Source organism: Convolutriloba macropyga, chromosome 1, assembly GCF_964194025.1.
Source record: "Convolutriloba macropyga chromosome 1, txConMacr16.3, whole genome shotgun sequence".
Classification (NCBI taxonomy): domain Eukaryota; kingdom Metazoa; phylum Xenacoelomorpha; order Acoela; family Convolutidae; genus Convolutriloba; species Convolutriloba macropyga.
Window position 1 is genome coordinate 40,846,707 of NC_134468.1, and position 133,201 is coordinate 40,979,907.

The 133,201-nt window shown below is 34.8% G+C and overlaps 2 protein-coding genes across 3 annotated transcripts; both read right to left on the reverse strand.

Annotated features, from left to right (window-relative positions):
* Positions 1-750: 750 nt before the first annotated feature.
* Positions 751-4,087, reverse strand: LOC142348976 (uncharacterized). Its single transcript, XM_075400401.1, has 2 exons — positions 3,714-4,087; positions 751-2,281 (listed from the first exon to the last, which is right to left on the reverse strand). The coding sequence occupies exon 2, from the start codon at positions 2,236-2,238 to the stop codon at positions 877-879; it is 1,362 nt and encodes a 453-aa protein (XP_075256516.1). The 5' UTR covers positions 2,239-2,281; positions 3,714-4,087; the 3' UTR covers positions 751-876.
* A 67,592-nt stretch (positions 4,088-71,679) lies between these two features.
* On the reverse strand, positions 71,680-113,497 carry LOC142348992 (uncharacterized). 2 transcript variants are annotated; one of them, XM_075400405.1, is made up of 3 exons: positions 113,370-113,497; positions 78,901-79,301; positions 71,680-72,932 (listed from the first exon to the last, which is right to left on the reverse strand). In XM_075400405.1, exons 2-3 carry the CDS (start codon positions 79,199-79,201, stop codon positions 71,794-71,796), a joined length of 1,440 nt encoding a protein of 479 aa, XP_075256520.1. In that variant the 5' UTR covers positions 79,202-79,301; positions 113,370-113,497; the 3' UTR covers positions 71,680-71,793. The 2 variants fall into 2 exon arrangements, with proteins under 2 accessions (XP_075256520.1, XP_075256517.1); XM_075400402.1 differs by lacking the exon at positions 113,370-113,497 and adding an exon at positions 87,520-88,194.
* Between the last annotated feature and the right edge of the window lie 19,704 nt (positions 113,498-133,201).

Sequence of the window (133,201 nt, forward strand, 5' to 3'; positions counted from 1 at the left end):
AAAATAGATGACCAGAAAATGAGACAGAGCTCTAGAAGATAAAAATGAGAAAAAGGCAAAAAAAACTTAGTTCTCTTCAAATTTTTGTCAAATTAATTCTTCTCTGCTGTAAACTTTTCATTTCTCTTGTGTCAATATTGTATAGCTCAAATTAGTTTCGAATAAAACAAAATGAAATTTCAGAAGAGTCTACTTTCAATGTACACCAATTACAGATTTCTCGTGCTAGCCTTTTTTTCCAATTTAACTTCCATTTTTAACTGTTCCCCCTTCATCCGGGATAAAACTGGTAATTTAAAAATCAAAATATAATTAAAGCGCAGCCTCTAAAAGCCCCAAAACTGTGTTTGTTTTTTTAATTCCCTCGGATGCGTAAACAAAAATGAAAGTTTGACTGAAGAAGAAAAGCCAGCCTCGCATATATATTCTCCCATTTTAGAAAAACGTGTTGGAACAATTATTTGCGGAATGCTGCCCTTCCTTTTATAAGAACACCAAAGGTCGCGGCAAAGAGACTATCTCTCTTTAAGCAATTAAGAAATGTGTATGCGATTGACTTCAATGCAAAACTACGAGAAACTCAAAATTCTATAAGTAAAAATTGAAGTTTCAGTAAGATTAACGCAAAATTTCAAAATAACCCTAACTCATGCAGTTCTTCAAGATAAGGAGTATCAATAAAAATGATAGTAACGACTTTACTCTACAGCTAATAGCAAAACTCGTCAGTTACACAAAAGAAATGACGCGAACAATAAAAGGTTTTTTTTGTGATACGGATTAAACATTTTGAATTAATTCATAAAATATTATATTAAAGGAGCACAAAATTTACATATAAGGATTAATAAACATTTATAACCCTAGCATAAAGAACTATTCCCGAAAAAACTTCAAGTAGTTATCATATTGCGATCTAAATATTAGTTTAGCTTCTTTGTAAAATTTGGAGTCATAAACAATTCTAGGTTCAATCAACTTTCGTTGCTCATCCGTGATTCCCTTTTTGTCGTAATTTTGATTGACATTGATAGCTAATGTTCTAGAACTTTCCATACCCAGCATTTTCTCCAGCATCCTTTGACTCTCGTCGAAACGTTCCGTAATTCCAACAAAGGCACAATTGCGCAAATTTCTCAAAGCTTCCTCATAATGTGATTGGTTAATTTTCACAATCTCTGTAACACCTGGAATGTACGTATCAGGACCTCCTGAAAATGTGGAAAATACCTCCGGATATCTGTCAAATTGGAACATTCTGATGGAATGATTGTCAAAAAAAGGCAGTTGTTTGTTTTTTGTATTCTCCAAAAAGTCATTCAAATCTTTGCTTTTAAACACGTCGTCAAAAAGCTGATCATCTAGTAAAATTGGATATCTGTGTTGTTTGATATAATAATACATTGACACAAAACGGTCAACAGGATTGCGTAATATTGTTATGTAATAGCCAGGGTTGGGTATCATTTTATGCAATCCATACGATCGTTTGTCTAAGGATATGTATCTATTGTCAGGGTGATTTTTGGCTTCTTTGTAGAAATAAAGCATGTGAGAGCAATAATAGTTTAAAACTTGCTGAAGCTTCCCTCGTGAAATACGCGCCCTTTTCCTCAAGACTCCTTCTATTGACGTTCCACTCGACTTCATAACGTGCACAAAGTAAATATGAGCAGATTGATATTTGAGAGCATTCTGGTCAAAACTTGCACGATCGTTAGAGGTCACAAAGGGATTTGGCAGCAAGTGTGAAGAGTTATCTGCGTTGTGGACGAATCCAAAGCATCGCTGAAACGATTCCATCATCATAAGGCAATAACTAGTGTGTTTGTTCATACCTGCTTTCCTTCCCCGACCAAACGAATATGATGTGGTTAGGTCTCTAATCTCGTTTTCCAAATCATCGCAACTCCAGATATTAACCAAAGATCGGGTTAGATTTACGGGTCCGTGGTTCGAACTCCAAGTGGGTTCCATTGGGTATATTTGGTTCGATTCCTCCGCTTTGTCAAACTCATTCGCATCTTTATCGTTCAAAAGAGATCGAAAAAGGAGCAAGTACGCAAATGACGAAACAATCCAGAGGAAAAGTAAAAATTTGATAGCTGATTTGTGGAAAAACTTCGCCATAATTCCTCCACTTTCTTGTTTTAGTACTTTACTCTCGTAATCGATCGAGTTTTTGTGAGATGAGGGTTTTTGACGGAATTTGCGCGCGTTATCCAACTGCAATCTCATTCCACACAAAGTTAAATACGGGATGCTTTAATCCTTTCGAGCTCTAAAACCATCATTGTAAACTTATTAACAAGTTCTAAAAAGTTTTCAAGAAATTAATGTTTTGTCATTCCAAATTAATTTAGCACGAGCGCTAAGAATGTACAAATCAAACAGTTTTGATCGCAAATCGAACTTAGTGACTTAACTCAACTATAATAGCAGAGAAATAGAATTAGTTAAATATTTACTAAAGACTTAAACTAGTTTAATAACCATCGTGTTAACTCAAGTTGTGACTTGACAGCTGCGAGTTATATACGCTAACTAAGCAACCGAGCGTCAAATAGTGGAATGCAAAAAATATTGACGAGAACACGAAAGTTTTATTTGACATTTTTTGAAAGTTCTAAACTATAGGTGCTTTAAAAAGCTTGTAAAAAACTGAATACATTAATTAGAAAACTGTTACAGTTATTTTTTTTACTTATCTACGATAAATTGAGACATTATTTTATTAATTTCTCAGTTTCTCCTTTTCTGTATCTAAAATCTGCTCAGGTAACTAAAACCTCAAAATGTGCTGATGAATTTGGGTTCATCATAAGTGGGACCACATATCTGCTCCTGAATCAGACAGGGGCAATGATAAAAAATTTCAAAAGAGTTATTTCATTAGAGCAAATTTTAAAACAACACTAAGCTTTAAATTGGAAAATGCATTTTGGCCCTAAGAAAAGCCAAAAATTGTAACTTCAGAAAATAGTATTCATTCTTGTTTATTGTTTCTCATTTCTTTAATCGACTAAATCCTTTTGCTCTCTAGAGTTAGCAGGTTTAGATTCAGCAAGAAATTGTATGACTGGAAGGTTTTTTAAGCTGATAACTTACGAATAACAAACTTGAAGTTGAAACCATTACGTCGCTCTGTTAAATTTAAAAGCTGATATAATTGAAAAAAATCACAATTAGTTACGCACTTGGTCTATAAGGAGGAAATAGCTTCATCTTTGAATTTTACTTTGTCCTTTGGATATAGTCTTTTGGACTATAAGTAAGACAACAATGTTGGAAACAGGACAGTAATGTTCGAATCAATAAATTAGAAAAAAGTATTGAACACTTACAATGATAAAGTTTTAAAGTCATTCATCTCTTTTCTGAACTAACTTTAAAGCACTCTCATGTTTTCAAGAATGTGACCCGATAGAAAATTATTAATATTTGACCGTCTAAAAGACTTAGCTTTTCCTCAGGACAAAAAAGTTGTTCGGGAATCCAAAATTTGTTTCTAACAAAATGCAGAACTCATTTGTAAGATTGGTGATACTAGATTGGAATTAACTACCAAGTGAAATTAAAATAAAAAGACAAAAAAATTCCCCAAGCTGCTTAGAAATTTCTTCTGCTCAGTTTTTAACTTAAACCCTTGTTTGTAGAAGATGACTTGTTTAATTTGATGTGACTTTAATAATGGAAATATGATTTAGACTTACTCTCGTTTGGTTGACGTATAAAAGAGTAAAAAATTGTTTAATAGGCGACGAAAATTGAATTCATTAAAGTTTTTCGTTGTAATGTTAAAGTAATGAGTATTTTGAAAATATTTACACTGTCGGACTAACATCAGTTGTATACTCCGTGATATGGTTCGGAAATCATTGTTTTTTTGTCTTCAACGAGTTATATAAAAAAAGTGTTGCAGAAGAAAATAAAGAGCGGGTTGAAGTAAAAATTCTTGTTCTTAAAAAAGACTGAACACTTCCAAAAGAATAGCTACCATTCTAAAATAGTTAAATGATGCAAAATTTTTGGCTATCAATGTAATTGGCACTTGGATAGCTTTCTTATTACAAGGGAATGGAACGAAATAACAACCTATTTCAAACAAAACTGCTTCTAACTGACGCAAAAGCTTTTATGACGTTGAAACAGTTTATTTTTTATTATAAAAAATATCATTGAAAATGGTGAAAACTAGGAGCCATACAGAGGAGCCACACATTCTTGTGGAACAATCAAATCAAACTCGTGGTACAGCATGTTACACAACTGCAAACAGTTATCACCAGCAGCCAATTATGAAAATTTAATAAAACAACTGTCAATTTTTTTAAGCAACACCCAAGTGCCACGAATCTGTTGTACAAATTTACATAGATTTATTAAAAAAATGAACTTTAAGGAAAACACCTATATTCAATAAATTGTTGAGGAACATATTTTTCACCGAACGACAAAATTTGTTATGGACCTAATTCATATAGCGGTCATTCTTTGTAGGGAATAAAAATTGATAGAGACGCGTGGATTTTTGTACTCTTCTGCGTTCTGGGATAACTCTGACAAAATTCAGCACACGTTTTTTCTGTTCAACTTTGATCTTAAAATAATTAAGGGAACGTACGCCTTTATTGTACATTAATAATATTATCAAAACAGAAAGTTTTTAAAATTTCGCTTCGAAATGCGTTTTCGTTAGGCTTATCAGCACGGGGTAACAAATTAGCACCATTTTTCATTTTTTCCTGTATCTTTTCCTTTTGTGTCATGTATTGAAGGAAAACCAAGTCATTAGAACGCTTGAAAAATAATGTTTGAAGAAAATACAAAAAACTCCATTTCATTGCCAGTTTGAAAATAGCACTTTGAAACTATGAAGAAACTTGAGAAAGTGAATGAGTGAGTTGGAGGTGTCAGCTGAAAGCGTTTTTCTAATTTCATAGCTTTTCATGAAACGATTAAAACTTGTTCGTGATATGAGCAAAACTTGAACAATTCTGTACGTTGAAGAGATTATTGTTCCGACCCCTCTTGAGGGGGGGACTATATACTCAACTGGTTTTTTTTGTTCAGACAATTTTGACCGATCAATATATTTATCGTAGAGAGTTGTGAGCGGTATCATTAAAGAGCCCGTCCAGCGTAGAAAATGGAATTAAAAGGATTTTTTTAATTCCATTTTCTAGAGCGAGTTATCGTGGTTTAAATTTTCGCGTTATTTATATTCAAGTTTTCTTGAATATATATAACGGAATTTTTGCCGAAAATTTCGTCAATTTTGCTAAATTTGTAAAAATTAGTAACAATGACAATGTTGATTTTTTAGAGACAAAAAGTCTCGTTGACTATTTTGATTTAGATTTGGCTAAAATTTTGGCTAAATTCAGCTTTTTTGTCTCAAATTATCCCAAAATAGGCTTCTCAAGTCCAATTTGATTAAATTTGCCGGATGTACAAACCCAAAAAACAACTAACACAATCATTGCAAACTACAAAGGGAATATGACACATTTTCACTTTCCTTGAGAGTATTCGGGAATTAAAAATTTACCGTTTTTCTGCTAACTTTACTCTATGATTATCAAAAACACAGCATTTATTTTTCATCTTTAACTTACAAATTATCTGGATCTAAAACATTGGAAACAACTGAGTGTTTTAAATGGACGAACAGCATTAGCAAGGCTGGTATTGGTCCGATCTGGAAATGTTACAATCCAAAAAAAATTCAGATTGTAATCAGTGGGGCCTTTTTTTAAAAAACTGATCTTTTATTGTTGATTAAAGAGAAGAATAATTCAAATCAAAACTCACTGTTGATAGGTCCAATTGGCTTCCTAAGCAGTCCAATATTGATGTATCTAGTTTCTTTACTCGAAGGATTAGGGTCGATTTGACTTCTAAAAATGTTTTGACTTATAAACAATGGCTTATTGATTTTTGTAGCAATTTTTCTTTCAGTTTGGTCAACTTGTAGCTTAGTGTCAGCAAAGAAAGAATGCTTCTTCATCCTCCTCTTTCTATTCAAATAATTTTTGACGGTCATTTCTCGATTTATCACACTATCTTTTTATTGACAGTTCACATATTGCATTATTCACGTTCAAAATAAGACACAATTGAACATATAAAAGTTTTGAAAGGCAAAAATTATGTTTTAAGCAGCTTCGGCACCCCTTTCTCGAAGAAGATAATTGAAATTTTTTCATTTGTCTTTAACTGTAGTTATTATTTCGTCTCTTTAGTCATTTGATGTTTCCTGGATAATAACACATCTCATTGGCTTTTTATGGAGGAATAAATGAGCCAATATTCTGATTTGAGTAGATAGCTGATGGCTTTAAAGAATTTAAAATTAATTGTTTTCAAAAATAAAGATTTTTTAACTTCGCAATTTTGTTTTTTTGTCAATTTGTTATCCAGTCTTGTTAACTACAGGTCACATATGAAATAAGTGTCCTCATTGGAAAGCACAAACGTAAGAAAATTAATGTTTTTGAAGAGTTTTGTTTTGAATTTACACAAGTTTTACGCAAAAAAGCAAATAAATTTTTGATTTTTGTCTATATTTGATGTTATTATTGCAGACTTAAGACATATTCTGAATAATTACGGATCTCAAACGCTTGTTTTGGACGAATAAACAATTGGAGATATTTTTTCATTTTTTAGCTAATGTCTTTCGTGACTTTGAAAGTAAAAATTTTTCGAAAAATACAAAACTGTTTTTTGATTCTGCCGTTTTTCTCTCTTTTTTTTACTTGATGACAGTTCTCATTAATTAGAGGTCACAAACCTCATTATTGGCATTCGAGGAAGACTTTATTGAACAAATTTTGTTAGCTTTGTCTTGCAAATTTTAATCGAATTTTTGTTTGTTGTACCTAATTGTTGTTCTTTTTGGTAACCGCATAAATTGAACAAAGAAACAGGTATTAATGCCCTCCTATAGAAACCTGGGTGATCATAAACATGTTGGAAGTTTTCAATTGCCATCCATTACTTTGAAATTAATTGTTTATGAAAATATAAGCCATTTTTCTGTTCTTTTTTTGGTTTTTTGCCTAATTGTTACTTAGCCCTATTATAGAGTGGTTCTATAACTTTTCTAGCGAAGTAGAAGTTATTTGCCCCGTTTTAGTTATATCTGACGCAATCTTGACTTTTTTATTGTTTTTTAAATTGGACTTAAATTTTCGCATGTAATTAAATTTTGTTGTTGTGTGACTTTATTGTTCTTCTTGCATCGCTTTCTCAATATAAGCAAATCTCATCTAATGCGACAATTTTTACACCACTGACGTGTTTGCGTTGGATATTTTTGGTCATACACGATTTATTTGAAAAAAACTTGAATTTTTGTGGTTTTCTATCCGATCTTTTATGGATGGATGACAGGGGTCGCAGATTCAATTTCTCGAAGAACTAAATTGAATTTTTCACATTTGTCTTCAACTGTAGTGTTGACTGTCGAAGCCTAAAAGATGAACAATTCTTCACTAAAAATATTGAATTTGATCAATTGCGCTGTTCTTCAACACTTTTAATGTGATACGCGTCTTGTCAATAATGTACCATTAACTTGATGATCAGACAAGACTTCAGTTGTAGAAAAGATTACTCTGAAAATATGAAGAAATAATATTGAAAGTGCCAAGTCCCAAAATAAGACTTTTTTGGGAACAAGATTTTTTTAAGCTTAAGACATAACAACCAAAAATTTTCGAAAAAAAGGTGAATAGTTTACTGGCTACCACTAAGGAAGCCAACTGTAGATGGCTTTAATGAGAGGAAGCCGAAAGGTTGCACATTAACATTGAAAACAGTCCAAATTTTGCATTTGGCAGCAAGTGTGAAGAGTTATCTGCGTTGTGGACGAATCCAAAGCATCGCTGAAACGATTCCATCATCATAAGGCAATAACTAGTGTGTTTGTTCATACCTGCTTTCCTTCCCCGACCAAACGAATATGATGTGGTTAGGTCTCTAATCTCGTTTTCCAAATCATCGCAACTCCAGATATTAACCAAAGATCGGGTTAGATTTACGGGTCCGTGGTTCGAACTCCAAGTGGGTTCCATTGGGTATATTTGGTTCGATTCCTCCGCTTTGTCAAACTCATTCGCATCTTTATCGTTCAAAAGAGATCGAAAAAGGAGCAAGTACGCAAATGACGAAACAATCCAGAGGAAAAGTAAAAATTTGATAGCTGATTTGTGGAAGAACTTCGCCATAATTCCTCCACTTTCTTGTTTTAGTACTTTACTCTCGTAATCGATCGAGTTTTTGTGAGATGAGGGTTTTTGACGGAATTTGCGCGCGTTATCCAACTGCAATCTCATTCCACACAAAGTTAAATACGGGATGCTTTAATCCTTTCGAGCTCTAAAACCATCATTGTAAACTTATTAACAAGTTCTAAAAAGTTTTCAAGAAATTAATGTTTTGTCATTCCAAATTAATTTAGCACGAGCGCTAAGAATGTACAAATCAAACAGTTTTGATCGCAAATCGAACTTAGTGACTTAACTCAACTATAATAGCAGAGAAATAGAATTAGTTAAATATTTACTAAAGACTTAAACTAGTTTAATAACCATCGTGTTAACTCAAGTTGTGACTTGACAGCTGCGAGTTATATACGCTAACTAAGCAACCGAGCGTCAAATAGTGGAATGCAAAAAATATTGACGAGAACACGAAAGTTTTATTTGACATTTTTTGAAAGTTCTAAACTATAGGTGCTTTAAAAAGCTTGTAAAAAACTGAATACATTAATTAGAAAACTGTTACAGTTATTTTTTTTTACTTATCTACGATAAATTGAGACATTATTTTATTAATTTCTCAGTTTCTCCTTTTCTGTATCTAAAATCTGCTCAGGTAACTAAAACCTCAAAATGTGCTGATGAATTTGGGTTCATCATAAGTGGGACCACATATCTGCTCCTGAATCAGACAGGGGCAATGATAAAAAATTTCAAAAGAGTTATTTCATTAGAGCAAATTTTAAAACAACACTAAGCTTTAAATTGGAAAATGCATTTTGGCCCTAAGAAAAGCCAAAAATTGTAACTTCAGAAAATAGTATTCATTCTTGTTTATTGTTTCTCATTTCTTTAATCGACTAAATCCTTTTGCTCTCTAGAGTTAGCAGGTTTAGATTCAGCAAGAAATTGTATGACTGGAAGGTTTTTTAAGCTGATAACTTACGAATAACAAACTTGAAGTTGAAACCATTACGTCGCTCTGTTAAATTTAAAAGCTGATATAATTGAAAAAAATCACAATTAGTTACGCACTTGGTCTATAAGGAGGAAATAGCTTCATCTTTGAATTTTACTTTGTCCTTTGGATATAGTCTTTTGGACTATAAGTAAGACAACAATGTTGGAAACAGGACAGTAATGTTCGAATCAATAAATTAGAAAAAAGTATTGAACACTTACAATGATAAAGTTTTAAAGTCATTCATCTCTTTTCTGAACTAACTTTAAAGCACTCTCATGTTTTCAAGAATGTGACCCGATAGAAAATTATTAATATTTGACCGTCTAAAAGACTTAGCTTTTCCTCAGGACAAAAAAGTTGTTCGGGAATCCAAAATTTGTTTCTAACAAAATGCAGAACTCATTTGTAAGATTGGTGATACTAGATTGGAATTAACTACCAAGTGAAATTAAAATAAAAAGACAAAAAAATTCCCCAAGCTGCTTAGAAATTTCTTCTGCTCAGTTTTTAACTTAAACCCTTGTTTGTAGAAGATGACTTGTTTAATTTGATGTGACTTTAATAATGGAAATATGATTTAGACTTACTCTCGTTTGGTTGACGTATAAAAGAGTAAAAAATTGTTTAATAGGCGACGAAAATTGAATTCATTAAAGTTTTTCGTTGTAATGTTAAAGTAATGAGTATTTTGAAAATATTTACACTGTCGGACTAACATCAGTTGTATACTCCGTGATATGGTTCGGAAATCATTGTTTTTTTGTCTTCAACGAGTTATATAAAAAAAGTGTTGCAGAAGAAAATAAAGAGCGGGTTGAAGTAAAAATTCTTGTTCTTAAAAAAGACTGAACACTTCCAAAAGAATAGCTACCATTCTAAAATAGTTAAATGATGCAAAATTTTTGGCTATCAATGTAATTGGCACTTGGATAGCTTTCTTATTACAAGGGAATGGAACGAAATAACAACCTATTTCAAACAAAACTGCTTCTAACTGACGCAAAAGCTTTTATGACGTTGAAACAGTTTATTTTTTATTATAAAAAATATCATTGAAAATGGTGAAAACTAGGAGCCATACAGAGGAGCCACACATTCTTGTGGAACAATCAAATCAAACTCGTGGTACAGCATGTTACACAACTGCAAACAGTTATCACCAGCAGCCAATTATGAAAATTTAATAAAACAACTGTCAATTTTTTTAAGCAACACCCAAGTGCCACGAATCTGTTGTACAAATTTACATAGATTTATTAAAAAAATGAACTTTAAGGAAAACACCTATATTCAATAAATTGTTGAGGAACATATTTTTCACCGAACGACAAAATTTGTTATGGACCTAATTCATATAGCGGTCATTCTTTGTAGGGAATAAAAATTGATAGAGACGCGTGGATTTTTGTACTCTTCTGCGTTCTGGGATAACTCTGACAAAATTCAGCACACGTTTTTTCTGTTCAACTTTGATCTTAAAATAATTAAGGGAACGTACGCCTTTATTGTACATTAATAATATTATCAAAACAGAAAGTTTTTAAAATTTCGCTTCGAAATGCGTTTTCGTTAGGCTTATCAGCACGGGGTAACAAATTAGCACCATTTTTCATTTTTTCCTGTATCTTTTCCTTTTGTGTCATGTATTGAAGGAAAACCAAGTCATTAGAACGCTTGAAAAATAATGTTTGAAGAAAATACAAAAAACTCCATTTCATTGCCAGTTTGAAAATAGCACTTTGAAACTATGAAGAAACTTGAGAAAGTGAATGAGTGAGTTGGAGGTGTCAGCTGAAAGCGTTTTTCTAATTTCATAGCTTTTCATGAAACGATTAAAACTTGTTCGTGATATGAGCAAAACTTGAACAATTCTGTACGTTGAAGAGATTATTGTTCCGACCCCTCTTGAGGGGGGGACTATATACTCAACTGGTTTTTTTTGTTCAGACAATTTTGACCGACCAATATATTTATCGTAGAGAGTTGTGAGCGGTATCATTAAAGAGCCCGTCCAGCGTAGAAAATGGAATTAAAAGGATTTTTTTAATTCCATTTTCTAGAGCGAGTTATCGTGGTTTAAATTTTCGCGTTATTTATATTCAAGTTTTCTTGAATATATATAACGGAATTTTTGCCGAAAATTTCGTCAATTTTGCTAAATTTGTAAAAATTAGTAACAATGACAATGTTGATTTTTTAGAGACAAAAAGTCTCGTTGACTATTTTGATTTAGATTTGGCTAAAATTTTGGCTAAATTCAGCTTTTTTGTCTCAAATTATCCCAAAATAGGCTTCTCAAGTCCAATTTGATTAAATTTGCCGGATGTACAAACCCAAAAAACAACTAACACAATCATTGCAAACTACAAAGGGAATATGACACATTTTCACTTTCCTTGAGAGTATTCGGGAATTAAAAATTTACCGTTTTTCTGCTAACTTTACTCTATGATTATCAAAAACACAGCATTTATTTTTCATCTTTAACTTACAAATTATCTGGATCTAAAACATTGGAAACAACTGAGTGTTTTAAATGGACGAACAGCATTAGCAAGGCTGGTATTGGTCCGATCTGGAAATGTTACAATCCAAAAAAAATTCAGATTGTAATCAGTGGGGCCTTTTTTTAAAAAACTGATCTTTTATTGTTGATTAAAGAGAAGAATAATTCAAATCAAAACTCACTGTTGATAGGTCCAATTGGCTTCCTAAGCAGTCCAATATTGATGTATCTAGTTTCTTTACTCGAAGGATTAGGGTCGATTTGACTTCTAAAAATGTTTTGACTTATAAACAATGGCTTATTGATTTTTGTAGCAATTTTTCTTTCAGTTTGGTCAACTTGTAGCTTAGTGTCAGCAAAGAAAGAATGCTTCTTCATCCTCCTCTTTCTATTCAAATAATTTTTGACGGTCATTTCTCGATTTATCACACTATCTTTTTATTGACAGTTCACATATTGCATTATTCACGTTCAAAATAAGACACAATTGAACATATAAAAGTTTTGAAAGGCAAAAATTATGTTTTAAGCAGCTTCGGCACCCCTTTCTCGAAGAAGATAATTGAAATTTTTTCATTTGTCTTTAACTGTAGTTATTATTTCGTCTCTTTAGTCATTTGATGTTTCCTGGATAATAACACATCTCATTGGCTTTTTATGGAGGAATAAATGAGCCAATATTCTGATTTGAGTAGATAGCTGATGGCTTTAAAGAATTTAAAATTAATTGTTTTCAAAAATAAAGATTTTTTAACTTCGCAATTTTGTTTTTTTGTCAATTTGTTATCCAGTCTTGTTAACTACAGGTCACATATGAAATAAGTGTCCTCATTGGAAAGCACAAACGTAAGAAAATTAATGTTTTTGAAGAGTTTTGTTTTGAATTTACACAAGTTTTACGCAAAAAAGCAAATAAATTTTTGATTTTTGTCTATATTTGATGTTATTATTGCAGACTTAAGACATATTCTGAATAATTACGGATCTCAAACGCTTGTTTTGGACGAATAAACAATTGGAGATATTTTTTCATTTTTTAGCTAATGTCTTTCGTGACTTTGAAAGTAAAAATTTTTCGAAAAATACAAAACTGTTTTTTGATTCTGCCGTTTTTCTCTCTTTTTTTTACTTGATGACAGTTCTCATTAATTAGAGGTCACAAACCTCATTATTGGCATTCGAGGAAGACTTTATTGAACAAATTTTGTTAGCTTTGTCTTGCAAATTTTAATCGAATTTTTGTTTGTTGTACCTAATTGTTGTTCTTTTTGGTAACCGCATAAATTGAACAAAGAAACAGGTATTAATGCCCTCCTATAGAAATCTGGGTGATCATAAACATGTTGGAAGTTTTCAATTGCCATCCATTACTTTGAAATTAATTGTTTATGAAAATATAAGCCATTTTTCTGTTCTTTTTTTGGTTTTTTGCCTAATTGTTACTTAGCCCTATTATAGAGTGGTTCTATAACTTTTCTAGCGAAGTAGAAGTTATTTGCCCCGTTTTAGTTATATCTGACGCAATCTTGACTTTTTTATTGTTTTTTAAATTGGACTTAAATTTTCGCATGTAATTAAATTTTGTTGTTGTGTGACTTTATTGTTCTTCTTGCATCGCTTTCTCAATATAAGCAAATCTCATCTAATGCGACAATTTTTACACCACTGACGTGTTTGCGTTGGATATTTTTGGTCATACACGATTTATTTGAAAAAAACTTGAATTTTTGTGGTTTTCTATCCGATCTTTTATGGATGGATGACAGGGGTCGCAGATTCAATTTCTCGAAGAACTAAATTGAATTTTTCACATTTGTCTTCAACTGTAGTGTTGACTGTCGAAGCCTAAAAGATGAACAATTCTTCACTAAAAATATTGAATTTGATCAATTGCGCTGTTCTTCAACACTTTTAATGTGATACGCGTCTTGTCAATAATGTACCATTAACTTGATGATCAGACAAGACTTCAGTTGTAGAAAAGATTACTCTGAAAATATGAAGAAATAATATTGAAAGTGCCAAGTCCCAAAATAAGACTTTTTTGGGAACAAGATTTTTTTAAGCTTAAGACATAACAACCAAAAATTTTCGAAAAAAAGGTGAATAGTTTACTGGCTACCACTAAGGAAGCCAACTGTAGATGGCTTTAATGAGAGGAAGCCGAAAGGTTGCACATTAACATTGAAAACAGTCCAAATTCAAAATTTCACAAACCATTTTCTTAAAATTGTGATGAAACGAAAGAACCATATGATGCTAGCTGAAGTTGCTGTGAAAGCTAATAGGCATCCATTGCAAGTGAATTTGACAATTCAATGATTGACCTTTTGATTTGAAATTGTTCTGGATTGCGATAAGCATTCTGGTCTGCAAAAAAAAAACAAAAAAGGCCAAAGCTTTCAACAAAATCTTTACAGCGCCCCTTAAAATCCGAAAAATTTTTGGAACAAATAATTCAACTACTAGACCAAAACTGGTTTCGAACTTGTTTTTGCCCAAAAATTCAAAACGTTTTCCAGTTGTTACCGAAATAGCTAATTTGATCAAAAGTTCTGCATATCGAAAATAGATGATACGTATAGAGTGATATTGCCAAAAAACAATATGTATAAACTGAAGGCATTAGTTTCTGTAACAAACTTCTAGATACTTATTTAGAGTTTTGATCAATTAGACTCAGTCATAAGACTACAAAATACCTCAAACGCTGGTACATCTGAAGGAATCATGTAAACCTTACGAATACAATCGATGGGATCCATAAATGAGCTTTACTGAGGAAAAACGATATTGCTTCACTGGATATTATGGGAACACAAACGGGCCTCTCATTATTTGAAAACTTAACTGAAAAAAGATTTTCTTGTATTTGGGACGAAAAAAAATGCAACAAAATTTTCAAAAAAGACAGACCCAAAATACAATACGAATCCTTTTTCGATGCAAAAATCAACGATGACGCTACCATTGGTCTTGCTATAGCTGCGCGGCTGTTAAGAAACTCAATTGTTCAAAAAAAAAAATTCGGTAATGTTTTTAGGCAATTGAAAATCTTAGTATATCACAAATAAACAAAGCATTTTTCATAAATATAGGTTTAGGTTAACGAAAGCCATAAAAATGTTGCTTCTTGAAATTTTTTTTTGGAAACAGTGGATTTTTTTACTTGTGCCCCTTCGGTCAAACTGGAGAAAGGGCCCCAAATAGGCATTTTTTAGGGCATTTTTTTGTGATGAAAAAAAGAAAACAGGCTGAGTTTTAAAAAATTTAGCTTTATATTCTACTAAAACATTCACCGACTCTGTTCTATCCTTAAACGCAAAACCTTGTAAAACCAATGAGACTATCGTTAACAGTTTCTTTTGATTTTAGCAAAAAAACTTTTTCAATTTTTTTGCAAGAAATTACGAAAATGTGAACAGAACATCGAAAGTTAGGCCAAAGTTCACAAATCTTGAATCCTCCGTTACTCCTCGGAAAAAGAAAAATTCAAAACATAGCTGGCAGATTGCCAGAAAATAGCCGCAATAGATTCGTAGATCGGCAGTCTAAAAAAAACAGTAGAAAAGACAGACCAAAAAAATGCGTCTTTTCATTGAAGGCTGATCTGTTATATTTTGATTAAAAATCTGTATAAGTTATTGCTGCCTCTATTAGCTGATCTCAAATAACCTTCATTTAGAGTGGCACACACCCATTTGACCTTATCTCTTTGAATTAAAGTAAATAAAAGTCAATTTCAAATGAGGAAGTCATTTTCGAGAGTGAGGTAAGTCAAGTGTGACCAAAAATTTAATCACGCGAATGAACAAAAAAACTCGCTCCACTAAGAGCGAAAAATGACGTCACACATGCGATTCAGTTGAAATTGCATGAACGAATGAACAAAAACTGGCTGTGACGTCATATGGTCGTAACAAAAATCATGACGACGAAATAAAAAAAAACCAAGAGAAGGCCAATAATAGCCTCAGCTGTCGCTGTGCGGCTATTAAAAAATCTTTTCAAGCTGAATTTATACGCTGGAAAAGCTTTCTAATGATACCGCTCGCTATCCTCTACGATGAATATATCGAGCGACGATATATACCCAATTGAGTATATAGTTCCTCCCCCACTAAAGTGGGTCGGAAAAAAATTTTCTATGTTTTATTGAAAATGAACAGTTGGCAGTATGCACTGAAGAGGTGAAGGGTATGACAAATATAAGTTTTTTTAATACATTAACAATCTTAGTTAGTAAAAAAAGTTGAAACCTTTTAAATTCATCGCTTGGAAAAACTGATGATGTACCTTCTATTCTTTTCGTTTAGCGTTGCAAAAAATAAAAAAAATTCCTCGTAGGAGGTCCTAAAAAGTAGTTTTGCAAGGAATGAAAGAAAGGCATAGAATGTGAATGTTTCTCATTTAATAGCAGAGATCTTTTATGTTTAGTTTCTGTAAATTCCACCTCTTAAGTTTTTTACAATATTTTTTGTTTATTTGTTTCGATTGAATAAAAATTTATTTCGTAATTTAAGAAAATCTTACTTAGTTCACTGTGGGCTGAGATAAAGTATAAATGTGGCAGCGCAATTATGTTCAATGCACAGAAAGATCAGCCTTTTTATTTGGCTAATATAATGCATCTAATACAGAAAAGACACGCTTAATCACACTGCAATTGTTGTGATCATTGAAAGGTGTGAACTTACCAGAAGGCGTTTTATAAATAAACTGCCCCGTTCCTCTTGGGTTGTTGCTATTGTTGTTATTGTTGATATTCATAAACATCAAGCAACAAGAGCGTCCTTACTGTGAATCTGTGCGCCGTTTGATGAAAATTCTTTCTTTTTCTGTCATTCGTGAGGTATGAACGCGGCTGCTTATACAATATTCAGGCGCAGCTAGTCTAAGCGTAGCGTAAAAACGAATTACAATAAAGCTATGGTCTTTTTTAAAAAGTATGCGCTTAATGCGTGTTTGTCAATGCACGTATAACAAACAGATAAGCGGTTGAGTGAATCGAATTGAAGATCGGTGAAACGTAAAAATACTGAATAAGTTTTTAAACGGCTCTAATTTTCCCAAATGACAAAAGAAAGGAAATCTTTAATCCCGGTTTACTTCTTTTGTGTTTATTGTGTTGTATTTTGTTGCATCATTGTAAACCAAAACCAAAACTAATAAGCTAACTATAACTACATCTGGGAATTAAATAATAAATAAACGGGACAAATTGTCGTTGGGGAAGGGGAAGGGAGGTGGGGGTTTGAGACAAAAAGGCTATACAATAAATGCTATACAGAGCTAATAATATTTTCATAAAATTTTATTTATGTACATAAGAGTGCAGATATATGGAACTATGTTGCAAAGGCATATATGTGATTAAAAATATGAGTAGCAATAAAAACAACACTCAATATACGCGCAATGTGTTAAATGCAACTTAATAGGCATTTGTGTTTGAAATGCGAGGAGCGTACAATTATTTTAATATATTTAGTCGTCGAGCATAGAGGGAAAACAAAATTTTGTATACACGATTTTTTCGCTGAAAATCGGGATAAACACACAACACAACAGGCGCACATTTAGAAAGATACATATTACGTAAGAGCGGCAGCAGCTATTGCAAGTTATGCGCTCATCTTTTTAAATAAAGCTAGCTAGCTTAGTTACAATTAGGGAAAAATACTGAAGGAGGTCTAAACAAGCGGCTGAAAGTATTCTAAGTAGCAGAAAACAGAAGCAAAATAGCAGCACCTTTTTTCATAGTAAAATTTTAGAGTATTGTTCAGGAGAAAAGAAAGTATTACTTCAAGGAAAAAGAGCAAAAACTCAATAGTACAATTTTTCAGTCTCTTGTTTCTTTCTTCTTCTTTTTGTGCTCGGCTTTTAGCTGAAGAGTAAAAGAAGTTATGGATATATGGATAAATTCGCAGGTAGTAAATGAAAATGGGCTAGGCTGACTGGCTGTTGCGCCTTTGCGTTTGTCAAATTGAACGGAAAAACACGCGTTTATACAGATTCAGAATAAGAGAGAGAGAGAGAAACTCACACATAAATTATGGAGTGTGGGGCATCGAATTGGAGGGAGCAGGATACACGAGATATTCAATAAAGAGATCTATACAACCCATGTCAGCCCCCCCCCCCCCTAACAACCTCTCCCCCATCATCTTCCGTTATACCACTGCCACCACCATCGCTACAGTGATACACACCCTTCTCAGGTATATCGATTAGCAGCATACTCTTGAGACGAACAATCCCAAATAAATGTTGTCAAAGGCATACCTTGACTAAACACCACCCCACCCCACCTAACCCCACCCTCACTCCTCCCTCTTATCACTTTCGTTAAAGGAATACATCAGAATAAAGAAAGTTTAAATTATACTACATAATCTTCATATACTCAACGTCGCTTACAATTATGCAATCTATCATTGAACCATGAAAACCATCTGGTGAGAGTTTGTTTTGCAAAAAGATCATTATAAAAATTAGCTCGAATTTGACAAATGGTTTCAAGCTTAAAATATTGACCAAATTTCAGCTATACATACAAATTTAGGGCAAACCGAAGCAAGGGATATTTCACTACCTTTCTTTTAAAACGCATAGGTCCAAATGCAACCCCTATGAACATATAAATCAGCGAGATATCAACGAGAGACAAATTCGTTTTTCTTAGAAAAAAGTGGTCCGGGAACATACCGCAATGCTTCGGTGAAACGGACTCTTCGGCTAATTGTGACGTGGGTTTGGGCAATTTGAAATGAGTTTTAGGCGCGATAGGCACTGCAGGGAACAACTCCTAAGCTAGAAGAGAGAGCGAGAGAGATGGGATAAGGGTAGGAATGGAGTATGGAAAGAGGTGAAATAGGTGCAAATAAATAAATGGATGGAGGCAACAGTCGAGAAAGGCAATTTCATCCACTTCCTTTCCATTATTTTGCAAACAAAAGACACGCTAATTATATTACGTCTCAGGATGTCCAGCCATTGCGCTAGTCCGTGAGCTTACTGTGGTCAGCACAAAGGGCGCGGGCACAAGCAGAGCATTGGGGGGCAATCGGGGGAATTAAAGGCATTTAGTGGGAAAAGAAACGCCACTGGAACAAAAGCAGAGCACGCTGATCAAATTTAGGACACTGGGAAATGCTATCCCTTAAACAAACAAAATTGCAAAACGTGTTAAAATCAAAAAACACTTATTAATGAAAAAATGTAACCAAAAACAGTAAATGCATGAATTAATAGGGGCGGAATGATAAGAGATATAGTTGGAGTGTCAAAAACAGAGAGATGAAAAATTGCATTAGAGAGTAACAAAAACTACATTAGTGTCAAGTTTCGTTAAAAGCAGCCTCAGCCTCTGACAATTGAATGTGACACTTGAAGATTTTATGAGATACGCAGTGCGCAATCCCGAGAGAATATTGTTTTCATTCTCACAGACGCCTCCGGGTCTATTAAGAGCACTCCTTCCCCATTTAGCCTCAAGGGAAAATAAGAAAAACAGAGAAGAGAAAACAGGATAGAATAAAAAGCTGCTTATATAAATATAGACAAACCATATTGCTTGTAATCGAATCTGAGTTTTGTCTTTTGTACGACGAGCGACCTTTTTATGTGCGATGTCAGCAACAAAAGTAATAGGCAAAATATAATTATCACAGGGAAGCAGCAAAATTTCTAAACAGGACACAAGAAACGTAAAAAGTGTGTGAAATTTGGGTTTGCCAGATAATATGCAGGAGCTATTTCAAGGAGACAAACATTGCAAAAAGCAACGGCAAAAATTCAGAGCCAAGCGAAAAAAATCCAACGAGAACCAGTACCAATGTAAGATCAAAGCGACCAAGGAGGCTCGGTAATGTGCGTCCGCACAAAATATCCCGACCCCGCTCAACCCTTTTTGAGTTGATTGTCCAACAACTGAGTATGAGAAAAAACTTTCAAAAATCAATTCTTGTCCAAAAAAATTGGTTTATAACTTTTAAAAATTGCTTTCAGCTCTAAACAATGTATAAATGAAACAATAACTCATTAGAGCGCCGATGATAACTGCCACTAGGAAGAGTAAGAGACAAGGATAACAACAAAGCAAAATAAGCCAAGCCTATAAGATCAAAATCTATTCACTAAAAAAAATTAAAAAATATAATCAATTGCACATATTTTAAACGCCGCTGTGATAAGTGACCTTCCCTCAATGCGCCATTAAATCGATGATAGGACAAGACAGCATAAGAGAACATAAAAAATTGGGAAATCTCAAAAAATTAAATCGAAGAATTATGAGAATTCGTTGTAACAAAAACAATTATTAAAATGTTAAAACAACAACTAGGACTACCTTATAAATCAATGAAAAAACATGCTCTCTCCCTCCCTCTCTCTCTATCTCTATCTCTCTCTTTCTCTCTTTCTCTCTCTCCCTTTATCTCTCTCTGTCTCTCTCTCTCTTTAATCAGGCTACAGTTAGAGATTGAGAAAACAAGAGGCAAATCTCAAAGAAATAGTTATTTTTTAAACAAAATGTCAAAATCGTAAAAAAATCAACCATAACTTTCAACTGAAAAAAAGTTTAAATAGTTCCACTTGTTACTGCTTAGGAAGCCAACATTACATCATATCAACTTTATGCCATCACCGAGACTAAATCAAAAGACTACAAAAGCTTTTATTTTAGGCAGAGCTCAAAATTTCGCGAACTTTTTTTATCCAAGCGGCGTTGAAGCCATAAACCAAATGCAGTTTTTTGAAATTATTATTCAAGTTTATTGCTCTTTGTTTGCCTATATGTAAGACCTGTAAAGAATTGAGCTTTGATTTGAAATCAAACTGGCCTGTAAGAAGCATAAAAACAAAATAAAACAATTCAATATTAAAAAACATATACATTGCCCCTTTAAAATCCGATTATTTTTCCACAACTAGAACTGAAAATTAAAAATTCCACAAGTAGACCAGACCAGAATTTATCTTGAGTCTGCTGCTCGTCCATTAAAACAAAAGATGTACCAAATGTTACCGGAATAAAAAAATTTGACCAAAGTACCAAAGTCGTATCAAAAAAGAATGATGAAAATTGGATACTTATCGGTTATATTACCAAAAAAGCATTATGTATCAACAAAAAGAGTTCGATAATGCTTTAAATATCCTATTAAACATAATTAGATAATTAATTTTAGTCATAGGACTACAAATAGAACATCAAATGATTCAAAATCTCAAGAATTCATTAAAAATTTACATAAAGAGTTTATCGGAGCAAAAAAACCCATGAGTTTTACTCATAAAACATAAAATTGTTCCATTAGACCTCATTGGTTTATGAAGGCAGCTCCTAATTGTACCTTAAAAATTGAACGAGAAATGATTTTTTCGTAATTGGGATTAGTAAATTGCAAAATTTTCAAAAAAGATAGACACAATACAATCCGAATTCTTTTTCATAGCAAAACTTAACGATGACATCAAATTTTGCTGTGCAACCACTGCTCAGTTGTTTAAAAATTCAATTGTTGAAACTCGTAATAGTTTTTTGGCAAAAGAAAATCTTAATATTTCATAAATAAACTATGCAATTTTTCGTAAATATCGGTTTAATTTACCGAAAAACCGCGGAAAATGTGAATAAAAAACGGAGTTCCGTCTATTATTGAAAAACAATTTAAAGCTCGATAATTCCCTGTATTCAAGGAAAAGCAAAACAATCTTTTCAATTCCATATTCTACGAAAAGAAACGCAATTGATTATATAGTTCCGCCCCAACTAAAGTGGGTCGCAACAAAAATCGGAATCGAAACAAACGTAAACACAAAAGTAAAAAAAATAGAATTACAGGACAACGTAAGGTATATTAAGATTGAGCTCAAGAGAAACAGTCGTAAAAGATATGCAAATTTAGACACAGGTAATTCATTCAACAAAAATTACTGGGAGGGAAAGTCAACAGAGAAAAATTCTGTTGATTATAGTCTTAAAGAATAACATTTGAAAATGAGAATTTTAATGTATCTAAAAAGGTGAGAGAAAGCCAAATCATTAGCCACGTATTATTCGACCAAAACAATGAGGGACCGCTATAATTTTCCCACATTGAGAGACCACTCTAAATGTACTAATGATAACATCAGTAAAGAAATTTAAAGGTCCAAAATGGATGATAATATTGCTCAAATTTCGGTTAATACGTCTGAAAACAAATAATTTCCATTTCCCTGTCCTCAATATGTCCTAGGTACAAATTTTAAGAAATTTCAATTGGATACCGTCAATCGGAAGAGCTTTGTATCTCTACCATGAGAGGGAGGAGGATTACTGACCCATATAGTTTTTTAAAAAATTTCATGGATTAACAGACAGGCCCATAATTTTTTCAGAGAAGACAGATAATTACCCTAAACAAAACGGCAAAAAAGAGTTAATATAAAAAACCGACTTGCAATATCACAAGGAAGCCGACATCATAAAAAACAGGTTAGGAAAAGCCGGATAAAGAGTGTTCTCGTAGATAACTGAATCATTCCATTCTTGTTTTGATTGATACACAACAGAGAAAGCAGCAGCCAGTCGCCGATTAGCACCACCAAAAATGAAGGGTGTCATATTTTTTTGGTTCAATACAAAATATCATCCCCATTTCATTGGGTCAAGCAACAAAACGTTTTTAAAAAAAGCGTTTTCAGAAACTAAAGCTGTTAGAACACTCAGTATTAGATTATGGAAAAGAAGACCAAGACGTTTACAGAGAAAATTTACTCCAACAATTTTTTTCAGAAGAAAATTAGAGGCAGTGGCTGTAGGGGACCGGATAGAACAATTTTTAACTTAATAAGAACAAAGCGACCAAGACCTGCCAAAAACTAAAACAAAAAATATCCTACAAAAAATTTGTTTCTTGATTATCAATAATATCCTTATTCTCAAAGACAGACATCAAATTTTATGGTTTTTCAATTATTAGATTCTTCGAATATTTTAGTTATGGTGGATTCATCAGTCTACAGTCCCAATTAAATTTTGTTATGTCATCACCCGAACTATTTCCTTGCGTGAGAAACATCCCGTACGATACGATTAAATATTTTGCACATGATTTGTCACCATAGCAAACATACCAGCAGAATAATAATAGCGCCAACCCTTGAGTAGATATCACTGATAAATGTGCTGAGACACTATCACTACCAAAAGTTGATAAGTTGATGCTAACAATGATTTAAAAACTAAAGCTATCTGATGAAAGATGCAAAATGAACTTTAAAGTAAACAAAGACCAAACAAGACAGTTCGGAATAGAAAAACATTAAACCAAAAAAAAATTAACATATCTTGCTGATTGCCAGAAAACAGCCACGATAGCTCCGTAGATCTGCAATCTCAAAGTACCAATGAAAAAACATAGCTGACAGATTGCCAGAAAATAGCCGCAATAGCTTTGTAGATCTGCAGTCTCAAAAAACAGTAAAAAAGACAGACCAAAAAATTCGACTTTTCATTGAAGGCTGATATGTTTTATTTTGATTAAAAAACTGTATAAGTTTTGGCTGCCTCTATTAGCTGCTCTCTCTTAACCTTCATTTAGAGTGACACACACCCATTTGACTTTATCTCTTTGAATTAAAGTAAATAAAAGTCAATTTCAAAGTGAGGAAGTCAGTTTTGTGAGTGAGGTACGTCAAGTGTGACCAAAAATTTAATCACGCAAATGAACAAAAAACTCGCTCAACTAAGAGCGAAAAATGACGCCTCATAGGCATATCGGTTGAAATTGCATGAACGAATGAAAAAAGCAGATTCGAAGTGGTTGTGACGTCATATGGTCGTAACAAAAATCGCGACGACGAATTAAAAAACGTAGCAGGACAAGTCCTGACACACAATTCAAAGAATTTTCGTTGAATAAGCAAACATCTAGACCTAGAACGGAGAATAAGTGAATTCGGAAGACAACTGCTGAAAAAATCAGATCAAGAAACCAAAAAAAAACAGAAAATCAATGTCAAAATGCCGCTAGCGAGAACAAAAAACCACTAGCGAGAAATGCAAATTTGACTCTGACAAAAATCTAGGCCTACAATGAACTACGAATGGATTGGAAAACCAATTCCAATGAACTACGAATGGATTGGAAAAGAATCCAATTCAAAAATTTGAAAAAAATAGTAAAAACCAAAGTGAAATTTCCGCATGTTAAAAAAAACCACTAGCAAGAAAGCGAATTTTTGTTCAAACACCGTCTTCTCACTCTACTTTGAAATTAGAGCAAAGAAATTTCACGGCGCAAAACCCCTCACTTTTTTGCTCCATTTCCTGTTTCGGCGTGGCCAAAATCACTACTCCAATTTGACTTCAAAACTCACTTTTTAAGGTCTTTTCACACATGAAAATGTGTGAACAGATCTTACAAAAAAGAGCGCCCAAATACAATTCAAATTCTTTGAATGGTTAAAAAAAGCCACGAGAAGGCCAATAATAGCCCCAGCTATTGATTTGCGGCTATTAATAAGACCAAAAATGACCAAAAACGAAATGTGATGTCTCAACTTGATATAGATTTGAGTGTGATTTTTAGAAATGCCCTCAAATAACCTTCAATCGAATTAAAGTAATTAAGCTCAAATTGAGATTGGAAAAAACCATATTGAAAGTGATGAAATAATATGTGATAAAAAAATTAGTCAATCTCGTGATTTACAACTCGCTCCATTAAGAGTGAAAAAATGACTTTACGCACAAAGCGCAATAAAAAATTGCATGAGCAAAAGCTGATGTGATGTGGTCGTAAAGAAAAATACATAATCATATGGTCGTAAAGAAAAATTTGACGAAGAAATCAAGAAACATAGCAGATCCAGTCCAGACTTACAATCCAAAGCATTGAAATAACTAATGATGTGAAAATCGACAATTTTCCAGCAACAACAAACAATGACAGTCAACAAAGCGCATAATCCTATATGAGCAAAAGTATACAAAAAAAACAAAATATGAGAAACCATTCAAAAAGTGTCACTTTACGAAAACTAGTTATGCGAGTGAAATCCATAGAAATCAATAACAAAACACTCTATAAAATGTGGATACTACGCGTATTTAGATTGAGTACATACCAAAAAAACTTGAGTCAATGAATCAATAAGAAAACATGCAAAATGGGCAAAAAGTGAAAAATTTATCAAAAATCGGACATTTTAAAAAAAAAAATTGTGATTTAAAGATCGAAAGCCCAAAACCTCATGCCAAAATCCCTAAACAAAGCATAGCAGTAAACAATTGCGGTGAAAAATTGGCCCTTAGTTGTCCCGCAAGGTGAAATTTGGACAAAAAGGACGCCAAATGAATGCACGAAGAAATTCACAAAAACCTACCAAAAATGAAAGTCATTTAAGTCAATGAAAGCGATAGAAAAAATTGCAGCCAACTCACGCAGTTAGAATGCTCATTAGACTGAGCTTCTTTTTAAAATAGGTAAAATTACCATAAGAAGAACAACAAAAACATCCAAGACTCAAAAGAGCGCTAAAATTTTTAAAAAGCATTAATTTAAAGCCACAAAAACCTTTCGCCGAAAACATCAATTAGATTCATGTATCGTGTTTTATCAATCCATAGCAGCTATAAATAATGGGATCCAAATAGAGCATTGAAATGGAAAACCATTGAAAGTGGGTATGAAGGCAAAGTTCTCTATTGCTGCTTATACCGTTTTGATTCAACGCCATGGAGATCATTACCTCCGAACTGAAACATTTAATTTGATATTTTCAACATCATTAACAATAGATTGCAGACTCTATAATCAATTTGATTGAGTGATTAATTTACAAAAAGAACAATAATTACAATTAACGATAATTAACAAAACACCAATGGTTTTTTGAAAACAAAAGAGTTTGAAAGTCATAAAAAAACCTTATTTATTGCTTCACCAGCAAAAAAAAAGGACTATTACTAATGAAACTAAGTACTTATCCGATAGGAAAAACTTCAAAATTGGGTAACACTCAAAAATCCCCGAGATTTTTTAAAAACAGTTTTCGAAAAACTTTATCAATTGAAACAATTAATTAGTTTTTAAGCCCCAATAAAGCGCAAAAGAGACTAGTTTTTAACAACACTAAAAAATCAGACGAACTGCAAAAGATAACCGATAATTTACTAAAAAAAACATTCTCTAGGTCATATATTGCTCGGAGTGCTCTTCGATTAATTCAAAAATTACAGTTATACACCATTAGAAAACTAGATGTACCACTTTTGGAAATCTTTTTGAAAATATGTGTTTAAAATATAGCAAAGAGAGAAGTAAAATCTCATCAATTGGAAAACTTGCACTAAGTGAACCGAAACCATCACAGTTCAAACCAACTCAATTTTAGCATTTTTGCATTCTTTACAATTCCTGCGTTATTGAATTCACCCCTCTTGATATATCATCAACATGAAAGAAAATGAACAGTTCAAAAATAAATTCAGCACACCAACACAGTCCAAGCACATTGGATTGATGAAAAACCACAGAAAAGGCAGTTGATAGCTGCTATCGCACCTAATGAAAAATTATCATTCAGCGGAACTCAAAAATATAATCTTTTTTGATTTCGGTTATAAATATAACACAGTTAGCAATTAAAATAATTCGAACAAGATTTAGAACAAAACAAATTTTTTCAAATTTTATGTAAGCATTGACCTTTACTTATACGTTGTTGTCCGAGGTTTAAAACACTGTGGCTTTTGGGAAATATATTTAATTGATTCAGTTAAAATAATTTTATTTAACAAGCTAACCATGCGAAATTTAAAAAGTTTAAATGGTTAAAAATTCTTCATATAAATCCGCCACTTTTTTGAAGTAAAAACTTAAAGATTAAAAATTTAATGAATTAAAAAAAACAGGTATCTGAAAATTTGAAACTATTATAAGAACTTGAACTATATGAGAAGGAAAATTGTTTCAGTCGCAAAATATTTGAAAGACAAAACAAAAGTTTCTGACTCTTTTTTTAACTCTAACATGAAAACTTTTACGCTTCAAAGTTTCTCGATTTTTTGCTCCATTAACTATTCTAGCGTGATTGAAATCACTACTTCACCACATTTTTTTAAATTTTTCCTCGATAAATTTCATATGTAACAAAAGCCGGCCACTGATATCTCGGCTTAGCTATCCCTAGCCCAGATATTAAGGATATTGTCAGCTGAAGGTTTACGGTTGCTGCGTTTGTCGTAGTTAGTGGGTGGGGATGTGTAAGGGGATGAGTTCGGTGTTAGTGAGAAAGGGTAAACAGAAATTGTTGTTACCGGTAAATTGTGAAGTTTTGGTTAGAAAAGAAAGAAAATCTCTCTTTAGAAAAGAAAGAAAATTACTCACGGAGTATAACCAGGTAGATTGTTGACAGCGGTTTTTAATTGGTTGTGTTTTGAATTAAACGTTTCAAATTTTTTTTAAATTGGAGTAGGAATTTATTGAAATCACAAAAGAAATAACCGCATGAATTGTCAGAGACACAATGAATTTGAACAGCTTACATATGCAACTGAACTCAGTAGGGCTCATAGAAAACTAGAAACCTTTGTAACTGGTTTATATTTTTTTTATTTTTTTCAAGAAAAATTTTTTCAAGAAATGGTCACCCAGAACTTTTTTTCTGGAAGAGTAAATGAATAACAAAAAAATTATACAATTTTGAGCTAGTTGATACACTCATTGGCAATTAAAAAACTCAAATTGCAATTCTACAACGCAAACTGTCTGTTTTAGAAAAGCGTTACGATTACCATTTTTGTTATCCTTCAAATGCTTAGTTGACTGCAAATCTGCAGTTTTAACTAATCTATAGTATAGAAAGCGGACAAAGTACTTACAACGAAAATCATTATTTTGTTTAATTTTCTGAAAACCACCTTAAATTGAGGCGCACGTAAAATATGTTTTTTTTCATGCCTACATCAGTTGAAGCAAATTTTTACGTTTAGAGTTTTTTAAATTTATGGCCAAGCTCATTTGAATTCACGTGTGACTCTACTTAGTCTAACTTGAAGACAACTGGTAAAAATTGTAATTTATTTTCATCGTAAGTTTGGATATCTTATTTTTCATTTTTGTTCTCCAGAGTAAAAAATGTCAAACCTAGAGAAAAAATGCGAAAATTTCTAAACATCAGACAGTTTATCAATGCTAAGTTGTACTTTGACCATAGCTTTTTCAAATAACGGTTGACAATCACTAGTTTGAGAGTAAAAACAATATTACACATGCGATCTTCTAAAAATGTATCGTTATTTTGCTTTTAATATGTAAAAAAAAGAAATCTGTGAAATTTTACCTCGCCCGCATTGTATGCCATTGCTAACTGTAGTTAATTTATGTACATATTTGTATATTTAATATCAAACATAAATAAGCACCATCACAGTTGGCAATCCAAACAACTCTAGTTGTCACATAGCTCTACTATATTTTTTAATCAAATAACGAAAACAAGCTTTAAAGCCTTATACTAATGGCCATTGTTACTAACGAAGTTCAAATAATACGTAACGGTAATTCAAATTAGACACACAAATGTAAAGTTAACAAACCTATTCCAAGATGTACTGCAAAAAAACGTTATCTCGAGATTTGACATGTTTCCACATTTGTTCAAATATGATAGTTTTGAGTTTGTGGGAAACAAAAGAGATAAGAATGCAAATAAAATATGATTTCGTGACAAATATTTATATAAGTAAAACATCGACGAAGTTCCTCAACTTAAAATTGGGTAGCTGGTGTGTTACAGTTGTGTATTTTTTGCACATCATAAGAATTCAGGACCACTAGTCTAGACGATCAGTTTTTTTACAACTAGGATTCCTTATTTGTAGTTAGCACCCCTTCGTAAAACTAGGAGTTGCTAACTTACTTTTGATATACAGTACATCTCTTGACTTTTTTGTAATGAATGGTTTTTTGTTGCTGTTACTACACAAAGCAAGAACTGTTCGAATACCGCATCAACTATTACACAGGCTTATGAAAAGTCAAAATTTGTTTTTTGGTAAACAAAGACTAAAACTATTTCAGTAAATTGCAATATGAATACTTATATTTTTTTTAATCAATGGGCTCTAACACATGAACATGCAGTTAGTTGAATGCAAATGCAAAATTATTCTTTGAAATAAGTGTCTCAATATAATGAAAAATTGCATTTATTTAGAATTGTGTATTGTTTTAAGATGACGCGCCAGAAGTCATGTAACTTTATTAAGATACAATTTATGTAAAAAGCAAATATCGCCAGCACTTTCAGCATAGTGCAGCAGTAGTCTAAAGACTTCAGTCGAATTTGTGCTAAAGATGTTGCAACATTTAATCCAACATTGAATTTTTCCTCTCAAAAATGTGATTTTGGATTTGTTTGAGATGTGTATTGAAACACTGGCGCCCAAACAATTAAAAGTGGGTATACATGTAAAGTTCTCTATTGTTGCTTATAGCTCGTTGAATCAACGCCAAGGAGAGAATTAACTCCGAACTGAAACTCTTTAGTTGTTATTTTCCACTTACTAACAATGGATTGCAGATCCTAAACATTTTGATTGAATGATTAATTTACAAAAAGCACAACAAATACAATTAACCATATACATCAAAACACCAATGATTTTTAGATAACAAAAGAGTTTCAAAGTCAGAAAATCCTTTAATTATTGCTTCACTAGCACAAAAGGAGAATTATTACTAATGAGACTAAGAAATGATCCGATTGGAAAAATTCCAAACTTGGGCAACACTCAAAAATCCCTGAGATCTTTTCAAAAGAGTTTTTCAAAAATTAAAATACTTTCCAATTAAAGGAGTTAATTGGTTTTATTTAAGCCTCAATAAAGCGCCAAAGAGACTAGTCTTTAACAAAACTAAAAAAATCAGAAGTACGGTAAAAATATACCTGATAATTTGTTGAAAGAAACATCGTGTAGGTCATATAATGCTCGGAGGGCTCTTCGATGAAAAATGTGCACTAAATGAACCGGAAACGTCACAGTTCAAACCAACTCAATTTTTTGATCCCTTTACAATTCCTGCGTTATTAAATTCGCCCCTCTTGATATATCATCGACATGAAAGAAAACGAACAGTCAAAAATAAACTCAGCACACCAACACAGTCCAAGCACATTGAATTGAAAAAAAACCACAGAGAAGGCTGTTGATAGCCGCTATCGCAACTAATGAAAAAGTATCATTCAGCGGATCACAAAAATATAATATTTTTTGGTTTCGGTTATAAATATTACACAGTTAGCAATTAAAACAATTGGAACAAAATTTGGACCAAAAAAACTCTTGTCAAATTCTATGTAAGCAATGATCTTTAGTTTTACGTTCTTGTCCGAGGTTTAAAACGCTGTGGCTTTTGGGAAAAATATCTAAATGATTCAGTTAAAATGATTTTGTTTAACAAGCTAACAATGCAAAAATTACGGAGTGTAAGTGGTTAAGTATTCTTCATATGAATCAGCCATATTTTTGAAGTAAAGCTTGAATATTAAAAAGCAAGGAGTTAAAAAAATAAACAAGTATCTGAAAATTTGAAACTATAACAAAACTTGAATAATATGAGAAAGAAAAATTGTTTAAAAATAATTAAAATAATTAAGAGATCAAACATCCAATTTTCACTCTCTTTTACTCTAAAGTCGAAATTTTTTACGCTTCAAAATTTCTCGATTTTGTGCTCCTTTAACTATTCCAGCGTGATTGAAATCACTACTTTAACTTGACATAATTCTGACATCATAAACTTACAAAAAAGAGCGAACCGGTCCTTTACAAAGACAGGACTGTGAAAAACATTCGAGTAAAAGAACTCAACGGTGCAAAAATAACTTGCTTTTTACTCAAATTTTTGGAATGACCAAAGTAATGCTCCATATAGACTTCAGAAAAAAATCAAAATAACCCACTAACGTCGGACGAATTGCTCTCAAGCGACCGTCGAGCGGTTGACATCGTCAGTAGCAAGCCACGATATAGTGAGACTAGCCTTAGCTTGATTCGAATCTGCAACTTTTAGTTTTCTAGCCTTGTTAGTAAATAAATCAAATAAAAACCTGATATTTTGAAAATTTGCAAAATATTGCAAAATTTAAAAGAAAAGCGTCCAGATTTCGCAGTGAAAAATCTCAAAACTAAATTTGTCTGTGGAGTTAATTCAAGTAACCCATAAATTTTTGAAAACAATCGCAAATTTTAACAAAATCTTGCTGAAATTCAAGATATTTAAATCTCCAAAACCATTTCATCCTCTCAAACAACTATCCAATATCCCTATTTGAAGCTTTAAATAGAATCACTGGCTCATAAAGATCCTTAAATTTGGAACAAGATAACAATTTTCCGAAAATTTGAAAAAAAAAATTATCAAAAAATTGCAAAAGCTGGAGACACTAGAATATTGATAACCATTCCATTAACTCCGGAAACTATGCTACTGTTTTCATCAAACTTGGAGGAAGCCCTAGGACCCTGGTGCCGGATAAAAAATAATTAAAAAAAGTCAAAAAGATTCAAAAAATTGAAGAAAAGGCAAATATTTTTTAAAATTGCTGATATCAAAATCTTGAAAAACATTCCATTACATTTAGAAGCTATGCAGTAACCTACAATCAAACCCTAGAGGAGGTTATGTGGCTCCTGATACTGTTGAAACCTAAAAATAACAAAAAAATTAAAAACTTTAAAAATGTGCTAAAATGACGAAAAATGAATAAAAAACAGCTAAAATTGGTGATAATAAAAGTTGAAAACTAATCCAAGGCCATGAAACATTTTCCAATAACTTATCATCAAAACCTAACGGAGATTTTCTGTTAGGCTGAAGAACCTGAATACTGAAAATAAATGTAAAAAATTGAAAAAATTTGCAAAATTTGTAAAAAAAAATGCCAAAAATTCGCGAAAACCACTGTTGTTAAAATGCTGAAACCACTCCACTACCACTAGAAACTATGCAGTTACCTATTATGAAACCCTAGAGGAGGTTCCTTGACACCTAGGGCTGACAATACTCAAAAAACGACAATAATTTTCAAAAAGCTTGAAAAATTTGTTTGAAAATTAGTATAAAATTGCGTGTTTTTAGCGATCGGTTGTTCGAGCGTAGCACCGGGGGGGGGGGGAAGGGGGAGGGTTTGCACCGGGGTCTGATGGGGAAGGGAGTGATGGGGGCAACAGTGGGGTGGGGGGCAACATCGCAGTGGGGGGGGGGGTAGGGGCAATAGTGGGGGGGGGGGGGGGGGGGGGAGGTCAACAGTTAGGGTGCTTCGACCTCTAAGAACCGCCTTCACACCATAAGCATAAGTCTCCGAAACAGTTTGAGCTGAAACAGAGCTGAAAAGCTCTAAGAGCACTTAATGCCCGCTTGGCGCTACCTGTTTATCCCGTTTTTGAGGACGAAAAGTCAAAAGCGTCAGACGAAAAATCGGTCAAGCGAAAAATCGCATAAAAAAAGACCGAGAGGACTAATATAATTGCTACAAACTTCGTTTGAGAGCAAATAAAAATGTGTAAACATTTCTTTACAGGAAGACAGCGACTCGATACAATTCATATGTAACAAAAGACGGCCAATAATATCTCGGCTTAGCTATCCCTAGCGCAGCTATGAGGGATATTGTCAGCTGAAGGTTACCGGTTGCTGCGTTTGCCGTAGTTAGTGGGCGGGGATGTGTGAGGGGATGAGTTCGGGGTTAGTGAGAAAGAGTAAACAAAAATTGTTGTTACTGGTAAACTGTGAAGTTTTGGTCTAGGTGGATATTTGTGGGAGAGGAAAAAAGAGAGCAGAGATGGTTAAAAGTTGGTGGATCTCTTTGGGGAAAAAAAAGGAAAATTACTCACGCAGTATAACCAGGTAGATTGTTGACAGCGATTTATAATTGGTTGTTTTTTGAATTAAGCCTTTCAAATTTTCTTCAATTTGAGTGCAAATTTTTTGAATTCACAAAGGAAATGACTGCTTGAATCGTCGGAGACATGTTCAATTTGAACAGCTTCTATATGCAACTGAACTCAGTAGGGCTCATAGAACACTCAAAACCGTTTTATATGGTTTACATTATTTTTTAATCTTTCCAAGAAAATAGCCGAACAGAACTGTTTTTCTGGAAGAGTAATTGAATAACATAAAATTTGAACAATTTTGAGGTAGTTGATAAACTCATTGGCAATTCAAAAGCTCGAATTGCAATTCTACAATGCAAACTGTCTCTTTAAAAAAGCATTACGATTACCCTTTTTGTTATCCTTGAAATGCATAGTTGACTGCAAATCTGTAGTTATATCTGCTCAATATTATAGAAAACTGACAAGGTACTTACACCGAAAATCAGGATTTTATCCAATTTTCTGAAAACCACTCTAAGTTGAGCCGCACTTAATATATGTTTTTTTATTATGCCTACATCAGTTGAAGCAAATTTTTCCTTTTTGAGTTTTTTAATTTTATGGCCAAGCTAATTTGATACCACGTGTGACTCTACTTAGTGTAGCTTGCAAACAACTGGCAAAAATTTTCATTTTCTTTCCATCGTAAGTTTGGGCATCTTAATTTTTACTTTTGATCTCCAGAGTAAAAACTGGCAGACCTAGAGAAAAAAATGCAAAAATTTTTAAACATCAGACAGTTTATCAGTGCTAAATTGTACTTTGACCATAGATTTTTCAGATAACGGTTGACAATCATTGGTTTGAGAGTAAAAACATTATTGCACGAGTGATCTACCAAAATTGTATCGTTACTTTGCTTTTTTAATTTGTAAAACAAGAGAAATCTTCTGTGAATTTTTACCTCTCCCGGATTCTAAGCCATTGCTAGCTGCAATTATTTTATGTACATATTTGTATATTTAATATCAAAAGTAAATTATCACCACCACAGTTGTCGATCTAAACAACTCAAGTTATCACTTAATTGTACTCCAATTTTTAATCAAATAACGAAAACAAGTTTTAAAGCCTTATAGTAATGGCCATGGTTACTAACGAAGTTCAAATAATACGTAACGGTAATTCAAATTAGACACACAAATGTAAAGTTAACAAACCTATTCCAAGATGTACTGCAAAAAAACGTTTTCTCAAGATTTGACATGTTTCCACATTTGTTCAAATATGATAGCTTTGCGTTTGTCGCAAATAAAATCGATAAGAATGCAAATAAAATATGGTTTTGTGACTATTATTTATATCAAGTAAAACCTCAATGAAGTTTCTCAACTTTAAATTGGGTAGTTGATGAGTTACGGTTGTGTATTATCAGCACATCATAAGAAGTCAAGGCCACTAGTGCAGGCGGTCAATTTTTTTCACAACTAGGATTCCTTAGTTGTAGTTAGCACCCCTTCGTAAAAATATGGGGTGCTAACTTACTTTTGATAATCATTATATCCTTTACTTTTATACTTTTCTGTAATGAATTGTCTCTTGTTACGATTACTACACATGGCAAGAACTGTTCGAAAACTGCATTGACTATTATAAAGGCTTATGAAAAGACAAAATTTGTTTTTTGGGAAAAAAACTAAAACTTTAAAACTTTTTCAGTAAATTGCAATATGAATAATTAAATTTGTTTTTAATCAATGAGCTCTAACACATGCACATGCAGTTGAATGCACATGCAAAATTTTTGAAAAAAATTACTGTCTCAATATAATGAAAAATTGCGTTTATTGAGAATTGTGTATTGTTTTAAGATAACGCGCAAGAAGTCACGTAGCCCTATTAAGAAACAAATTGTGTAGAAATCAAATATTGCTAGCATCTTTAGCGTAGTGCAGTAGTAGTCTAAAGAATTCATTCGAAATCTCCCTAAAGATGTTGCAACTTTTAACCTGAATTTAAATTTTTCTTCTAAAAAATATGAGTTTTTTTTAGATGCGTATTGGAACATTGGCGCCCAAATTATTTTTACAATTGATTAAGATTTGGTATAATTTTAAGCTCAAATTTTAATATTTACTTAAAATTTTTTTTGGTTGTTAACTTACATTTAACTTTGAGTAAACTTCTAGACAAAATTTAACACACAAAATTCAATTTTACATGCTAGACTACCTGTTTTAGAGGCCATTTGTAGTCAACATAACTTGGACTGTTTCTTTTGATTTTTATATCAATCGATGCATAATCATCTGAAGTTTAACAGATCTATTTTTGGATAAACTGACACGCTTATTTACAGAGGAAATCCAGATAGAAAATGGCCAGTTTTCCATAAGCAGCCGTATTTTTAGTTGCACGTGAAATCTGTTCAACTTGCTGATAAAGTTTGTGAATTCATAATGCAAAATGTTGTATAAAAATATGGAGGTTTGAGCAAGTTGAAAAGATTTAACGTGTGGTTCAAAATACAGCTGTTTAAGTTTATTCAGAACTATAACACTTATTTTTCTGATAATTATGCGTCGATTGATATAAAAATTAAAGCAAACTGCCAAAGTTATGTTGACTAAAATGGCTTCTAAAACAGGCAGTTTAGCATGTCAATTGTATTTTGAGCGTTTCCTTTGGCATGAGTGTATTCAGTTTTTTTTGTACAAAAAGAAACAGTAAGTTTTAGATACATTTCCTCCATTAGATGAGCACTTATAGCTAACGTGCACTTGAATCGATTAAATCGCCCGAAAGTCATTCAAAAATTGTCTTCAACTGTGAATCACTTTGAAATTCCATTTGTAAACTCTTCTTGTTTCCTAATTTTTGCTGTTCTCGTTTCCGAAGTGACCAAATTTGAAAGAAGAGCTTACCTGAACAATTTTAATGTTCTCGCTCGAAGTTGCAATCTTGTTCACAGCACAGTCAGTTTGTGAGTGTCTTTCAAGTTGTGAAGAGAAAAAGTGTTCATACCGGCTTGACTAGTACCAAACTAACAAAGCAAAGCAAGCAGGCAAAATGCGACATTGATGAATTTCATTATCTCCCGGGCGAGAGAGGAATAAATAATGCGTGCGTGCTTTGGTGATGCGGGTCATAAATGGAGATTCAATTACATTTTGCCCAAAATTAAATTCAGGCCGGGGAAGATAGCGAAAGATGGAAGGGGGATTAAATCAATGGCACTGATTAAGGGGTGTCCCCAAAAGGGGGCAATCTTCAAGGGCCACCATCAGGCTGAGTAGCGGGCAGCGGGACTATCCTCATTGGGGAAGTGTTTGGGGGTAAACGAGATAGCTCCCGGCTTTTAATTCAGTTGAACGCTTCTTTGAAATTGTCATTTCCGCTTCAAACAACCAAATCTTTGCTTACATCAGCCCTGAGCTCCCGGAATTTAATACGATCGCAATTCCCAATCCTCTGTCTGTCCCTGAGCACCGGCCCAAGTCCCCTTTTCAACTTAATTCCAGCGCACAGCCAGAGAGACGCGACAGAGGCAAAAAAGCCTTTTTGCTGTCTTATCTAAAAGATATCTATGTGTTCTGTTTTTGTTGGATAAATATACCTGGGATTTAGAAGACAAGAATGATATCGAATTGCAAGAAGAGATGAATTTAATTAAGATAAAACATCTCAGTATATTATCTTCGCTTAACTGCACTTGGGAAAATATCTTGCAACTAAACAATTGGCCTCAAAAAGCAACTGTTATAGAAAAAGTGTAGCTGATTTAAAAAACCTTATTGGTTTCGGACGAAAAACTTTTCACACTAGTTCTCACTTTCTGAATTTCATGCTAATTTGAAGACATGAACAGGTATTGAGGAATCCATTTCAACCGATACCATTTTATAACTTTCAAAAAAATTAAATATTATGTAAATGATCTCAGTAGTAAAATTTTTGGAAGCTAAAAGCGAGTATTAGTATTATGACGAAAATAATATGAATACAAATAAATTTAACAGAAGTGTCGAAATCGCCACTAAATATAAATACTTCTAGTTAAGAAAATAATGATAGACAAGAAAGCTACCCCATTTTAATGAAATTCAAACTTTTCTATGTGTAAATCGTAACAAAAAATCACCTACAGAAAAGAAGACAATACATATTTAAAAACCTAAACAGACTCGAATAGCAAATACAAAAAAAGAAATTTTACCTGAGAAAAAGATGATTATGATTAAGTGGCATAGGATAGTCAATTAAAACCTTACCTAAAATCAAAACCTTTTCATGGAACCCATTTTTTTACTGATTTTTTTCCTGCGCAGGGTAAAAAGTGACATGATCATAATATGGTAAGTGTAAAAGTGTAAAAATACAGAATCGAAATATCATGATTAAGTACTGATTTACTCTGGGACTCTACTCCGGGTAATCAAAACAGTTAAAAACGGTACTTCGAAATCTATCTGAGAGCACGACAAAAACGCTTTTGCTTTATTCTAAATAGTTGAGAGATAGAGAATTTCGAGAACTTCGAGAAAAATGTTTGCACAAATGGGGGCTTGATCTGAAATGTAATGTTGCAAATAATCAATATTTTTCAAAACTTAGATTGGGTTTCGTTAGGCATTATATTTTTAAATTCGTTAGGCAAATTATATTTTAATATAAAGAGTATGGTTAGGAACAGTTGAGTAAATTTTATCAATAGTGAATTTTCAGGTACCGTGTTTGTGTGGCTTAATTCGCTTTTCTAAAAAAAATTAATAGTCGGAAATTTTCGCCTAAACCAACAAAAATAGGCATCACGTAGTCACGCTTTCACTTAATATCACACCCTTGATTCTTATGATATAGTAAGTGTACTCCCTTTTTTAGGGCAATTAAAAAAGTTTTTGTATAATTAATTTTGGACTCAGTGGGCTTCTTCGTTACAAAACTTTCTATTTTGATACTTTTAAAATTTATTTGACCTCCAAAATTCAATCGAATTTTCAAGCACAACCAAATTAGCCTTATTTTCACTGCATAATAATGAATCTTTTAAGCGTTCTTGTCCTTACTTAGATCTTCAGACGTCCCAATTAGTTTTCCTGGCAAGTTTATTAACTCAAAGGTTATTCTGTAGCAAATGTAAGGAAATATTTTCCGATGCACTTTGGTGCTGCTTGCTCCTTATTGCCTTTGTGGCTTATTGTTTTTACTTGAATCTCACAACGTTGCACAGTTTAAGAGTTTTTTATGCTGGTGTTTTTTTTTGCAATTGCATTGAAAATACCCTTTGTCTAAATTGAAATTACTTCTAGTTATAGTTTCGATTTAACTTTGGGTGAAAATATTTTTAAATTAATTAAAATTTCACGAGGAATTTCATTTGAAAGAAACTAATTAGAGCTGTTTTTGAGCACATTTCCAAATTAAGTACTAAGTTTTTTATCATTGAATACTTAATTGTGTCCAACCCCAATAAAGTGTTTTACGAACTTTAAACGGCCAGCTTTACTTTTATTTTGTTGAGCCAATTTTGGCTAACGGATTTATTTTGCGGAGAGATATAAATCAAACACTACTCAAATTTCCCTGAAAAACTGAATCGATTGTTTATAAGACATTTTCAAATTTGTGGGTTCGAGATATAAAAGTTGAACAAATTTTCAAATTTTTTCAATTTTCTTGACTTTTCATGCAACTAGATTTAATCCGTTAGAAATTCAGAATCTAAAGTTCAGAATCTAAAGTTTTAAGCATATTATAAATTTGAAAAAAGGACTTTGCAGAAGAAAAATTTGTGGAAAATATATTTAAAGTCTCTCATTATGCTGAAGATGAGTTTCACTGCCCAAAAAAAACTTAAAACGGCTACTTTTAAGCGGGCAACTAAAAAATATCATTATGTATTTAACCTGTTTGTAATTTTTATTTGTTCTTTGATACTTATTCTATTCACTTTTATTACTTTGCAGATCAATTGTTTCTCATACACAGAAAGAGCAAAAGCTGAAATAAAACAGAGAATTCAATAAGAGTTCAGCCAGAAAGTTGAAAAACAAAAATTTGCAAAATTAGGTAAAACGAAACAAATTGTTGGTTGTCGAAGAAAAAAAACAGAATCTTTTCTGTTTCGGACCACGTATTTTGAGGGCATGTAACTTTTACGCCTAAAGGCACGCGTTTTTTTTATCATGCGAGGATGGGTGGTCTGTAACAACACATATATCATAAGGGGGTCTTAAAAGCACAGAATAGATCCAAAAAACATAACTGTGCGAGTCCTGAAACGAAAATCAAGCAATTGAATTCTGACATCACCTTGGTTCAAGTTGTCATTGCCAAAAGCTACACCTGAAAAAGAGACCTAAACCAAAAATCTGGCTTGATCAGAATTTTTTTTGAAAAATAAATAACGGTAATTCAAGAATCTTTTGCCTGAAACTCAGAAAACAGGGACGAACACGAAAAAAAAACAAATTTATGAGCTTAAATTCTTCAAATTTACCTTTCAACTTAAATTGGACGCTTCTCAGCAGCTTCTACTTGCTACGAAGTTCAGATGCAAAAACAGGTATATTAGTGATCTGAAAAAGACTTGATTCAAACTGAATTTTAACTCTGTTTCAAGTTTGAAAATTCAATATCTTCGATAAAAATAGATCTTAGAAAAACACCACAGAGCACCAATGCAATCTAAAGTTGTTTTTTTCTAAATACTAGGAATGACCTAAAACCCTGCTGGGAAGATAGTGAAGATAAATAAAAGGCTTCAATTTGAACTCTCTCTCTCACTCTACAAAAAACCAGCTACGTTCTGGAACGTACTTATACTAATTTTTCAGCGTAGTTTTTCATTTGGTTTTATTTTCGTTTCCATTACAGCACGTGTAACTGGAATCTCTTTGAAGACCTTCTTCGCTGTTTTCGATTTGAAGTAACATCTTCTGTTCCCGTATCTAAAGTTCAAATGGCAAATAGAATCAAAATTTAATTAATAGGTCCAGAGAGGTTGAAATACACATTACATCGCAGAGGTATACCCATATCGTCACGGGCAAATATGACCGATGTGTGTATCTCGTGTTCGTTTTTCCTATGTTAATACATTGAAAATGCAATAATATTGCGGAAAATAATTACTTTTGCAGAAACAGGCAAAATTGAAGGAAAATGCAACCCGTGTTCGCAAAAGCGGCCAAATTTTAGCCGCGAAACAAAAGTTCAAGCTATGTATCCTGGTTTTCGCGGATTTGGTATCACGAATCTGATTCTTTTATTTGTCTCTTCTTCGCACGCAACTTAACTCGATTTCTCACTATAATCCGCAATTAAGCCTAACTTAATTACTACTTATTTAATTAAGCCTAACTTATACTACTACTAGTAGTACTTTATTACTGGTTATAGTGCTTTATTACTACTTATTACTACTTATTAGTAATATTTATTACTACTTATTAAAATCGGCCAGTCCCACATTGATATACAAAGCCTTTGATGTGCGAGGGATTTTTCGTAAAATAATTAGTATTTGTGGTTGCTTGTATTTAAAGCACTTTAAAACTTTGAAAGCTTTAATTAAATCTTTATTAATGTGCTTATTTCAAAGTATGAAATCATTTTTCATGCAAAATGCGCGCATTTAATTAGGCTCAATTCCGGATTAGAGATACTTTTAATGCGAATAATAGATACCTAAAATGAGCGGAAACGTGCTACAAGACTTTCAACCTATTTTTACGATTTGAAAGTTATTTTATTTCGCAAAATTGGCGAAGCCCCTTTTCCAAAAAGTAAGATTCAAAGATTGCTCCTTAATTTTGTTCATTTATGCATCTAATTTTCGAGCGAATTTTACTAAAATTTTGGGGTATACCTCTGCGGTGTAATGCAAACTATTTGAATTTCTAAGGGCTTGTCTATAAGTCAAAGAAACTCTTTGAAACAATATATGTCATCACTTGAAACATTAAAATTTGAGAGTTAGGCCATGTTTGGTTGACAATTGAGTTGGCTATCAGCATCTTTGGGACAATAGTTGAAAATTAAACGTTTGGTGTGGCACTTTTAGAATTACTAATTGCTTGTCTATCCTCTAAGTTTCTGGGAATCCGTCTACCTTTGTACTGTTTAGTTTGAAGTGTGAAATGGATTTTGGAATTTACAATTTGAATTTATGAACATACTGTTTCGGATATAAATGCTGATAAAACTTTTATAAGAGAATTTTGAATGAAAATTGTTATATTAACAAGTTGCCAATTTTCATTCTAATTGGAAGCGATGTCTGTGTAACTAAAATACCCGGAGCATATAATAGGTCTTGACCGATAAAAGTCCGTGTCCATGTCGTATAAAAATGATTTCGGTGTCCTCGATACGCCAACTATTGCCTGCAATGTGTGCTTGTACCATTCAGCGCATTCCCATAGTTTTGTTCGCAAATGTCTTAAAAGATGTTTTTGGTATTTTTCTGATCGTTAATGATATATTTTTGCAGACGATAACAATCGTGTTAATGGGGATAACCATTTACAATCGGCTTTGCCAGTATTTGCAGTATTTGAGTGAGCATTCTACACGCTTTTCCAATGAGCCGACTGACATAATTGTTTTGTAGTTTTACGGGGTGCAAGGTTCAAAACTGTTGTAGTTGATGTGGTGTCTAACTCTGGGGCGTTATGGCCTATAAGAATAGAATTGAACATGTCATCGGTTGACTGACTAAATTAACCTGAGTTTACTGAGGGGCGATTGCTGCGTTGACAATAAACAATTTTTGGATTACCGGAAACACGTGGGAAAAGCTTTTGTAATCCGAGTCTGATGCAATTTTTAACTATGACAATGCATTTATCACTATGATTGGACGGACATAGAAGACTAAAATTTCGAAGTAATTGTTTTTATGAGGCGTCTAAATATTGGAATTTCTGAGTGGATTCGTATTACGAAAAGTGCATTGATTAGATATTGCGTCATTTTGTTGATTGGGATGGTTTCTTTTCATCTACCATTTGAATTCCTGCTCAGAGTTCATTATCTGTGTCATACAGAAATCGTCTTCTGTAGTCGAGTGTATTTTGCTGGGCAATTTTACAATTTAAGTTGATGCGAAATATTAAGTGTTTTCGCGTGCGCTTCCACTACTAAATTTGAATGCAATGAACTATACTTTTTGAGCCTTACTTTTTAGCGGTATTCGCTTCGAGATTGCAGCGCCATTTTTTAGACTATTATTTGGATTAGCGAAATTGTATTTATATCAGAGATTTTGAATTGAGCGATCCGCGGAGCAAAATTCGAAATAAAGAGGTTCAACTGAAAAGTACATTTGGATTCAAGAGAATGACAAAAGAAGAATTACAGAAAGTTGATCATGAATTTGATCATATCATATCACAACTTTAAAAGGAAATTGCGGCAAATTAAAACTAACAGACAGCATGATCAGTCATTCAATCACAACATTTAAGTAAACAAATTAAGAGCATGAACAAGGAAGATTTGATATTCAAAATCAATAATGAACAAATTAATAATGAAGATGACTAAAGTTGAACTAAATTTAAGGTTAAATGAAATTAGGGGTTTTAGCACTACAAATAACATCGTCAATTGTACACCTATATCACATTTTCCCCTCAGCAAAAATAAACAATGAAGTAAGTTTATGATAAAATTAGTAAAATATTTACTGGTTATTATAAATAATAGAATAATGTTTATGAGAAATTTTTCCTTTAATCAGAATCAATTTCATAAATGCATTCCATCTCGCGGACTTTCATAGAATTTTCAGGTCCTTCATAATTTGGCGAGACGTAATACTGTGTTGGAGACGTCTGAACTGGTGAACAGGGACCTACTGAAAAGTCTGGTTCTTCATTTTGATTGTGGGTAGCCGTATTCTGGATTGTTGTAACAATACATTTATTTTGAATCTGTTGTTGTTTTATCATCTGCCGCCTCTTTTGTTTTGAGGGTGCTGTCGTTGATGATAAAATTAGTGGACAAGTTTGCATTGATCCCTTTGATTCGTCCGATTCTGTTATAGATGGTGACGAACGTTTACGTTTTTGCGTAGGTTGTAGAGCTTCTATAGCTTTTGTAGCTGCTTTTCGTTGTGATCACGTCGGTGGCCCTGCGATCACAATCGATGTTTGTGGCAAGAACAAGGGCGGCGCGAAATCAGTGACCGTTTCTATGGGTGGCTGTGGCGGTGCGGGAATGATTGTCTTCTTTGGTTTTGTTGGCATGCGCACACGTAGTGCTCTGGATACATTAGAATGAATTGACCAGACTGCACTCATGTCATCGGCAATTCTTTTTTTGATCTTCCTGTTTCCTTCTAATTTTCTTTTTGCTTCTTTTGCATGGTGGTTGTTGAGATCTTCCCTTATTTTACCCGTAGGCACTTTGGGTCTCCGGTTGGCGTAGCATTTAAAGTCTGACTGCCTTTCTGCTTTCGTCCCGAATATAGCTAGATCAGAATTTCATATCGTCACTTCACTTTTGCCTGGCTCTTTTATGATCGATGTATGTTTGTTGCTTTTTATCACAGATGAGCCTGGTGCTCAAACCCCGTATAGTCCGTCCAGACTCTTTTTGGATCTTTTGGTCTTCGGCTTCTTTTTCGCAAGGTTCAATATCAAGGAAGCCTCTGTTCTAGGTACGGTTCGATCAATATCTGGATGTGAAATCGCTCTTGATTCTTTGTTTGGGTCCTCATTTCATCGTCTTAGTGCATCCCTACTGAGTTGATCTCTACTTTTTTCAAGATCAATATCGTTTCTTGCTTCGTTGCCCCACTGTTCGTCTGAGATGAGCTCGTCCCAGCGTACTGTCTACATGTCTAAATATCTATTCTAAATTGGTTTATATGTGAGAGTACTTGGATCAGGGTTAGTTGAGATGTTATTTAATGGTGTGTTGGCTTTTCTGCCAAAATTCGCTTCAAACGGTGAAATATTAGTAGCGTTTTGACGACATATAAGGAGATGATACATAATTGAGTTTATTGACGCTTTTAAAATAAAGCGATTTCCTGCAGCCGTTTTAATTCCAGCTAAACTATTCTTGATTGTTTGTATTAGACTCTCAACTAGACCAATTGCTATGTGATCGTGTATTGGAGCTTCAATTAACTGTATATTATTTTGATTACAACAGGCTTTAAGTTGCTGACCAATTTGGCACTGTGCTTGACCTAACCTAATCGTTCAAGGAGTTCCATGTAGTATAACGTACTCTTGAAGAAAATACAAAATATTGTCAGCATTTGCCATGTCAAATATTTTTGCTGTTGGGAATTTAGAGAAACGATCTATACCTTGCGAGAAAATAGACCTCTTGATTTTTGTCGTTTTAAATTGGTCCACCAAAGTCAATTTGAATTTATTCATTTGGTACTTTACACAATTTTAGTGGTGCCCATTGGCTAGAAGGAATAATAGACTTTAAGTTTTTACCGGTTTTGACGCAGAGGTTATATTTGGCTGTTTTGGTAATGTTGTCCCGATGCATTTAAGGCCACCATACGTGCACCGCAATGTCTGTCATCCCCCAACTCCCCGGATATGTGGCATGGATTGCTTCCAAATACGCGTCCTTTATGGAGTTGGGGATGGCGATCCGATCCTCGATGCATACACACCCGTTATTCACGTGGAGATCTATCCAAAAGCTATGGGCTGATCTGACGGCATCTGTCCTTGTTGTTCGTTAACAAACTTCCTTGAGATTTGCGTCTTTTGAATTTACACTTGCCATGAGCGTGCTAGAGAATATTTTCGAAAGGGCAAAATTGATGGCGTCGGTATAAAGATCGTCCGTTGACGGTGATGTCACTGTGGTTGTCTCAGTATCTGATGTAGAAGGTGGGGCAGGTACTGATGGGGCTGTAAATGTGCCTGCTCCATCGGCAAAGCAAACTTTGGATGGGGTAGATTACTTTATTTGCAGAAGAGTTTCCTCATCGTACTGAGACATCATCAGAAAGTTTTGAAACCTATTACCTATTTGTTGAAAATTTTTGGATTTTTTATCCGACTGATTGGTACGGCAATTTAAGGCAACAAGCGAGTGAGGAATGTTGACATTCTAATTTTTGCCACTGGAATGAGAGTTATTTGTTGTTAATTCGCTAATTGTATTGCCATTATTCGTATCGTAATCTCAGAATATTCTCAATTTCGCGGTGAGAATTCGCAGCATATTTTGTCACTGGAATGCGAATTATTCGAGGCTGGTTTTATAAGTGGATTTCACGCTGCAAAATTAGTATAGTTCTCCCCACTCATTGAAAAGCGTTTGGCACTGCGTTCAAAAGCGTCAAATTTAGCAACTATGAAATGCTCGTCATAAGTAGAAATGTTAACAGCTTTTTGCTGGGGTTCGGGTGAGGTATAATCTAACAACCCCATTTTCGAACAAGAAAGATGATCTAGCGAAAAATTGAAAAATAAAAGTCAATCAACCCATCGTGTAAGGCGACTATTGTAAGATTTATTAGCTCTGTTTTCTCTCATTATAGACAATAATGCTCTGCGATCTGTTATGACATTGAAAGGTTTATCATAAAGGTAATATTTGAAATGTTCAATGGACCAAACAACACCCAATAATTCAAGCTCATTAATACTATAGCAATCGTCCACTGAATTTAAAAACAGGATGCAAAAGCTACAGTATGCCAACCGTTCGGAGTTCTAAAGCACAACCCAAACCTTTTCGAGATGCGTCGCATTTTTTCCGTGTTTCAAGATCAGGATTAAAATGTTTATTTTCCATCGCTTCTACAGTTTTCGTTTTTATCAAATTAAAAAGTTGTTCATGCTCATCTGTCTTGATAAATTTAGTGTTTTTCTTAAGTAGAGGTCTGAGTGGTGACACATTTGAGATAAATTTGGTATGAATTTGCCTAGGTGATGTAAAGATCGCACAAAAGATCGTAATTTTTTGAGATTTGAGGTTGATGATAATTTCTGAATGGCATAAGTATTATTCGATAATGGTGTTATGCCAGATTGGGCGAGCCATTCAATTTGATCTTTAGCAATATGGCATTTTGCTAGATTATTGCGAAGATTTTCCTGGTCAAGTTTTATTAATAATTTTTGTACAAGATCGAGATCATGTTCAATTCTACCTCTACTCGCTATTAGGATATCGTATAGAAAACAGAATGTATAAGTCAGGCCGGCGAGCGTACAGTTAATTGCCTTCTGAAATTCTGCTGGCAAATCCGTTAATCCGTAAAGACCTGTTTTAAAGCGGTAAGTGCCAGTCAAATCTCCGCTGACAATATTAAAGTTACAATGGCGGGCCGTATCGTTATGTAAATTTAACTGGCTATCAGCGTACTGCAAATCTAATGTTGTAAAATAGGCCGTTTCTTGCGGCGCATTTGACAGTGTTTGTGAAATAGTTTGTATCAAAGAATCGATGTTTGGCGTCTGATATTTATTCTTATGGATTGCTTTATTCAAGGTTTTAGGATCTAAAGCTATTTTTGTTGATTGGTCCTTTTGACTGTGATAACAATTGGGGAAATGAAAAAGTGGTCGGAGCAATTTGATAATTTTTCAATACGTCCTTCGTTGAGTAATTTTTCAGGTTCGATTTTTACTTTTGGTTGAAGATGAATTGATACTTTTCTCCCTTTTTGATGGGTAACACGATAATTTCTATGAAATTTTGAATTGACAGTATGATGTTTTGATTTACCAATTATCTAAATTAGTTCTGGAAATTTTTTGCTAAAGACTGTTTTATTGCGCAAGGAGTTTCAACTGTTTTTACTGTAGTTGTTGTGTAATGCTTTTGTGAAACAGTTATTCCCAATTGATCAAATAGATAACGTCCAAGAATAGGTCGGAAACCGTCTGCTACTACCCTTATTTTTGCTTTTGGAATTTTCCATTCATTAGAGCCAATTGGTGTTTTCAAAGTTTCAAGTGTTTCGACTATATCGTTGGAGAAAGATTTAAGTTCTAGAGGTTTTTTTCTCTGACCATTGTGCATGCATTCAATAAAACACTATCTCCTTGGCAAGTGACATGCTTATAGTAGTGCACCCAGTACCACAATTGAGCAGCAAATGACAATCCATATTGGCAATTTTTAATGTTATAATTTGCAAAGTGATTGGAGGTGTATTAAGATTTTCCAACATTGCAACATAATTATGGTGAGATTCATAATTATTCTGAATTATACTGTTCGTTGTTGTTTATGAAATTTACAATTTGACTTTTCTGTTGTTCTGTGATTTCAAAATTTTCGACATTTTTGATGCGAGTATCTTGTCGAGAATTTTTTAAGTTATTTTTTTTCCAACATATCTTTGCAAAATGATTCAGCAGGCCACAATGATTACATTTCTTACCCAGAGCAGGGTAAACTTGGCGATGTGTGGGAGTCCAATGTTGACCACAAACTCTCCACTGGCCATTTGCTACGCGATTGAATAAGTTTCTGCTGGTCTGATTTGTACGAGCATTCGCGCCGCAAAATCTACTGAATGGTTGAATAGCATTGATTGCATTGCTATTAGCGTTGTTGTCGTTGGAAGATATTCGTTGCTGGTTTTGATTTCCCATCTCCAAATTGACTACTATACTGAGAGCTCTTTCTGGGTCTACTGTATCACGAAGTAGTTCTCGTTGAATATCATCATCAAGCATATTGGTGATGAAAATGTCTCTGATTATTACTTCCTCACGATTTTCGAAATCACAGTTTTCCGCTAATTCTTTCAAAATGCTGTAGAATTGTTCTAACGTTTCACCCTTCTTCTGTTTCCCCAAGAAAAAGACATAGCGATCAAAAGTGATGTTCCTGGAACGGATAAAAGCTATTTCCATCATTTCCCAAAGTTTTAGGGTGGAGAGGTCGTAAATTATATCGTTGGGAAAATTTTGTGTTAATAAACGTCGTCCTTCCGTTCCAATACTGAGGTAGAGAAGTGAAAAGCACTTCTGATCACATAATAACCATGGCCTGCTTCCGTGATTTTCTGACTTTTCAATTCCCATTGAAGTTTCAACTGACTGTTGCGGATTTGACGATCTCGTTCTGTTTGCTCTGTTGCATCCTCGATGGACATTTCATATTTTGGCTCTGCTGGTAGTCGTACGTGGGTCGGCTTCGCTTGTAGTAGTGTGTTCAGCGTTATATTTTCTCTTGCAAGAATTGCTAGTTTCACCTGGATTCGCCACTTTTCTCGTCGTATTGGTGGGTCTGACGTGCCCGTTCCCAAAGTGGTTCAATTGAAAGTGGGGTCCTGTGCGATTTGCGTGCTGACTGCGCCATGTCATACAGAAATCGAGTGTACTTCTGCGCCATGTCATACAGAAATCGAGTCTACTTCTGTAGTCGAGTGTATTTTGCTGAGCGACTTTACAATTTAAGTTGGTGCGAAATTTTACGTGTTTTTGCGGTACGTTTCCACTACTAAATTTGAATGCTGTGAGCTAGACTTTTTGGAGCCTCACTTTTTAGCGGTATTCGCGTCGCGATTGCAGCGTGAGTTTTTAGACTATTATTTTGCTTAGCAAAATTGTATTTATATCAGAGATTTTGAATTGAATGATCCGTAGAGAGAAATTGGAAATAAAGAATTTCAACAGAAAATTGAATTTGGATTCAAGAGAATGACAAAAGAAGAATTACAGAAAGTTGATCAGCAATTTGATCATATCATATCACAAGTTCAAAAGGAAATTGCGGCAATTTAAAATTAACAGCAGCATGATCAGGCATTCAATCACAACATTCAAATAAACAAATTAAGAGCATGAACAAGGTATATTTGATCTTCAAAATTAAGAATGAACAAATTAATTAGGAAGATGATTAAAGTTGAACTAAATTTAAGGTTAAATGAAATTAAGGGTTTTAGCACTACAAATGACATCGTCTTTTATACACCTATATCACAATCTGTATCTAAGTTCAAAATGTGTCGTTGACCTATTGATTCTATAATAAGAGTCTTTTATTTTCCAGTGTCATGCTTTTTAGCAGTGGAAATATCCCGCATTAGCGTATCTTCGTGATTACCGACGTAACACCTTCTAACAACTACTTCAGTTTTCCATAGAACTATTCAGTTGATTCGTCTTTTGATTGTAGGGTTGTCAGAAACCGATCAAAATGATATAGCGAGGCCGAACTAGTTATCCCTGCATGAGGCGCCAAAGTTCGCTAGTTATCTATATGTCCATCACCAGATGCGGTTTACTTCTTATAACAATATAACTTCCTTCGGTCCCAATGATGAGAAATTTTAATCAAACAGTCTGTCGATTAACTGTAATCATTGCTTTATCAGCGCATAGACCAACTTTCATTTGATTCCTATGTATATTTTGCCAGTTTGTTGAGTTGATCATTCAGAGCATTTCATTTACGTTTAGGTTGAGGAACAGCAGTGAAAATTAGGTTTTCGTAAACGGATTGCAACAGCAATTGTACATTTTTGGGTTGTGGGATAGAAGAGTGTCAAATTCATTGTTCTCTTTGGGAAGAAGTGCCAGTTTTTAGATCAATAATCAAATTTTTCATATACATCTGGAGGGTCAGATGTTGACCTGTCCCAAAGAAGCCCAATGCCTCAAAGAATTATATTATGAGTAACTGCTGATTGCGCCATGTAGCAGTCCTATGATAGTTGTTGCGTCGCAACACTTATTTATGTTAATTAGACTTTCTTTAAACGCATTAACGACTTAAATGCTTTGTGCTTAAGAAGAGCTCAAGCTAAAAAAAGTGTTTTTTTTTTATAAAATCAGATGAAATTACGATTTCTTAGTTCAAATCACGTCATAATTTGTTTTTGCTTTTGTTGAAAAAGTTATCTAGAATTGAAGTTTTGAAATTCTCGAGATATGAAGATCAAAAGGTTGTTTAACGCAAAATATCCCCGGCCTCCTTGAACGAGTTCAAATGAAACGTAATATTGAAGTCACTTGAGAGCATTTGATCCAAGACACTTCAGAGAAAAATTTTGACGAGGAAATTGTTTTCTGAAAATTGATTGTTGTTTGCCTTGTTGTCATCTTCGTTGTCCTAGTCGTCATTGTCGTCTTTGTCAATGTCGTCATTATCATCCTCATGGTCATTATTATCATCGTCATCATTGTGGTCATCATTGTTGTTGCTGTCAACAAGATGAATGATTACCAATTAGCGTGACAAACTTCAAATTAGTGATTGCTGATGTTATTGACTTGAAAATTGATTGCTGATTGTCTAGGGAACGCTTATCTTCCGGTCTTGTTGTATTGAAATGCGTTGTGCTGCTCACTTGACAATCCTCGTCCATTGAGTCATCTGCTGTCTTCCATTTGGGTAACTGAGATTCTGATTTTTCCTTCGCCCATGGATTAAGTCGGCTTAGTGGTCGTATGTAGAGTCCTGTTTGAGTTCTAACTTGGACGACTCGTACTATCTTGTCAGTTCCGTCGAAATTCTAGTTAGTCCCTGCCAGTGGCCATAGCATTGAAGGCTTGTTGTCTTCCTGAATGATAACAATATCATTGACGGCGTACTGTTGCTTGTTATCGTGCCATTTTGGTCGATGATGAAATGTCAAGTAGTCCACGGACCTTCAGTTTAAGTGATCAAGGTTGTGAAATTCTCAAAAGAAATCTTTGTCGTTCCCACAGTCCTTTAAAAACGTTTCTACATAGATATTAATGACGCTTCCCATAGACCTCCGAAGTGAGGCGTCCGTGGACGAATTGTCAACCAATTTATCTGCTGCCCTGTAGTGAAGGCATCAACCACTTCTTTGAATTCTCTGTCCATAAATAACCTCCGAAACTCAATTTCTCCCCGAGTTCCAATGAAAGTCCTTGAGTTGTCCCTATACTTATTTCCGGGCAGTCCACATCATTTTGTGTTGTAAAACGATTTATGGCGCTAGTTAGTCCCCTTTTGTCAACGAACTAAACTTCGTGCTGAAACATACAAAAAGAGCAACATAGGACTTCTGCAATTTCCTGCTGCTGTTTTGTTTTGCTGAAAGCTCCACAATAGTCGAAACCAGTGTGGGTGAAATTAAATGACAAAACAACACGTTCTGTTGGCAGATCTCCCATTTGCAGCTGAAAACATTTGGCGTTGTGGGGATTGCAGTTGTAAATAATTTTTCATAACAGCTGACAGTCCTCGGGTATCCAATTTGTTTGTCGGAGATAAAAAAAAACTGTTGACTCTGGGCCTCCACGTAAGTGAATCAGAAGCACTGTGATTGGCGAATCTTTGGGAATCAGGATAGGAAACTTCTTGTCAATGTTGTATGACGAATTTGATAGTCGTCCGCCCACGGGAACAACTTTATTGTCTGGGTGGTAGAAGGCAGAAAGTTTGAAAAGTCGTCCTCTTTTTGGCTTGAGCCTTATTCTTTGTTTTGCGGTACTGTTGATCAATTCTTCTTCACTTGTACTTGCATGTTGCTCCAATTCGTTGAAAATTGTTTGTTTATCTAAATTACCTAATTGAGTTTTACCAAGCTCGAACTTTGACCTGAACCTTACCAATCTTGCCTACTTGAACCTTACCAGCCTTACCTACCTCAACTTTAACAACCTTACTTACCTTAACCTTACCAACCACAACCTTACGTACCTCAACCTCACCAACATTACCTACCTCATTTTACCAAGGGGTGTATGACAATACGCATTGTCCAAATTGTTATTATCTTTCCCTTCCGTAATTGATGAAGTTGATTGACTAACAATGACATCAAACTCCTGCAAGTAAGGTTTTGAATCAGACTGTATATGGCAATCCGTCCATGATGAAGATCTGAAGAGCTGAGTTGACCGAGCGGTTGAAAATCAAATGCTCTTGCAGCTTCTGACAGTTTCTTTTGACATCGTTTTGATGATAGGTTCCTCTTCTACGAGTAGCATTTGGTATCGGATTGTGTTGGATCTGTTCTGCTGGCAAAGTTCTTCTGGCTTTATTCTTTAGCCTTCTGAAAGAAGTTCCTGACATAACAAAAATACCAACCAGTTTTCCAAACGAGGATATTCGATGAATTAGCTGAAAAATTGAGTTGTTCTCCCGAGTAAAAACCATTTTCGTCCGCTTCAGTGTTTCTCTTTGCACTTCATTGTTCAATGCGGCCTGATGTTCCTCAATTGATTCCGCCATCGGCCAACAATCTTTGCTTTTTTACCCAGTGGGGCCATTGCAACAAAACTGTGTTTGGCTGTGTTTGCGGCTGAGATCCCTCGTGATGCGCAATCAGCAGGATTCTTCTTCAACAGGTTTCTCCTCCGTCGGCAGTAAATTCCAATTGCTGGATGGTGAGATGAACTGAATTTTTTGCAACACGGCTGGCAACGAATGTCTTCCACTTTCTTGGAAAGTCTTGGAGCCAAGCAAGTGTTACCGGTGAATCTGTCTAAGCGTACACCTTTGGTGTCTGGAAACGTTAGTCACTCAAAGATGATTATACCGCTTCCACCAAATTTGCGCCTAGAAGTTCTGCACAAAATTCCAACCGGGGAACGCACAAGAAACCTATTGGTGCAACTCTGGTTTTTGCTGTCAGCATTCTTGTGTGTACCGATTCGTCTAAAGATTGTCAAACATACACAACTGCTGCTTAGGTTGTAGTTGATGCATCACAGAAGACGAGAAATTCAATGTCCGATGTTGCTGGTGAGATTGAAACTACTCTGGTGAGATTGAAATTACTTTGGATTGAAACTACTTTGAAACAACGGAGGAGACTCAGGACCGACTCGGATGGGACAGTGTAATATTTGTAATATTTTCAATTGTGTAATATTTTCCAGTTCCCTCAGTTGAACTCCGAGTCGGCTGTACTGTTGCTGAAGACCTTTCGACAAAGTTTCGTCGCATTCATGTCGGTCCATCCAGAATAGTCGCAGAAAAGACTTGAACTGGTGGGTGAAAGCCATCCCAAAGGATCAAAGAACCGGGTGACTTCCGATAGTATTTGGCGTTTTGTTGATGGTGCCTTTTCGTCCAGTTTTGCTATGAAACAAAAGTGGTCTGGATTTGGGTTCCACTTGACGTCTAAAGTTTTTATACTGTAGTCGCCGCTTTTAATTGTCATCTCGTCGGAAGTTTTTCGAAAATTTGCAGATAAAATTTCAACCAGTTCTGTGATTCTTGGTGTCCAATTGTGAATCTCAACCAGTGCCTCAAGATCTGCTTTGATTGCGTTCTGCACTTTCATTGCGCTTTCCGGATCGGGTGTTCCTGTCAAAAAGTCTTAGACGTACATGTCTGTCATAATTTCTAGCTCTACATTTTTGTCCGTAACATTTTCCGCTAAAGCCTGTAGTGGACGAACAAAATGGAACGGTGATGATGCTTTTCCGTATATAACACGTGTCATCCTAAATGTCATTATACATGTTGAGTTCGGTTCCTTCCAAAGTAGTCGATGATAGTCTTTATCTTCGGCGTCTAGTTGCACTTGTCTGTAAATTTTTGCAATGTCTGCTGAAAGGGCTACAGGATACATAAAGAAAACGGATCAGAATGCTGATTAGATCTTTCTGGATCTTGTGTCCCACCATCACTCTATCAATCAAAGAAATTCCACTGGTAGTCTTTGCTGAACCATCAAAGACTGCACGCAGCTTCGAAGTTGTACTTGAGTCTTGGAACACACAGTGTTGGCTGAGATAATAGTTTTTCTCTATTGACAGTAGCATCTCCTTTGCGGGAACTTCTTCCATGTGTCCTAGTGTAATGTACTCATTGTATCATCTGTACAGATCAGGCTGTCTTTGAATTCTATGAAGGAGACATCTAAATCTTTGTCCTGCTTGCTGATGTGAACCCCCCCGTTCTCCAAATTCTTTCTTAAACGGCAGTGCACGATGAACCTTCCTTCAGGGTTTCTTCGCGTGGTTGACTTGAATTGTTCTTCACACTTTCTTTCTTCGTCGGTCAGATGTTTAGTTGCAGGAACTTCCTCTATTTCCCAAAAACGCTGTAAACTGTCTTCAAATGATGACACAAAGTAGGTTTGCAAACTGGAAGATTTGGAAGTTTGCACGTTTTCGCGTCCAATCACCTACCAACCGAATACTGACTGTCGATAAGTAAGAGGATGATTTCAGTCGGTTGTTCCCAACCATCAAGTCTTCGTAGTGTCAAGCTCCAATGATGAGATCAACTTGGGCGGGCTTGCTAAAGTCGGGATCAGCCACCTGCAGTTCTTTTACTGTCTCCCAACTGTCTGTGTTGATGTACCGAGAAGGCAAATTAAAGAGACTGGCAAGTTGTTGGGCTCTTAGAGAACTTAATGTCTTTCGTTCTTTACCTGTTAATTGTTTATCCCGTTTTTGACGACAAAAATTCAAATGCTCAGACAAAAAAAATTACGAGACGAAAAGTTGGTAGAACATAAAATCTCATAAAAAGGACCAGCAGGTCTAATATGGTTGAGAACATTTTGTTTGAGATCAATTGAAAGTTCAATTGCATTTTCACGAGCTAACATGCTAGTGAGTTTCCAAATATATAATTAAGGAAAAAAAATCAAATTTAGTAAAATAGGAAACTAATTCTTTAGAAAAAAATATTGTTTGCGAACTTGTAATGTTGTCAATTTATTCAGAGTTTTGCAATCACAGATTTTGATGTTCTCCGGTCAAAATTATTTGAGCTGTTATGACATCAAAAACTACATTAAATATGATTATGAATATTTTCTTCAGCTCTAAGTTTTTACACTATATATCTCAACAGAACTACAGTGATGAATTCAAGACTAAAATTGTTGCGAGGTTTTTAACTCCAAAATATAGGCTTTTCAGATTTTTGCGATCGGTTTCCGTAAGTCGTTTCGTATAGTACAATTCCTACTTAACCCAGGTTGAGGTCCCAGACGGAAAGTCGATATGTCCAGACCCAGATGAACGCACGACGGGGGTGTCGTGCGTTCAAATTTACATTGTCTGGAAACAAGGAAAAACGCACGAAAGTCTGGACATGAACGCACGAATAGTCTGGTGAACGCACAAAAGTCTGATCATGAAAGTATATGAAAGACAAATGAATGATTTGATAACCCGGAAGAACTAACACTAAAGAAAATTCTGATATTCAAAACAAACGAAGGATTCATAACCTTAAAAAAAAGTAGGGCAATCGACCTTATGTGACATTATTTTTATTTAGAAAAATTTTCTGTCGGGAACTTTTTAAGAGTATGAGCGAAATATTTAAAGTTTACGGATTAAAACCTATTAACAACAAAGAAAGTAAAAATGACAAAATTTTCGAGAATCTAATGTAGGCTACCGAAAATCCCTCAACTGAAAACCTACGATTATCTGATAAAACGGTCTCTCATAAAAACAGCAATGATGAATTCGAATATCTGAATTTATCTTACAAGTTTGAACTAGAACTGGAAAGATTAAGAAACCAGCTCGCCGTGGATATCAAATGAGCTTTTTCAAAAAGGAATATACGCAATATATTCCAAATGATTTTTTATTTCTTGTTGTTTTTCCTATCTCGATAGAAACATTTTTTTCACCTGTTCCAATTTAAAAAAACAAATAAATATAACTCGCTGCATGGCACTTGAAAAAGCCGAACTCAACTCTTGGTTAATCCTTAACTACGACTCAGACTATTTTCCTTGTTTATTTATGGGGAATTCTATTATTTTCTCTGGAAAAAAAAGAAAAAATATAAAAGTAATACATTTTTTTCGATATTTTTTGTATGTCAATAAGTATGAGCTGGAAACATTTTTTTTGTTAATCATCAATCTTTGTGCTTGGCTCGCACTTGCAAGTGAGGGAAATGGAAGCATCAATGCTTCTCAAATGAAGGTGCCTTGGCCCAAAATATTTGATCAGCAAACAAACATTGTAATTAAAAAGTTTTTGGGAAAGTAAGAAAGGCTTTAACAAAACTATTTAAAAAAGACCTCTACCAATTTTTCATTGTCTTGTCATATCTTCTATGTAGTTGATATCAGTTGTCCCTCAGTTTTCATGAAGTTATTTTATTCGTAATATTTTAAAAAAGAAAAGAGATTATTTGATTAGTTGACAGTTTAAGAAATTAAATTGACAACATATTGATTGAAGTTCTCAAATCACGTGAAAATCAGATAAGTTTCACGGCTCTAAATTTAGTTCAATTTATTTTCCAGTTGACATGAGGGCTAGAAATTTTACGATTTTTGTTTTCGCAGGAAATTGAGTCGTTTAAAAGACGGTTGAAATCAATGATCAATTTTCGAATTTATGGTTACAGTTTTATTTCAAATTACATACAACTATAAAAACAAGACCCATTGTCTATGCGACTCCCGATCATCTGCATTTAATTTAGTACAGCAATCTTTAAGACCATGCAATACTTTAGTTCACATTTATTGACCCTTCATTCCAATATTTTTATTTCAAGTTTCCCGGTTGTTAGTTGTCGTCTGTTCCTTTCTACTTGATTTCCCGCTGCATGGCCCGACATGTCGTTCTGTAGGCAGGTTAATAATAGCCGTTCTGTAGGCAAGCACTTCAATTTTCATTGTCTTGTCTTTCCAATTGAACGTAGATAATCAGAGTCTCTTTTGACTTCGCTCTGCAAAACTGAGCTCATAATTAGAGAAAGCGTTTCGTCTGGCGAAATCCAAAACTGATTATGAAAGTGTGTCTTGGCGCCGCAAAGCCGTTAGTAAAAATTAAAATACAGGTAACAAACGTACTCCCCTGGAATTGGTGCTTTTTGGGACAAACCCACAGTAGACGCACCTCTCCGTTGGGAAAGTTGCAGTGGGTAATACAAATTAGACTTGCTAGCTAAGGAGATTATGATATTGGATACAGTTTTTGGCTTTAAACCAGAAATGTTAAAATTGACCCTAGAAACCATATACGACGAAACGATTATCGGTTCCTCAGCACAATCAAACTGGAACGTAATGCCTGAAACGCTCAGCAGAAAATGAACTGGCAAGACAAACGCCAAAGACTGCTAGGAATCGGCCTAATATGTAGTGATAAATCGTGGCCACTTGGCGATCGAAAAACAGTTTCATTGCTCTATCTCAGCCTCGGTGTGGAAGGTCACAAAATTTTCAAAAGCAAGAATCCACACATCGTGGTAGATACTTTTTCCAGCGCAGAATTTTGAAAGATTGTAGAGGAGGCAATTATCAGACCGGGAAATATAACGTTTGACAGTGATTGCTGTTTCAGGGTCTAGGTCTAGTTGGCTCGATGTATATGTATTCTTTCAAAAGCAATTTCAACAGACAAGGTTCTCGGAACACCACAATTCCACCGCCCAAATTGCGTTGTGGTATGGTTCTCTGGTCACAGTAGAAGTAGAACTTCAACCCTAGGATTCAGTGAACTACTTACACTCATCAACAGCACTATATGACGCAGAATACAATAGCGGAGAAGACAACGTTGTTGCCCCAATCAACGATGTTCTCGAGAGAACTAAACCTTTCAAAATGCCCCCTAAAATCGGAAACATCTCATGTGCTCTACTCTCTAACTCAGGCAGTGCATGCAGCAATTTGAAAGATCATTAGCAGTGCGAGTAGTCAAGTAATTCACATGTGTTATGGGTAAGCGGAAACAGCAATCGCAACTGCGGACATTTTTCAAGGAACCAATTCCTATCGAGGGTTAAATTCGAAAACCGGTAACAAGCAATAGCTGGTATAGAAGCTTCCACTCCTACGGTTGTTGCTGATAGTCTCAGCCACTCATTGGTTGCAATCTTTTCGACCAACTCGGACTTGCAGTCACACGATCCTCATCCCAAAAACATAATCAAGTAAATAATATTTCACCACATTGCGCGACTAAAGAAAATCTAGCTCTTCGACTCCCAAATCTGGAATCGTCAGTTGAAGGATCAAAAATTAATGTAACTAAAAAAAAATTCACAAACATTTCCAACCACGACACCAAAATGGAGATGCAATTCTATGAATCAACAATAAAATAAGTTCCCAACTTAGAAAATTACTTGATGAAAAAAACATCAAAAAACTTGCCTAGACAAGTACTTTATTTCAACTATTGTCGTCACGGTTAAAAAAATCAATATCTAAAACAAGCTGTTGACTCAAAAGTGTTTAAAATAGGGATACACAAAAACAGATGTCAAATGCCAAACAATGAAACGTTAATCGAATCCATATCTCAACAAATTTTTGGTCACGCGGCGCAAAGCACTACATATTTTTCAATAATGGACCTCAAATATATATCTAGCCAACTAAACTTAGACCCTGAAACAGCCAAACGCTGTAATTCTAACAAAATAACTGTCTATATGACGGGTACATACCAATTTCAGGCTGCAATCTTTGGCCCCACAGATATGCCTGCAGATTTTCAAAAAGCAATGGGTTACACATTAGAAGGATTGAAAAATACCTATTTTTTCCTTTTTGACATACTGATCGATAGCATAGGATCAGAAGAAGAACATAAAAAAGATTGTGTTTGACTGTCTTCACAGACTAGATAAGGAAATAATCAGGATTAAGCCTCCCAAACAACAGTTGCAAAACTAGATATAGATTGACTTGTATCGAAAACAGTTTAAAGTAATTACGAACCATGTGGCATTATGATCAATATTAAACAAAAACCGTTCAAACAAATCCTACAACAACCATTTCAACCGTTAGATGGATAGACTGTTGCCATGTTACCATACCAATTTGCAATTGAACACAGGCCAGGCAAAAAATGGGCCTCGTTAAATATAGTTCTCGACACACAAACCAAAAGGCAAAAAAAAATGTCTGCCTATGATGCGGAATTCATTGTCACAAAATTAGAATTAACTCCGCCCTTGCAAAATTGTTTAAATTGAATTCAATACAATTCATACCTCTTTTGCACAATTTGCTTAAAACACTGGATCGCGCACAGCAATTCACAACACAAGAAGTGAATCAGGCTGGAATTCATTAAACACATTTAGCACACTTAAAAACAACTTGGAAATGCATGTATTTCATTTGAAATTTGCTAAGCAAAATTCGTTAGTAAAAACAAACTATAACTCAAACCATTGTAAATATGCATACCCCGCCTCGCAAAAACTAATTATTTCACCATTCCCTCAACTAAATCCAATTAATTTCATTAATGCTTTCCAAAATAAGTATGTGAACATTCTCGCAAGCGGGAGAAACGCAACTATTTAAAACTAATTTCCCGCAATTTATTAAAAATTACTACCGTATTTGCAAAAGTCCAGCGAAAGATATAATTTCATTGCTTTTTGCTCAAATTGTTTCTCGAAATCAGTTGCATCATCTCAACTCAAAATCAAATTCTAATGGTGACAATAATTCCAGTTCAAATAATCAACCAATTTCAAAAAATAAAATCACCATGCCATTAATCAAAGAAACGTACAACCCGAGACCGATTCTGTAAAACGTCTCGTGCAGCGAATCAAACATCTACACCAATACCCGTTTCGGCCTCGGCATCCACTAAAGTTAGCGCGCGTCCCACAGCTAGCCCTCAAACAAACACAGTCCAAAACAAAAACTAAGACCCTCCTTTACAAGTAAAGATGCAGTGCTTAAAATGGCAAGCGATTGTATCCTCAAGAATAAAGAGGAACAGCTTTTCAGATTAATCCGTACTTACACTCCTACTGGCAGGACCCTTGTGTGCAATCTGGGTGTGTATGTATCCACAAAAAAAGCCATTCCGAAGTTCCTGCGGGAAGCCCTCTTAGATGAAGAACATGCTACAATACAACTCTCATATACCTTCTGCTCAACCGAACCAGAAAAAACACGTTGATTTTGAAGGAGCCATCTCTGACGAAAAATGCAATGAAATGTACTTCATTTCCACATTAGACCGTTTTTCTAAATACTCCTAAATACCCCACTGCGTATATGATTGACAAAACAAACGGCCCAAATGTTGAGAAACATTTGGATATGCATATCAAAAATCAAGTTGTACCCCGTACAAAATCGATTGGATCTAGCAAAATAATTGTGGGATATCGAGTACAAATTTTCTGTAATAGAAGTAAAATAGATAATATTGAAGCTCCATTTAATAACCATCGGTCGGCATTTAGACTGGTAAAAAATTTAATACAGACAAAAAAGGATATACTTGCATGTATTAAAGAAGAAAAATTGGCTACAAACTTGTTACACATAAAGCATGCCTTAAGATTATAAGCAACCAAATGCGACAATTTAAACAAAAAACAACAAAGATCTGGCCCTTCAAGCACACTTTGGTAGCAAAACTAATACCCGTAATACCGTAATATTTACTACATCTAAGTTGTCTAATCTCTTATACGAGAATATTACAAAAAAATTACTTAGATGAGGACACAGTTTTTCTTGAGGTCATCTTTCCCGATGAAAAATGGTAAATTTTATATCGGAGCGACATCGAGGTCAAAAAGTGCATGACAAGAGCAGTGAGAGATCCAATGAGAGAGAAAAGATTAGCAAAGACGGTGAATCCCGATTTATCCGTTCGAACATCTTTCGACACATTCCCCGCTCAGAGCGCACGGTACAACTGAACCTTACCCGTAAAATCCACGGAAAGTGGAAGTCAAAGAGGAACCGCGAGCAAGCCAAAAAAACCGCGAGCAAGCCAAAAAGCAAGTCAAAGAGCAAGCCAAAAAGCGCTTGCTCCAGGAACCAACATCATAAAAGTTAGCCCTACAACGTCAACCATCAAACAACCAGGAAAATTGGTGGTCACGGTAAGCAATAGCTATACTGCAAAGGTCTGAACTCAATTCGAACGCCAAACCCCAATCTAAGTGTACGCTAACCACCGCGTGCCCAGAACTAGTGAGAAATTGGTAAAAAAAAAGAGATTCAAGACCACGGAAACAGTTCACACGGAAAATCAAGGGTGACAAGAAAGTCAGGAAAAAAACGTAGACGACAAACAAAAACGTCGGGAATAAAAAAGTAAACGAAGACTCGCCGGGTAGATTGACTATTCTCTGGACAAATGCATCCTAAGCAGCTCTACAACAAGTACCCTCCTCTCAAGCAGCCCCCAATACAGACAAAAGATCCAGTGGAGGAGCCTGACGAAGCCCGACCTATTACGGTTCCGAAGAAACATTTTGGAACTCATTGATCACCGCCCCGTTAAAAAGCAACGCAGAGACGTTGATGTCAAAAACTTTCAGGCGCCCAACACGTCTGTTGTTGAAACTGTCCAAACAATAGCAGAACAAGTTCCGGAAGAGACACACATCTTACCTATAGTTGGAAATAAATCTCATCCGGACCCGCAATTCATGTATTTGGCCGATTACCGGAGCTCAACACACGAAGAAGATGCAACTGCAATGACTGTCTACGAAGCGGAGTTGAACAATAATTCTGAATAAATATCCTCAAACTCACAAATTTTACCTTGTATTTTTTATGTATCACTAGCTATGATAACCTTTACAAATGTGGTTCTTACATATTCAACCGGGCACCAATTAATAATTTTTAAATATGTGACTATTATAAAAAAATTGGTCTTATTGTGCATTTTTTTGAATTTTAAGGGGGTATGTAGCAACTGATAGTCTTTATTTAATTTAGTGCAGTAATTCTTAATACAAGGCAATAGCTTGGTTCATATTTATTTGCCCATCATTCCAGTTTTTTATTCAAATCTTATTTATTTCCCGATTGTTAGTTTTCGTCTGTTCATCTCTATTTCATTTCCCGCGGCATGATCGGACGTTGTCATACTAGTTTTTTTAATGACAACCACTACACTTTTTCTCATCTTGTCTTTTCAATTCATATTCAGCAATCAGAAACTCTTTTGACTTCGTTCCGCAAAACTCAGCTCATAATTAAAGTAAGCGTTTCGCCTGGCGAAATCCAATACTGATTTTTAAAGTGTTTCTTTGCGCCGCAAAGCCAATAGTAAAACAATAAGGTATCACAGTCTCAATGGATTATTCATTGTAGAATTTTGAGTTTAGCATGTCAAAAAGGTAACCTTTTCATTTTTGCGTTGAAAATCATTGCATTTGCACACCAAATTTTGCCTTGCAAAATTGGCATTTCATTTCAGTTTTGGTTTTAAATCTTCTTAAAAAAGTTAGTTTTATTCAAGTATGCGGGATTTTCTTTTGAAGTCTGAGAGATTCAAACTTAATGTTTTTTTATTGATGCCCACTGAATTTACTTAGAAGAACTCTAAAAGTTTGAATGCTGGGTAAATTTTAGTAACAAAAAGAACAGTCAGAGGATTTTTGATAGTTGAGTTTGAAAAATATACAAGGTTGGGGTTTGTCCGTTAATTCAGGGTGACAGGATCATCTGCAAACAATTTCTCTTAAAAACAACTTTTAACAAATATTGGAGAGCAATTTTTTGAATGTATCAGATAATCTTTTCCTTTATATCGGACTAGACTGAACATTAGTATTTCAATTTCTCAGAAGCTTCCCAATGAACTCTAGAGTTGAAGCAGATATAAATTATTATTGAAACCATTTTGCGCAGAGAGCATAAAAGGCTCAGTTGCTTGAAAACAGACCGCAGGAGCAAGCATTTAGGGTTAAGGGTGGAATGATTTGATCGGTTGGAGTGGTGGGGTGGGGGTTAAATGCGAGGGGAGTGAAACTCTTTTAGTCACTGTTCACACCATGAATTTATGCGTCTTGAACAGTTTTGATGAATCGCAGGTTTAGAGACTGGCAAGTTGTTGGGTTCTTAGAGAACTTAATGTCTTTCGTTCTTTACCTGTTAATTGTTTATCCCGTTTTTGACGACAAAAATTCAAATGCTCAGACAAAAAAAATTACGAGACGAAAAGTTGGTAGAACATAAAATCTCATAAAAAGGACCAGCAGGTCTAATATGGTTGAGAACATTTTGTTTGAGATCAATTGAAAGTTCAATTGCATTTTCACGAGCTAACATGCTAGTGAGTTTCCAAATATATAATTAAGGAAAAAAAATCAAATTTAGTAAAATAGGAAACTAATTCTTTAGAAAAAAATATTGTTTGCGAACTTGTAATGTTGTCAATTTATTCAGAGTTTTGCAATCACAGATTTTGATGTTCTCCGGTCAAAATTATTTGAGCTGTTATGACATCGAAAACTACATTAAATATGATTATGAATATTTTCTTCAGCTCTAAGTTTTTACACTATATATCTCAACAGAACTACAGTGATGAATTCAAGACTAAAATTGTTGCGAGGTTTTTAACTCCAAAATATAGGCTTTTCAGATTTTTGCGATCGGTTTCCGTAAGTCGTTTCGTATAGTACAATTCCTACTTAACCCAGGTTGAGGTCCCAGACGGAAAGTCGATATGTCCAGACCCAGATGAACGCACGACGGGGGTGTCGTGCGTTCAAATTTACATTGTCTGGAAACAAGGAAAAACGCACGAAAGTCTGGACATGAACGCACGAATAGTCTGGTGAACGCACAAAAGTCTGATCATGAAAGTATATGAAAGACAAATGAATGATTTGATAACCCGGAAGAACTAACACTAAAGAAAATTCTGATATTCAAAACAAACGAAGGATTCATAACCTTAAAAAAAAGTAGGGCAATCGACCTTATGTGACATTATTTTTATTTAGAAAAATTTTCTGTCGGGAACTTTTTAAGAGTATGAGCGAAAAATTTAAAGTTTACGGATTAAAACCTATTAACAACAAAGAAAGTAAAAATGACAAAATTTTCGAGAATATAATGTAGGCTACCGAAAATCCCTCAACTGAAAACCTACGATTATCTGATAAAACGGTCTCCCATAAAAACAGCAATGATGAATTCGAATATCTGAATTTATCTTACAAGTTTGAACTAGAACTGGAAAGATTAAGAAACCAGCTCGCCGTGGATATCAAATGAGCTTTTTCAAAAAGGAATATACGCAATATATTCTAGATGATTTTTTATTTCTTGTTGTTTTTCCTATCTCGATAGAAACATTTTTTTCACCTGTTCCAATTTAAAAAAACAAATAAATATAACTCGCTGCATGGCACTTGAAAAAGCCGAACTCAACTCTTGGTTAATCCTTAACTACGACTCAGACTATTTTCCTTGTTTATTTATGGGGAATTCTATTATTTTCTCTGGAAAAAAAGGAAAAAATATAAAAGTAATACATTTTTTTCGATATTTTTTGTATGTCAATAAGTATGAGCTGGAAACAGTTTTTTTGTTAATCATCAGTCTTTGTGCTTGGCTCGCACTTGCAAGTGAGCGAAATGGAAGCATCAATGCTTCTCAAATGAAGGTGCCTTGGCCCAAAATATTTGATCAGCAAACAAACATTGTAATAAAAAAGTTTTTGGGAAAGTGAGAAAGGCTTTAACAAACCTATTTAAAAAAGACCTCTACCAATTTTTCATTGTCTTGTTATATCTTCTATGTAGTTGATATCAGTTGTCCCTCAGTTTTCATGAAGTTATTTTATTCGTAATATTTTAATAAAGAAAAGAGATTGTTTGATTCGTTGACAGTTTAAGAAATTAAATTGACAACATATTGATTGAAGTTCTCAAATCACGTGAAAATCAGATAAGTTTCACGGCTCTAAATTTAGTTCAATTTATTTTCCAGTTGACATGAGGACTAGAAATTTTACGATTTTTGTTTTCGCAGGAAATTGAGTCGTTTAAAAGACGGTTGAAATCAATGATCAATTTTCGAATTTATGGTTACAGTTTTATTTCAAATTACATACAACTATAAAAACAAGACCCATTGTCTATGCGACTCCCGATCATCTGCATTTAATTTAGTACAGCAATCTTTAAGACCATGCAATACTTTAGTTCACATTTATTGACCCTTCATTCCAATATTTTTATTTCAAGTTTCCCGGTTGTTAGTTGTCGTCTGTTCCTTTCTACTTGATTTCCCGCTGCATGGCCCGACATGTCGTTCTGTAGGCAGGTTAATAATAGCCGTTCTGTAGGCAAGCACTTCAATTTTCATTGTCTTGTCTTTCCAATTGAACGTAGATAATCAGAGTCTCTTTTGACTTCGCTCTGCAAAACTGAGCTCATAATTAGAGAAAGCGTTTCGTCTGGCGAAATCCAAAACTGATTATGAAAGTGTGTCTTGGCGCCGCAAAGCCGTTAGTAAAAATTAAAATACAGGTAACAAACGAACTCCCCTGGAATTGGTGCTTTTTGGGACAAACCCACAGTAGACGCACCTCTCCGTTGGGAAAGTTGCAGTGGGTAATACAAATTAGACTTGCTAGCTAAGGAGATTATGATATTGGATACAGTTTTTGGCTTTAAACCAGAAATGTTAAAATTGACCCTAGAAACCATATACGACGAAACGATTATCGGTTCCTCAGCACAATCAAACTGGAACGTAATGCCTGAAACGCTCAGCAGAAAATGAACTGGCAAGACAAACGCCAAAGACTGCTAGGAATCGGCCTAATATGTAGTGATAAATCGTGGCCACTTGGCGATCGAAAAACAGTTTCATTGCTCTATCTCAGCCTCGGTGTGGAAGGTCACAAAATTTTCAAAAGCAAGAATCCACACATCGTGGTAGATACTTTTTCCAGCGCAGAATTTTGAAAGATTGTAGAGGAGGCAATTATCAGACCGGGAAATATAACGTTTGACAGTGATTGCTGTTTCAGGGTCTAGGTCTAGTTGGCTCGATGTATATGTATTCTTTCAAAAGCAATTTCAACAGACAAGGTTCTCGGAACACCACAATTCCACCGCCCAAATTGCGTTGTGGTATGGTTCTCTGGTCACAGTAGAAGTAGAACTTCAACCCTAGGATTCAGTGAACTACTTACACTCATCAACAGCACTATATGACGCAGAATACAATAGCGGAGAAGACAACGTTGTTGCCCCAATCAACGATGTTCTCGAGAGAACTAAACCTTTCAAAATGCCCCCTAAAATCGGAAACATCTCATGTGCTCTACTCTCTAACTCAGGCAGTGCATGCAGCAATTTGAAAGATCATTAGCAGTGCGAGTAGTCAAGTAATTCACATGTGTTATGGGTAAGCGGAAACAGCAATCGCAACTGCGGACATTTTTCAAGGAACCAATTCCTATCGAGGGTTAAATTCGAAAACCGGTAACAAGCAATAGCTGGTATAGAAGCTTCCACTCCTACGGTTGTTGCTGATAGTCTCAGCCACTCATTGGTTGCAATCTTTTCGACCAACTCGGACTTGCAGTCACACGATCCTCATCCCAAAAACATAATCAAGTAAATAATATTTCACCACATTGCGCGACTAAAGAAAATCTAGCTCTTCGACTCCCAAATCTGGAATCGTCAGTTGAAGGATCAAAAATTAATGTAACTAAAAAAAATTCACAAACATTTCCAACCACGACACCAAAATGGAGATGCAATTCTATGAATCAACAATAAAATAAGTTCCCAACTTAGAAAATTACTTGATGAAAAAAACATCAAAAAACTTGCCTAGACAAGTACTTTATTTCAACTATTGTCGTCACGGTTAAAAAAATCAATATCTAAAACAAGCTGTTGACTCAAAAGTGTTTAAAATAGGGATACACAAAAACAGATGTCAAATGCCAAACAATGAAACGTTAATCGAACCCATATCTCAACAAATTTTTGGTCACGAGGCGCAAAGCACTACATATTTTTCAATAATGGACCTCAAATATATATCTAGCCAACTAAACTTAGACCCTGAAACAGCCAAACGCTGTAATTCTAACAAAATAACTGTCTATATGACGGGTACATACCAATTTCAGGCTGCAATCTTTGGCCCCACAGATATGCCTGCAGATTTTCAAAAAGCAATGGGTTACACATTAGAAGGATTGAAAAATACCTATTTTTTCCTTTTTGACATACTGATCGATAGCATAGGATCAGAAGAAGAACATAAAAAAGATTGTGTTTGACTGTCTTCACAGACTAGATAAGGAAATAATCAGGATTAAGCCTCCCAAACAACAGTTGCAAAACTAGATATAGATTGACTTGTATCGAAAACAGTTTAAAGTAATTACGAACCATGTGGCATTATGATCAATATTAAACAAAAACCGTTCAAACAAATCCTACAACAACCTTTTCAACCGTTAGATGGATAGACTGTTGCCATGTTAACATACCAATTTGCAATTGAACACAGGCCAGGCAAAAAATGGGCCCCGTTAAATATAGTTCTCGACACACAAACCAAAAGGCAAAAAAAAAATGTCTGCCTATGATGCGGAATTCATTGTCACAAAATTAGAATTAACTCCGCCCTTGCAAAAATGTTTAAATTGAATTCAATACAATTCATACCTCTTTTGCACAATTTGCTTAAAACACTGGATCGCGCACAGCAATTCACTACACAAGAAGTGAATCAGGCTGGAATTCATTAAACACCTTTAGCACACTTAAAAACAACTTGGAAATGCATGTATTTCTTTTGAAATTTGCTAAGCAAAATGCGTTAGTAAAAACAAACTATAACTCAAACCATTGTAAATATGCATACCCCGCCTCGCAAAAACGAATTATTACACCATTCCCTCAACAAAATCCAATTAATTTCATTAATGCTTTCCAAAATAAGTATGTGAACATTCTCGCAAGCGGGAGAAACGCAACTATTTAAAACTAATTTCCCGCAATTTATTAAAAATTACTACCGTATTTGCAAAAGTCCAGCGAAAGATATAAATTCATTGCTTTTTGCTCAAATTGTTTCTCGAAATCAGTTGCATCATCTCAACTCAAAATCAAATTCTAATGGTGACAATAATTTCAGTTCAAATAATCAACCAATTTCAAAAAATAAAATCACCATGCCATTAATCAAAGAAACGTACAACCCGAGACCGATTCTGTAAAACGTCTCGTGCAGCGAATCAAACATCTACACCAATACCCGTTTCGGCCTCGGCATCCACTAAAGTTAGCGCGCGTCCCACAGCTAGCCCTCAAACAAACACAGTCCAAAACAAAAACTAAGACCCTCCTTTACAAGTAAAGATGCAGTGCTTAAAATGGCAAGCGATTGTATCCTCAAGAATAAAGAGGAACAGCTTTTCAGATTAATCCGTACTTACACTCCTACTGGCAGGACCCTTGTGTGCGATCTGGGTGTGTATGTATCCACAAAAAAAGCCATTCCGAAGTTCCTGCGGGAAGCCCTCTTAGATGAAGAACATGCTACAATACAACTCTCATATACCTTCTGCTCAACCGAACCAGGAAAAACACGTTGATTTTGAAGGAGCCATCTCTGACGAAAAATGCAATGAAATGTACTTCATTTCCACATTAGACCGTTTTTCTAAATACTCCTAAATACCCCACTGCGTATATGATTGACAAAACAAACGGCCCAAATGTTGAGAAACATTTGGATATGCATATCAAAAATCATGGTGTACCCCGTACAAAATCAATTGGATCTAGCAAAATAATTGTGGGATATCGAGTACAAATTTTCTGAAATAGAAGTAAAATAGATAATATTGAAGCTCCAGTTAATAACCATCGGCATTTAGACTGGTAAAAAATTTAATACAGACAAGAAAGGATATACTTGCATGTATTAAAGAAGAAAAATTGGCTACAAACTTGTTACACATAAAGCATGCCTTAAGATTATAAGCCACCAAATGCGACAATTTAAACAAAAAACAACAAAGATCTGGCCCTTCAAGCACACTTTGGTAGCAAAACTAATACCCGTAATACCGTAATATTTACTACATCTAAGTTGTCTAATCTCTTATACGAGAATATTACAAAAAATTACTTAGATGAGGACACAGTTTTTCTTGAGGTCATCTTTCCCGATGACAAATGGTAAATTTTATATCGGAGCGACATCGAGGTCAAAAAGTGCATGACAAGAGCAGTGAGAGATCCAATGAGAGAGAAAATATTAGCACAGACGGTGAATCCCGATTTATCAGTTCGAACATCTTTCGACACATTCCCCGCTCAGAGCTCACGGTACAACTGAAACTTACCCGTAAAATCCACGGAAAGTGGAGTCAAAGAGGAACCGCGAGCAAGCCAAAAAAACCGCGAGCAAGCCAAAAAGCAAGTCAAAGAGCAAGCCAAAAAGCGCTTGCTCCAGGAACCAACATCATAAAAGTTAGCCCTACAACGTCAACCATCAAACAACCAGGAAAATTGGTGGTCACGGTAAGCAATAGCTATACTGCAAAGGTCTGAACTCAATTCGAACGCCAAACCCCAATCTAAGTGTACGCTAACCACCGCGTGCCCAGAACTAGTGAGAAATTGGTAAAAAAAGAGATTCAAGACCACGGAAACAGTTCACACGGAAAATCAAGGGTGACAAGAAAGTCAGGAAAAAAAACGTAGACGACAAACAAAAACGTCGGGAATAAAAAAGTAAACGAAGACTCGCCGGATAGATTGACTATTCCCTGGACAAATGCATCCTAAGCAGCTCTACAACAAGTACCCTCCTCTCAAGCAGCCCCCAATACAGACAAAAGATCCAGTGGAGGAGCCTGACGAAGCCCGACCTATTACGGTTCCGAAGAAACATTTTCGAATTCATTGATCACCGCCCCGTTAAAAAGCAACGCAGAGACGTTGATGTCAAAAACTTTCAGGCGCCCAACACGTCTGTTGTTGAAACTGTCCAAACAATAGCAGACCAAGTTCCGGAAGAGACACACATCTTACCTATAGTTGGAAATAAATCTCATCCGGACCCGCAATTCATGTATTTGGCCGATTACCGGAGCTCAACACACGAAGAAGATGCAACTGCAATGACTGTCTACGAAGCGGAGTTGAACAATAATTCTGAATAAATATCCTCAAACTCACAAATTTTACCTTGTATTTTTTATGTATCACTAGCTATGATAACCTTTACAAATGTGGTTCTTACATATTCAACCGGGCACCAATTAATAATTTTTAAATATGTGACTATTATAAAAAAATTGGTCTTATTGTGCATTTTTTTGAATTTTAAGGGGGTATGTAGCAACTGATAGTCTTTATTTAATTTAGTGCAGTAATTCTTAATACAAGGCAATAGCTTGGTTCATATTTATTTGCCCATCATTCCAGTTTTTTATTCAAATCTTATTTATTTCCCGATTGTTAGTTTTCGTCTGTTCATCTCTATTTCATTTCCCGCGGCATGATCGGACGTTGTCATACTAGTTTTTTTAATGACAACCACTACACTTTTTCTCATCTTGTCTTTTCAATTCATATTCAGCAATCAGAAACTCTTTTGACTTCGTTCCGCAAAACTCAGCTCATAATTAAAGTAAGCGTTTCGCCTGGCGAAATCCAATACTGATTTTTAAAGTTTTTCTTTGCGCCGCAAAGCCAATAGTAAAACAATAAGGTATCACAGTCTCAATGGATTATTCATTGTAGAATTTTGAGTTTAGCATGTCAAAAAGGTAACCTTTTCATTTTTGCGTTGAAAATCATTGCATTTGCACACCAAATTTTGCCTTGCAAAATTGGCACTTCATTTCAGTTTTGGTTTTAAATCTTCTTAAAAAAGTTAGTTTTATTCAAGTATGCGGGATTTTCTTTTGAAGTCTGAGAGATTCAAACTTAATGTTTTTTTATTGATGCCCACTGAATTTACTTAGAAGAACTCTAAAAGTTTGAATGCTGGGTAATTTTTAGTAACAAAAAGAACAGTCAGAGGATCTTTGATAGTTGAGTTTGAAAAATATACAAGGTTGGGGTTTGTCCGTTAATTCAGGGTGACAGGATCATCTGCAAACAATTTCTCTTAAAAACAACTTTTAACAAATATTGGAGAGCAATTTTTTGAATGTATCAGATAATCTTTTCCTTTATATCGGACTAGACTGAACATTAGTATTTCAATTTCTCAGAAGCTTCCCAATGAACTCAGTTTTGAAGCAGATCAACTCAGAGTTGAAGCAGATATAAATTATTATTGAAACCATTTTGCGCAGAGAGCATAAAAGGCTCAGTTGCTTGAAAACAGACCGCAGGAGCAAGCATTTAGGGTTAAGGGTGGAATGATTTGATCGGTTGGAGTGGTGGGGTGGGGGTTAAATGCGAGGGGAGTGAAACTCTTTTAGTCACTGTTCACACCATGAATTTATGCGTCTTGAACAGTTTTGATGAATCGCAGGTTTAGAGACTGGCAAGTTGTTGGGCTCTTAGAGAACTTAATGTCTTTCGTTCTTTACCTGTTAATTGTTTATCCCGTTTTTGACGACAAAAATTCAAATGCTCAGACAAAAAAAATTACGAGACGAAAAGTTGGTAGAACATAAAATCTCATTAAAAAGGACCAGCAGGTCTAATATGGTTGAGAACATTTTGTTTGAGATCAATTAAAAGTTCAATTGCATTTTCACGAGCTAACATGCTAGTGAGTTTCCAAATATATAATTAATGAAAAAAAATCAAATTTAGCAAAATAGGAAACTAATTCTTTAGAAAAAAATATTGTTTGCGAACTAGTAATGTTGTCATTTTATTCAGAGTTTTGCAATCACAGATTTTGATGTTCTCCGGTCAAAATTATTTGAGCTGTTATGACATCAAAAATTACATTAAATATGATTATGAATATTTTCTTCAGCTCTGAGTTTTTACACTATATATCTCAACAGAACTACAGTGATGAATTCAAGACTAAAATTGTTGCGAGGTTTTTAACTCCAAAATATAGGTTTTTCAGATTTTTGCGATCGGTTTCCGTAAGTCGTTTCGTATAGTACAATTCCTACTTAATTAAGGCATCAATTTTAGACACTAATCATCAGCTGGATCGGATAGGTTATATAGATAGTCAAATAAACAAAAATGTCCAAGCTATCGTTCTCAATGGATAGCTATCGTTCTCAATGGATAGCCTAAAATACCTACCCAAACTTATGAGCACTCGTTCGCAGTCGAGATCCAGTAATTATTTTGCAAGTTGTTGAATATGGATGCTAATCTCGCAACAATCTTGCAAAATGTTGCAAGTGCAAGATTAACATCGGGTCTCCTCTAGGGAATCATCCAACTGGCAGAAAAAATATTAAGTTGAGAACAGTTTATTTTTGAATCAACACAATGATATGAATATGGGAATGAGATAAAACACAAAGATTGAACAAAAATTTACTACTGTCTACTAAAAACGTGAAATTGCTCAGTCTTTAAGAATTCTAATATCACTATATTTGCCATACCAACTGGGGTATCGTTCTGAATTGCACTTTAGAAACCACGGCACTTGCATAACGTGTTTATAAGTCGGTTGTGTTTGAATTAACTCATTCACTTCTACAAATCGCGACTTGGGTACTCCGCGCATGAAATCATTCACACGTTCTACTATGTAATTTGCCACCTTGTTTGGACTTGACTTGATATCTTTTTCATTGATACGATCAGCTATTTGTCGTAGCTTTAAAAGCGAGTCGTGAGCTTCGGTTGCAGTTAAGGCTTTCACGAACAAAAAAGGAATGAACGAATAATGGGTTAAGTGAATGCCGCCTAATAAATAAGACCCACTAAACCCTCTCTGATATGTAGGAAAACTGATATTGCCTTTTTTCACGGCTTTCTCGAATGTCCAAAAAGTTGGGTTCCCTAGCGTGTATGGAAAACCTGGTAAGGGAAAATCTGACCTGAATGCGGTTTTTAAATCGCCATAAGCAAACCAACTTCCAATGTCAAATACGTCAACTTTTAACCTGCAGTGTCGTAACCTGAAAATATGAAGGCGGTTCACAATTTCATCGGCATCGCCAAAACCGATAAGATCATTATTTGACAAAATTGATTGCGTTGTAGACCATTTTTTAAGTTTTTCCCAACGAATTTTTTCCTGAAGTCGTTCGGGTCCGAAGATGCCTTTGTCAGGTTTCTTCGCATTGATGTCGGCATCATCGATTACAAAATGAATAACTTTATCTCTGAATTTGGCGAAGCGCGGCTGAAGCTTAACTAGTTCCCAAATTAGAGGTTTTTTACTTTGACTGTAGTGACTTTCAACAGCCTCAGTTATTATGAAGTAGTCAATTACGTCATATAATTCGTTCAAGTGAATCTCTAAGACGTCAACATCGTAACCGAGCTTTATCGCATGAACGACTTTGACAGGTTTTATTCTGAGTTCACCAGTGAACACGTTTTGGGTGCTGGGCAGGTAGCAGAGTGCGTGGTCTACTGTTGGAAGTGGTTCAGGCTGACACGATATGTTTGAGTTTACTGCTGGCTCCTTTATGTCATATGGGATGAGGAAATCAATCAAGGCTTGCGGCGTCAAAGTTGGCCACGGAAGTTCTGAAGCAAAATATGAGAAGGGTGAAAGAATTGGTTTATTAGGCCAGATTGTGAAAGAAAACTTTGCCCCCCATCAAAAGACCATATTTTATCACCCATACGATCTCAGCTGAAAATTATGTGTTCCAACCCTGCATAGTGGGGGAAGGGGTTGTTCTGTCAATTCTTGGCTAATTGATATATTAATCGAACAAAGTTGTGAGTGGTATCACCAGTAGGGCCTAGTTTTCGGGGAGTTAGCGAGGTCTGATTTTTAGTGAACATTTCGCTTTTAAAACTTTCAGCGTTTATTTTTACAATTCTTGGTTTTTTTGGGTTTTATGAGATTTGTGTCTCACATATGGTTTTAAATCCCCCTTTCTGTCCAAAAAACACAATTGATTTTTTATTTCCAAATTATTTGCCATATTTTGTTCATTTTTGTTAGTTCATTTGTTATTTTTATTTGTTTTTTTTTTCAAAAAATTATTGCTGCTAATTATCTTTGTTCTTTTTAAAGCTATAGAAATTGGCATGTTTAAATGAATAAGTGCTTTTTTCTCAATTGTGTAAGACCATTTGCGTTGTAGTTAACAGGAAGGTTTAAAGTCATGAAATCAATGAGTTAGTGAGAGTCGCATTTTCTTTCTTGCCTTTTTTTTGCTTGAATGGTTTTCCAGAATTTGTCCTGCTGTGCTTACAAATTGCTCAAACCGATTGATCCGTTTCATCTACTTTTGCCGCTTGTCTAAATTCATTTTCACTTCTACGTGCCATTTAACTCCTTCCTTTTTACCATTACACCGTTTGGTGGATTTTGCAAAAAAAATCATTGAGAAAAAATGAAATACTTCTGTCCCGGGGATGATGTAAGAAATGATTATGCCAAATATTAAAAAACGATTAAATTTCCAGTATTTTGCTTTTCTAACGCGAAGTGTTACGGCTACGAACAGCTTGAGTGTCTGAGGTTTTTCACTGAATACACGTAATGTGCAGCCGCTGTTATTTAAATGATTTTGGGTTCATTTTCGATTATCTAGATGCAACACGAAAACTTAATCGAATTATTAGAACAATTTTAACTTTCACAGCTATTTTTACCAATTTTTGTGACTAATATGTTTTAGCTAAGAGTATGAAATACAGTTGAATGTGAATCAGAGATCATCAATTTGATTTTAGAATTATGAAAAAAAACTTCAATTTCTCAACAAGTTTTAGAAAAAAAATCAGATTGAGCGCAATCAAAACCGTCAATATTGCACAAAAAATTTATATGATTCGTGTTTAGTTGCACAACGTTTTTGCAAAATTTTTTCAGTAATATCTATTATATTTTAAGTGCAACTAAGTAATTCGTAAGTGTCGATTACAAATTTTTTTTGGTTCTTCTGAAAACTCAATTATTTTCCCTGTTATTTCTGTTTTGATTTTCAGCTAAACAACTTTTTCTTTGCAGCAGCTTAATAAAATAAAGTTTGGTGCTAAATTAAGCGTTTCTGAAATATCATTTTCGATGTGCTGATTTGATATATGTTATGCTTTCAAATGCGAATGGGGGAACATTCTGTGCCACGCACAGAATAAGTGAGCTTTCTTGCTGCCATTTTAAACTTATTTTTGATTAAATTTGTTATTTTTTATTTGTTATTTCAAAATTTATCGCTTATTTGTTGTTTTTGTCAATTGTGTTACTTTTACACTGCACAGAATTGTCTAACTCGCACTCAGACTATTTTACTTTTGTTGAAGGCTTTCAAAAGGACAAAATTTGAAAGCCACAACAGCTAGTTTCCAATCTGCAAGAGGCAAGTCTTCGAGAAAAAAACCGGCCAGGAGCGATTGATAAAAAGTGCTACAATTTGTCGAGGACATTCTGCCATCTAAATAGCTAAGCAGTTTACCTGCAATCGATCTCCTGTTTCGACATTTTCCGTGTTAGTTTTTATCAAACAATGCCAGGGAAAAGTGTGATTTTAGCGCGTATGCCCCCTGAGTACGTCAAGCATCTCAACTTAAATATCACGCATGGCCTATTATTTATACACTCAACATTTTTTAAAAAAAAGTTAGCCCCCAGTAGTTTTAGAAGTGAAAGAGAAAGAACCAATATTTGATGAGAAAAAACTGCAACTTTTAGCAACTGTTTAGGAAAATTGTAATTGTTTACAGTACTCCTACCGGACGCTACTGCTCTTGGCTAATTATGTGATTTTGACGTAAAACGCAACGCTACGTCACCAGATATCTCGATGTCAAATTGATGAACTCCGTCGAAACATTAAAAAAAAGTTGCATGAAATCACGAGCAAATCAGATCGTGCTCTTCTATGTTTAAATCAAATGCAATCGCACTCAAAGTTGAACATCACACTCTAAGACAATTTTCTTTTTGCTGTTAAAATTTTAATGGACCTCATCAACTTGATCATGGAACTTCAACTAAGCCACTATTTCATTTTTCTCGGTTTTGAGTGCAGAGAAAGAACAAGGATGCTCGTTAATGTGCGTTCGCACATGATGTTCCGACTCGAGCTCATCTACATTTTCGACTTAATTGTCAACCTAATGATGAGATAATTAAAAATAGACGTTTGAATTTTAAAAAATCGTTACAAAATCGAACTAATAAAGGAGTTGCATAACACCATGTCTCAATACAGCGCTCATAAGGTCTGCCATTAGAAAGACTACGAGAAAGTAAACAACAGAATAAGCAAAAACAAAAATTTTTCAGCGGATATGATAAAAAGAAGAGTAAAAGAAACACAAATAAGTTTTAAAAAAATTGGATGGAACTTCTAAAGGATGAGAAAATAAAGTTGACGAAAAGAACAAAAACTGAAAAGTAAAAAATTTTTTAGAACGAACAAAATCGTAAACTTTACTACTATTCACTATAAACTGAGTTCTTTGGCAACATCATTCATTGAATCCGCAATTAGAAGCCTATGCGACCAGTTAGCATTTTACGACTACATGAAGAATTTAAAAAAAAAGGCAAAAACAGCAAATTTAAAAAAAATTGAGCGCGGAAAAGTGTCGAACGAAGCCAAGAAGAAAAAAAATAGTAAAAAATTTTGCAATCTCAAACAAATCTTTAGCAGCGATGGGGTTCTTCTAATTTTTAACAATATGACTTCAAAAAATCAACAAGTGTGATCAAATATAATTAAACCACGAAATTTTTGAGAAAACCCGTTATATCAACTCCGTTAAATTGAATGGCTCTGACCGGAAGACAAAAAATCCACTACGTTATGCCTTAATGAGGAAGCAAGGATGTTTATCAATCATAAGTCAATAAAAGGACATCACAATAAGTCTTATGATTATGAAAACAACAACTAGTATATGAAAAAAAACGAAAATTCAGTAGAAAATTCACAGAAGAAAGTGTCGAAGCCATTTAAACCAAACGCGTTTCTCTGAACTCTTTACCTATGATTCTTTGGACGTGTTTCATAAGCCAATGTGAGCTATCAATATTAGGATTATGTGATAAGATTTCAAAAGGATCCAAAGTTACAGAAAATAATCCGAAACTTTTTTTTTGACATTATGAGAACTCGTGGCATCGAAGTCATAAAACAAGTATTTAGCAGATAAAACCGTTTCCTAGAGTATTTTTTGATGCAGTAAAAAAGAGAGTCGCCCTGTCATTACTGAGATTAACTTATAGTTCATGAAAAATGTTTTAAGTGGTTAGTGTCCAAAAATGTTTTTTTTTTTAGTCTTAATAGCCACTAAATTCCATAGCTCTCAAAGGAAATCAATAAATACGCAATGTTATGCCTCAAAAAGGAGATAAAGAAGTTTATCATTCTTAGGTAATCAATAAGAGGTCAAAATAAGTCTTATGATTATGAAAACAACAACAAAAGTAGGAAAAAACCAAAATTTCTGTGGAAATGTGCAGGAAAGTGTCAAAGCCATTTAAACCAAAAACTTTTCTCTGCAAACCTTATCAAGGATCCAATGAACGCCTTTTTTAAGTCACTGAGAACTATCAATATTAAGTTAGGAAGGTAAAATTTCAAAGGAAACCAAAGTTACAAAAAAAAATTAGAAAATTTTTTTAAAAAATTTTGAAATCTCGAGTCCTCGAAGTCATAAAATCAGTATTTAGAAGACAAAACCACTCTCAAGATTCATCTTAGTTGCAATAGAAAAAAAGGAGATCATATCATTACTGATACTGACATAAGGTTCGAGAAAACAAGTTTAAGGTTAGTTACTGTCCAAAAAAATTTCTAAAAAATAATTTATTAAAGTCTCAACAGCCATTAAATTCCAAAGCTTTCAACGGAAGTAAAAAAAATACACTACAGAATTTATGCCCCAGAACAGGATGTTTATCATCAAAATTTTAGCAATAGGACATTACAACAAGTCCTATGTTTATGAAAACGACGTTAAAAACCGGCAAAAACAAAAAAACAGCGGAAATTTGAGAAGAAAGTGTCGAAGTCATTTAAACCATATTTTTTTCTCTGAAAAACTTCATCTAGGATCCATTGGAGGTCTTTATTAAGCCAATGGGGACTGCCAATACAATTAGGTAAGATTTCAAAAGGAACCAATATTTAAAAATATCCAAATTTTTTTTTCGAAATTACGAAAACTCGTATTATCGAAGTCATTAAAGCATTAGTTAGCAGATAAAACCGCTTACCAGATTAGTTTTGAATGCAGTACAAATGATTGAGGTCCTGTCTCCTGTCCTTACTGAAACTGACTTACTTTTCATGAAAATATGTTTAGAAATGTTTATTGTTCAAAAAAAAGTTTTCGAAATTTTTTTTAATCTTGACAGCCATTAGCTGTCCACTCAAAACACTATAATGGTTTACCTATTACACATTAGAAAGGAGATTGCACTTTTAGTCAGCGAGTTTATGCCATTAGGCTCCCAAAATTTAGGTACATCTCAAAGAGAAAATCAATATTTCATTAAAAACTTCGAAAACTCAAAGTCGAAGACAAAAAAAAAACATGAGCGTTTCCTTGAAGCTGAACTTTTCGTTCATTGGTTATCATGTGACTGTAAATGAGATTTGTCATTGAAGGAAACTAGACATGAAAAAGACTAGTCTCTAAGTGACTAAAAAGAACAATGAATATAGGAAAAGTTTCTAAAATAAACAGCTCTCAAATTGAATTCGTGTTTTTTTTATAGTAAATTTTTTCACGAGACCAGAAATAGCTATTTTATTGGTCTTCTGGTAACACAAAATTGTTTCATTTTTTAATGTGAAATGTAATTTTGAAATAATATTTTCTATAGAAAAGCCTTAAATTGAACAAAAATTACGCTAAAAGTGAACAAAATCATGCAAATATCACGTGTTCACACAAAACTTTAAACCTCAACAACTCCTCGAAATACACGAAATTCACAAAAATCTTTTCAATTTCAAATTCTACGCTGGACGAGCTTTTTAATGATACCACTCACATTTCTCTACGATGAATATATCGATCGGCCAAAATTGACTGAACAAAAAAACCCATTTGAGTATATAGTTCCTCCCCCCACAAGTGGGCTCGGAACAACTAGCGTCGGGTGCAGAAGTACTGTGAAGTACTTGTGCAGAAATTTTGAACAAAAAGAGTCTCAAGTTAGCATAATTTTAGACCAAAAACTGTTTTTTTCAAGTATTTAGTTAAACTATCGGTTGCCAAACTTTATTTTCATTTTCGTTATAGTACATCATTATGTCAAATAATGGCTCGTAATTAATGGCCGACATAAGCGGAGAAGATCCGAAAATGCATCCTCAATACGGGATCTTTTCATTATAACTCTCTGAAAATGTAGCCTTCATTATCGTTTAGTAATGAAGGGGAATTGGCTCTAGCTTCGATGACGAGCACCAAGCTTGGCAATTCCATTAGAAAATATTACAAATTTTGTTTCTGTAAACTTCCGCAACAAATATAGAATTTAAAGCGTTAAAAAGACATTTGCCTTTAATTCACTCACTTTTAAACTTTAACAAAAAGTTGTCATCACTGCGTTCTTCTACGGTATCTATCCGACTAAATGCTGGCACTGCACTGTTTCGTTTGGAAGGCACGCTTTCATCGAGCAAGACGTCGACTGACTTGTAAACAGACACTTTTGGGATCGTTTCAAATGTGGAATTGGACACGTAAGCCACACTCGTGATAGAAAGAACTGTGAGGACTAGAAGTGAGAGTATTCTTCCAGGCGGTTGTATCCATTTGGTCAATTTCACCAGCAGATGAACTGAAGGTTTTATTTTGTCCTCGTGTTTGTTCATTGGCGATGTTTTAAAGTTTCAGTTGTACGAACACTTACATTAATTCATTCACAGTGGTGCGCGTCCGGTCACGTGATCAAAGGGATCGCTCTTCCACCACCTATAACGATCAGAAAAATGTTTTCAATTGTAGCGAGCAAAAAACATCTTGAAAGCAGATTGCGCATAAACTTATTACTAAAATTAAAAATTGAAGTAGTCGCTGAAACTTTTTTTAGACACTTACATAAACCAACGTCTTATTCAGTTTTTGCAAATATCCTTTCGACTAGAATGATTTACATGATAGCATAAAAATTTAATTCCCACTAAATTGAGTGGGGTAGAAGAGAACATATTCAACTTCATTTATTGTCCGTTTTTTTTTTACTCGCAAAAAGTCTTTTGAAATGACCTCAGTCTGCATTTGTTTAGCAAGTCTGAAAAGACTATAAAAAGTTTACTAAATTATTATCAAAAGCTTTAAAGACCTTAATCATATTCGCATAACAACTCACTGCACGTCTTATACAATTCCTTGAAAAGAAAATATTGTTCCTCAATTTTTTATTAAAGTCAGTTGTAAACAGTTTTTCTCGTGCCAAAGCTTTAAATTCCAAGGCTATAATTGCCAGTGATTTTAAAACTTGTAATCATGGAGAGAAGGATTAGGATTTGCAAATACTGTCTGACTCAGCGCTTGCATGAGTTTTTTGCTGATAAGCATCTTTTCATTCTTTGTTTTTCAATATATGCTTTATTCATTTTTTTACTTTTATAAATTTCCACAGAAATTTTATCTTCCACTCCCCTTTTTCACCTCTTTCATCATGATCCTGAAGTTACAACAAGCGCGATATCTGATTTTAAATTTAAAAATATTACTTCTGTTCAAGTGTTGAAAAGGAAAACTTCCTATAAGAAGCATATTGTTGAAGCTGAGTGAAATGAATGAACAACCGCATTGAAAAGCAAATTAAACAGTAGTTGGAAAAGCTAAGCAACCAAAAGACATTGCTTCATTCTAATCAGAGAACCATCGATTGCCTCCCGCCTGTCAACATAACTAACTGTTATTATCGTGATTATCATCATGAAGTGCAAATCATAATCATATTGGAACTACCTCACATAACACCAAATAAGTATTGTGACTTTTGTAGGACTTATAAAATTTTATACCAGTTTGCATAGGATTCTGATAGATACGAATTCCTTCGTCAGCACAAAACATTCGGCAACTGTTCTACACAGTTAGGAGACTTTCCATGACAACAAGTTCACAGTGACAAGAATTTATTAAAAATCTTTGTCCGTCGACATCCTTGTCTAGGGTCAATCGATGATGCAATTTTGACACGTAAATTTAGCTGACTAGCACTAGAAAAAAAGATTGAGAAACCGCCAAAAATCGGTTGAAAGGCACAAAATCTGTGTTATCATTTTGACATAAAGTGCGTTTTGATGTACAATTCTTGAGCGGTATATTACTTGTATACCTATTCTGTTTCATTAACGCATCTTATTGATTGTACATCATAATTTGATTTGCAGAAAGTGATTAACGTTGCTATTCTCAATCTTTCCATATGAGCAACAAATTTTCTAAATGAAGGAATTTTTTTAGGAAGTACGGAGTCAGTTTACTTTACTGTTTTCTAGCGAAGCTGAGCCTAGGTTCATACTGGGTTCACTAAAACCAAGTGTGTGAATCCAAATACGAAATCAAGACCTTAGTTTTCAATTGAAGAATTTTGGGTATCATTTGTTAAACTTACGTATTGACACCTTGCACAACATTAGCCAAGTTATAGCGCTAAAACTCTGTGGTTTGATGTTTCTCTCATTTGACTTTTCGTCTGAGTAATTAATAAAACTTTGTAAAGTATTTAAATTGTCGGAATTATTAGATTATTTTAAGCAAAAGATTTTTGATATTGAACTAATTGATAATTAAATATGAAGTAATGCATCTGCAAAATTGTGGATAAAAAGCTCATAAACTGCGACAACGTATTTTTCGGACAGAATTGTGACAGCTGAAACGATCTGCGTAAAATTCCAGAGTGGTTGATAGGAGAATAACTGTTACACAAAATTTTTCTCAAATTTTTTCCTCGAAGTGTCTTTATAACAAACTACTCTTTTTAATTGAATTTTTTCCAAAAATTTTATTTGAGTTTGTCAAGTAATAGGTCAATTCTGAAAACGTCAAAACCCTCACTGCTCAAAAAGCTTGACTGCGAAAAAACAGTTTTATTATGAACGGTTCTTAGCTTGAATGCTTGAAAAAAATTTTGAACGTTAGTTATAGTTATTGTTTTAGTCATACGTTCTTATTTTTACGTTTCACACGTACTTTAGGTATAAAAACTGATTAATGGATGCAAATAAAGATGACTTCAAAAAGTTTTCTTTCAAGTAATTGATAGCAAGAACACTCTCAACTACGACCAAACTCAGTATGTTATCTTTCACAAAATTTGGTTGGCAGTTAACGTGACCTAAAGGTCAAAAAATGAGCCTTGTAAAGTGTATGTTAAAAACCAAGTTTTTACTAAAGAGACTCGCACAAGCTGGCGCCTTTTCATAGCTGATGATAATGATCAGTATGAATATTATAAAACATAGCTGGCGGGTTGCCAGAAAATAGCCGTAAAAGCACCGTAGATCTGCAATCTCAAAAAAAAAACAGTAAAAAATACAGACCAAAAAATAATCTTTTCTTTGGAGGCGGAGATGTTATATCTTGATTAAGAATCTGTATAAGCTACTGCTGCCTCTATCAGCTGCTTTTAAGTAACCTTCATCTAGAGCAACAAATTCACTTGACCATATCTTTTCGAATTAACGTAAATAAAAGTAAATTTCAATTTGAGGAAGTCATTTTTGAGAGTGAGGTAAGTCATGTGTCACCAAAAATTTGATCAGGCGAATAAACAAAAAACTCGCTCCATTAAAAGCGAAAATTGACGTCATGCATGCGTTTCAGTTGAAATTTTATGAACGAATGAACAAAAAGTGGTTGTGACGTTATATGGTCGTAACAAAAGCCTTGACGATGAAATAAAAAAACATAGCAGGTCAACTCCTAAAGCACAAATAAAAGAATTGTATTAATTTATGTTTTGACAATCACTAAATCTTGTTTAAAAGGCAAATGAGAGATGTAAGTGATGAGAATAAGCGATAAAACAACACCAGAACAACAGAAACAAGCAAGCGTAAAAACTAAACTATTATTTTTTAAAATGACAAGATCAACCAAAAAACTGCTATAAACTCAAAATGCCAACTGTATTCCTCTTTTTCTCATTATCAAACTGCCAGTAAATGTCGATGAGTTCTCTCACTAATAATATTAAATAATAAGACAAAAATAACCAAAAATTTAAATAAAACTTGTGGAAACATTTTGAAAACGCATAGTATAAAAGTCACAGAACGCAACAGCTACTGGAGGATACAGTTACACCAATTATTTGAGTACTCAAAAACCGCCTCTGAGACCTGTCATCAATGACATTAAGCGATAAGACAGCAAAAAGTAAAACAATTACCAGCAAAACTAAAACAATACATAACTAAAAAAAAACAAACAAGCGTATAAGTCACAAAAAACAATAGCTATGAACTGAAATGACTTGCTTTATTTGAAACATTTTAGCAACCAATGAGACTTGTTGATAATGAAACTAAGTTAAGACGAGAAAATTGGAAAGAAAATTCGCATAACTCAAAAAATACGATAATTAATATTAAAAATAATTAGTGTCAAAGTCATAGAAAGAACTAGGTTTGAACAAAAACGAATAAATCAAAAAACCTAACCCCTAGTGGCAGCATCAGAGACCTGTCGCCAACCAGATCAAACGATAAGACAGCAAAAAGTACTACAATTACATGCAGAACTCAAAAATTCACTCAAAACTTTTGAAAAAAATCAGTGACGAAGTCATGAAAACCACTAGCTATTAGCTCGAGCCATTAATTAGGTTATTTTTTGCCGTACTAGCAATCAATCAGACCAGTCAATGATGATACCAAGTTATAAGACAACAGAAACAAGGGGGCGAAAATCTATCTAAAATTCAATGATATTTTATATTAACAAATAGTGGCAAAGGCATGAAAAGTTAAAGCTGCCCCTTAAAGAATTCAAAAAAGGCAAATAGGAACATTTAGAAACTATATGTACCGTCTGAAAAGCTCTGAAGAAGAGAAAATTCTTGTGAAGTCAATTTGACGCACCAGAAAAAAACTCATCTCAAAAACTGCCAAATTGTTCAAACAGCAGTTTCTCACTCCACTTTAACGACATTTTGAAAAAGTCACGCCTCAAACCTACTTGGTTCTCGCTCCCTTTACTATTTTAAGGTGGTCAAAATTACCACTCTTCTTTGACTTCTCACTGACGTGAAAAGCCGAAGAATGCGTGAACAGATCTTTAAAAAAAGACAGCGCACCAATACAATTCAAATTCTTTGAATTGTATAAAACCAAGAGAAGGCCAATAATCGCCCCAGCTATCGCTGTGCGGCTATGATTAAAGGAAAAAACATAACAAAATAAAGTCTAGAAAATTGCCCTCGAATAACTAGTGTGGGCTTGAATCTATTGCAGCCGGCGTCACTCGGAAGGTGGACTAAATTCATTAAGGCGGCTAAAAATGACGTCCTTAGAAGTTGTTATATACCACTATAACCAATAATAAAATCTATTGTTAAAAACTACAACTTTCAGTTGTGAACTGCGACGAATTGAGTTCAGCTGCAGACACTTATGTATCAGCGAGGTATTTAGATCACAAAAATTGAAAAAGTCAGGGGCTTAAAAGTCACTCGATAGTCAAAATGGTCAAGCAAAATTTTTGCCTACAAAAGACCAAAACGTTTACATTAATTGCTTCAAAAATTGTTTGCTGTTTGTTTAGCTCTTTTTTTCCATGTCAGAGTTTTCTTTTATACACAAAGAGGCTCTCTTTTAGCAACCAAGCTGGGCCTAAATGAGAGAGCTACTTGCAAAGACAGCGTTTCGTCGTAGGCATCAATTAAAATCTCATTTTTGGTTCTGCGTTACCTGTCGGATAGCATGTCATGTCACCTTAAAAAAGTCTATTTAATCAGATAGAAAAGCATTGTAACATATGGCTTAAAAAATATATGTTAATGATCAAAAATTTCTGACATATAATGATCAAAAATTTCTGAATATATGTTAATGATCAAAAATTTCTGACATCTGCCAATAAAATTATTCCTTAAACTTCTTTTAACATGCAATAAAAGGGAGTAAACAAGACATTTTTTCAGCTTTCCGATCTGGAGACGGCAGTGTCAGCTCATACCGAAACTGATTAACTTTTGAAACGAAGCTATAGAAATTGGAAAAAGCTCTGAACTTTGCGCAGATAAAACCATTACCTTTCCAGGTTGAGGTTCTCCCAATCTAATCATCAGACCCATCCAGACAAACCCATTACCATGATAAGCTGCTTCCCATTTTCAAAAGTCGTAAAATCAAGTCGTAAACTAGTCTTTTTAACTGGTCATAAAATCTTTATCAAAATTTCTTTTATCATAACTGTGGTACAGAAAGTCGGGAAACTTTAATCAGTGACGCCAAATGGTTAAATATTTAGCCACTTCTTTCTCAGTTGAGCCTGCATTTTGGGGGAGGGGCGTAGACAAATAGCGAATATATTTGTAGCTCTTTAACAGACCTTTTTTGTGAAAATTAAGGAAACCAACGAGAGCATGGTCAAATATTTGAGCATCTAATCTGAGATAAAGAGAATAGCTTCGGAATCTATTGATACATAAACATTAAATTAATGTAATCAGAATTCTTCTAGCTCTAGCAAAAAATACCACCAAAAAGAGCAAATAACCTAGATAAATAACGTTTGGGTGTCTTGATCACTATTTTTCTTACTCTCAAGTTTTCCTGATAGCGTTGGAAAATAATTGCTAAAATATTTTCCCTTTTTCAGAGTGATAGGTCAAATTGTACGTCATTCGAATGATTCTTACCCGATTCCGTTTCAAAATTTACTATCCTTCTCTTGCAGCTTTAGTTTAGCATACGAACTGATATTTAACGTGTAATGAACAGATTCACGATGCATTAAAAGTATTCATATATCTGAAAGACGAATAAAATAGTCAGTCACCCTGCAGAAGATTCTAACAATTAAGATCCGTGAGCGAGTGAAATTTAGTGCCAGTTGTTTTAAGTTCTGTAGTTTTATCTCAGAAATTTCATCCTTGAAATCCAAATTTATTCATATCGATTCTAACTTATGTATCAGTTGCTGAAATTTGTATTCTTCATAGTTCATGAAGGTTTATCATTAAGTTTTGTATGAACCGTCTGGTTTCAGCATTAGACGTACTGTTAATAATTGAAATGTTGTCTTTGATATAAACTAGGAATTTAACTATAAATCTTATTTTTTTATGATTTCCCAAAAAATTGCAGAAATTGTCAATTTTCAAGCAAGAAAAATTAGCTTCTTTTAAACATAACCAACTAACGTCAGGCGAATTCTCTCAAACGACTAGCGAGTCGTTAAACTCTAAGACCTGCCCTTCATAGCATGGGTTTACGTCTCCAAGTAGGTTTCTGTGAATCGCATACTTGGAGACTAGTGAGCTCAAAGGCTCTAAGAAAACGTTATTACCTCCGAGGGCTTCTTGTTTATCCCGTTTTTGAGGACCAAAAGTACAAAAAAATCAGTCAAGAAAAAAATTGCAAGCAAAGGCCAATTGAGTGATGTAATTGTTACAAACTTTGCTTGCAAGAAATTATTTATATTAAATGGTTGTCAATCGACTTGTGCATGTTGCGTTCAGTCATCAATATGGACAAAATTTCGCTTGATTTAGTTTTTTTTCATACCCTTTCAGATATTATACGCTTCTAAGAACTTGGAAAGCGTTTAAAGTCTTGATCACTACTTCTCCAGTGACAAACACGTCTCGGGTTGGCTTATCAGTGTTGATCAGTTCCTATTTTGTATTTCGAGACTTGCCAAAAACTTCTAAAACAAAAAAAATATTTCCTTAAAAACTACTCATAAGGTCAACACTCAACATATGCATTGTGCTACTGTCTGAGAGTTTTTTTGGGTTGAATAATGACTATCGGAAAATCGTTATGAGAATGGAGTTTTAATCATAGAAGTAATTTTTCGATGCCGCTCACCAGCATTTGCAAAATCACGGTAATTGTCACAATCGTTTTTGATGTTTCGACAAAACGTCATGAGTTACTAGCCAGTTGAATGATTACTCTCTCAATTTTTTTGAAAAAATCCAGAAGGATCAAAAAGAACCCATAATAGCAGCTCAGTCAACTCAGCAGTTCATGGCCATTAAAGTTATGTGCGTCCTCGGCGTCCAATTAATCTGGATTCCAGTTTACCAGAAATGGCTTTTGGCAAAAGTTTTTATTTATGCGTGCCTGAATCAACATAAGAGGAAAATGCAATCTAAGAAAATCTCATGTTATAAGAACAATCAATTGAATGCTTTTCCAGATATCGGCCATATTTTGCATTTGTTTTTGCGATTGACAGGATTTCAGATCCTTTTTTAAAAACCCGATGCCGTTGGGGGCCTAACTTTAAAGTGTATTTTGTTTTTGTAGTGTGCTTTTAAAATTGCTAGCTGTTAACTTAACACCTGAACAAAGAAGAAAAAAATTGAAGCAAGCAATTGCCTGTGAAAATATATATAAAAAGGGGAAAAATTGAAAGTAAAATTGCTTTGCATGTTTTTCACGTAAAATGTTTCGTCTGTCGTCAACTTCCTAACGTTTTTTTTCTTCGTCAGTTAAATTTTCAGGTATTAACTTAAAAAACTTAATTACTTAAAAACTGTTGACGGCACTTCATGAAAGTTGTAACTCCAACGAGGATAACTGAATTTGAACCACCCCTCATTTTGTTCAAATTGATAAAAAAAACAGTGTGGTTATATTCTAGACAACCTATCAAATTGAGACAAATTCGCCCTACTGTATCTATTCGCTTCAATAAAATGTTGCAATTTTCTTACTTTTAAAGATTACCTGGCCACTCTAGGATCAAAGACACGTTTTATCGAGAAATTGAGGTCAAAAATTTGTTATAGAATTAATTTACATTAGACTAAGAGATCATAATTGCATCATAAATAGCACACTTTCTGTAAGTTTCTCGGTTAACAGGTTTATTGTGGTTGGGTAATCAAAAAATTCCGGCTCTCAGAGAATTTGAAGAAAACAATTCAGATGTTCCAATTTTTCTCTGTCGGATTTTCACAGGAATCTTTATGTAGGGACAAAAAAGGCCATACCTTGTGATTTTTGATGGAGTTGGGTTGTAAAATTAGGGGAAAGTATGCAGTTTAATTGCATTTCCATAACGATCAACCAAATTGCATATTTTACTTTGATTTAAAAGGTGAAGTAGGAACAAGTATAATTGATTGCGATACTTTCAGTATGGTGCTCTGCTGGTGATGGAAAAGAACACTATACTGCAACTTTTAAAATGCGAGTAAGTACTGAGAGAGGGAATTCTAGACTGGGAAAATAAGCAGCGGTAAAAAACAACAAAACAAAACCAGCAAACAAAGCAACGCTGCGAAAACTGATGATAGCGATGAAACATAAGCAGCGAGTGACTATACCAAAGCCTGTGTGCGGGAGGAAAAACACCTTTGCAAATAAGGCGCTTTCTCATATGCGTTGAGATATATAGAATTCTATATTCTCTCCTCTCATTTCTATATGTATATATAGAACTATATGCTTACATGTATAGAGACGTACATATAGATATATACGCACTTTGTTAATGACTAGAATAAAATATACAGGCAATGAATTATACAAATCAACAAATGGATTTTACAATCACAGGAACCGAAATGTCATTTTAGTGGTCACGCTTCGGCTTTCTCACCAGGAAGTAATATAACTTTAAGGCAAACCAAGCATAAAAATTCAATTAAAAAACAATTCGTCTTTCAAATAAGGAAATGAAATGAAATGAAATAAAATGATAAAGACAAAAACACCACGCGCAATCAAAATATTGTAATGCACACATTTATAAGCCAGCTCTAATACGGGTACCTTTAGATAAAAAGTACATTTGTTTTTATTTGTTAGTAAAGATAGTTATTTTTTATCATACATTCCTAGTTATTTCCAATATTGCTTTCCTTAATAAATATTTCTCAGCTCTCTATGTTCATTTATGTGGTCCACGGAGCGTGAAATATATTTTTGTTTTATTTTTCCGATCATCTAGATAACAATTTTGCAATACTGAGTAAATTCTGATTATCAATCTTTTCCCTCTTGTTTGTGTATTTGAAGTACTTGGTAAATATAGATAAGGTTCCCCTGTCCTCCTGGAAAAGTGAGAGACTAGGGCCAAAGGGGTGGGGTTAGAGGGGAGGGGTTCTGCTGTGAGGAAGTGAAATGGTTGATATGGTGTGTGTGGATAATTTGGGCAACTTATTGAATTTGGTTTAAAGCGCCGTAAAGTAATTTATACGGTGGTATGTAAAAATAAAATGTTTCGATTACGCAAAATGCGCATTGCTAACCGCAAAGTGGATTAAAAATGGAGTTCGATGCAAAGAAAATGAACCATTCGTCAAATCAACTACCAACTCTAGAAAATGAAGAAAATTAAACCATAGGTGGATATCCTTCCAGGATGAGGTGCGCGACCCATCTAGCTCTGATCAGACGGTCTCGGGTCGAAGAACACAGGCGCATGAGGTACCAGAGCATCCAGACCAAAATAGGTTCTGGTCAGATCGACTTAAGTAGCTCACAAGGGGTACCCAGGCTCCGGTGTCCGCTCCAAATTGTCCTGATCAGACCATTTCGAGCGCACACTTGACCATTTTGCGCCCAAAATAACAGGGCAACTTCGAGCGCAAGAGCGCGCTTGAGTCTGATCAGAGGTAGATTTAAGCGCATTTGAGTCTGATCATAACCGATTTCTTGCACAATTGATTCTGATCACAACCAGTTTTGAGCGCACTTGAGTCTGATCATAAACGGCTTCGAGCGCAACTGGGTCTGATCATAAGTGGCTTCAAGTGCAAGTGGGTCTGATCATAAACGACTTCAAGCGCAACAGGCTTTGATGCTAAGCGGTTTTAACGCAAGTGGGCGCAAACGCAAGAGCATTATTTTTTCTTTCTGTTTGTTTACTGAGAAATGTTTGCTCTGCCAAGAGGCAACAAGAAGCAGCGTTCTGATGAGAGACTCATCTAAAGTCCTATGACTCTAGTCAGAACAAAGGTGTCCAGCTGATAGCAAGGGGTCCCATTTAGATGAATTTAATTAACTGTAGATCAATACGTTTCTCATGGAAAGTAGTATAATTTCATCCATTGAGTAAAAAAATATTTACTAGACGAAATTGGGTTAGGCAATCGAGTGTCAAGCTGACTTAGGTCATGCGTCGGGGGTACCCAGACTGACAGGTTCACAAACTGAAGAGCAATTGACATGGTTTAACTTTTTCATAAAAATTATGCAATACTCTGCACAAAACTGCTGTGAATTCATCAATCAAAAAATTATAAAATTTATGTCAACAACATAGCACATATGTATTCTCTAGCGTATATTTCTGGTCTCATAAAATAAAACAGTCTCGCCTCCGATTCATTTTTAATTTTTTCAGGCGATTGGTTAATTTCTGCGACTTGAGTTGTTGGATTGATCAAAATTTCCGTTTGATTTTATATCACACTTTTCAGACTCTGGAAAAAACATTAATGCAAACTAAAGGCTCTGAAAAGAAAGACTATTCAGACAAAAGACAGAGCTCGGATTCGATTACCCAGATAGTAGAATAGATTTTAGACTTGGTTGCTGAGTAATGATGAAGAAAATCTGCGCCTCCGAGTCGACCTGATGAACGTTATGGGGATGAAAGCGCATCTCAACCTGGGCAGCAGAAAAATAACAGAAATTGTGGACAGATCCAGAAAGTTTTCAGAAAAAACAAGCTGCAAAAGAACGCTGAAGAATATATAAAATTTTGGTCAAAACCGAGTCCTATGTTTAAGGAAAGTATTTTTTGAAAAATCATGGGAACAAAAAATCAGTCTTTGTTTTGATAAAATTATTGCAGGTCCATTATTGAGCAATTAGGAGGGAATTTGAGAAACAGCGAGCAAAATTGAAGATAGAAGTGGGTTTTTAACCAAAATAGATACCTGAATCTAGAAAACTTTCCGCAGTTGTCTTTCGTTCATATTAGAGTGATTCCGGTTTCCGAATTCGCGGAACAAAGAATTTAGAAAAAGGAGAATTTTTTCTCTTAGGACGCCAATTTTCACTTATTTTGGAAGAATTGATTTTCCAAAGAAGTGACTGGTTTCTGCAAACACGAGGAGAAATGTGTTTCTTGCGCAAAAAACTACGTTTACATTTCGCACCTGAGATAAGCAGTTTTAACGAAACAAAAAGGTGATTTGGCATACTAATTTTTGGTGGTTTTGTTTTTAATGTTTTTTTAGTTTTAAACTAACACGCGCGAAAAATTTGATAGTTCTGAAATTCATCTATGAGACAGTTGTTAAAAATTATGTTCTCAGAGACAAACTACTGAGATTCTGAAATCCTTTATCACAAAACTTCAAGCAAATATCTATCCAAAATACCTTCAAAAAGTTGTTGTCTCTGTCCAACATCAGCTTTCTAAGTTAGATTGTTAATTATATTTTTAAAGTTTGATTTATTAATCTAGGTTAACAATGATTGACAAAACTAGAGCCATAAAGACTTTCCCAAAAGTTGTTCAGTTTCTTGAAGACTTTCCGAAAAGTTGTTCAGTTTCAAAAGTTGCCTGAAGTCCAATTTTATGAACCATTTTAATGACAAATGCAAAACTGTACAACTGTATTGAGTAAGAAGAGCACTAAACATACAAAACGGAATGAAACAAAATATTTTTTGGCAGGCCATAAAATCGTTTCAGTTTTTTGAGACCAACACAGAGCTTTTTGAGACCTTTTTTTCATTCGCTTAGCCCCATGTTAATCGTTCTAGACTACTGTGTTGAAATAAAAAAAAATATTTCGTTTTTAAACCCGTGAGAATGTCTATGGTTTTTTAATAAATTTTTAACTCGCAAAAAAAGTATTTTATACGATCTTTTGCTATTCTCATTCAAAAAGGTACTATAAGACATATGTAGAATACAATAGATTAAAAAAACTTGGAACAAAACTTCAGAAACAATTTCGAGGATATATGTAGAATAACAGATCATATAGTTGGTTTATGTATACTTAAGTATATCGTTGTTCTGCAAGACATAAAATATACCATTTTTCCCAATTCAAACAAAAATTCAGGCGATGGTTGTCTGAGAGGTAAAGACATGTGTAAGCATAGTTGTGGTAAGGGTTTAGCAGTGACAAAGTTTTATCAGAGTAAAAAGTATCAGAAGATCTTTGTTTCAGCTTTTGAATCAATCACATCTTTGACATGAGAAACAGAATTCGATCCAAATACATGTAACAAATATGCTACTAGAAAAATAAGATGTTTTCGTAAGGACTTTGCTAAAAAAATATATTGTAGCCTTCGAATCCCTGGTTTTTATTAATAAATAGTTGGACAATTCAATTATCTTGATAAACACATTTTGCAGAAAAACGCGGACACAAAAAAATAGAAATTATTCTTCTAACTATTTCGAACTGGTCAAATTATTTGTTACTGAAAGATGCTGATTACTTAAATCTAGGAAAAAAATAAACACCAAAAACAGATGAGCTAATTCAAAAGAAAATAAGTTTACCGGCTTCATTTTTGTTTCAACTGGTTTTATTGAGAGTTGCATAAACATAGTGAATCAATTCATTGAGGTTTTAGTCAGGGAATTTCATTATCAATTCTATACATCAAAGAAAACAGCTGCAACAAAAGCTCTCAAAACATCCTTTTTTAACTTTGAATGCCGGTATTACAAAAATACTTTTGTAAGTGGGTTGCTCTTTTTGTTATTTCAAACAAAGAACGGACGAAGAATAACAAAAACATTAGTCAGACTTTGAAGGACCACAATATAAATGAAAAGCCAAAACTACTCACACATTCTGAATTAAAATAGGTGGAATATTAAATTTATAATGTCGAACCGAATGCTAAATTAGGTTTTTCTGATATTTGTAATAGTTTAGAAAGAAGCAATAACAGCAAAAATGAAAGGTCTAAACTGCAGATGCAAAATTCGTTTAGTTTAAGATTTTTCTCAAAGTCGGCCATATTATCAATCAATTCACTGCGTTTTTATTTTAAAAAGGAGCAAAACTTATAAACGATATGGACGTAAAATTCGCTCTGCATAGCTTCAAATTCAATTGATTACTGAGAATTGAAACGGTTTTTCAATACTTCTGCTTTAATTCCTCTTTTACTTTCTGCGGTGGGTGACATCTTAAGCTTGCGTCCCTATCAAAAACGAAAATAGACCATATGGTTAATTTCCCATTTCGGAATCCATTTTGTGGAGAAGAGGTCCAATCTTCAGCCACCTAATTCCATAAAATTGAAAAATGGCGACGAAGCTTGTCCAACCGAAATTGCTTCAGTTAATTTTGCCTCCAATTGAAGCATGAGCGCTGAACAAGTTTCGGATAAATGTTCCGACCCCCACTTTAGTGGGGAGGGAGGAATTATATACTCAACTGGGTTTTTTTGTTCAGTCAATTTTGGCCGACCGATATATTCATCGTAGAGAATTGTGAGTGGTATCATTAAAAAGCCCGTCCAGCGTAGAATATGGAATTAAAAATATTTTTTTTTAATTTCGTTATATAGAGCAAGTTATCGTGGTTTAAATTTTTGTAAATACTAGAATTAATACCGTTTTTTACAGAATTAACTCGATAATTATACAAAAAGAAATCTTTTTTTTTTCAATATTTGAAGAATTCCATTCAACAATTGGTCTAATTCGCAAATAACTGGAACACTTGGTCGGTTTCCTGGGAGCGCAAAAAATCAGAGAGAGGTTGGATAATATTGTTGAACTCTTATAATCAGAGACTTTTTCGTTTTTATTTTGATGCTGCCTTTTTTCTAAATATTTTGCTTTTGTTTTTTCAATGATAATTACTGACATTTTTTTTATTCACGACTCCGTTAAAGACAGCTCCGATTTACGTAAATTTGAGGCCAAATGTAGATACAAACTGTTTTCAGAGAACCAAAGGGTTTTTATGGCTTTGAGGAAGAGTTTTAGTAAAATTTAACTGAATTCTTGTCTTTTGCCTTCAATTGTTACTCCTTTGGCAGTCTGATTTTTAAGTTTAACCACTCGGAGATCTAAATCTCTTCCTCGAGAGGTGCAAGTGAACTTTTTCTATTCAATCGTTTGTTACCTAATGTCTCTTATATTCTTGAATGTATTTGTTTTTAGGAAATTTGAGATTTTTTGAACTTGTCATTTTTTTATTACTTTAGTCAACGTTTTGCTTATTCTCAGTAAGTACAGGTCAATCTTTCCCCCTAATAGGATAAAAACTTATTTAGTGGCCGATTGGTTTAAGAGAAGGTCTTCTTGCTTTTGTTACTTCGAGTTTTCATACAAAATGTTCTGATTTTTGTGCTTAATTGCGCAAATTTGCTGTTGTTTTTGTTTCTTTTGTAAAATGTTACACTTTTTAAAAATCTAACAGAAAAAATTTGTCAAATTTTGACACTGAACATAATTTTTGTTTTCATAACATATGGTCAGAAGGGCTGCGACACCGTTCTCTGGCAGAAATTGGTAGAGTTTTTTGTTTTTGTCCTATATTTGTTATTGATTTTTTTTGTCATATGCCACATATTGTGTAATTAAAGCGGCCTACTCAAGATAAACAAGTGAATTTAAATAACTCATATTGTTAAAAAACTAATGGTTGTTTTCAATTTCGATATAAATTTCTAAAAAAGAGTAATGGTGTTCTTCAACTTAGCCCTTTTTGTTCTGGTTCGCGTTTTTTTCCGTATTTTACAATGTTGTACCATTTTGGTAAATTAGCCTCATTATTTAGAGATCAATTTAATGTTTTGCTGAATCAAACAATAACTTTTCTGTTGTTTAAACTTTTTAAATGATGTCTTCAGAGCTTAGAAAATAAACGCAATTGGCGATATTATATTCTCGCGGTTAATATCTTGTGGTTAATCGCAGTTAAATTTAAGGGCCTCAAAACAGTGGTTTAGTAAAGTTGTTGGGGAAACTTATTAGTTCAACTTGTATTTAATATGATTTTATAGTCTTATGATTTAGCCTCATTAAAAACCGTCGCAATTAGTTTTGCAAGTAGTTGTTTTAAATAAAAAGTTGTTTTCAATTTTTCCGAGTTGTTTTAAATAAAACAAGAGATAGATTTTTGAGATCTGTCAATTTTGATTCTGTTAAATTGTAGCTAAGCATCTCTATATACAATTCACATCATTTATCTTTTGAAATACATTTTGCTCTCTATAAAGGTTTTATTTTCCTCAAATTGTCTTTCTTCTTGGAACAACCAGTTTTCATAAAATCAATTTTCGTGAGTTTTGCAAATTTGCCCCTTTTTTGTAGGTTTTTGTTTTCTTTTTACAGTAATGAGCGTCATTTGACCAATAAATGTTGTCACCTGCAAAAAATGCAAACGAAGATTTTAATTGTTTTTAGTGATCAGCTTAATAATTAATTGATTGGGGGGACATCGTTTTCGTGCAAAATTTTTCGTGCAAATTTTTCGTTTTTGCCTGTATTTGTCGTTTTTTTTTGTGGTCGTTTGACATATCCTGGATAATGAAAGGCCTCAGTCGCTCTCTATTGAGGTATAAAAGACACTCTCAATGGTTTCATGCGTAATGTTTCTAATCAGTTCGAATTTAATTCTTTTTAAAAAAAGCAATGTTTTAATAAAGTTCTGCCACTGTTGCCAAGTTGCATTGAGGAAAAGTTCCATTTTTTGTTCCAAAAATCAACGGTTATTCTTCTTAGTATAATTTTTATCTGATGCCATTTTGATTTGGTTATTAGTGGTTTTCAAAAAATGGACAAGGAGTTTTGGTAATAATTAATATTTGTAACAATTGGATTTTTTTGCCGCCCTTTCTTGTAGTCATATTATGGTAGCCACAGGTCTCATAGGCCCTCTAGAGTATATTGTTTTTTTCTTTTAGTAGTTTGTTGAACGATATGTTGATAGGTTAATTGTTTTATCTCTTCCTCATTTGGTAGACAATTAAGTGAAAAATGTAGATGAGCGGGGTCGGAACTTAATGTGCGAACGCACATTACCGAGCCTCCTTGTTTTGTTTGTAAAGTTTTCGATTTTAAAAAATCCTTTTCAATCAGTAATTCTCTCGATCGCAAATTGGCGAATAATTCACGGTGCCTCTCTCATTGGTGAGTTTCAAATGCAGTTTATATAACACAATTTTAAATCACTTTTTAGGTAAAATTTTTATTGAATGAGAGTACTGAAGGTATATCCCTGGTCGATTAGATTTGGTCAGAAATCTTAGCTCAACGCACAAGACATAAACAAAGTTGGTTATCTGTTAATTACTTCTTTTTCAAATAATTAATTGAGACAATCACTCAACTTAGCGCAGCTAGTATCTAGCTTATTAACTATGAGTAATAATATCAACCAACTAACGTCGCGCGAAGTGCTCTCAAATGACTGGCGAGTGATTCGCCTCTGCGGTTTAGAGATGCTAACAATGGGGGAGCGAGACGCGTGTCCAAATCGGCAGGTGGCGGAGGGTGGACAGTAAGAGTGTAAGAGGCGTGGTGGGGGCATGAGGGTCGGAGTCAAAATTTAAGTCTCAGAACGGTCCTTCCAACCATAAATTTGTCCGCTCAAAATTGTTTTGGTGAATCGCATACTTAGAGACTAATAAATCGTAAGGGTCATAGAGAGCTGATTGGTAAATTATTGACTTCGAAGCCTAACGCATTTATTAAGTTTTTGAGGATAAAAGATAGAAATGTTTAGACAAAAAATTGGTCTAACGAAAAAATGCATAAAAATGCATAAAAATATTTACTGACATTTTTTTTTATTCACGACTCCGTTAAAGACAGCTCCGATTTACGTAAATTTGAGGCCAAATGTAGATACAAACTGTTTTCAGGGAACCAAAGGGTTTTTATGGCTTTGAGAAAGAGTTTTAGTAAAATTTAACTGAATTCTTTTCTTTTGCCTTCAATTGTTACTCCTTTGGCAGTCTGATTTTTAAGTTTAACAACTCGGAGATCTAAATCTCTTCCTCGAGAGTTGCAAGTGAACTTTTTCTATTCAATCGTTTGATACCTAATGTCTCTTATATTCTTGAATGTATTTGTTTTTAGGAAATTTGAGATTTTTTGAACTTGTAATTTTTTTATTACTTTAGTCAACGTTTTGCTTATTCTCAGTAAGTACAGGTCAATCTTTTCTCCTAATAGAATAAAAACTTATTTAGTTGCCGATTGGTTTAAGTGAAGGTCTTCTGGCTTTTGTTACTTCGAGTTTTCATACAAAATGTTCTGATTTTTGTGCTTAATTGCGCAAATTTGCTGTTGTTTTTGTTTCTTTTGTAAAATGTTACATTTATTAACAATCTAACTGAAAAAATTTGTTAAATTTTGACACTGAACATAATTTTTGTTTTCATAACATATGGTCTGAAGGGCTGCGACACCGTTCTCTGGCAGAAATTGGTAAAGTTTTTTGTTTTTGTCCTATATTTGTTATTGATTTTTTTTGTCATATGCCACATATTGTGTAATTAAAGCGGCCTACTCAAGATAAACAAGTGAATTTAAATAACTCATATTGTTAAAAAACTAATGGTTGTTTTGAATTTCGATATAAATTTCTAAAAAAGAGTAATGGTGTTCTTCAACTTAGCCCTTTTTGTTCTGGTTCGCGTTTTTTTCCGTATTTTACAATGTTGTACCATTTTGGTAAATTAGCCTCATTATTTAGAGATCAATTTAATGTTTTGTTGAATCAAACAATAACTTTTCTGTTGTTTAAACTTTTTAAATGATGTCTTCAGAGCTTAGAAAATAAACGCAATTGGAGATATTATATTCTCGCGGTTAATATCTTGTGGTTAATCGCGGTTAAATTTAATGGCCTCAAAACAGTGGTTTAGTAAAGTTGTTGGGGAAACTTATTAGTTCAACTTGTATTTAATATGATTTTATAGTCTTATGATTTAGCCTCATTAAAAACAGTCGCAATTAGTTTTCCAAGTAGTTGTTTTAAATAAAAAGTTGTTTTCAATTTTTCCGAGTTGTTTTAAATAAAACAAGAGATAGATTTTTGAGATCTGTCAATTTTGATTCTGTTAAATTGTAGCTAAGCATCTCTATATACAATTCACATCATTTATCTTTTGAAATACATTTTGCTTTCTATAAAGGTTTTATTTTCCTCAAATTGTCTTTCTTCTTGGAACAACCAGTTTTCATAAAATCAATTTTCGTGAGTTTTGCAAATTTGCCCCTTTTTTGTAGGTTTTTGTTTTCTTTTTACAGTAATGAGCGTCATTTGACCTATAAATGTTGTCACCTGCAAAAAATGCAAACGAAGATTTTAATTGTTTTTAGTGATCAGCTTAATATTTAATTGATTGGGGGGACATCGTTTTCGTGCAAAATTTTTCGTGCAAATTTTTCGTTTTTGCCTGTATTTGTCGTTTTTTTTGTGGTCGTTTGACATATCCTGGATAATGAAAGGCCTCAGTCGCTCTCTATTGAGGTATAAAAGACACTCTCAATGGTTTCATGCGTAATGTTTCTAATCAGTTCGAATTTAATTCTTTTTAAAAAAAGCAATGTTTTAATAAAGTTCTGCCACTGTTGCCAAGTTGCATTGAGGAAAAGTTCCATTTTTTGTTCCAAAAATCAACGGTTATTCTTCTTAGTATAATTTTTATCTGATGCCATTTTGATTTGGTTATTAGTGGTTTTCAAAAAATGGACAAGGAGTTTTGGTAATAATTAATATTTGTAACAATTGGATTTTTTTGCCGCCCTTTCTTGTAGTCATATTATGGTAGCCACAGGTCTCATAGGCCCTCTAGAGTATATTGTTTTTTTCTTTTAGTAGTTTGTTGAACGATATGTTGATAGGTTAATTGTTTTATCTCTTCCTCATTTGGTAGACAATTAAGTGAAAAACGTAGATGAGCGGGGTCGGAACTTAATGTGCGAACGCACATTACCGAGCCTCCTTGTTTTGTTTGTACAGTTTTCTATTTTAAAAAATCCTTTTCAATCAGTAATTCTCTCGATCGCAAATTGGCGAATAATTCACGGTGCCTCTCTCATTGGTGAGTTTCAAATGCAGTTTATATAACACAATTTTTCAACACTTTTTAAGACAAATTTTTATTGAATGAGAGTACTGAAGGTATATCCCTGGTCGATTAGATTTGGTCAGAAATCTTAGCTCAACGAACAAGACACAAACAATGTTGGTTATCTGTTAATTACTTCTTTTTCAAATAATTAATTGAGACAATCACTCAACTTAGCGCAGCTAGTATCTAGCTTATTAACTATGAGTAATAATATCAACCAACTAACGTCGCGCGAAGTGCTCTCAAATGACTGGCGAGTGATTCGCCTCTGCGGTTTAGAGATGCTAACAATGGGGGAGCGAGACGCGTGTCCAAATCGGCAGGTGGCGGAGGGTGGACAGTAAGAGTGTAAGAGGCGTGGTGGGGGCATGAGGGTCGGAGTCAAAATTTAAGTCTCAGAACGGTCCTTCGAACCATAAATTTGTCCACTCAAAATTGTTTTGGTGAATCGTATACTTAGAGACTAATAAATCGTAAGGGTCATAGAGAGCTGATTGGTCAATTATTGACTTCGAAGCCTAACGCATTTTTTAAGTTTTTGAGGATAAAAGATAGAAATGTTTAGACAAAAAAATGGTCTAACGAAAAAATGCATAAAAAGACAACAAGATTAATATAATTTCTACAAACATCATTGAGAGCTATTAAACATAATTTACTGGCAACGGGCAAAGTGCTCTCAAACGACCGACGAGTTGTTAGGTTAGCCAGAAGCTAGCAACGGTTTAGGGAGACTGGCTTTAGCTTCGTGAATCGTTGGGTGGGGGGAACGCTATGGGTTTTGGGGCAACAATTTACAGGGGGTGGATATTGGGGCAGGTGGTGAAAAGTGCTTTGGGCGTTGATGCCGGGGAATGTTCAGGGGAGGGTTTATAAAGGGGCCATGCGGGGATCAAACTCTAGGAAACACCTCTCACACTATGAATTCATGTCTCCAAATAACTTTCGGTGACTTAGCGTACTTCGAGTGTAATAAACAGGAAGGCTTTAATAGAGCCCAATGTCCCGGAATGCTACCTGTTTATCCCGTATATGTGGACAGAAATTCAAAACGGTGAGACCAAAAATTGGTTAAGCAAAAAATTGTATCAAAAATTTGCTAAAAAATGTGTTTGAGAACAATTGACAAGATGTCTTAAGTTTTAGAATAAACTTTTAAACTTTTTAACTTTATTGCTAAACTCTGATTTTTTAAAGTTGATCAGTTGTCAACTGCCAAGTTGTTTCTTTTTCAGAGTATATTTGAAGTCAGATTAGCCTACAGAATAAAACAAGGTAAGTCTGACATCCATATTTTATGTGCATCCTTTTAAAAATGATTACCAATTTTGTGGATGAGAATTAAGTACAACACAATGTTTCATAAACTGAACTGAGTAATTTTAGTAAAGGCAACTGAACTATTTTACGGAGATTATACTTTTGTCACAATGAGAACAAATTGACTTTGATTTTTTACTAGGATATTAGTATAAACAGCGCAATTTGCTTGAAATATACATGCAAAGATTTCATAAAACATAACCAACTAACATTGGACAAATTTATCTCTAACGACTAGCAAGTGGTTGGTTTCGGTAGTAACCAGCTGTGTCTCAAGAGATGTTAGTATTGGGGGGGGGGGGGGGTTGGATGAGGAGAAGGGGGTCTAAACCTCCAGGTGGAGGAGGGTAGACTGGGTGCATTTTGGGGGTGGGCTAATTGAGTGGGGGTGACTGGGGGAGGCGGTTGACGGGGGGGGGGGGGCTTTCACTCCATGAAGTTGTCTCTTCAAAAAAGCTCTGGTGAATCGCATTCTTCGAGTCTGGTCAGGCGTGCGTGAGGTTCTGAAAGAACTTAATGCCCTCCGGGCGTTACCTGTTTATCTTGTTTTTGAGGACAGAAAGTCAAATAGGTCGGAAGAAAAATAGATCAAGAAATTGCCTTAATAAGACCACATGGCCAATACATTTGCTTCAAATTTTGTTTGAGAGCAATTAAACATGAAACCCAGCCCAAAATGGAACTTGGAATTGCTTGGAGTTTTTTTGTTAGGTAAGCAATTTTTGCTTGATAAAAACAATTTTTGAGAAGAAAACTTAAAAAGACTTTTCTTTTGCCCAAACTCTTTCCTTTTAATTTAGCCAGCTATTCAAAATTAAACTCATTTCGTTTATGTGCATATAACCTCATTGCACTTGCTATATTTATTTAGTTCAATCTTGTCTAACAAATTTTGTTCCGTTCACTGCAAATATTTTTTTCTGAATTAGTGAATTAGTAAGTATTAGTTTAGTATACGTACTTCGATTTTTTATAAGCAAAATTGAACTTGATATACACCGTCAATTCTTGTTTAAACAAAAGCAAAGGCGCGTCCTCTCACGCAGTTTATCACCATAATTTCAGTAAAAATATTTTCTCGATTTATTACTCCGAAACATTAAAGAAAAACTAACAAGATCCTTTTCTTGGGAATAAAAAAAATGAAAAAAGCGACTTGATCGAGGACTATTTTATAATAGTTAATTATCTATTAGACTGTTTTAGTGTTAATTATCATGCCAAGCATATTGCATGATAATTAACACTAAAACAGTCTAATAGATAATTAACTATTATAAAATAGTCCTCGATCAAGTCGCTTTTTTCATTTTTTTTATTCCCAAGAAAAGGATCTTGTTAGTTTTTCTTTTAGGTCTTTTTGTATATCGGTTCAAAATCAAGAATCTGTCGAGAAATCTATTTCAAGCATTTTGACCATTAAACAAAAAACGTTATCAGGGGTCCAATTAGAACACTCTTCAAGTAGGTTCGAAAAAAATTGATTCAAAGAAAAAAACTTTTTAGACCACTTTTCATCTATTGGTTCACTTTAACAGAAGTGCCGTTCTGCCAGCTATTATAATACGAGACATGTTAAAATTGTGTGTCAATATAATAAACGCGCGAAAACTTTATTTATCTGCATATAAATTTATTAATTGACAGATATAGGTTCAAACAGATAAATTTTCGGATCCAAACTTTTGTGTACATATCTTGAAAAATTTTGCAAGACTCTCCCTTGATAAGCGTCCTGTGCGAGAATCCGGATAGATCTTGCAATATAACTCTCTGAAATTCGACTAGCGGTGTCATTCTCGGATCGACTCTGTTTTCTTAGGAATTTTTCATTTCTTCGACAAAGATGTAAATCGGCCAAAATTGGCTGAACAAAGCAAAAGTCGGGCTTTTGTTCTTAGCCGCAAAATTTGAGACGTTTGGAAGAGTAATGGCAATATAATGTGAAAGATAAAAATAACTAGCAGTGAATCACAAAATAACAGCCTTTTTCTCAACATTCATTTACAAAACAAAGTTTTTTCTGAAAAAAAACATTTATTTGTTCCAACCTCTCTTGAGGGGGTGGAATTATATACTCAACTGGGTTTCTTTTGTTCGAACAAATTTGACCGATAGATCTTGATAGATCTTGCAATATAACAGTCTGAAATCCAACTAGAGATGGAATTCTCGGATTGACTGTTTTCTTAGGAATTTTTCATTTCTTCGACAAAGATGTTAATCGGCCAAAATTGGATGAACAAAGCAAAAGTCGGGCTTCCTAAAAATTCTTAGCCGCAAAATTTGAGAGGTTTGGAAGAGTAATGGCAATATAATGTGAAAGATAAAAATAACTGGCAGTGAATAACAAAATAACAGCCTTTTTCTCAACATTGATTTACAGAACAAAGTTTTTTTTTCTGAAAAAAACATATATTTGTTCCGACCTCTCTTGGGGGTGGAACTATATACTCAACTGGGTTTCTTTTGTTCGGACAATTTTGACCGATCGATATATTCATCCTAGATAGTTGTGAGTGGTATAATTGAAAAGCCCGTCCAGCGTAGAATATGGAATTAAAAATATTTTTTTTAATTTCGTTATATAGAGCAAGTTATCGTGGTTTAAATTTTTGTAAAAACTAGAACGATTTCAGTTATTTTATTCACATTTTCGGGAATTTTTGCCTAAAATTTTGTCAATTTTTGTTTAATTTTGTAGAAATTGTTAACAATAGTACTGTTGATTTCTTTTAAAGACAAAAAATTAATGTTGACTGTTTTTATTTAATTTTTTAGGCTGAAAACATTGGTTAAATAATTTAAAATTCAACCTGTTTAATCAAAAATGCCCAAAAGAAGCTTATTTAGTCCACTTTGTTTAAATTTACCGGAAGTACACATACAAAAAACAACTAACTCAACCATTGTAAACTATAGGAGGGAGCTAGTCCTACTTCTACTTCCAATGAGAGTACTCTGGAATTAAAATTTCCCTTTTTCTGCTAACTTTATTCTTTGATTATCAAAAACGCAGCATTTAATTTCGATTTTTTAATTAACAAATGATCTAGATCCATAGCATTCGAAAGAATTGAGTGTTATTAATGGATGAACAGCAATAGCAGGGCTGGTTTTGGTCCATTCTTGGACTGTTACAATCCAAAAACAATTCGGATTGTAATCAGTCGGTCTTTTTTAAAAGAAAATTGATCTTTTTTAGGTTTGTTAGAAAAAGAACAATTCAAGTCAAAGCTTAGTGTTGATAGGTCCAATTGGCTTTATAAGCAGTTCAATGTTGATGTATCTAGTTTCTTTACACGAGAGATTTTGGTCATTTTGACTTTTAGAAATGTTTGGTTTTTAAATAAACGTTGACTTATTGAACTTTACTACATTTATTTTCTTAATTTGGTTGCTTGTAGCTTAGTGTCAGCGAAGAAAGAACGCTTCCTCTTCCTTTTGTTCTACTGAAATAAAATTTAATCTTTTTTGTTATTCAAAATTTTTGTGTTAAGTTATGATTTTCTGGCTTTGGTACTACTAGGTTTCACAATTTTTTTGACTTTTTGAGAATTGGCCAATTTTTGTACGTTTTTTTTCTGGTTTATGTCACACTATCACAATCTTGACAGTTCACATATCACATTATTGGCGTTCAAAAAAAGTACAATTGATAATATAAAACTTTTGATAGGCATAGATTTTTTTAACATTTTTCTCTAACTGTCGTTTTACTTTCTCTTTTTAGTCGTATGACTTTTCCTAGGTTTTGACAGGTCTCGTTAGCTATTTCTGGAAAAACATATGAGCCTTTTTTTATTTGAGTAGATAGCTGATGATTCTCATGCCTTTCAAAACATTTTTTTAACTTTTTTCTTTTTTTCCTTTTGTTACCTAGTATCGATTATTACACTCATATATGACATTATGATTGCCAAGAGGAGGTTCAACTGTAAAATTTCTAATGTTTTTAATGATCTCGTTATGAATTTACTGGCTTCGACATAGGTTTTTCACTGGAGAAATTAAACTAAATTTTTGATTTTTGTCTAAAATTGACACTCTTTCTGTAGACGTTACACATACTCTGAATAATTACAGGCCTCAAGGCCTTCCTTTGGACAATAAAACTAATCTATTTAATGATTTTATTTTGTAGCTAATGACTTTCATATTTTTGAAAATAACTGTTTTTGAAAAATATGAAAGTATTACTTATTTTGCTTTTCTTTTCTTTTTGTCTACTTATTTCCTTTTTTCATTACAGAGAGCATGTATACCACATTATTTGAGCTCAATGAAAGCTCGATTGAACATAATTTGAGGGACAAAATTTGCTTTTACCGCTTCGACAGCGATTTCTTGCAAATTTTATTTGAACTTTTGTTTGTTGTCTCTTTTTGTTGTTCTTTTTGTAACAGCATGAAAAATTCACTGAAGACAATTTTTAATGCCCTCCTATAGAGGCATATGTGATCATAAAAATGTTGGTTGTTTTCGTTCGCTATCTATTGGTTTTCACTACTTTGAAACTATTTTCTTAAAAAAACTTGAGCCAATTTTTTCAGTTTTTTCTGTCAAAACTTTTGTTTTTTGTTCTTTTTTGTCTAATTATTACCGAGCCTTATTATGGAGTGGTCCCATATCTTCTCGTGTGAACTTGTTGTTTTGTTTAGTTTCAGTTCTATCTGATCTAGCTATTTTGACCTTGCTAATAAGTTTTTTTAAAAAAAAATGGACATAAAGTTTTGGATGCAATTATTGTTTGTTGTTATTGGTGTTTGATTTTCTTGTTCGTCTTGACTTGGTTTTTTAGTAATGGCTGGTTTCATCAATCTAATGCGGCATTTTTTACTCAACTGAGTTATCTACGTTGGAGGCAATCTTTTTATTCATACACATTTTTTTGAAAACTTGAATTTTTGGGGTTTTCTCTCTGTTCCTCATTTGGTAGATTTTTATGCCAAAAATGCGGATGAGTGGAGTCGGAACTTTGTGTGCGAACGCACATTACCGAGCCGTGTTTTGTTATGATTTCAATGAGCTTTTTGCAATGAGAAAAGTTCAATGAGGTGTATATTTCATAAAATTTTCTAAGAACAGTAAAATCATAGCAATTTATTATAGAAGAGATTCCTGTACATATATGATGGAACTGAACACTTGAATAATAAACCGATAAAATTCAATTCATCATTTCTTCAGAAGATAATTTGTCGAATTATTATAGTAATAATGACCATTATAACCAATACTAGAAGTAACTTGCTCAGACTTGAAATAAAACTCATAATAGTTCGTTTTTGAGTGGTGACAACAAAGCTTTCGTTTGCTGGTTTACAGATAGCGCCATACAATCGTCTGTGCTGTTTAAAGTGAGATGTGAAATTTAGAAATTTAGCTCGATAGAAGGCTTGATTGACTCTTGATATGCAAATAAGCAATGCAATCCACCCTCGCTCTCCTCTGTTCGTTAATTGGTTGTGGTTATTAAGAGGGAATCCTCTGCTCATTGGGAAAATGAGGCGGTAGATGGGAAGCAATGTGGCATCTCGAAATCGAATTGGGTAAATCAATTAACTCCCCCTTTGCAATCAATTAACTGCCCGTAGCTATAAATGGCTGTCGTGGTAAGTGAAATCAAGAAATTATGTTGTAGGCTATGTTGTAAAATAGGATGCCATTCAAGGCTGTTGTAGAAATAATGCACAATGAAAGTGAGGTTTAGTACAAGAATGCCGACATTTCAGTTAGTTTGCCACGCCAAAAAGGTTCGAGTTATATTTGAAATATCCGAACTGATGGCACTCAATGCGTTAAAATTGACCCAGATTCTTGAATTGCGAGTTTCTTCTATCTAGTTTCACGCTCTGGTGCAATTTTATAGCGCGTTTACCGCAAATCTGATGCAAAAAAAAATTGATACGAAAATCTTTCCATAGTGTTTCAAGAAAAATCGTCTTGTCAAGATCTGGTGCGGTATTTTTGCAAAAGCTGTCAATATCTTGCATAACACGGCATGGTGTATCAAGTTTTACTTCACTGGGTATCCAATGACAATTTCAATTAGACCTCAATTAAAGAAAATCAACAATAAAGTTAGGCTCGATCACTAATTTTGAAAGTTGATCAAGCAAGAAGTCATTATTTCATACTTTTTCAAGCGTCCCACTTCTTTTCAAGATTTCACATTTCATATCACACTAGACTTTGAACTTAATCAGTTTTTCGCTCACTTTTCACACTTGTCTCGAAAAGTTCAACTTTATAAAATGGTATAAAAGGAGCAATCAACTGAGCAAACTTCTTGGAAAAAATACTTGAAAGCCTTAAGGCAAGTTTCTTGGAAAATTTTATTGGAAGCCCAATTTTTTCTCATGAGACAAAGCATACAATTTTCAAAAACTATTAAAGCAGATAATTGAAAACAGGAAACAGTCACATAATATGACAACTTCGGCAACGAGGACTTTTTTAAGGTCTATAATTGAGTCGATATAAAGAAAAATTTTTATAAATTGCTCGTTTTTAAAAAACCACAAATATTGACGATGAGAGTGACACAATAGAGCCGGCTGACGACCTCTGCGATCCATTCGCTCCTACAATAATATCAAAAAATTCAAAAATTTTATTTGGGTTGAACGAGTATTCAATTGTTGGATTGATTCGCTGCACGAGAATTGCAATGTTACAATAAATTTAAATTGAATTCTCTCCGAGTTTTGAACAGCAAAATCTAGGTCTAAATAAATTAGAATATAGTTCTGGGGAGCCTTCGGCAATTCGAGCTCAGCCTCGGGTGCATTGAGCTGTAATTGCCTTAGGCTTCCAAGAACTATACTCTAACATATACTTAATTATTTAATTGTTTATCGATCCGGTGTTGTGCATCTATCGCAACCTCAAGAAAACAAAGAACTTTCATTAAACGAAGTGACTCCGTTGCAAAGGCTTGAATATACGGGTCAGTTGTACCCGCAACAATAGCTGAGATTAAAAATATCTGTTGCTATGTGAACAACTAAGAAAGAATATTACCAGAGTTAGAAAACCCAGGGTACGATTTCATCGGTCATTATAACTTCAAGGCAGAGAACTTAGTGTTAAAGATTGAACTTGGACCTAAAGAAATGATAGACTTTTTTGCCTTCAACTTATTGTCCTATGGGAAATTAAGTCTAGGAAAAAATAAACTTGAAAATCTAATTCTTGACACTTGAATCAAATCGCTATAAATAATCTACTGCTTCGCTATCGGAGACGGTAATGTTTGGTTTATTTCAACACCTGTATTTTTCAAAAAGGAAACTTTTTCTCACTAGTGTGTTACTAGTGTGTTAAGTGTAATTTACACTTAACTTCAATTTCAATTGAAATTCAACACATTCGTACCCTTTGGTTCTCTAAAAACTTTAAAACAAAATTTTAGTCCACCTCGGGCCATGTGTTCAGCACTTTTGCTCAAGCGCCTTCGTATCAGGGTGCTGAGTCCCTTGGACCACTAAATGTTGTTCTAACATCTACTTAGACCTCAACTTCGCTATTAAAAATCAACCACTAACTTCGACAGTTCTAACAAAAAGTGAGGTCTTCATACTTTTCAAGAGTTCACGTTCGATATCACTCTATATTTCGAACTTAATCAGTTCTACGGTCACATTACACACCGTATCGCAGAAATCAATCAGGCGAAATCGTTAGAAAAAACAATCAACTGAGATTGATTCTTGGATTCTTGAAAAAAATTTCGGGTGGCTTAAATGATGTTTTTAGAAATTTTGTTGGAAGCGAAAATTATCTCGAGAGAAAAAGCATTCAGTTTTCAAAGATAATCCGGGTGGAGAGTTAGAATTGCAAAAAAGTTCATAGAAAAAACAGCTTGGAAAGAGGATTTTTTTAAGTTCTATAATTCGTTCGAAGTAAAATCATATTATGCTCATTTTCTCAAAAAGAAAAAGTAACATTGAGAGTGACTCAAACAACTTAACAGTTGCAATTTGGAAGGAAAATTGGCTTTATCTGGCATGCAGAAAGATCATGAAGAACTAGAAACAGGAGGGAAAAACATACAAAATTAATCCAAAGAAAAAACTGGTTGGTGAAAAAGGACTCATTTGCAATATGAAGAATTGCAATGTTACTGTAAAACTCAATTGAATTCTCTCCCTAAAATTTAAACAAGAAATTTGGGTTCCAAATAAGTTAAAGTATATTTATGGGAAGCCGTCGGCAATTTGAGCTCAGCATAAGTCGCATGAGCCCTCAGCTCGAGCTCCAATGGCCTTAGATTTTCCGAATCTTTTTCGTTTGTGCATTCCAGCTTAGTGGCTGCATGTTATTTGCAATCACCAGAGGCACGTGCTGTATTTTTAGATCATGAGTTAACTATGTAAAGACACGTGCTCTGTAACTGGGGATGCAAAACGTACTGGGGGCACAAACGGCAAAAACGCCATAATTTTCCAGAACTTTACTCTAAACTGCAATTGTTACCGCCATCGCGAAGTTTTTAAACTTCGAGGCAATTCCGAGTTCTTAATTAAAAATGAGATAGCGATAAATAAAAGTTAAAAAGAAAAATTAATGCCCGTTTAACTTAAGAACACGATGGCGTTTTTGCCAGCGTCTTGGGCACAAGGCATTGGGGTGACTCCGACTTTCGTTCCAACATACTTAGAGAATCAAAAGGTAAAAGATAGTCGCTTTATGTCGACACGTGAGAGAAAAAAGCAACTATGTTCAGCAAGCAAAATTAAACATAAGAAGTCAACTTTGTGGGAAGCAAATATATCTACTGGATACGTTTTTTCTCATGAGACTGAGAACTATTGGACTACGTTGAGCTGCCTCAAAAATTTTGTGCCTGACTTTTTTTCACTTAATTCTCGAACGACTTTGTCGTATTTTTTTTACAGAACACGTATTTATAGATCACGAGTAAAACATTGTGGAAAAATATACCACGAGCGTTGAGGTGGAGTGCAAATAATATGCAGCCTAAGCTGGGGGGCACAAACGGACAATATCCTTTATTTTAAGTTAGTTCTCAAGGGTCACCAAAGCAATCAGTGCATACTATCAATTTTTTTGCTTGCACAATTTTCGCAGATCATTATAATTTTCGTTGGCGAGAAGAGAGTAGAGTAAAAAAAGTCTAAACCCAAAGCAAAGTTTTGCTACTATTTCCTTTTTCCGTAGTACCCATCAAGTTTTTAATCAGGTAAGATATCCAACTCTTACCGCAGCGAGAGTTGCAGTATAGTATTAGTTACGTAACTGTAATTGAATGACAACCAATTGTTCTGACCCCCACTTAAGTGGGGAGGGAGGAACTATATTATCAAACGGTTTTTTTTGTTCAGAGAATTTTGGCCGATCGATATATTTATGGTACAGCGCTGTGAGTGGTATCATTACAAAGCCCATCCAGCGTAAAAAATGGAAATAAAAAGATTTTTTTGACATTCGCTTTTTTAATGAGTTAACGAAAATTAAAGTTCTGTGAATAATAGAATTATTTCCGTTGTTTTTATTCACATTTTCCGGAATTTTTGCCTTGATTTTTGTCTGTATGGCTAAAAAATGTTAAAAACGTTATAAAAAACCTCTTGTTGGTTTGTTTTCTGAACTTAAACGAGTGTTGACGAACCTTCATCTAATTAATATTCTGGCTCAAACTTTTGGAACCATTTTCAAAAAATCAGCTTTTTTTTCATAAAGATTGCAAGAAATAAGCTTCTGCAGTCATATCTGCTAAAATTTACCGGTAGCGAACACCTGAAAAGTGATGACACAAATTGAATCGCCTCAAGCGAGATGCAACATACGTCTCTGCTTTCATTGAAAGGTTTCTGGGTTTGAAATGTGACCGGTTTTTAGCTAATATAACTCGATAATTATACATACAGCTTAAATTTTATCTGATAATTGAGTTATTTGTCAAATTAAATATATCCATTAAACTGAAAACCATTGCATGTTCTTAGGGAACGAAAAGTAATGGCCAGGCTGGATTCGGTCTGACCTTTGATTCTCACATAAAAAAAATCCGGATTGTAATCAGTGGCTGTCTTCTTTCTAAAAAAAAATTATTGCCTTTTTATGCTCTTTTCAGAAAAGAACATTTTCACCTCTCACTATTTCCATCTCTAATTGGCTTCAGAAGCAATTGCCTAGTGGTGTTTTTACTATTTTAGTCGAAAGCTTTTTGTCGTTTTGGCTCTTGAAACCATTTGTTTTCAAAGTAAACAATGAATTATAGAGCTTGGCCACTTTTTTTCCCTTGTCATGGTCAACTTTTAGCTTAGTTTCAGCAACGAGACCACGCAAGTTCTAGCTAATTAGAATTTAATATCTTTTCTGGCTTTGGGCTTTCAAAAATTGTTTTCTGTCTTCGATACTACAAGTTTCTCAAAAAACTCTGATTTTTGGACATTTGCCCGTTTATCCTTTTCTGGTTATGTCACATTATCAAATTAGTGATTAGCCACTTATCTCTTCATTGTTGTTCAAAACTTAGGCTATAAAGAACATATAACATTTTCAGGAAATGATTACTGTTTTAGCGGATTCGACACCGCTTTGTAGAAGAATTTAATGCAATTTTTTCACTTTGTCTTTAATTGCCTTTCTATTGTAGTCGTATGAAAATTTCTGAATATAAAGAAATTTCAATGCCTTGTTGTGGAAGAAAAAATGGGTCTTTCTTCTGATTTAGTAGTTAGCTGATGGTTTTCATGACTTAGAAGATAATTTTCTCAAGAGATGTAAAGGAATCTTTTGTTTTACTTTTTCATCTTATGCTCTTTTTGTTTATTTGTTACCTAATCTCATTAATCATAAATCAGAAATTACAACCTAAAGTTAAAAAAGCGCAGTATGAGATATCTTTTTCTAAATTGAAAAGATAATGGTTTCAACTGCTTCGACAACGGTTTTTAGCAAAAAAAAATTTTTTTTTTGATTTTTGACTGTAATTAAAGAAATTTTTTTACATATGACAAACGTTGTGTAGTGCCAGCGCCCAGTGGCTTCTTTAGTAGACTAAACAAAAATATTCAAATGTTTCTCGCATATCATCATTCATCTTTTTACTGTTGACAAGTTTTCACAAATTTAAAAGTAATTGTTTTAAAAAAAAAGTTATTTTTTGCGTATCTTTTGTTTTTTTTTGTTTCCAAGTCGCAAATTTATTGGACGCATATTACTTTTTCAAGATTGAAGTAAAATGCAATTGAATTAACTAACTTTTTACTGAAATTATGATCTTAACGGCTTCGACACGGTGTTTACCGAAAGAAAAATTAAATCATTTTTCGGTTTTTGTCTGTTTGATTTTCTTTTCGTTCACATATGACAAATATTGATTGACGACATGTTTCAATGGTTTTTCATTAGACGCATTATTTGATCTCAGCTGATGATTTCAATTGGTAGCAGATGGTTTTCATGACTTTGGGTAATATTGTTTTCAAATAAAACTTGTATTTCTTGACATTCCATCTTCTGTACTTTTTGTCTATTTTCGTTAATTACCAATTCTTGTTATTTACACGTCACACTTCACAAATTTGGCGTCTGAAAAAGGCGCTGTTGAACATATCTAAAGTTTTCAGCGAAATGATTATGGTTATAACGAGTATAACATCAGTTTTTCGAATTTTTTTATTTTTGATTTTTGCCTGTATTTAAAATTATTTTTTGTTAACGCATGACATTATCTGAAGAATTACAGATCTCAAGGGCTTCTATTGGACGAATAAATGAAGCTGTCTAACAATTTTAGTTTAATGCTGATTATTTTGTTATTTTTGAAAGTAAGTGTTTTAAAAAATTAATTTTCAATTTTGCATCTTCTGTTGTTTATTGCCTATTGTTGTCTATTGTTATTATTCACAGGTCACATACCACATTGATGGCATGAAGTGGAAGCGATATTTAATGGAGCTAATATTATAAATGATGTCTTTATGATTTTAACGGCTACGACAGGTTTTTCGAAAGATATTTGTTTTTTTTTGTCTGTACTGACGTTCTTTTTGTAAACGTAGGTAGCACATAATCTGATGAAAAAAGTCTCCATGGCCGCGTTTAGAAAATTATACAACTTAAACTTAATTATGTGTTCAATTTATAGCTACCAATTTTCATTACTTTTAAATTAAATGTTTTCTAAAATACAGTTGTTGTTTTCACTTTCCTCTTTTATTGTCTGCTTGTTAGTCTCATTCATGAGTGGTCACATATCATTTTACTGGAGTTCAAAAAATGTCTAAACAAGCGTTTTTCAGGCTTCGAAACCGACCTTCTTAGGCTTCTTCAGAACGGTTTCTACACCGTTTCGTCTTAGTAAAAAATTTTTTTTTAGTTTTTGTTTTTCTGTATTTGTTTTTTTTTGTAGTCGCATGAAAAAAATCTTAATAATGTCAGATCTCAATGTATTATCCAAAGGAGTTATAAGTGTTTGTAATACGAACGTATTCAATGGTTCCACTTCATGTCTAATGGCTTTGTTTACTATTTGTTTAACCAATTGTTTCCAAATACTATGAGCGTAAATTTTAAGTTAGCCGCTTTTGTTGTTTCTGTCTTTTTGTTGCAGAGTCTCATTAAGGACCAGTTCCAAATCTTTTATAGTGCTGAACAATGAACTCGTCATTTGTTCAGTTTTGGTTTTAACTGACGTTATTTAGTATTTGTTATTAATTTTTGTACAAATAGAAATTGAGTTTTGGATGTCGCTAATGTTTGATTTTGTTGTTTGTCTTGTCTCGTATTCTCAATAATGGCAAATCTCCACGGCCCTCTAAAGCGGTGTTTTTTGAAGTTCCAATGAGTTTCTTTGATTGGAATTGAATTTTTATGCATACACCATTTATTAATACTGGAGCTTTTGAAAGTTTTCTATCCCTTCCCCATTTGTTACACAATTAAGCCGAAAATGTGGTTGAGAGGGGTCGGAACATTATGTGCGAACGCACATTACTGAGCCTCCTTGTTTAAAATATTATATCGTTTTCGCTTATGACTCCCAGCTTAGTGGGTAATATTATTTGCACTCATCTCCCCCTGACGCACTCTAGTTTTCATGCCCGTTTGCTGATGCCGCAGCGCAAAATTCTCAATTTCTAAATCTTCCAATAGAAATCTCGAATTCAAAAATCGTAAGCGTTCATAATTAACACACGGATTGATTAATTCAGCGTTAACACGTTAACTCAGCTTTGATGTTCGCTTAGCGGGTTTTTGATATTTTATCGTTTGATTTGAGGGCAACGATATCTGATACCTGATTAGCAAAAATAGGTGAAAATTGTGTAGGTCGAGGAACAGTATTTTAGTAAAAAAAAATTTGAAGCCAATAGTGATCTTTGCTGAACAGATCTTTGCTGAACACCGTGATCTTAGTTTTATAGAATTTTCGTTTTGATGGGTCGATTTCCAACATATATAAAATGTTTTGGGTTTTTTTCTCAAAATAGAAAAAGAAATAGTTTACCTGAAAGTTCTGGCGTAGATTATTCCTCAACAAATCCAACAAATTGTGCTCTATTACTATAAAATTTGCCTATGTCATAGTTTTTATCTCCAAAGCAAAAAATACTGTTGAAAAATCAATATTTTATGAGTTGCTAATGCTATACATGTAAGCCATAAAAGTGAAATAAATCATATTTCCTTTTTCAACTCCCGCTATTTTTAAGCGGGCTCAGCGAGGAATTAAAGATGACAGGAAATCAGGGAATCTGCTGGACAAAGTTTGAAAGGAATATATAATGTTCTGTTTCGTTGACCCTATTTTTTGTTACTTTAATGAAACATTTTGGGTCAACTACTGAAAAAAAGGCCTTGTGTTTTCCTTTTCAATCATAAATGAAAATTGTAATAGCTTATAAATTTAATGTATTATATTGCTTTAGTATTAGTGAAAATATACCCCTGGACGAGAGAGAATGACTATCATGTATGATTTTGCAAGATTCTTGCAAAAGTTGAATATCTTTAGACAAAATTTCTTCCCACAAAATTCAGAAGAATTTTTGACAAATTTTTGACAAATTCGGACAAAAGGTGATTGGCTGTCTTGTAAAATACTTGCAAATTCCTTTCAGCTCCGATGCACTCGTGTTGATACTTCTGTGCGTATTATTCTTCGTTGAGCGCATTGAAATCTTTGAAATGGTCGCATATATCCGAGTTATTTTAACGTAGTAATTTATTAATCTTGTAAGAACGTTATGTTTTAATATCTTACAATATTTTTGAGAGAATCTGACAAGATAAATACTTTTGTCTTATTTATTTTGAAAGATTCTGTGGAAAGTATTGTAAGATCTTACACGATAACCATTCTAATGGCCCCAAACTTGCTACAATAAGCGATAGTTGTTTTTGGATGATTTCCCAATAAGCCTAATCTCTACACACTAAAAAAAGTTCAGGTAATTTTACCTTTACGCAGTTAAGGTAAACCTTTGTTAAGATAAAATTACGGTAACAATTACCTTAACTTTACCTTAACTTGAGTTAAGATAAAAAATTACCTGAACTGTGTTAAGGTAAAATTACCTTAACTTACCTTAAATTTTTTTTAACTTTCTGCAGTACATAATTGTATATTTTTAATAAAATTACCAAACGAAATGTTGAAGTTTATTACAAGAGCTTTACAATGATAATTATATGAAGCAATTTGAGCTAATATTTGTTGACCTACACTACATCAAATACCAAAAAAAATTTCAGCGAGTGCTCAAAAAAACTCAAAAAAGCAGTAACGCACCAATTTTGCAAAAATTGGCATTTTTATTTTTCACACGCCTTTGTTCGTGTAAAAACTGCTCACAAACCGATGTCGAGTGGTACCGGTGCATTAAAAAAGGTCCAAAACAGCTTTTTTTAAGGAAACATAAATACTCGATTTTTCACTTTCAATTGATCCTAGAATGGGTTCGCCAAAACGCACCATTGGTATAGATTTACATATATGGTTGAAAAGTTTCAAAGAAACTAAAGATGCTCATGAACAAGCTAAGACTTTTTCCCCAGTCGACTATGTACATAGGGTTTACCTTAATTTTTCAGGTAATTTTACCTGAAAATTTTTTACCTAAACCGGTTCAGGTAGTTTTGCCTTACTGAACTTTACCTTAACACACGTTAACGCACCTTAATTTTACCTTAAATTCCTTAGTGTTTACCTGAAATTTACCTGAAAAATTAAGGGGGCACCACCTGAACTTTTACCTTAACATACCTTAACTTACTATAAAAACACCTTAAATTTTTACCTCAATTTTTAAGGTAAATTCACCTTAACTAATATAGTTTACCTTAAAAGTTCAGGTTAAATTTAAGGTATTTTTAAGGTAAATTTCAGGTATTTATTCAGGTACTTTTACCTTAAATTTTAAGGTAATTTTTGCGCGTTTTTCAGGTAAGTTTAGGTAATTTTACCTTACCTGTTCAGGTGTGTTTTTCAGGTAAATTCAAGATATGTTCAGGTAAAACTTCAGGTGGTGCCCCCTTAATTTTTCAGGCAATTTTCAGGTAAAGTTGAGGTAAGTTAAGGTAAGTTAAGGTATTTTTTCAGGTAAATTTACCTGAACTTTATTTAGTGTGTAAATGGTTGTTGATGCGAAATGAATTTATTAGTAAGCTGTATTTAGTAAGCATGAGTTAATTTGCATATTACTCGCCTAAACCTTCACATTTGCGTTCTCATTATTGGAAATGTAAAATTAATCAACATTTTTTAAGCCTTTCATTCCAAATGCTTGTATATTTCAAAATTTATACCGGATACCTAAACGCTAGGTTCCAGCACCATTTGGGATCATCCTACGGACTCGGGAGGTTAGATATTGTTAAGATCTCCTTTCGGATTGGCACAGTCACTTCATCATTTTGAAACAGGCACTCAGACTGGATTCTCAAAGCCTTTCTGCTGAATTGTAAAATCCCAAATTTCTGAAACATTGCACTTCAAGAGTATCTTAAGTTGTTTAAACGCAATTTATCTTCAGTAAAACAAAATAGAGGCTATTGGGTTAGTGCAGTCTAAACTTCTATCAATGCGCCAAAATTAAGTCTGAGCAGCTCATGGTCATACGTTTGTAGTAAATAATTGGCGACTACTATTCTAATATACAGGCTCTTTATACTTGTTCCAGTTTTAACAATTACAACGAAAACATCTTATCTGAGCGGTGACGACTTACTATCCCAAAAACAAAAATAGTGCGCAAGTGGAAAAATAAATCACATACAAAAAAACACGCAGTAGACAGGAATTAATTAAAAAACCGCTGTTCACGAGCATAATTTTCATGCAGTTAAATACTACTCAAAAGTTTGGACTAGCCAGTGCAAACAGAGACAAAAACAGATTACTGACAACACAAAAAAGCAAAAGGTCCTTAGGTTGATTCAGTTCTGGTTTGCTCTGCCCTATAGGATATTGAATCTTTTGGGATATTGAAACTTAAACCTATGCGATTTTGAAGCTTTTTGGTTTGTACCCCCTCGGTATGTTATGCTCCCCAATTACAAAACACTTGTCATTACATGATAAAGTTGTGTAAAAATATGGCACGTTCGTCTGTGGTGCAAATAAAATGCAACCAATAGGTTGGCACAAAACCAGAAAAGATCCGGGAATTTCTTAACAGTTTACTGGTAAAATCATGTATAACAGACGTTTAAAAGTTCCCACTTCTTGGTTTGTAAAGTAGATAATACTTTAAGGGTTGTATTCAATGCTGAAATAAAAAAACCTCTTCTCAGGACAAAATTCGGCTGTAACTTACAATTGGTCTTGTTTGGTTCAATATCTCGAGTCCTAGAAAAAACTGACACTAATTTTTTTCGATAAATAAAGATATTGAATCAAACAAGATCAGCTGCAAGTTACAGCCAAATTTTACAGTGAACTTCAGACTAGCTCAGAAGTTGCAATCATTTTTGACAAATTCACTGAGTCCTCATTGCAAATTAGATGAAAATACCAAAAATTGAGTACCAATGTTTCCAAAAACTCACACAGTCCGATTAATATCACTACAGAAATTCTGAACAACAAAATCATACATCACAAAAATGTTTTTTTTCTATTTTTCAGTTAAATTTCTGTGAGCTCTGAAGTACTTAAATTAATACAAATTCCTCTAAGTTCTACGTAAAAAAACTTTACCTTTGGCATCATTCTTAACTATAAGAATCGCCATTGGCATGAAAATTTTTCATATTAGGCGTTTTCAAAAAGTTTTTCAAAACAGGCACCATTGTTGACAAAGTTTGCTTTTGAGATCTCCCAAAGTAAATTCAATATTAAACAGCTGATAATTTAAGAAATTTTTATTCTTAGCTGCAAACTTTTAGTTTCCATCGTCAGCTGATAAAAACTTTGAGAATTTTCAGACTTGAGTTTTGTTGTGTTTAGTTGGTGAGAAAAAAAATGTTCTCTAGCAGGCTTAATTTTGTTCAGGCAAAAAATTCGGAGATCTTTAAAAACTAACATTGCAACAACCAAAATTAAGCTGGCATCTTGTGATACATAACTAATCTTCATTTCACGCTGCGTTAAGTTAATATCAAATCTGTTGCAGGTATTTTTGTTGGTTTTCAGTTGGTTGTTTCATCCTTTATAGGCATTACCTCGTGCATTTTGGAACAGATCTACAAAGACACTATTTCTAAAGCGTCAGCACAACCTGGGAGAAAATGCAATACACCAGAAGATGCTAACTCTCAAATAAATATCGAAACCTGAATGAAATCGGCATCACGCTGGGTTCAAACAGAATGAAAATCTGTTCTTTTTTGTTGTTCAGTGTAAGGGCAAAATGTGGTCCTATCATTCGTAGTAAATTTCATACTTGACCTTCTGACTACATTAGAAGTTTGGCGTCCCATTGCAGAAGCTTTCATCTTGATTCTCAGCATAGCGTTCGATTGCAATGCGTTTGTAACTAGTAAACAATCAAAGGGCTGATCAATAAAATTTTTTCACCAAAATTTAATTAGCCAAACAAGGATTGTCATCACAGAAACAAGGAGAAATCGACACATCGAGATGCGTTCACCGCAAAACAGATGACACGACTAAATGTGCCGTGCATTCTCTAAGGAAAAGGTTGAACCTTGTCATGCCACTGACCTAGTATCTAAATGAACCTTGGGACACTTAAGCGAGAGCAGAATAAAATTCGACTTAATACTTCTCTTGCCAAAAATTAACGGAGCTTACAACCAGATTAATTCTCCACCAACAAAGCCTTCCAGATTTCATACCGAAATTGGTGTGTCAATCAGGAACCACAAATTTTCCGATTTTGCTTTTTTCGGTTGTCAACACACAAAACAAAAAGCATTACTCGTGGCCAGTGGCATTTAATGTCACATTTTCGGCCTGCAAAACAATTTTGCTAGATATGGCTAAAAACCTTAAGAGACTAAAGGTCAAACAAATATTCAAACAAAAGTGTAATCTGTTGAATAGGATACCCAAAATAACAGCTCAGAAAATTATCACCAAGGTTTTGAATATAACCACCAGTTTAATTCCAACTATAATAGTTCGGCTGAGTATATCGTGGCAACAATAGTGAATGACAAATACAATGCAATCAGTACACGACAATGACAAACAGAAATGAAAATTTGAAAATCTAATCCATTTGGGTAGCGCGTGAAGCATTGTGGGCAACTTTATTGGCAGTGCTGATTGTGAACAAATCTACATTGGCTTGTTGGACTGATTGCTTTGGCAACTTTTAACTAAAGGATTTCTCAATTGAACCATTTACAAACCAAGGGTCCGATCGTACTCCAGCCGGTAGTTAAATTCAGAATGCCTAGAGTCCATTGTCTTACCCAAGGCCTCAACCATCTTCAAGGTTGAGACCAATTTAGAAAACTAAGACCGACATTGGTCAAAGCAACTTCACATTCTCCAATTAATTCCATTAACAATAATTATAATCAATGCCAGTAAACATTAAGGCAGACCAGTTAAGGGCTCCTTTTACAGCCGTAAAGTATAAAGAGTTAGAACTACTTATTTCTACGCGCGAAGTAGGCTCACCTATATCTCTCAGACTAACCGACTCAGTAAAACACTGAAGATATATTTCAATTATAACGGTGGTTTTAAAGAATTACACCGGAGTCAGAGATGCGCACATCGTGCAACTACTCTATTAGACTGACTATAGTTATTGGAGTTCTCTCTATATATAAGAGAATAGTCTCTTCTCAGTCTCTGATTAGATGAATTTATATATCCAGTATTTCTACTGCTACAACATCAGAGCCGCTAAACGTTTCCATAATTAGTCATTCATGTTTGAGGGCGCAAAACGCAAACAGTGCAATCAACGTTTCATAAAATGTTTTGTCCTGAGCATCATTGAGGGCGAAGGTTTCCATCAAACCTGCGGGACTGATTAAAATACGAGTTTTCCAAATTGTTCAACAAATCAAATGTTGAAAATTTGACGAATTGTTTGGCTCAATGCTTCATCTCATCTCTTTAAGAGCTGTTACTGTTAAAAAAGACAAAAGGATCAAAACAGCACTAAATTTTAAAAATCTGAACAAATTGATTGAAGAAATATGAAACAACCGCCAAATGTGGCTAAGCTGGTTGATTAAACCTCTCATTCCTTAAAAGATTCGGCCTTTAAAAAAAACTACTTATGTTTCGACAATTGATCTCATATATGTCCACATTCAATAAAACCGCCTACAGCCGATTAAACAAATATGCCTACAGTCGATAGGCCTACAGCCGATTAGGCATCTTGAAATTAGCATCTTATAGAACGTCTCTTCCATCATTTGTATCTCAATTAACATTTTTCAACTATTCGAGCTAGATAACGTCTAAGACTCGAACTACAGAAAACGGTAAAAGAACAATCTTTATTCAAGATAACAATACGTATAGTACTCTTTATTTTTCAACAATAAGCTCTTATTAGATCACACGTAACAATCCTCAGTTCGTTCGTACACATAAGATATCTAAAGTAACACTGGCGGCAAAAAAAGCTAGACAGGACCTATTTGGCCTTGCTTTGGCCTTAAAGTTAAACCATTCAATGCGTTTTGTTAGTCTAATAATTTTATATCTAAGTCATCTTAGTCTAAATCGGGCTAGTTTAGCTGAAAACCGCTCTCAAACGGTTCGTTGCTCAAGGCACATGTATTAGAATACGGATTTTGCTTCGTACGGTTCGACATGGTTGGGGTTCGAACCACCGGTCTTTAGATTGAGAGTACAGTACTATACTAACTGCGCTATGGTTACTTGTTTAGTTACAAATACAATTTAAACTTAAACTCGTTCACATTTCTCGCTTAAATTTCTTGCTCGCTTACATTTGTGTTCACAACATCCTCCGGCCTCGAAAGTGGTGTAGCAAAAACTTGAATTAATTTAACAACGGGTCTGGCATAGTTACCGGGCTTAGTCCTTATTTCGGCGGAACGGGCAAAGCCGTCATCACCAAGGCGAAGTTTTTCGATACGTCCTAGAGGAAAATGGCCTCGGGGAGATGAGTCTTCGGCAAGTCATACCAGATCTCCTGTTTTTAGCTCATCTGAGGCAGATTTTGACCATTTACTGCGGCGATTCAGAGCCGGTACGTACTCATCCAACCATCGTTTCCAAATTGAGTCGACATATTATTGGAAAAGGACGTACCGCTTTCTGTGATAAAAGTCTTCACTTTCAACTAATGAACCTAGGACGGAGCATACTAGGACGGAACCCGAGAAGGAAATGATTTGGAGTAATTGTGTCCATTTCTGGTGGATCATTGCTTACAGAATTGAGCGGCCGGTTGTTGAGTGTCATTTCAGCTAGACAGAATGTTGTTTGAAGCACCTCGTCAGTCAATCGGGGGTTACCGAGAACAGCGTAGAATGTCCGGTTGACACTCCTTACATGAGTTCCCACGAACCACCATGATGAGGGGAAGATGGAGGGTTAAAAAGCCACTTAATACCTTTCTGTGACATTTTGCTTGCAATCGTTCGCTGGTTTAAAGCTTTAAAACAAGCTGACAACTCTTTCTCTGCACCATTAAAAATTGTTCCATGGTCTGACCATAGAACTTGCGGTGTTCCTATTCGTGCGATGAATATTTCTATCCCCATAACACAAGAGCTGGTCTCCATAGAATTTACTACCTCAATATGGAGAGCTCGATTTGTAAGGAACGTTAAAAGGAACCCCCAGTGCTTCTCAATTGAACGCTGGACGGCGACATAGAACGGTCCGAAGTAACCTATCCCTGAGATGAAGAAAGGGGGATTACCATGGGACAGACGCCCGACTGGTAGATCCGCCATCATTGGCTTCACTGTGTCTGCACTACGCTTCCGACATAAAATACAATTGTGCTTGATTGACGTCAAAGCGGGACGAAGCCTGATGATAGCAAAACAGCGCTGGATGAAAGCTCGTAAGAATTCAACACCTTCGTGGTGGTGTTCCTGGTGTTCCTTCAAAAGAAACATTTTTACTGCAGAATGGCGGCTATCTAAAATAATGGGGTGTTTGAGGTCATAGTCAGCCTCGACTAAACGTTTCAATCAGCCGGTTGATCTAATCAAGGCATTTGGGCCAATGAAGGGCGAAAGTGGTGCAATGCGACTCTTCTTGTTAATTTGTTTACCATCAAAAAGAAGTTTTTGTTCAACTGGGAATGATTCCAACTGCATGAGAAACTGAAGCTTAGGTTCAGCTACTCGAAGTTCATCAGGATTGCAAATAATGCGGTCTGGTGTACGATATGAAGCATGTTTAGGGAGTATACGGAGGAGATAGGCTGAAATTCGAACTAGCTTGCTGAAAGAACTGTACCTATCGAAGTCAAATATTTTTTCAGGTTGCGTTGTATTGACGGCAAACGCCACTTCTGGCTCAGTTTCATCCTTTTGTGAATTGTACGTGCATGGTTTTGTTTGAAGGCTAATCCTTGTGCTAATCCTTTGAATCTCTAATCCTTGTGCTGGGTTGAAAAGGGAAGTGAGAAGTCAACAAAAAGCTTGGCCCTGTTAACCAACTGCTTGCTCGTAGGTTTTCAGCTGACATGCCTCTAGTTCCAGCATCTGCTGGGCTGTCTGCAATTGACACATGGAACCATTGATCAACTGTTGTTGACACTAGAATTTCAGAAACGCTGTTAGCAGCAAATATAGATTGCTTGTCAAGTGAACCCAGCCACTGTAGGACAGTGGCGCTATCAGTCCACGTAAAGACTCTGCTCAGAGGAATTGTTAGGGCTTTAGTTATGTCAACTTTCAATGGTGTCGCCAGGAGGACGGCCTGTAGTTCTAGTTTAGGAACTGTTAAACACTTCATGGGGGCAACCCTCGCTTTTCCAAGAACAAAAGCAATTTCGGTGCGTTCTTGACTTTCTGATTTTACTTTGGCCCTGAGAAAGGCAATTGAACTAAAGACATCTTGAGAGCTGTCTCCGAAAACATGAAGCTCCAACTGATCGAAAGCTCCGGAGAAGAAACCTCTCGGGATACTTAGGTTGCATAATTTAGGCAGATCTGAACTCCAGATCTTGAACCTATTCATCATTTCAATGGGCAATGTGTTATCCCAGTTTTGGCCACTCAGTCTCCAAATGTCCTTCAACAAAAGTCGAGCAGTAACCGTGAATGGCGCGACCAACCCTATGGGGTCGAAGACTTTTGCTACTAGGCTGAGGACTAAGCGTTGCGTGACTTTGTTGCTTTCGTCGCACTTCGTGCCTCGACTAACGACTAAGGTATCCTTTCGATGTTCCCATTTTAGACTCAGAACATGTGAAGAAGCTTCTTCATCAGAAACTAGAATAACTTTAGGTAGGCAAAATTGATAATTGTTTTCAATTTCATCGAGCAATTGTGGTGTGTTACTAATAAATTTTGTTAGCTTGAGTCCTCCTAACTTCAATAACTCAACTAAATTTTTGGTTCTTCTTAGTGTTTCGTGTGGTGTTTCTAGAGAATCCAAATAGTCGTCCATATAGAACTTATCTACTACTGCTTGTGCAGCATCGGGGAACTTACGAATGTTGTCTTTTGCTGTTTTCTGAAGCGCAAAATTCGCGCAAGTTGGCAAACCCTTCGAACCGAATATATTTCGGCTATATTGCTATACCATCAATTCTGATGATGGGTCCTCCCGTCACAAAAAGTTGAGGCAGGGCTGGTCGGCAAGTGGGACGCCCACTTGAAGGAACATACCTTCGATATCGGCGGAGACGGCATACTTATGCTGACTAAAACGGATGAGAGTAAGGATGAGACGCTGGAGTAGGTCAGGGCAAGTTAGTAACGATTTGTTTAAGGAATTTCCGTGGAATTGTGCAGCGCCGTTCAATACCCTTCTAATTTTTCCAGGTTTATTTGGTTTATTACAGGGTGATGTGGTAAGTACCACTCACGCTTCGATCGTTGACTGAGATCTTTTGGGTTTTCTATCCGAAAAACGTAGCCTTTCTCGACATCATCACTTATATTCTTTGAATATTTAGACCGAAGTTCTTCGTCCTTAGAAAGCCTTTTCTCGAGGGACTTTAGGTGCAAGAGCGCTGAGTAATAGTTGTTTGGTAAGTCGAGGTCGTCATTAGCCCAAAGCATTCCAACTTGATCTCTTTCACCATCGTGATCGTGCGTCGTCGTTTTCTCTAAGATTTCGACTGCTCTGCGGTCTGCTGATGACCTTGAATTGACTTCTTTCATTGCACCGTAAGACTCCAATTCGTACCAGGTTCTTAACTGTTCTACTAAATCTTGTTCTGGCTCAATAATAGCTTTGAAGCAGGACGAAACGAAATTAGAGCTTGAAGGCAATGGACCACTCAACACCCATCCTATTGGTAGACGGACGGCAACGGGTGTGCCTTTTGATTCACTTTCAGGATACTTAATCGGGCGGATGGCGTGGTAAACGTCCTGGCCTAGAATCATTTCGATATTCGAATAGCTACACCGAACGGGATCGAGAGCAGTCAAGTACGGGTAGGTTTCTTGCAAATGGGGAACGTCCACTATATCAGAACCAAAGTTTAAGTTCTCCCTAGTATATGGACTAGCTTGGCAGCATCTGAGAGATTCTGAGAATCTATTGCACATCTGAATTGTCCTATCCAGTCGTGCCACAAAAGTGGGTCTATATTGTAATTGGCAAGGTTCGATTTAGGCAAAAGATTCAGACGACTAGAATTTATCGCGTCAGCCAAATCTTTCACATTGAATGACTGATTTGTTTGAGGTATTTGTGCTTCGGGGTGAGGCGATAAAGCCTTTGACGGGTATATGGGCATCGTTGGTTGATGAGAAAGAGGCGTTGGAGCTTCATGTTTTTGCAAAGGTGCTGACGATGGTTTATTTGGCTGATTTACCATGATAGCTGTTGAGAAGGGGTTTTGATGATAAAAAGTTGTACCACCACTCGAAAACGATGCCACAGGTTGGATCATATTTGAGTTTGACATTTGTGCATTCACTTGGGAAACTGACTGGGCTACAGTATCTAAAGTTGGCGTTTGCCAAAGCTTTAAATTTGGTAAGAGGTGGCTTGCCATTGGATAATAATTTTGACGATGGTTCGGAATTGGGTTATGTCTACTGTGAACGTGTGCATTTTGATTCTGAGTGTTCAACGGTTGGCTTAAGACAACATTCGAGTTGCTTGTTTTAGCAACAACATTTTGATTGTTTGTGCTCTGATTCGCAAAAATTGGGATGTTTGTGCGTGGACTTAGCATTATATTGTTTTTTATGTGCGCTGCTCGGGTCTGTTGTCGTTCAGAGTTATTGGCATCATTTGACGTCAGATTCGACGCTCCACCCTGGGCAGAAAGATGGTTAGGTCTAACGGCATTGTCCGAAAAATTAACAGCTACTTGAATGTTCTCATTGTCTGATTGCGGATTTTCCTCAGGTTACTGCGCGTCATTTTTTCCCAAAGAAAGGAAGTATGATACCCCTCTGAATGTTCGGACGAAGCTATCATTAGTATTAGCCAATTGTGAATGATCGTGGAAACCTCCTAATGAAGCTTGCGGGACTTGAGTAATGTCTGTTAGGGATGGACCAATCTGCACGTCATTATATTGCAAACTTTCAATTGGTACATGATGTCTTGATCTGCTAAGGAGTGGATTGATCTCCATCTGTGGAGCACCAATTCCTGGATTAGCAGCTCCTAAATTTCGTGGTTCTTCTGAAGGCATTGTTTCGATCGCAGCAGGCATTGTATTATTGGGGTTTGTATTGTTTACACAATCAGTTACGCGCTCAACAGTATCGATACGGTTTGAGGTCAGTTGCTCGTCAAATTTGTTACCGAGGCTTTCATTCGAGGAATCCATCGCCTCGAGCTCGTCCATTTTGGCTTCAAAAAAACTTTTTCTGTTTTCTTCGCTTATTGTGTTCAGCTCTAGTTGATGCTTTTGTTGAGCCCGTTTTAAATTATTTTCGCTTTCTTTTTCTACCTCTTCTCGATTGAAATTTGCTATTAGGCGTTTTTGACTTGATGCCATCGAATTCGTCTTTGTAACTCTACTCGACGTTTTCCTCTGAGTTTTGCTTGTACTTTGGGGTTCTGTTAGTGACTCTATGTATTGGCGCGCCCTTATCACATACTTATCATGTGTTTTGCTAGCTTCCTTCAAACAGAGTTCCAAGTCCTCGGTGATTTGTGCTTTGTTAGGGTGTCGGGCGGCTAGCTTCATTAACTGGTCATTTCGTGCAGCGCCTTCAATGGCTTCATCTATGCCTCTGTAAACTTCGTTTACGTTTAGTTAGGCTTTAGATCTTGCTTCAATCAATTTTGTTACTTGGGCTTCCATCCTTGGAACTGTTTTAAAATTGACCTTCTTTTAGAATGAACACTTATCCACTCAACAATTTTAGAATACAATATTCAACTATGGGAATACAATTTGAGGGTTAACGCTTTCTCGAAGCGATCAGGGACGTAAGCGATGTGTTTCGTTTGTGAGATAATGTTTTAAGATTAACGAGGAAGGCCGACGAGCTCAATTGAACAGCACCGCCACTAACCAGGAGGAATTCACTACCGAGCTATAGCCTTGCAGTTAAGCTAGCCACGGCTCGAGAGCGGAATCCTCCAAGAGAGCAGCAACCCTGTTAGCCCGAGCTTTTCGACGTCGCTGGTTCAGTCTCTTCAGACGCGTTTTCTTAATGAGACGATTAAGGTCGAAGCTCTAGAATCTTACAATTGTTAGGGACTCGATCTCAAAAGAGAAAGTTGGATGCAATTGTGTGAATTCGTTTACAACTGCTGGGTCTTTTGCTTTGCGTTTTGAAGGCAAATCTTTCAAGACGTGGACTACAACGAAATCTGTTTGTTTAAGTGCTGCAAAGATATCGGGAGCTCCTTGCCGGGGGCAGTAGACCAGTGCGCTTATTTTGTTCTTAACAAAATTAAACTCCTTAATCAACCCTTGTGCGGATAATGGGCTATGATTGTTATTGTGATGAGGCGTTAAACTATTATTTATGGCGTCGTGCCAAATATTAACTTTGTCTGCGTGTGGGTACTCAACGCTTAACTTATACTGCACAGTTTTCTTCTGCTTGAAAGCTTTGAAGCTCAAGCCAGGCTCGGCAATGGAAGATTTTACGTGACGGGAGTACTGAGGTTCATGCAATTTGCCTATTGTTCGACTGAGGGAGCTAGGACTGAGGGAGCTAGAACAGAGCATTTGCTTTTATTTTCACTGGTCAAAAAGAGTTATTGACGATAACTTTGTTTTCGGTTAGTGAACACTAGGAAAATTTTCGGCCTATTGAACACACGAAAAAATTTTCAGCTAATTGAACACTAGGAAAGTTTTCGGCTAATTGAACACTCGAAAAGTTTTCGGCTAATTGAAAACTCGGAAATTTTTTCGGCTTATGCACACTAAGAAATCTTTCGGCTAAATGAACACTCAAAAATTTTCGGCTAATTGAAGACTACGAAATTTTTCGGCTCAATAAACAATCGAAAATTTTTCGGCTAATTGAACACTTGATAATTTTTCGGCTAATTGAACACTCGAAAAATTTTCGGCTAACTGAACACTTGAGAAATTTTCGGCTAACTGAACACTCAAAAAAATTTCGGCTAATTGAACACTTGAGAATTTTTTGGCTAATTGAACACTCGAAAATTTTTCGGCTAATTGAAAACTCGAAAACTTTTCGGCTAATTGAATACTCGAAAACTTTTCGGCTAATTGAACACTTGAAAATTTTTCGGCTAATTGAAAACTCGAAAAAATTTCGGCTAATTGAACCTTTGAAAAATTTTCGGCTAATTGAGCACCTAAGGTTATTCGGCTAATTGAGCACTCAAATTTATTCGGCTAATTGAGCACCCAATTTATTCGGCTAATTGAGCACCCAAAGTTATTCGGCTAATTGAGCACCCAAGTTATTCGGCTAATTGAGCACCCAAAGTTATTCGGCTAATTGAGCACCCAAAGTTTTTCGGCTAATTGAGCACTCAAAGTTATTCGGCTAATTGAGCAGCCAAGTTATTCGGCTAATTGAGCACCCAAAGTTATTCCGCTTATTCAGCACTCAAAGTTGATTGGATAATTGAGCACTCAAAGTTATTCGGCAAGTTGAGCACCCAAGTTATTCGGCTAATTGAGCACTCAAAGTTGTTCGGCTAATTGAGCACGCAAGTGATTCGGCTAATTGAGCACTCAATTTTTTTTTCGATTACTTGTGTCTAAGTTGGGGGTCCGCCGCCAGTGTGGATATAGGTAGCACCAGTTAGAAATAGAGTTTACTTAGAAGTTTAGAATGTTGAAGACTAAGGTTTTGCCTAACAGTTTTTTTTCCACACTTCCCTGCCCCAAATAACACCGGTCGAACAAACGTCCAATCCACTGTGTGCCAGAAGACCAAAAACTGTCACTGCCTTAGCCCCTTTTCGCTACAACACCAATAGCAGTCACTAACCCGAGCTCTGTGCACCAGAAGTACTAATAGTAGTCACTGACCCAGCCTCTGTGCGCCAGAACTTCCAATAGTAGTCACTGACCCAGCCTCTGTGCACCAGAAGTACCAATAGTAGTCACAGACCGAGCCTCTGTGCGCCAGAAGTTCCAATAATTGCCACTGAACCAGACTCTGCGTGCCAAAAGTACCAATAGTAGTCACAGACCGAGCCTCTGTGCGCCAGAAGTTCCAATAATTGCCACTGAGCCAGACTCTGCGTGCCAAAAGTACCAATAGTATTCCCTGACCGAGCCTCTGTGCGCCAGTATTTCCAATAGTTGCCACTGAGCCAGCCTCTGTGTGCCAGAAGTTCCAAGAATCGCCACTGAACCAGACTACGCGTGCCAAAAGTACCAATAGCAGTCACTAACCCGAGCTCTGTGCACCAGAAGTACTAATAGTAGTCACTGACCCAGCCTCTGTGCGCCAGAACTTCCAATAGTAATCACTGACCCGGCCTCTTTGCACCAGAAGTACCAATAGTAGTCACAGACCGAGCCTCTGTGCGCCAGAAGTTCCAATAATTGCCACTGAACCAGACTCTGCGTGCCAAAAGTACCAATAGTATTCACTGACCGAGCCTCTGTGCGCCAGTAGTTCCAATAGTTGCCACTGAGCCAGCCTCTGTGTGCCAGAAGTTCCAAGAATCGCCACTGAACCAGCCTCTGTGTGCCAGAAGGTCCAATAGTAGTCACTGACCCAGCTTCTGTGTACCAGAAGTACCAATAGTAGTCACTGACCGAGCCTCTGTGCGCCAGAAGTTCCAATAGTTGCCACTGAACCAGTCTCTGTGTGCCAAAAGTACCAATAGTAGTCACTGACCGAGCCTTTGTGCGCCAGAAGTTCTAATCGTTGCCACTGAACCAACCTCTGTGTGCCAAAAGTACCAATAGTAGTCACTGACCGAGCCTCTGAGCGCCAGAAGTTCCAATAGTTGCCACTGAACCAGCCTCTGTGTGCCAAAAGTACCAATAGTAGTCACTGACCGAGCCTCTGTGCGCCAGAAGTTCCAATAGTTGCCACTAAACCAGCCTCTGTGTGCCAAATGTGTCAATAGTAGTCACTGCCCGAGCCTTTGTGCGCCAGAAGTTCCAATAGTTGCCACTGAATCAGCCTCTGTGTGCCAAAAGTACCAATAGTAGTCACTGACCGAGCCCCTGTGCGCCAGAAGTTCCAATAGTTGCCACTGAACCAGCCTCTGTGTGCCAAAAGTACCAATAGTAGTCACTGACCGAGCCTCTGTGCGCCAGAAGTTCCAATAGTTGCCACTGAACCAGCCTCTGTGTGCAGTACCAATAGTAGTCACTGACCGAGCCTCTGTGCGCCAGAAGTTCCAATAGTTGCCATTGAACCAGCCTCTGTGTGCCAAAAGAACCATTAGTAGTCACTGACCCAGCCTCTGTGCGCCAGAAGTTCCAATAGTTGTCACTAAACCAGCCTCTTTGCGCCGGAAGATGACGCAAATCGGACGATGTAATCCTTAACCCGATTACTTTCACTTAGTGGACCAAAATATTCGAGCTAGATATCGTCTAAGACTCGAACTACAGAAAACGGTAAAAGAACAATCTTTATTCAAGATAACAATACGTATAGTACTCTATATTTTTCAACAATAGGCTCTTATTAGATCACACATAACAATCCTCAGTTCGTTCGTACACATAAGATATCTAAAGTAACATCAACCAATTAACACTAGTACACTAGTTAACATGCTAAAAATGTTTTGCCCTATAAATGTTTTCAAGGTCTTGCTTTTTTTGTTTTCGTACAATCATCGCTCTTGCTATGTGAAACTCATCATAATATCAATTACAACAACAGCGAGGCGAGATCACTTGAATCGCATGCAGGCACTCTCGTCACAAACTCGGCACATAAAGCAGCGAGATTGACATTGAATACAAATATGTCTGTACAATCCAAACCCACAACGCGAGCGAGCTAATAGCAAAGCGCATCTTCAACTTAAAGAACGCAGCTTACAGAAAATGACCCATTGTTTACCTTTAAAAAAATTCTGCCAAAAATACCCATTTTTGATGTTGTTTCTAAAATATTTCAAAACAAGCCTCATGTAGCCTCTCGGACAAAGAAAGGTGCGGCACTGAAAAAATACAAGATAGATAGTTAGAAAATAACGAAAGTTAGGTACAAAATAACAATTATTTACAAATATCGAAAGAGATCATATTTCATTTACATTTATTGTGATTTGATCATATGATCAATAGAATGCTATCCCTGCAGCGCTATTGAAACGGCTCTAAAATCATAACTTTTACAAAGAACTTTGAACAACATAAAACGTGTACTGCCATGAAACAAAGAATTCAAAATGATATCGGAGTACCAGTATAAAAAATACGAAGCAATATATTTCTTCGCCACTAAAGACAGATTTTCCAAGTATATAAACCGAGAAATATATGACTAAGCTACTGATCATGGTTAGTTGAGTTGTTGTCGAGATAATGTCTAGTGAGCAAAACATCTTCTCACCAAGAGCCCCTAGGAGTATTTAACGCTCCGTCGTCAATTTCTCATTCTCAAGGTGAGAAACAATAAATTGTAACTAGCTCATTTTCTTTTGAAAGTCTTGCATAGTCTGTTACGGCGATAGCCGAGGTCTAATCTCGGCTATTACTGCGTTGATTTACATGCTGAACAGTGGAGGTAAAATCAAATCAATATTTCGCAAATTTCCGGCTAGCTGAGCCTCAGGAAAACATGGGCACTCTGACAGTACCATCCTTTTCACAAATTTTCCTCTATTTGCATTATCGGAATTTCTTTAAATCGAACAATTCTGTAACCTTGACAAACTAAGGGCTAAAAATTTGTTGAAAACGGCTCAGAAACAAATGAAAACCCCCATAAGGTCCTCAGTTGCACTTATTTGGCCTAACGGGGTCTTTTTAGCTTCTGGCATCGTTTCATATCATTTTTCAACGATCCCGTGAAAAGGGGCCAAAAGCAATTCTGAAAGTGTGACACGTTACAACATTTTTAAAAGTTTAAGTTTTCACTCAAAATTTTTTGAAAGAATGCTTTTGACTTGGGAATCAGTTTGCACGTGTTACCCGAGTCTTTTGCAAGACTTGCAAGATTGTAAGACTTTTAATCAGACTTCCCTAATAACCGAAAATGAAATAAGTCTTGCATTGAAACATGCGTAGTTTTTATTTAGACTTAAAATTTGGTAATGGGAAATGTCGTGAGGGTTTTTCCTAAACATTTTTTTTTCTATCAATTATCAACATACAACCAATGTTAGACGGGTCTTTTTGAGCATTTGAGATTTCAAGAGTCCAATTATGGGGCACTGTGGGGCGATTGCCCACAATTATGACCGGATAGGGTCACGTCTGATTTCGCCATCGGTAAACGTTTTGTTCGGACTCGAAAATAACAGGAGATCTTGAATTGCGGTAAAAACTTGATTTTCCTGGAAGCGCAGAAGAAAATGCTGCAAAATATGAACGTTTAAAAAAATCTTGATCGAAAATAGTCAGAACAGTTTTATTTGCAACTTAATAAAGAGAATACAAATATCATGCGTACTCGCAAACTTGGCAAAGGTTGTATTTTGATTTGAAAAAAACTTTTAGTGCCATTTGAATCGAAACCAAAAGTTCATGAATTGTGAAAAACTGAAAAAAAATTTTATGTTCGGCGATTGGTGTAGTAAGCCTTTAGAAACTCATATTTCAATTCGATTTCTAAATTGATTCGTTTTGGATTCATCAAATCAAATATCTTATTTAGAGATAATACGCATAGTATGACAAAAATACAACGAAAACCTTTGCTGAATATTTGATAAAAGTTACAGCGTAAAAACTCCTGGTTTCAATGCACTCCAAACTCAACTGTTCCAAATCAGCCGCGACCATAAATAGGATTTGATAAAGGAAAAAGTATACATAATACCAAAACTCTCAGGATGCAACATCTAAATGCAAGATATTTGCATTTTGCTAAAAATCTTGTTGCCACAAAAAAGTCTGCGCAATTTTGCTTTTTTTTCGAGCGAAAAGCTGACCAGCCCGCAAAACATTTTTTTTCACTACAATCTCTGCCAAGTGAACTGAAATTTGTTAACATTATTCGGCATTAAGTAAATGCGAAATAATATACAAAAAATGTCAGGCAAATTTTCGTTCTGAATTTGTAATACTTTCAACTCAAAGACCTGTTTCTTTGCAACTAGCAGATCTCCTCATTAGTTTTATTACTTGGAGCCACTCCAAGCAGCCAACAAGATTAGCACAATCAGTAGTAATAAAAAACATATCACGATAGCAAAACGTCGAAAATATAGAGAAGAAAAAGTTCAACTATTACGAAATTTTTTTTTAACTTTTTGCAGAATATTCAAAAAATTTGCTACGTTTACAAATAATGCCCATATAGTTCTTTTTTCTGTATTATATAATCAGTATGATTTAAAAAACAAGTAATGATTAAAAAACGAAATAGGCATGGCGACTTGGTAGGGGGAGTCAGTATTTGTCTATATTAAATGGTTTTGTTCTATCAGAAATAAGAAAACCGAAAAGCCAGCCAATAAGCAAGAAAAAAAATAAGTCAACAAAGGACAGAACTTTTGAAATTAACAACTTGTACTAATTTAGAAATCAAATGTGAGAAACTTGTACAAAAATTGCACAAGAAAAACCCAGAAACTTTCTATTTTGGTTTTCTTTCTAGTTTTTGAATCAATCAGTAGCATTAGAAAAGGCGGTGAAAACATAAAGCTCAGTCTCAGAAGACGCTATCGAGGCTTACATTGCACATTCTATAGATTTCAATCCAAAGTGAGACACACAATGCGGTAGACCATGGACAAATTTGTTAATGAAAGATCTTGATTAGTTGATGATGACCAAAAAGCAAGCAGAGGTGGAAAATTTATTTTAACGATAGAGAGTGCATCAAAATACAACCAGAAGGCGACGTTGCTTAGATTACACGAATGTATGTATGTTGAATGCATTAACCCATTTTAAGAAAATACGTACACGAATGCACAATCATGCATACAAAAGTGAGTGTATGTTGAATGCGAGAAGCCAGTCACATTAAAGATGACGCCTAGTTTATTTAGAAAAAGAAATCTTAAAAGAAACTAAATCTCTAAAGCAAACCTCACAACTTACTTCTACCCGAATCAACAGCTAGAAAGTTAGCTATAATGTAAAAAAAACAGTTGATTTGACAATGTCTCTTGAGCAAATTAGAGTTTCCCTACAGACAAAAATTCTAGTTAGAAATTTTTAAAAATAACTGAACATA

Bases quoted from the DNA above. Each gene is read 5' to 3' on its own strand.
- LOC142348992 (XM_075400405.1), bottom strand. From the start codon at position 79,201: ATGAACAAACACGAGGACAAAATAAAACCTTCAGTTCATCTGCTGGTG. The intron at 72,933-78,900 runs GTGAGTGAATTA...ATTTTGCTTCAG, and splicing joins CTTTTTGTTAAAGTTTAAAA to AACTTCCGTGGCCAACTTTG.
- LOC142348976 (XM_075400401.1), bottom strand. From the start codon at position 2,238: ATGAGATTGCAGTTGGATAACGCGCGCAAATTCCGTCAAAAACCCTCA.